Genomic DNA, 133,704 nt, shown 5'->3' with positions numbered 1-133,704 from the left:
TTTTATTTATTATGTTTTAGCTATTTAAGCTCTGATCTTTTAATGTATATATTTATACCAGTGGGGACCACAGATATTGGGTTGAATTTATTATGTGTTGTTTGCTGAGAGCTTAGATATTGGGTTTCGTTTAATATGTTTTAAGTAGTTGCGACCTCATATATTGGGGTTCAGTCATTATGTTTAGCAGGTGAGTACTAAGATAATGAGGTGTGTTTATCATATTTAAGTAGAATGATGTGAGCTCAGCTATTGTTATTTTTTTCATTTATTACGACCGGATTATTCAAGTACGCTTAGATTTAATTACTCAATGCATACTTATAAATATGTTAAATACAATGAGAGATGTATTTTATACTTTATATAAGCAATCATCGTAGTATGAAAAAATATAACGACAACAACAGAACTCTCCAAATTATTAAATCGTTTAATTTTTTCAATTAACCAAAACGTGAAAATATTAATTTTAAACTTGCGATATGAAAAGCTATCAACATAATTTGAAAATGGGTTACGTCTAAGATTATGCAATAGCGAACAACGTCAGTGCCTTCATCGCTTTGATCCTTCTATTAATTGTTTTGTTCTTTCTAGAGATATTTATTGACTTTGAAATTTTAGATTTGATTACGTCGCAAAACTTTGTAACAAATTTATTAAGATTACCGAATTAGGAGATTTTAGGAGCTCATAATTGGAAATCAGAGGGAAATGAGTGTAACACTGATTTAAAGATTTAAAAGTATGGCACAAATGGCATGCACTTGAAAGTTACGCGACAACTCGAATGAGAACATGAACAATTAAGAAAACACTTAAGTGCTGGCGAATCATTTTGTATACTGAAGAATCGTCTTCATATAGTTCAATACAGAATAATGAATTGAGATTGCAAAACAGAACATCTATTTAATTAATGACAATATTTAGAATAATATAGCCTACTAGATTGGTATGGAATAAATATAAATGTCTTAGCGAGGCGAGTGGTTCACCATGAACAATATTCGGTGCAAATATTTGTTATCCCAGAATTCTCAGTCTTGGTATAATAACAATTTATTTAAAAATTATTAAAATCCCATAAACACTCAAAATCAACAAATAGTTTGTACATAATTGCGAAAATAAAGATTACACATAAATAACCAATGTTCCTTATAACATTTGACACAATTTCAACCGCTAGATGTGATCTGGTAAACTACGGTGGCACTGAGGTGACCTCACCGCTCCAAAAGAAAAAGTCGGGAAAACACAAGTTATGTTTTCCCGTCGCCAACAAAAAATTAACTCGGGGAAACACAAAATAAGTCTGTTTTCAGGAGTTATTTTTTATTTTGGCGACGGGAAGTAGTAGTAGTAGTAGTAGTAGTAGTAGTAGTAGTAGTAGTAGTAGTAGTAGTAGTAGTAGTAGTAGTAGTAGTAGTAGTAGTAGTAGTAGTAGTAGTAGTAGTAGGAGTAGTAGTAGTAGGAGTAGTAGTAGTAGTATGTTTTGTTATATCAGAACTTGCCTTTAGGACGTTTTCAAATGTTCCCTCCATATAATCCGCGTCTGTGATTATCTTGTGCGCACAATATAGCGATTGTGTTTTCAAGTCTCAAAAAAAAAGAGACGGGAAAACAGAACTTGTGTTTTCCGCTCCAAAAAAAAAAGACGTGAAAACAGAGCTTTTTTTCCCGTCGCCAAAAAAATAAAAATAACTCCTGAAAACAGACTTATTTTTCCCCGAGTTAATTTTTTTTTGGCGACGGGAAAACATAACTGCCACAGAAGGTAATATAGATTTAACGCGATACAAAATGCTCGTTTTGTGTCACAACATATACCACGTGAATTGCCGGCTACGATATCAGAACATTTACGAGCGAACGCGAGATTGGCTTCGGGCAGCTTCGGAAGCTGGGCGTAGTTCTCATGAATACGTCAATCATCCGATGCTTCCCAAAGGCAGTCTCGCGTTTGTTCGTAAATGTTCGTTTATCGTGGCGGGAAATTAACATGAAATATATTGTCGCACAAAAAAAAAACGACTATTTTGTATCTCGTTTTATATGTTACCATACCACATCTAGCGTTGAAAGTTTGACTATTGCTATGAGGAACACTGATTTTTTATGGGTAAACTTTATTTTACGAAATATTTTGCGAAATATTCGTTGATTTCGAGTAGTTATGTTATTTTAAAAGACACCACAATCCTCACTTCCATGATTTAATATTTTATAACTGGTATTTTCTTTATCCGTAGTGTTTAGATATTGCTCAGTTCAACTTATAATGTAATATGTCGTCAGTGTGATGAAGGTATAAGCAAAAATATAATCATTTCAAAACAAGGAATTGCATCATGTACAGAGCATGTAATGGCGATGTTTAAATGTTCATTTACAGATAAGTTGGAGGTGGTAAACATATGTTTTTTTATTTGCTAATTGAAATAAATCAACAATCAGTTGTAATTTTATTGGCAAGTCAAAGACAAAGAAATGTGTTGTCAAAAGTGTCATGATGTTTGAAGCACAATTGAACCGTTTTATTGTATTCAAAATGCTTTATTATTGCTGTAACTACTTATGAATCTTGACAGTGCAATTGGTGTCTCTTCTTGCATTCATAAACTTATAAAAATAGATTTTGATACAACTCTGTTACTAAAACTTACTGTTTATCCATCATATTAAATTTTAGTAAGCCCATGATTTAGTTAAAATCTATTAATTGAGTATCGAATCCGAGACACTCTTATCGATAGTGAATATTCTATTTAGGGATTACTCATGATATTCTGCAAAGACACCAAGTGACTCTATCAAGGATACGGACTCGAGGTTGTCAAAATAAGTCTTAGTTTTCCGATTCAATCAAGTTAAAAATTATGCCAAAATACAATATAGATATCAATGGGGTTACGTATGGTTCGGTATTTTTATTACTCATGTCGTTTTACTTTCAGGAAATTGTTAACTCGAGCGGTCATTTCCTAATTTCATGTAAGTGAAACTCGAAACACAATTGAAGCCAATCCTGGTTTCAAAGGTTTAAAGTATGTGTTAAGTGGTTCAATAATGTAACACAACACATATGTAAGTCGGTGCTTTTCATCGCTTGCTATTTAAAAGTGACATTCAAACTTTAAAGGGAGCTTGTGCATACCTTTTAACTATTTGTATAACAAATACCACCGTCGATCAATATACTAGATATTACAAGTACAATTAATTTTCCATTGCATTTTCAAAAAATTATTACCGGTAATTTTGCATCGTGGTGACCTTTCACCACTCAAAATGTGCAGCTCTATTAGATACACATGCATGCCAAATATCAAGTTGCTATCTTCAATATTGCAAAAGTGTACATTACACGAGCGATTTTGACCCATATATTTTACCTTCAACCTTGAAGGATGACCTTGACCTTTCACCACTCAAAATGTGAAGCTCCATGAGATACACATGCATGCCAAATATGAAGTTGCTATCTTCAATATTGCAAAGGTTATGGCAAATGTTAAAGTTTGACGCAAACAAACAAACAAACAAATAAACAAAGCAAAAAGCCAACAGACAGGGCAAAATCAATATGTCCCCCACTATAGTGGTAGGGAACATAAAAACATTCACTCCTCAAGAACGTGTTTGCTACTTATAGAATGTGTTGGAATATTGTCATAATAGATACATGTATTTGTATTCTTCGTTCAGTGTTTTAATTTAAAGCTTTCGTCCTTTCGAGTAATGTTTTTTTTTTCAATTAATTCAAAATACTATTATTTGATTGGGACCAAGTCCAGTTGAAACGTAATACAGACAAAAACCCTTTATACGTAATGTATTGACAATGAAATATAAGAATTAATTACACTTGTGAGCAGTACATTTTTCATCTTTATTCAGATTACATGTATATACACATACAAAATCAAATTGCGCAAACTTTTCTTTAAAAAATGATAAACAATTCACACAACAGCATTCTAAACTGAAATAGTATGCAACAAAAGAATATTTATACAGAGTTAATGATATGACTCACCACTGACTTAACAGTCGTGTATTTTTTTCATTTTCGTATCTCACATTCGCAATTATGTTTAATATGCCAGTCTTTTGTCTAGTTAAAAAGGTCATGCCAGATTAAAATACGTAATAAATGAGGTATTGACCGTATTGTTTACACAATTCATTTCTATTGAAAGTACATGTATATACCAAAACAAAAATCAAACAACGCGAACCCTTTGAAACGGATTAAACAAAGAAATAATATTCAAATATATGCATGTATAACTAATCAGCATAACCGAAATAGCAAGCTGAAATACTAAGGAATGAGAAAAATCAATGTTCGTGCGTTATCACTTGCGTAAGTTTCTAATACTCGAACATGCTTCAAAATGAATATACATTTTTATATACTATCAATTGCACTATGAAAAATCGCAATACCAGCTTTCGATGTTAGACAAAATGAAATATGTAGGTTTCTTTCTAGATTTAATAAAATCAAAATTATTATATTTAATTGATAATCAAAATATAAGATAATATTTTTGTGTGTGTTTTTTGCAAGATATACATACTTTTAGCGGGTTAATCTTATCAAGAATAAATTATAGTAAGCATTATTGATAATCTATGTAACGTGCAAAGCGAGTCAGATTTGCAGTAGACCTGTTTTAAAAACGTAACAAACGTGTAATCAATAAAATATGTACAATATTACATAATGCATAAAAATCATTAAGAAAACGTAAAAAATATCATACAAAGTATCAAAATATATAAACTGCAAAACAGCTGATGAAGGTAAAAAATTAACCCATACCATTTTTTTTAACATATTTATAATGAAGTTTTGTTAAGAAAAGTTAATCAAATATATGCAAAAAGGTTATAAATGCAACACGAGCATATGCTAGGTTAACAATAGTTTACTACTAACTGTTGTAGTGTTATTTCAAGTGATTACTAATCGTTCAGGTGGTAATATGAACAGCTGATTAATTATTTCGCCGCCATCTCGCGAGCCCGATGAGTTTTTTTAAAGACCCTTGCTATCTTACGATCAACCACAGTCCGTTATTCCAGGGTATTGCCAAGACTGCAATGGTTTTCTCTAAATTAAAGTAGTTGCTAGGTAGCAAATCAGCTCTATAAGAACTTGTGAGATATTCAAACTTCCCGTTTCAGGCTTCGCAAGCGAACGCAATAACCACTGGTGCAAGGCAACTGTAAATACAAGAGTAATGTTTACACAAAAACATCATCGTCTTGCGCGTCGTAGTCCTCTACAGACTTTTGTTTTGACACATTGGCCGAAAAATCGGATGGACCAGTGTCTTTGGTCGGCGTAGGCGTCAGCAATATCGTTTGATTGACAGCGTGGATGTTGTCCGATGTAGTGGAGTGGAGGCTAGTGGTTCGACTGAGAACAGTGTTCCTGCTTATAACGGATCCTGTCCGCGCTTTGGACGATCGGAAACTGTCGCTTTTCAAACTCTGACGCCGTTTGAGGTTGTAACGCTTGAAACAACCGAGCGTGAACACGTAGATTACCGCTCTGCGAAAGTCGCACATCATCTTGCAGTAGATCCAAAAGTTGGCGTGAAAGCTGACAATTAACGCGATCTCGTAGGCGGAACTCATAATGTGATGTGTCTCGACACCGAGCTTTACACTCGTTGGTTTGTATATATTAATCAGGGCATAGAGCTTGTAAATTCCATAAGGAACTTCGGGAACAAGAAAACAGACGACAATCAACACTGCCGTGATTGTGATTATTCGGTCACGGGAGCTCCGTTTCTTATTCGTTCTCTTTGACATAATGGACGAGGCTCTTTGCTGGGCCTTTTGAAGAGTAATGAGGGTCTTGGTTGTCAGTCCTATTAGGAGGGACGCTGGAAGAAAATGCATGAAAATAACGCAAATCCACATATACAAGCAGGCATCTTTGCAAGGATGATCTGCCCTCCATTCACACTCATGGGCGTGGGTGTAATTGTGAGAAATTGCATTGATTGGCTGGTAAATATGCATCAGAAATGACAACATGTACATGACAAGTACAGCTACACGTGTCTTCCAGAAGGTGCAAATGCGACCGGACATGAATGGATGACAAACGCAGAGGTACCGCTGGATTCCCAGGAAGACAGTCTGCCATATGGATGCGGTATGAAACGCTATTGAGATGTAAAGTTTCAAGACCATGTACGTGTTGCATTCCGATGCAGATAATCCATCAATGTCTGGGATGTATACGTTGAACGAGTTCGGAAGTAACGAAATGCCTGTCATCGAGTCGGAAAAGGTGATGCTCACAAACAGCAGGTTAGTTGACTTGCCGCGACCTTTGCTCGACAGAAAATAGCCCACGACAAACACATTTGCGGGAATCATAAATAAGACGAGTATAGTGCGTACAAGACCCAGTGTTATGACCTCAAAGCCGAAAAATGTCAGATAGTATATATCCTTATAGTCACTCGTGTCGTAGTAATTGTCAGCCGCGTACGAATCATTCGAAATTATCGCATAATCAATGACTGACATCGAAGATCCGTTGTTCTCGTAAGCCGCAGTCAAAGATACATTCGAAAAGTATATATCCTTATATACATAGTCACTCGTTGTGTCGTAGTCATTCTCAGCCGCGTAAACTTCAGAAATCCGTCCGGAATCATTCGAAATCATCGCAAAATCAATGACTGACATGGAAGATTTGTCGTTATCGTAAGCCGCAGTCGAAGAATGATTAGAAACCATCACAGAATCACTTATTGGCATTGCAGGTGCGCTGTATGCCGTCAATGAAACGTTGAAATACATTCCGTATGTGTAATTTTCCGAAGAAAAATTCAAACAGGAAAAGTATTAACTCTAATTCAAAGCAGATTCCTGAATCGATCTTGTGTGTGAACAACTGTATTCGTCCACAGCTTTAATAAGTGTGTATGTATTGTCCTTGTGAATATTCTCTAAACTACCGCACGATTATATATGCTTTATTAAATAAATAAACAATTATTCTAGTCAATCGATGCTTACATGCGAACTGATCACTACGAATAAAGATACAGTTATGGCAAGCTTGTTTCGAAGCTTCGCAAAGACTGTGCCTTCCGTGTGATTACGCTGCTCTACAAATCTTCCGTGTTCGTGAAAATTAATTATCGGCCGATCAAAGTTCGCTTGCTTCAATTGTCCATAAGTGCAGGGAAGCATTTCGATGACTTTGAAAAAATATGTATATAAATGTTTCAAGTGTCTCCAAACCGAATGTCACCGCATTTTGTACGTAAAACACTATATTTAAATGCTTGAAAAAAGGCATTTGTGTTTGTTAGATGAACCTGATTTGAAATCAAAGCGCTGTAGGCGCTGAAGGCCTGGAGCTAGGTTTAGTGTGACGTTAAATGCATTTACGATGTTTTGTCCGATTTTCTCCCTATGTCCGAATTTATACGGATTGAGCCTAGCGGTTGAGTGCAGAAGCTCAGAGACTGTAAGATAAGCCAATAGTTGTGTATATACAACAGTGTACATAGACGGTGGAGGACAACACGATACTGGTTGTGGGAACGATAACTTTTTCTTCAACTCTACAGATCTGGTAGAGGTTCGTCTATATAGGCGGTGAAGATATACAACAACAACAACATGGCCGCAAAAACTGTTATTGTTGGCGTCAAATAAATCACTTTCAATAGCCTAAAAAAGCTTTCTATTACATAATTAACAGATCAGGAAAACATTCATACTTCCTTTGTAATGTGTATACAAAAGAAAATCCACTTAAGCCCAAGTCTAACTTTTGCCGGTAGAGCCCCGGTCCATCCCGGTTTAAACGCCGGTCCACCGGCGAGGACCGGGATGATTCGTAGAAATTTGTTAACGCAGTCACACTATTTCCCGGTGCCGCCCCGGTTGAAGCCGGTCAACAGCCCGGCAGAGTCCCGGTCAATTCGGACTGGCTACGGTTTATCCCGGTGAAGCCCCGGCAGAGCCCCGATTGTCGCCGGTAGTGCCCCGGTGAAAGCCGGCAGCTTCCCGACATAGCCCCGGTTGTCGCCGGTAGTGCCCCGTTTGATACCCGGTGAAAGCCGGCAGAGCCCCGGTTTACCGTAACACCGACGGCACTCACCGTGTCTATACCGGCATCAGACCCCGGCAGAGCTACGGCAACGCCCCGGTCGTCGCCGGTAATCCCCCGGCGGAGCCCCGGTGAATGCAGGTGGCGTTCCGGCAGAGCGCCTGTTTTCTTATATACCGTAGCTATTTTGGGACTAACGGCATTCAACGGGGCGTTGCCGTAGCTCTGCCGGGGTCTGTATGGGCCCCGGTGGAGCTACGGTGCCGTCCCGGTTGTTTCCGGTGCCGTCCCGGTTGTTTCCGGTGCCGCGCCGGTCGTTGCCGGTCCTTCCCGGTGACTCCCGGAGGTATTAAACATTTTAATACTTGCCCGGTGGAGCCCGGTGTACAGATTGTGTACGGTGTAGGACTTTTCGCGCTCGATTTGCGCGCTCGATCTACGCAGTGAAATATCATATCCGGTAACTTCGTCTATTTCCGAGAATGATCATGAATATTTGTTGTTGTTTTTTCATTTTCTTTTTTCTTGAATGTCTCGTTAACGCAAAATAAAATAACAATATCTTTAAATATGTTTATAAATACCAAATGTAATGTCTTCAAAAAATGTATCAGAAAAAAGATTCTTCTTACTGTCTCCGTAGACACTCGTATCTTTTCGGCTTAGACCGTCAAGTGAGGAACTTACTCTCGCATGAATATGCAAACAATAATAAAAACTGGCCAATGCTAAGCAATTTTGCTTTATTAATATTTTATTACACGTTTAATGACACTCTCATGTTATATATTGATGTTCTGTGTTTATAAGGCGGGTTATTGAGATCTGCAAAGAACGTCTATGATGGCGCATGAATTACCGCCAAGTGGTAAATCGGACTTTTGGGAATTCATTCATTAGTGGGTGTTGGCAGCCAGCCAATTCTGAATGTCTCAGAAGGCTACGCCCCAGGCCAATAATCAAAGTGCTGACAGTACTGGTGTGACGATGCTTTTGATGAGGATTGATATAAAAGCATCTATCAAAGTTTATCTACATCACCACAATTGTGTATGTGGGTACGAACATTTTGAGTAGGAAAAAAATGGGTACGAAAATTGTGGGTACAAAAATTATGCCAAAAACAAATTAAGTACATAAAAATGATTTGGTGACGAAAAAAAATTGGGTAGGAAAAAAATTGAGTACGAACAAAAAATTGGTTACGAGCAAAAATTTGGGTACGAAAAAAAATTGGGTACGAAAAATGCAGGGTACGAAAAAATAATTGGGGGTACGGGGAAGTAGTTCCCGTGGGGAACTTGATCCTTTCAGCGAAACTGGGAGGCGGGTTACATTCTCGATCAAATATAATAAGAAATATCTTTAAAAAGGTATTCGACGTGTATTTTCTGTACCACTTATCTTTAAAAACTGTATGTTACAGTAAAACGTTTGTGGGTTATAACATTACGTTTCAGCATATAAATTCAAAACTTGACATGCTCTTTAATTACACCATGCTCTTTGATTTCACATGTATATCTTACCAAACTTTATATTTCGTTGTTTCCTTTCCTAAGTTAATGATGCTATGTGTACGGACGTGATTTCGCAATCCCATGTGCATGAACATATACTTTTTCTCTTTTGATTATTGTTCTCTAATTCAATAAGCTTAGGCATGTTTGTTCGTTAAGTACGGCAATAATTTCATGATGATTCCCGATCGAAAGTGAGTATGAGCACATAGTTGTAAGAGCACTTGAATACGTGAGTTCGCCCATGAACACATGGTTAGGTTAACTAAATCTCCGCGATATGACACAATATGTGTTTAAAACAGCAAACAATATCCAGCAAACGAATGAATTGTCAAACATAGTATGTGCACTGATGTGGCTCTGTAATTTATGTTTGAAAAGTTTATTAAATATGCAAAATGAGAAAGTACGCAAAAGAGCGAGTATCACAGATATAGTATGGCTATTAAGCTGTTTATATACTATAGTCGCTACAACGTTTACAAATGGCAGGTTCGAAATAATTCGTTTTCTTTACACATATGATCGCGTTGAAAGTTAATTATACACGTTTTAATTCGCAATTTATTTACTGAATCACGACAAATGTCAAATACAATACAGAAAATGCATAGTTGTTTCATTGATCTATAAACATATAATGGATTGAATATAATTGGTTTAAAATTAACGTTTTCAAACTATTATTAAATCTTTTCCCAGAATATGCTGTCCTATTTATAGCTGGGCTTCCTATACCTTTATCAATGATAATCAGTGAGGTATGCCGATTAGAAAAATCGAGCTATCTCAATCGGACTGGCTCGGTCTTTTACATAGGTTGCCATTGTGAAGAATTTTTTCAAAATATGATAACTTAGACGATGCTTCGCAGCATCGTCAAAAACGGTTTCCTCTTTTATTTAAATTAACCATGGATACTTAAAAAATGTTTTCTCTAAATTATAGATTTCTTTAAAAATGTATCGCCTCTACATATTTTGCACATGACGCATCTCCGAAATGGATAATCACTTTATGTTGTCCCTATTGTTGATATCCGAAAATGGTTATTTTTGTGTTTTCTTCACATTGCGAGGTCTCAAAAATATTTTCTGTATATTGTCTTTAGGTTCTTGACATTAGCGCATGCCCCAAAAAGAGTCATCGTTATGGCACTGTTTATTGAAAGGTCATTGGAAAAACACTTCATTAACCATAATAAATGGAAAGTATTGATATCGTTGAAGTCGTGTGCCGGTAATTGTTGTCAGATACCAGAATCTCGTGTTGGTTTGTCTTTGTTATCATACTCTGCTTTTAATAAAATATGTTGTAGTACTTCAAGTATTTAACAAATGGTATTCAATTAAACACGTTGCTAACGCTTATCATAATATGGGTGCATTGCTCCTAATATTTTTAAAAGCCAAGTTCTATTGAAAATTGCTATTGCGTATCATGTTTGAGGAGCCGTCGTCAATTATCTTAATATTGCGAAAGCGAAGCGTTGTTTAAGAGGTTCTTAAATAAAAGACATTATTTCCGGAATACATAATGTAAAGTGTGTTTTTAAAGATAGCTTTATTTCTAGAGATTGTCATATGCAAAGGTCCTAGTTATTGATTGCTTTTCGGAAGCCCATCGCAAAGAGCCCCTTAAGAGCTTTTTAGAAAAACAGTAACACGTATAATTGAGTCGGAAACGATGTTAAGAAGTCAACTTAATGAAAAAAAATAATTGCAAGTACGCTCGTTTACATGGCCAGTTATCCCGGGCAAACTATTCAAAATGAACAACGCTCATGTGTTTTAATTGATCTGTAATCACCCACTTGTAACTGACGTACATTCCACGCTTTCTCTGGAGATAATGCAACGGATTGATGATATGCAAACAAAACAGAACTTAAAACTAGATTCAGCAACTTACTACATACGTGTAGAGGTACATAATGCAAGTTATTTCAAAGCGATAGAATTATGGTGTCACTGAATTCAATAACTTTTACTATTTGACACAAGAGAAAGCTAGCAGTTTTCTACACATGGAACTAAGCGTACAAATATTCTATATTAAATGTTTTCTTCCGGACTTAAACAATTTAATCATTACTTAGTATCGAAAGCTTTTTCATGCGTAAATACATAAGAAATGTTTTCTTTTACGTGCAAATATATACGTAACATTAATACTAATATATGGTCTTGTATTGATTGATATTTTGTGACAATCTTAAATTCTGAATGACTTATAAAAGACATACTTTCTTGTATGACAAGGAGGTCAGTTTGTCAATTCCTGTCCAGGATAACCCAATTCAAATATTATTTTACTCAACTGACAGTCTTCGATCGTCATAAATCCTTTTTAGAAAGTTTTCAAATAGCTGGTTTGCAAAACAACATTAATACTGAATTTCCTTTGCGATGTATATGCATTTAAAAAAATTTAAAAGCGCTTTGTTGGAGTTGCCAAACAAGCAGGGAGTTGCCAAACAAGCAGAAGTCATGTAACTAAAAAAGGAAATTAAAGGACGTGAGATTTATAACTCAGTTTATAGCGTCCATGAACTTTAACCCACTACATGTTATCAATATTAAATCTATTACACTCCAGATACGGAATCAAGAGTAACATCCGCTGGATCTTTGAGTGAGGCACGTGACCCATTATCTTAACATTCAATCTTTACATTTAAAGTTGAAGCCTTTTTGATGGGTGCCACACGCTAAGCCCTAATCAAGGTATACCGAAAATATGTTTAGATTGAATGACAGTTCCAGGATAAACGCCCTGACCTGGTTTCATTGAAATGTATTCATAAATATGACTTTTCTAGGTCTAGATGAGGTTTTCTAAAATTTATCATGTTCTAGTTTTTGGACACACGTGTCCCAGATTATAGCTTGGCCTTGATATTGTCGGGAAATACATTTTGGCAATGTTTCATTAAGATGGAGTCATATGTGTGGCTTCTTTAATGGTACCAATGTGTGTTCTAAGATTTGACCTGGTAAACTAGTTTTCGGACCAACGAGACCCATATTCAGTCACGTCTTTAATATTGCAGGGGCCTTTTGACAGATTTTGGCATGTATTGAAGTTAAATCCTTTATATTGATAAATTTAAACATTGGATCTAAAAAGCTCTAGTAAAACAATCAGAACAAAATTTAATAAAAGAAAAGAAAAAGAAGTAACCCTCAACAGGGCTCGAACCACTGAACCCTGGAGTCCAGTAAAAAGTCTGCCACTTAAACCACTCGGCCATCCGTGCTTATGAAACGAATAATGTATTTTATACTTTATATAAGCAATCGTCGTAGTTTCACATAATATAACGACAACAACAGAACTCCAACTCCAAATTGTTCAATCGTTTCGCGTTACAACGCTTTATAATATTCAGGTTTGTAAATCGTCAAAAGATGCATATAATGGCATGGTAAATGTTCAGTATTACTGTTTCCTCACACATATCATAACTAAAACGAAAATGTGCGAATCTGAAACAATTTTTTTAATTTCGTCAATTTTCCAAAACGTAAAAAGGCCCCTTTAACAAGATGAAACATTTTGAGCACTTTGTCATCAAACGAGCTAAAAAGGCAAACAAAACGATAATCCAGTCAAAGTGGTAAGTGCCATCCCTGATTAGCCTGTGCGGACTGTACAGTCTAATCTTGGACTACACTTTACATGCATTAAGCCCATTTTTTCCAAGAACAAAAGACGGATGGTTTTCAGTCTGTATACTACTTTTCAACTAAGGTTGCGGTAGCATATTAGAGGTAATGATAGGCCTTAGAACAGGAGGACTGGGGTTCAAATCCCACCTCGTTCTCAATAACTTCTCATGAGATACCAAACACTGGTTCTTTCCTGGAAACAGACTCAATTGACTCAATACACCCTGGGTTTTCGTTGAAGTTTAGGTTAAATAAATGCGCTTAAATTAAATGAACGTGAGTGGGAAACCTGCTCCCATAAACATGTCAAAGAAACAAAAAGAAACACAAAGTACTTTTATTTGTGATACAAACAATAAAAAATCAAGGCATATCTTTTTAAGAAGAGCTGCTTTTGAAATAATATACACTCGAATCTCATACATCCTTTCAAAAAACAATATATGTATAAAAAAATATAGCGATTTTACAAATTATTGCACTGCATGCATATGTACACTTGTTTAGAAAATTAAGTGATGCCATATATTAAATAAGAAAAACAATTGGGAATAAAATATAAACTGTATATATGAACTCTGAAGCAAGAACTCGACCTTTTAATTTTCGTAAGAAAAAATAAAGATAGTGTAACATCTGGTCACAGAAATTTGTGTGAAAAGTCTAATGATGAACTAACCAGGTACAATATAAATATCTATATTAAAGGGGCCTTTTCATAGATGTTGACATGTTTTGACGTTTGGTATTAAATGCTTAATATTGATAAATGTAAACATTGGATCTAAAAAACGCCAGTACAAAAACAAGAATAAAATTAAAGAAGGAAAAAGGTAACTCTCAACTGGGCTCGAACCACAGACCCCTGGAGAAAAGTCTATCGCTTAGACAACTCGGCCATCCGTGCTCATACAATGAGTGATGTATTTTTTACTCTATATAAGCAATCCTCGTAGTATCAAAGAAACAAACGACAACAACAGAACTCTCCAAATTTTGCAATCGTTTCACGTTGCAAAACTTAATAATTATTTTCAGGTTTTTAAATCGTCAAAAGATGCATATAATGTATATTTTAGAGCATGGTAAATGTCCAGTTTTAGTGTTTCCTCACAAATATCATAACTAAAACGAACATGTGCGAATCTGAAACATTTTTTTTTAATTTTGTCAATTTACCAAAACGTGAAAAGGCCCCTTTGAAAGGTGAATAAAATTGCAAGTGAAACAGTTTTAGTATAAAATTTAAGAAAACTCATGATCTGGGGCACATTACAACAGTTTTCTTTGAAACTACACGTTCTAGTATTAACTAGTAGTGAATTGTTTCAAGTGTTGTTATTGATAACAGACCATCAAAACATCCTAGAAATGCTTAATTTTCCTAGAAATGTGTCAAGTGGTAATTAACTTACTTACATGTTAATTAAACATAATTATTCATTGAATTCAGACATTAATAGAACACTGTCAAATAATAGAATTGCATGCAAAAATTATAATTTTCCAGAAGGCAACAATTATAACGCTATCATATCAGAATCCTAAATCCATATAATGCAGGTTGAATACATTGTACAGTAATGACTGACAGCAGTCTATTCATCCCTGATTATGGTCCATGAACCACCCGGTCCTTGATGAAAGATGTCCGAGTGTTGCAATCAGCTTAGACCATCCAACTGCTTTTGTATCACCTCTAACTGGAATAGAGGAAGAAACAAAACTTTTAGGCCGGTAATAGTAACATTTATGTATAATTTGATTACACTATCTTTCATGAAACTGAGTGTCTATGTATTTTATAACATTGAATTGATACTGGTAAAACATTGAATAACCAAACAAAAACACTGCCCCTTATAATATAAAACTATCTATGTGCTAATTACTTTTTATTATACAAACCTGATGTTGTTATTTCAATATACTAATCTCGTTTTAATTAATTCATTATATACAAAAATGGTTATATTCTAAACATGTATAAATAATATTTATGTGAAGACAATGTTTTATTAGAATGATGTATGAATCTCGTTTTATACTAACTTAATATAGAAACTGAGTACTCGGTAAATATGGCAAAATATAAACACTTAATTCTTTATAAAAAATATAGACACAGAATGTGATTTTACAATATCAAAATAACACCCAGATTTTATACTAACAATATACATGACACATTCAAAACAAATAAATATGAACTTTAATAATGATAGTATACAAACTAAATATTATACCAAAAACATATAAACATTTCTAAACAAGCACTGCAAAAAACAAAATTATAGACCAATAATATTACCCTAATTATAGGGAAACTGGGCCTAATGCATGTGTCTAAAGTGTTGTGGCAGATCAGCCTGTTCAGTCTACACTAAGTCTCTTCTAAACGAAATTCCATTTTAGGGTCCTTATACAGATCATTTATTACTCACAGTTTCCTTATACAACTTCTTTAATTTAACTTCCAACTGGTTTCAACCCAATTGTATGATTCATATTATAATCATGTAAGCTACTCATATGCAATATAACATACGCAATCATGTTATAACATACGCAATCATGTTATAACATACGCAATCATGTTATAACATACGCAATAATGTATAACAAAGATAATGATTAAAGGGCCTTAATTACAGTTTGGAAAATCGACAAGGTTCTAAGACATTCAAAAAACAATGTTTTGTATGCATTACAATGTATATTCAAACAAGTAGAATACCACTCTTGACCTAGATATATGTTAAAAATATATGTTTGTTTATTAAAAATTATCGATTGAAATTAGAACAAGGGACACAATTCTCACAAAACCTGGTTTTCAAAAAAAAAATATTTATAACTAGAGCTTTGTCACAGACGTGACGTATACCCCCACATTCTGCATTGACACAGAATATTTTGCATGCTCTGATATTTTAATGTATATATTTTGTTATCTGTTGGGACCTTAGATATTGGGTTGAATTTATTATGTGTTGTTAGCTTAGAGTTTAGATATAGGGTTTCGTTTAATATGTTTAAGTAGTTGCGACCTCATATATTGGGGTTTATTCATTATGTTTTAGTAGGTGAGTACTAAGATAATGAGGTATGTTTATTTTATTTAAGTAGATGAGAGCTCAGGTATTGGGTTTTGTTCATTTATTCATGACCGGATTATTCAAGTACGCTTCGATTTAATTACTCGATGAATACTTATAAATCTGTTATTTCACAGGTATGATATTGTTCTGCGAATAAAAACTGAGAACATAATTCGGTTTGCCTTTTGATGAAACGTTTGTAATTATAAGTGGCATGGAATCTCAAATATGATAAACACGCCTGACTTGTAGCATTAAACGCATTGTTGTCATTTCTCAATCGTGTTCTTAGAAAACATTTATTGAAAAGCAGGTATTTGGTGTATTTAAAAGTGATGGGTATGATTTACAGTGATTGGATAATGCCTTTGAAAAGTCAACTCTGCATAAGAGACATGGATGCATATTTTGCTTTCAATTTATCATGGCATCCAACATGGTGCTTTTTAAAGCAAGCTCTTTTTATTCCGGATTGATTGTAAAATATCGTCATTTTTAACGTAAACTTCTTTCACTTTCAACACAAATTAAATGACGATTATTGTGTTGTTTTTCTTCATTAACTGTTAATTTTATGTACGTGTGTGTTATGCAACTGTTGACTATTGAAGCATTTCACAACTAGCGAGGTTCATAAAATCGTGCAGAACGCGTATAGTTTATACTTTGTGACAGAGACAGTTAATGATTATAATCAGTCGAGCATGTGCTATGTACAGCTTCATATTTTTCATTTAAATAAAGTCTCTTGTTAGCAGAAATCAGGTTTAGGCGTAAAGTGTCGTCCCTGATTAGCCTGTGCGGACCGCACGCAAGTACAACGGAAATCAAAGCGCTGTAGGCGCTGAAGGCCTGGGGCTAGGTTTAGTGTGACGTAAAATGCATTTAGGATGTTTTGTCCGAATTTCCCCCTATGTCCGAATTTATACGGTTTGACCCTAGCGGTTGAGTGCAGAAGTTCAGAGTCTGCAAGAAAAGACAATAGGTGTGTATATACTACAGTGTGCATAGACGGTGGAGGACAACACGATACTGGTTGGGGGAACGATAACCTCTTGTTCAACTCTACAGATCTGGTAGAGGTTCGTCTACATAGGCGGTGAAGATATACAACAACATGGCCGCAAAAAAACAGTTATTGTTGGCGTCAAATAAATGCCTTTCAATAGCCTTTAATAGTTTTCTATTACATAATTAACAGATCAGGAAAACACTCATACTTCCTCTGTAATGTGTATACAAAAGAAAATCCACTTAAGCCCAAAACTTACTTTTGCCGGTAGAGCCCCGGTCCATCCCGGTTTGCTAACGCCGGTTGACCGGCGAGGACCGGGATGATTCGTAGTGTAGACATTTGTTAACGCATTCACACTATTTCCCGGTGCCGCCCCGGTTGAAGCCGGTCAACAGCCCGGCAGAGTCCCGGTCAAGCCAGACTGACGGTTTATCCCGGTCAAGCCCCGGTTGTCGCCGGTAGTGCCCCGGTGAAAGCCGGTAGCGTCCCAGCATAGCCCCGGTTGTCGCCGGTAGTGCCCCGGTGAAAGCCGGCAGCGTCCCGGCAGAGCCCCGGTATACCGTAACACCGCCGGCACTCACCGTGTCTATACCGGCATCAGACCCCGGCAGAGCTACGGCAACGCCCCGGTTTCACCCCGGTCGTCGACGGTAATGCCCCGGCGGAGCCCCGATGAATGCCGGTGGCATTCCGGCAGAGCGCCGGTTTTCTTATGTACCGTAGCTATACCGGGACACTAACGGCATTCATTAAAATGAAAGAAAAGAAAATTGCATGAAAAAGTTAACGCTTTCTGCGCAGATTGAGGGTGTTGACATGTTGATTTTCTCTTCTTTCTTCGCATATTTCTAAGTATTGTGGTATTCTGCATTGATCATTAAAGTTTAAATACAATTCACCGTACAATATTTGTTTTTGACATTTTCAGTTTTGAACCCCCCAAAAAATTTCCTCCATTTTTTGTGAACCATTTATTTACAAAATTCACTCTCATTCATCCAAATGTTGAACAAACAACACTTTTTTAGAATGTATTAATAGATAAATGCATAATATATACAAATATGATAGTTTATAACATGACAAAAGGAATAAAGAAACAAGGGCTGTTTGTAAAATATGCATGCCCCCATATGGGCTGTCAGTTGTAGTGGCAGCCATCGTGTGAATACGTTTTTTGTCACTGTGACCTTGACCTTTGACCTAGTGACCTGAAAATAAATAGGGGTCATCTGCCAGTCATGATCAATGTACCTATGAAGTTTTATGATCCTAAGTGTAAGCATTATTGAGTTATCATCCTGTAACCATTTTACTGTTTCTAGTCACTGTGACCTTGACCTTTGACCTAGTGACATGGCATATTTTCTTTTTCAAAATGAAAGCAAATATGAGCCTGATTATGTGGTAAAATCACTGGCAGGGTGCACTTTTCCTACAAAATCTACTTTACTCCAATTATGAATAAGGAAACTGTTATACTTGAAAAAGTATTGCATAATCCATGTACCTTCCTGTTCCGAGCTTTGTGTTGATAGCAAAACAAGGCACTCCTTTCTTGAAAAGTTGAAAACTCTTCTTTACGTGATGGGTTTTGCCGTATGATGCCCCGTTCACATTGCTACAGTCATCACACAATCATAAATCCACTTTATCCCCTTTTACTGCTCAAGAACAATATTGAATTTTGTAAATGACACGGGTTCTAAACGTTATTCTTCACAGTGGTCAAAATTTTCAATCGTTTGACATTCGTATTTCCAGGAATCGTTTTCTTCATAAATATCAACACTGCCATGCATTAGTTGACGTTTATCATTAACTCCAGTCACATTAATATGAGCAATAATAACACTTTTATTAATTTTTCTCTTTCAATATAGCAAATTGCTTTTTCTTTAAACGACCCAATCTGTCAGGTACAATGTCGGTCATATTTGTTGTCATTGTATTTAGCGGGTCCTACATCTAGTATTTCATAGCGTATTTATAGAATATTCTTAGTTTTCCGCACAGTCCCTGATAACGTTCGGAGTGACGGATATGTACGAAAAAAGGCGATATTGCACGAAGTTCATTAGAGTGCTAATACCTTAAAAAAATGTATCAGAAACAAGAAATATCTTTAAAAAAGATATACGGCGTAAATAGTTTAATGAATGAGATCAAGGATAGCGAATGTCTTTTTCTGTGCAGTTCTTAGCTGCATCACACGCAGTACGGGATGTTACGGGGAGTTTTCGCGGCTTATTTTACATTATAACATATTGCTGGTCATAAACCTATTGATACAAAACAGAAAACCAAAAGAAGAATGGAAGTGAAATTTAAACATATGAGTCAACCGGCCACACGAGAAGTATCCGTATTTATAGGCGCGTTCTTCGAACAAACCTGTTTTAGTGGTTTGTCGGGCATTGCTATTTGATTCGATTATTAACAGTATCAATTATCATCGTGCTAATGCTTAAAGTGATATTATGGGCATTTTGCACTGTTGAATTGAGCTGAAAAGAATTAACAGGTCAAAATAGTTAGTTAAAATGTGGTTACTGATTAATTATCTGCAACTCACCTTGCTACCAGTTGTTTATAAAAATATATTTTATATTCGATATTCTTACGTGACCCACCCAGTCCTGTAAGCTGAAATGATCCGTAAAACAATTTCGTGTCTTTGTGTCGTATGAACAAATCTGCACTAAAACTAAATTTAGGTTCAACTCGTAAACGCATGATCAATTGTCAAACGAAAGTACGGTTGATATTCAAATGCATTATTTTTCTCTTTCTGGTATATTGTTTTAGTATGATGATGCTGCATTAATTAATATAAGTGTATATGAAGTAGAAACATCAAAAATAATCAACGGTTGCGATAGACACCTATAAACTGTTACATGCTCATAATATCACTTTAGTACATTAAGCAATATGGACGAATAATTATTGTTAAATTTATCAACAATAATATTTATCATTGTATTGTTGAAAACACATTAAGAATCTATTATTTACATACCATAATTATATTGCTGAATATCTTCATTTAACATATTTCTGGTCTAAAGAAAATTCCAGGTCACCTAGTTCACGGATAGCGTCTTTATTATATAACGATTATTTTACTGGCCGCCAACTCCGGTGATGACCTGTATATAAACTCTGAATGTCCGCGAATTGACCCGATATACCTCGCGGGTTGAAATGCAATGCTTTAAAGTGAGGCCTCGCTTCCATTGCTCTTTATACTTTTACATGTTAACATGTTGACAGGAATAAGGAAGTAAGTACTAAATATGAGAACATAGCCTTTTAAGTATAAACGCTCTTGCGCTGGTAATACTCTGAAAATAAAAGGTGTACGCACAAACTGTATTGATGTCGAGAATTGAGTGTAAAACTGTTCTATCTATTAAGCCTTTTCATTCGAGATAAAATTGTTTCATACAGTAAAACAGTGTTACAAAGACGCGGATATGTTTCCAATGTTCTGGTGGTATACTAAAATCAGCCAATGGAATAAATGAAGTGTATTCATTCGTACCTAGCCGCGGGAAATTTTATTGGAATTTTATTGGACACTTACAAAGGTCAGGCTAAGGTGAAAAGCTGGCTTATGCAGCTTACGCCGAAAAATTCTTCTTACTATCTCCGTAGACACTCGTATATTTTCGGCCTAGACCGTCAAGTGATGAACTTATTCTCGCATGAATATGCAAACAATAATAAAAACTATGTCGTACCCAATGCTTAGCAATTTTGCTTCAATAATATTTTTTTACACGTTTTATAACACTGTCATGTTATATAGTGATATTCTGTACTTACAATGCGGGTTACTGAGAACTTCTTTGCAGGGACCTATTTGTTTGTATAGGTCCGTCTTCTTTGATTGCGCATGAATGACCGCCAAGTGGTAAATCGGACTTTTACGAATTCATTCATTCGTAGTTGTTTTGGCAGCCAGCCAAGTCAGCTTGTCTCAGAAATCGGTATCAGTACTATGGCCTAGGGGCTTCGCCCCAGGCCAACAACAAACACACATTCCGTCGCTGATGGCTGCAACTTTGTGCTCCTCAGACCGTTCGAAATATGTAAAATACTAAGTCAATGTCAACGACGTTGGGAACTTTTTGCGAATTGAGGATGCAAAAAAGTTAAAAACATTTCAGTAGTAATAACAGTTTTTGTAGATAAACCAGTAACATCTAGTTAACCAGCGAATAGCCGCTATTAACTATTCGAAGTCCATATTTAATCAAGGTTTTGTCCGGCAAAAAGAAATCTTTAAGTGACCTGTCAATGACGGAATGTTTGAATGCCTCCGCTCCAAGCTAAACTCGATGTTTCCAACTTTGATAATCGGAAGATAATCTGTATAGTAGTAAGATAAGTGAAGATGGTATATTCAGTTCTAACCGCAAGTTATATTAAATTGCAACAAAGCGCTTTCAAATGCGTTTCTTCACTTTATCATTTCCGATTTCATAGTCAGTCATGCTATTAACTTCATACATTTTAATACCTCGTCCACGATTACACACAGATTTAAGCGGAGTATTCATGAAGGGCAAGGTTAAGCATGAGGCATCATATCTTCTATCAAGTGTTAGGCAACATTTCCAGGAGTGTGTGTTCAATTATTAGTAAATGTGTTATTATCGCCGTTAATTAATCTGATTCTTCTCTGATTTATGTGCGAAAGAGCAATTGGTAGAGTGCTCAATTCATTGAACAAATATGTATAAACACTATTATGCGAAGCTTAACAGAACATTATATTTTTGGTCGTATTATTTATTGGCCATTTGTGGTTTGATTTTGCAGAGCAGTGAAACAACACAACGAGCAATCGTAAGCAAACTGTTTAAATCAATATAAAATATCGTGTCATATAATTTAATATAATGTGTTAAATGGATTATGTTTTGGTATTTCGACGTATGTTGGAGTATTTTCTTTTCTCCGTTGTTTGTCACGTGCTATTTGTTAGGAGTTGCTGAATAAACATTAAAGATTGATATTCACTTTTTTTCGTTCATAAATATCTTTTGATTAATTATAAATATATATTGTATATATTTTTGACGCCTGTTTTTTTAACGTTTTAAAACAATGTTTTCCAAAGCTTAAATAATGCAAGTCATACCCAAGCGTAAATGAGAATAGATTAAATCTAGAATGAAGACATGGAACTTATTTGGTCGCAACGTATTAGTTGGATAATTAGATTAAAAAAAAGATTGCCGTCGTCTTTTTAAAACACAAGTCATAATTTCCTCATATTTAATAGCAGCTAAAACTAACACTTTTACTATAACCATGTAATTTATTGGCAAGCCATTTTTGTCTTTAACATGTTCACTGCCAGTAGTAATAAGCTTATTGAGGTAAATTCATAACTGTGAAGCCAGATTCAGAAAAAGACATTATATAATCGTGTCATACATTTTGTTGTGATTGATATTTTGCTAATTATTTTTATTAAACTGTAAGCAATTAACAGTATATGTAATAATGTGACACTCTACTAAAAAAGGTTATAATCCGTCTTTATTTGACCCCCCCCCCCCCCAGATCCATGGTAGTGTATCCCTTCTTTACTTGACCTCTCCCCAAAATCCGTGGTATTGAATGCGTCTGTGTAAAACAGTGTGGCGACCATTATCAGCTGCAAACAATGCACGGCTTCTGAATTAGCACATTTTTTGGTATCTCGAGAGAAAATATTACATATATATGATGGGCACACTTATACACAAATATGCAAGGCAAATGTCTTGACCATATCGATTTGTTTTGATCAATCTGGCAGGTACAGCGCATGTTTTGTATTATGCAATGTATTGAAGAGGTAAAATCATACGTGAATTAGCGAACTGTGTTTGTGGTGAGTACTGGCATAAAGATGAGAAGGCAAGAATCCCACAGTGCTCGTTACTAAGTAATTTATAGATTACTGTCGCCACTTGATAAAGCATCTACTTATCATTATTAGCAAATCTAATACTATGTCAAAAAATATACAAGCGCAGTGGTACAAGTAATATACCGAACACACCCTTAATAGCCAGATGGTTTATTGAAAACATTTTGCAGATTGTACATTTAGGGTCCTTAAAGGGCCGTCATGGATGGCCACTGATGTGAGCAAGACACGTATGTGTTCAGTTCACGTTGTCATTATCAACATGTACTGTACCAATAGCATGAGATTCATAGAGGCCTTGGTATTCCACGTGACTCCGTGCGACCATGATAATCGTGTCTGCTCAGTTATTTGATAATCCATGAGCATTGAAAACTACTGGTTAGCGAGCATTGCCCGGACGAATTATTCATTTATTCTGAGACGGATTTTATAAATGTGCTCAAGAAAAAGAACTGAGGATTTTTTTTCAGTATACCAATGACCTTAATTGAGACTTCGACATTTGAACCTGCGCCAACCACTATGACCCACCATGTGGATCACTTCTGCCAAATTAATTGATAATCCATCCTTGGTTTACACAGTTATGCCTGACAAATTGTACTAGATTGATGTCCTAAATATGACCTTGACCTTATTGCACTCGCAATTAAGTCCGGTCATACTCATCGCTTATTTTCTTTTCAGTTTTATGTGAATCCCTTCATGGTGTTCAGAGGTCTGCTCTGAGCGATTACGAGTAGATCCCGCTGCATGCCTGGCCGTCTGCTCTGAGGGATTACGAGTAGATCCCGCTGCATGCCTGGCCGTCTGCTCTGATGTTCTTATCAACTGGAGGCTGATGGACTACCCTAATGTACTGGAGGCTTACTGACTACCCTTATCTACTGGAGGCTGCTGGACTACCCTTATCTACTGGAGGCTGACGGACTACCCTAATCTACTGAAGGCTGGCGACTACCCTCATCTACTGAAGGCTTGCGACTACCCGTATCTACTTGAGGCTGGCGGACTACTCTTATCTACTGGAGGCTGACGGACTTCTCTTATCTAATGGTGGCTGGCAGACTACTCTTATCTACTGGAGGCTGATGGACTACCCTTATCTACTGGCGGACTACTCTTATCTACTGGAGGCTGATGGACTTCCCTTATCTACTGGAGGCTGGCGACTACCCTTATCTATTGGAGGCTGGCAGACTACCCTTATCTACTGGAGGCTTACAGACTACCAAGAGGTGCAGCAACAACCTTGTATTTAATAAAAATTCCATTTGAGTCGCACTCTTGAAAGATGGGGTTAACTGCCTGGTCATAAAGTGTTGTTCCAGATTAGCCAATGCAGTCCACACAGGCTAATCAGAGATGACACTTTCCGCCCAGACTGGATTTTCGTTCAGAAGAGACTTCCTTTACACACAAAAATCCATTAAAGTGGACAGTAACGCCCCAGATTAGCCTGTGCTGATTGCACAGGCCGATCACCGCCAAAACTTTAAGCACACTACTTAAGCCCCGCTTTCCTAGAACGAGGCTCATTTGAATAATAAAAAAAACCCAAATACATTCAACGCAGAGTTTACATTTTATTTTTTATGATTCTGGTGTTTGCACAAAGGCACTTAAAAATAGCGTTCATACATAGAATACAATTAATATTGTACAAATTTGTAGGGGAATTTACAATGACAATAGCAAAATAGGAAAATGTGTATATAGTATTTGTACAACTACCCATTTCTTTTTAATTGATGAATGCAAAGGTATGCACCTTTTTAATTAGTTAACAGTTTTAACTGGCAAAGACTTATTCTTTAAATGATGTACATGAATCTAGAGTAAAATATCAGTGTTTGGTAATTGTTTAGTGATTAAAATACAGAATTTGTTCAGATGAAAACATATTTTAATTGTATAAGATGCACAGGAATGAAATACTTATAGCAAGGGATTGTTTTTGAACATAAAGTTCTGTCAATATTTGTTGGAACACATTTATAACAAAATAACAGCCTGGCATTGAAAACATCTTTTTGAATTAATTTGATGGCTTAATGAGTTTTACTTAAAACTAATGTTATCAAGGGGTCAAATATTATAATACATAACTAAGACTGACTTTTTTGAGATACATACATTTACAGGAAGGTTAAAATTATTGAAGCAAAGAACAAGTATTTACAGCATAAATTACACGAATAATATAAAACATAATGTGAATGCACTGCAATGTGTGCTAGTACACAGCTATGTGGATTAAAGACAGACAGAGAAAGGACAGAAAGGGACAGAGCCAGATCTTTGTAAATTATCACAACCTATTTTCATTACACAGACTTGTAAAACAACAAAAAATAAACAAATATCAATTCAAAACAACACACTATGTATGTTAAACTCGATAATATCATTCAACAAGGGACAAAATTGTCACAAAACCAGGTTTTCATTGTGAAAAAAAATCTGATAAAGGGAGAAAACTCAAACTGAACTTTTGAAATGAACAAACAAAATTAACCCCCTTTGTAATTTTTTTTTTTTTTAATCTATTTTTAGTCGTGGCGACCTTGACATTGGAGATATTGACGTGATTCTTTCGTGCAACACACCGTCCCATGATGGTGAACAAATGTGCCAAATGATTTTAAAATCTCACAATGAATGACTTAGTTATGGCCAGGACAAGCTCATTTATGGCCATTTTTGACCTTTGAACTCAAAGTGTGACCTTGACCTTGGAGATATCGACGTAATTATTTCGCGCGACACACCGTCCAATGATGGTGAACAAATGTGCCAAATGATTTTAAAATCTGACAATGAACGACATAGTTATGGCCCGGACAAGCTTGTTCCGCCCGCCCACCAGCCAGCCCGCCCGCATTCGCCAATCTAATAACCAGTTTTTTCCTTCGGAAAACCTGGTTAATTAAGTTTAAAGCTATATGACAATTATGGAAAATCAATGACTTTATATTGTTTGAGTGCTTCACAGTAAATATTTTTTTAAACATAAAACACAAGTAATATTTTTAACTAAATCATATAAATGCTTGCCAATTATGAGGAGCATTCATAATAATTATTTAATTTTGATGAAGTTTCATGACATGATTGTATCTATCTAATAATACTATCCTGCCCATAACACTCGCAAGAGGCGTGAGGCAATACTATGAGATAGATAGATAATAAGTATGACACTGTTAGTACTGACTTTAAATTCACTGATTCAGTTCACTGTTATGTTCGAAAGCGAAATATATATAACAGTTTACTAAACCATAATACATGCTACTTGAATATAGTATATATTTTATGACACTAACTTAACAATGGCACATAGCTTGACTGAAATGTTTGCATTTCTACAAACAGTGTACGTAAAAGCAATGAATCAATGACAGATAAAACACGATCTTTTAAAGTGGTTATGATTGCATAAGAAATTATCAAGTTATTTGCATATTTTTTTTAAAGGCACTGATGCAAAGAAATCCCTTGTCATGAGTTAAAAGATTTTAATACCTGCTTCTACAAGGAATATCCGAAAAGTGTTTTCACAGTCTGATTTATTCCCCCATTATGTACTATATTTTATAATTTTAATCTTAAACAATCATATTTTGCCACATTCAATATAAAACAAGTTGACAAACATTGCTTTAAAGAAAAAACACTACTTATTATTAGCATATTAACGTTCATAGCTACAGAGCTGTTCAAACATGGGTGACTTAAAAATAACATTCTGTTGCAGTGGAAATGTAATTTACCGTACACTTCCATGTAAGACAGAGTTAAAATGGGCATCATATTTTGATTATGTAAATTTAAAGAAGTTGCATCACAAATTATGTAGAAATTTATTAATCTTTAGAATGTTTTCAGAGTCTATGAATGATCTTTCCAAACAGCCCTCGTCGATATTAAATAAGCGTTGCAACTACATGATGGAAATCTGTTATCTTTTTATTATAAAACTAGTACTGACAAGTCACTAAATTAAAAAATATATATATCTTATTTCAGTTGAATGATCATTTTGAAAGAATGGTCAACAAAATATTGATAAAACAATTGTTACCAAGGGTGAAATTATTTAATTAATTAGAAAAATGCCTGATTCAGTTTGAATGCATGATCTTGTTTTTCCAACTACACATTGGACTCAAAGGTAACATTTCTCCTGGACCACTTCATGAGTCCAGTGCAGTCACTCCGTAACAAGCTGAAACTATAGCTTCTAGTGAATCTCGCTAATCTAGGTTTCCTGTGGCCCCTAATGGATCCAGTGACACCCAGTTGTGCAGGGGCCAGCGCGGGTCAGTCTAAGGGACCCTTCATAGAGAACGCCCCCAGACTCAGAGTGTCGTCGTCGAGGTAACCGATGCTGATGTTGTCATCATTCTGGAATAACAGAAGAGCTGGTGAAGCATTTTAGATGATGCTTTTGGAGGCAAAACAAAGGTGCGTATACTGCACACTTCGGCTCAATTGGTCCTTGTGGGCTAATGCTCTATCTAAAAGTACCCCAGGTAGTCATAAGTTAACTACAATGAACCATGGGAAATACGCCTTGAGGCACCCAGCCATACTCCAGGGTACTTTTTAATATATTTTCCATACCCGGGGTAGTTTGAAGTATACTTTAAAGTACCAGGGGTACTCTTAAGTAGTACCCGAGTAAAAAATGACCAATCGAGCTTTACTTGTGTTGAGTTATCAGAACATAATGCCTACTGCCAATGGTAAGAAAAGAAGTATGTGTTTTTATTATAAATAAAACTTGTTCTTTCCAACTGTGAGAGATATCAAACAAATAGGCCCCCCCCCCCACCTTCCAAAGTGCAAAAGATAAAGAGATAACAATATGTATTGATGTTCCGGTTTCAGCTTGACGGACGGAGTTTCCTTGTGTTCGTGAAGTGGATAATTGTAATTTAAAACAAGAGATGTGTTTGTCTGAAATACAATGCCCCCTATTGCGCCGCTTTGAAATAAAATTTCAATATATCATTTGGCAGGTTTAGAAATTATTTCCCTTTATAAGCTTATTACTTCCCTTGGATTGTATTTTTTGACTTTTGACCTTGACCTTTCACCACTGAAAATGTGCAGCTTCATGAGATACACATGCATGCCAAATATCAAGTTGCTGTCTTCAATATTCAAAAAGTTATGACCAAACTTTAACCAAGGTTAAAGTTTTGGGACACACACAATGAATGAATGACAGACAGACAGGCCAAAAACAATATGCCCCCAAATATTCGATCCGGGGGCATAAAAATCAAAGTAGGGAAGTGGCATCCCTCCCTAGCCCCTCCCCAATGGCCCCACAGGGGGTAATATGCCCTTCCCCCATTAGAAGGTTCAACTTAGCTCTGAATTTGTATATAGATCTAGCAAAGTTGAGAACGATTTGTAAAATACGTTTGATATAAAGGGTGGAAATCAGCTGAAACGAGGAAAAATCACACACAATGAAAGTTTTTAAAACACAACATTCAGATACCTCACCCGTCCTTAAAACAGCTAAAAAAGTTCCCATATTTAGCATGCGTTCACAACTCAAGGCAGTATTTTACCGATGTGAGGTCGATGCTGCTGGCCAGACGTTTGCCATGGAGGTTGCCGGGGGTAAAGTCACGCGAGCTGTCCTTCACAAACGGGCTGAACACGTGCGACACTGCTCGCTTGATCCGCCGTGGCGTCTTGTTGAACGAAAAGGCTCTACTCACTCGACGGCTGAACCTGTAGAATGGAGTAGGATGCATGTGTAGTACCTTGATATGAAATGCTTTTTGGGAAAACTGGGACTTAATGCATGGGCATAAAGTGTTGTCCCAGATTTTCCTCAGTGCAAGACTAAGCAGGGACAACACTTTCCGCTTTTATGGAATTTTTCCTTAAAAGGTCTCCTCTAAACCATAATCCGAGTGTAAACCAGGGTAGGCAGAAAGATTAGCATGTGTGGACTCTGGAAAAAACTTTACGCAAATGCATTAAATCTATTTTTCTTAGAGCACAGCTCATATAATCCTGGAGGTCTCATTTAAGTTTTGAAAGTAAGCAGATGAAAACAAGAGATGTGTTTGTCTGAAACACAATGCCCCCTTCTGCGCCGCTCTAAAGCCATATATTTGACCTTGAAGGATGACCTTGACATTTCGCCACTTAAAATGTGCAGCTCCATGAGATACACATGCATGCCAAATATCAAGTTGCTATCTTTAATATTGCAAAAGTTATGGGCAAAGTTTTCGGACGGATGGACAGACTGACTGACGGACATAAAAAAGTATTAGTTGAATATAAATTTACGTTTACTGTTTTTGTTCACGGCATAAGAACAGAAGTCAGGCATTTAGGAATAATTTGACAATATAGCTAGCTGAATTCCGTGCCTCATGGGTTTTTATTTAAACCACTGTTTTCTGGGTGTATGGTCTTGTTGTTTTCTTTTATACTTCATCAGAGCTGCGAATGAGAATGATATTAGTGTAAATAGACTACAAAATAATAGCATTGTGATTAATGCTTAGAAATTATAATTAACAATTATAAACTTAGCCTCAAGAAAACTATATGGGAGTAATGGTCATCAATGTAAATCTTTCCAAAAAACCTATACACCATTGATCTTATTAATCATTGAGTTTTTCACACTGCTTGCATGCACATTAGTTTGCACACTTTATAACACTGTATTTCTATAAAAACCTTTAGACACACTAATTGTTTTTGATTGAAAATACCAACATAGACCAAGCAAGCAAAGTAAATGGTAACATATAAGCTTTATGTAATGAAATACAGTACATATGGTGAATATTTACTCAGATTCAGGTTTAAGCATTAAAATGATCACACAAATATTGTTATTCAATGTTGTATATGGGCCTCTCTCTGTGAAAAGGTGGTTAAATGCATGTGCTTAAAGTGTTGTCCCAGATTAGCCTGTGCAGTCCGCACAAGCTAATCAGGGACGACACTTTCTGCCTAAATTGGGTTTTTACTAAGACTTTCTTTAAACGAAAATTATCATAAAAGCAGAAAGTGCCGTCCCTGATTAGCCTGTGCAGACTGCACATGCATTAAACCCCCTTTCCAAAGAGCAAGGCCCTTATTATAACATGAGAAGTCAGTACAATACAAATACTGGGGTTGATTACATATTTATTGTTTCATATATGTCATATATGTAAACCCTTTACCAGTTCTAAATACGTATTTTGATGTACCTTTTAGTCCCTTAGAAAGTTAAATTTAATTAAAGACTAGATTCTTAATAGATTAAAAATTTAAAAGTTTCATTTCCAACCCTTAAATACTGATGAGCAGCAAACAGCATAAAACCTGAAGAGACTGCAAGTTACTCGCAGGCTGATCTGGTTTTATGCTGGTTACAAAAGCCATTTTCACTTTGCTTCTTATGGGAGAGGGTTAAATTGGAGAAAGGGATCGCTGATAAGAACCTGAGATGGTCACATGATAACTTGTATTACATGTTTACTCCTTAATAAATGCTCACAGGCTTTACAATTTCCTAAATGGGTATCATGTGAGTGTTTCAACAAGACCAGAGGTCTAATTCAGAATGGAGTTGTTGTTATTACACATGCGGTTGAGTGGGAAGGGTTTTTTAATGGGGGCATTTGTATATATATTTATAAGGGAATATACAGTTCAATTGCGAGGATTTGTTGCATTACTGCAGAGCTACAGATCAGATTATTTGACCCACTGATTTTTTTGTTAAATATTTGTGAGTACAGTTTTTAATGCATTGTTTTACATGTGTAATGCATAAATACACAGATACTTGTCTTATCTGGAGCTATGCAGGACTTTTTTTTAACATACAGTAGCAATGACTGCCTATACAACGTCACAACAGCATTCTGTTTATGATTCTTCGCGACAATATGGAATTCTAGCTATGAATATATAAATGTCTATAGAATAAATTGTCCATGTTCTTCAAATAGTGCATAAGTCATGTTTGGTTATTTTTTAGATGATGCAAAAAGTATATGCTATACTGGAAATTTGAAGTAATGTTTTGCCAGATGTTTTTTACAGATCATTAAAAACATGGTTTGTTAATTGATTATCAAAGCCAGTATTTGTGCAAATGGGTAAAAATATTCTTTGGGCTGGGTCGGTGGATCAAAATTTAAATACCCGAGAAAATTTGAGTCAGGTCAGGTATTTAATAAGTAAATTAAAATATAATTAAGTTAATTTTCATTACATGTTTCAGCTCATTAAATATTCAACTGTCAGTCAATGCAGTTCATGAAGACAGTCATTGTTTCTATAAGTTTAATTTATTTAATAATGAATTAAATACTGAAGTATATGCAACCTTGTTAAACGTTATCAGCAAATGTGCGTGATGCATGTCAAAAATCTACTTATTCAAACATAATTGCGTTACAACGCCTGGTAAAATTACTCTTCAGCAAAAAAGCTTCCCATACTTTGAGAGGGGAAAAAAACAATAACAAATGACATTAAACATTAATACTTTTGGTTTGTCATTTATATTTATTTATGAATCACAGGAATAGAAAAATGCTTAAAATGATAAACACCATAATTTTACTGCACTTATTTCATATATCTACACTTAAAACAGTTAAATATATCTACACTTTAAGCATATAATGATCTACTATGTAACCAGCGACCCAAACCAGTATCATTTAAAAAAAACTTTTAACCGGATCCGAGGGTATTTTGTGACCCGCAGATTCAGGTTTTTTCGGGTACACGTTAGATCATTAGCCAGTATGTCACAAAATACTTGCCCATAAGCATGTTATAAAATACAGTTCATAATTTTATAATCTTTTCTATGTGAAATACAAAATGTTTTCACCAGGGTCCTGTCTCAACTAGTGTTTGATTAAACTAAACACAGTTTTCATGGTAACATTGTTTTTTTACCAATGACAGTTAATGTTTTCTCACAAACTATAACTATGCCTTGGATACTTTATCTAATATTTAAGTAGAAAATGTCTTACTAAGCTGCCATTCAAATAAAATATTAATAAAATCACAAACATTTACTTTCAATGTAATTAAAATGTAAATTATGTGGGCAAATAGTATGAAAAATGGACTAAAGCAGGTTTTGAAGAACATCAACAATATACATCATTATTAGAACAGCAACCTTTCTTGAGTACTACACTGTTAATGAGCTTTTGGCATAGACTGCTATCATAAAATAATACTTTCATTTAGAAAATAAAATACACTGTAACTCCAACAAATGAAACCAAAGTGTCAATTGACCGGAGTATGAGTTCAGTGCTCATATATTGTAATTGTGATCAGGAATGACACTTTGCCCTATAGATCAATAGATTTTCATCATTTAACCCTTTACCACTGAGATACGTATTTTCACGCATTTGTAGTCCCTTAGAAAGTTAAATTTAATTTAAGACCTTTCTTACTAGATTCAAGTTTTAAAGGCTTCATCTCCAAACCTTAGATACTGATGAGCAGCAAACAGCATAAAACCTGAACAGACTGCGAGTTACTCGCATGCTGTTCTGGTTTAATGCTGTTTGCACATTGCCATTTCACTTTGTTTCTGAGTGGGAAAGGATCAAAGGAGGTCTCTTTTGAATGAAAATCCAGTCTTATAACATGAGTAGCGCCCCTAGCAGCACATAAATTAATGATTTAATTTCTCTTTCACTGTCATATTTGAAACTGCATTTTAGCAGACAATATTAAAATGTCTATAAATAAGCATGGAAATAAAACATGCATAGGTAATCTTGTCCACATTGTCAAAGATGCCAAAGATTTTAAAGATCTATAGCTCATAAATATTGGATTTCCAGTTACCATGAAGCACGTTATATTGGAGTGACAGTGTAAAAGACAACGAGGCAAGTTAACAAAAATGATGATTCATACAACAAAACTGTGAATACTTCTGACCTAAAAGACATCATTCATTTTCTATGAAATATGTGATCTAGATTGCTATTTAAGGTAACATTATTTAGATATTTTATATCTAATATCCTGTATTCCTTCTAATTTACATGATAAAATGTATTTAAGATGATCACAGTCAGCCAAAATGCCCATTTAATAAAAAAGTATATATAATACAAGTAATGTATTGACATTATTCTTGTAATACCTTAACTTCCACAGTGAACTATTAAGTGCAAAACAAAACAACACAATGACCATCCAAGTATACATACAGATAATAGATATGGGCCAAGCTCTGTGAAAAAGGGGTTTGATGTATGTGCATAAAGTGTCATCCCAGATTAGCCTGTGCAGTCTGCACAGGCTAATCAGGGACGACAATTTCCGCCTAAACTGCATTTTTGCTAAGAAGAGACTTTCTTTAAACGAATAATATCATAAAAGGGGAAAGTGTCATCCCTGATTAGCCTGTGTGGACTGCACAGTCTAATCTGGGACGACACTTTACGCACATGCATTAAACCCCCTTTTCACAGAGCAAGGCCCATATTTAACCATATCCTTTTAAACTATAAATTCATACTTTCATACATTGATAGAAGTTAAATGCTTACCAGTATATAGCTCAGACATATTGGCCTAACACACAATAACTTATATGAAAATAACGACAACAAATTATAACCACAAACTAATTAAAAAATTTTACATGAAAATAAATATCCTCATTTTTCTGCATAAGTCAAGTATGTTATTGAAGTAAAGTTAAACTAACAGAGTTTCTCCGAGTGTTGATTTACAAGGAAATATTCAAAGCGTTCTATGGATAAGGTCTGGTTTAAAAAATCATAAAAAATGAATTTACCTGAATACCTGGCCACCTGCTCTGCCTTAGGTTGATTTATCCCAGACAAACAATATTTTAGGAATGGCCTTACATACTCCTTTTACATGAATATATTAAAGAAGCGTTAATGTGAATAACTTTATTTTCCAACAAGAATCAGATTAAATAGATGTAAGAATTTCTCACTAACTTAATATTATGTTGTCATATGAAACACATGCATGTTCAAAAACATATAATGAATATAGAACACACAATTCAAGTGTGTAACTTATCAGGTTAATGTATGCAAGCTTTAAGAAGATCAACCTGGGCAGTCTTAATGCATGTGCTAATGCATGTTGCGTAGTGTTGTACCAGATCAACCTGGGCAGTCTTAATGCGTGTGTTAATGCATGTTGCGTAGTGTTGTACCAGATCAACCTGGGCAGTCTTAATGCATGTGCTAATGCATGTTGCGTAAAGTGTTGTACCAGATCAACCTGGGCAGTCTTAATGCATGTGCTAATGCATGTTGTGTAAAGTGTTGTACCAGATCAACCTGGGCAGTCTTAATGCGTGTGTTAATGCATGTTGCGTAGTGTTGTACCAGATCAACCTGGGCAGTCTTAATGCGTGTGTTAATGCATGTTGTGTAAAGTGTTGTACCAGATCAACCTGGGCAGTCTTAATGCATGTGCTAATGCATGTTGTGTAAAGTGTTGTACCAGATCAACCTGGGCAGTCTTAATGCGTGTGTTAATGCATGTTGCGTAGTGTTGTACCAGATCAACCTGGGCAGTCTTAATGCGTGTGTTAATGCATGTTGCGTAGTGTTGTACCAGATCAACCTGGGCAGTCTTAATGCATGTGCTAATGCATGTTGTGTAAAGTGTTGTACCAGATCAACCTGGGCAGTCTTAATGCGTGTGTTAATGCATGTTGAGTAAAGTGTTGTACCAGATCAACCTGGGCAGTCTTAATGCGTGTGCTTATGCATGTTGCGTAGTGTTGTACCAGATCAACCTGGGCAGTCTTAATGCATGTGCTAATGCATGTTGAGTAAAGTGTTGTACCAGATCAACCTGGGCAGTCTTAATGCGTGTGTTAATGGATGTTGCGTAAAGTGTTGTACCAGATCAACCTGGGCAGTCTTAATGCGTGTGTTAATGCATGTTGCGTAAAGTGTTGTACCAGATCAACCTGGGCTGTCTTAATGCATGTGTTAATGCATATTGCGTAGTGTTGTACCAGATCAACCTGGGCAGTCTTAATGCGTGTGTAAATGCATGTTGCGTAAAGTGTTGTACCAGATCAACCTTGGCAGTCTTAAAGCATGTGTTAATGCATGTTGCGTAGTGTTGTACCAGATCAACCTGGGCAGTCTTAATGCGTGTGCTAATGCATGTTGCGTGGTGTTGTACCAGATCAACCTGGGCAGTCTTAATGCGTGTGCTAATGCATGTTGCGTAGTGTTGTACCAGATCAACATGGGCAGTCTTAATGCGTGTATTAATGCATCTTGCGTAAAGTGTTGTACCAGATCAACCAGGGCAGTCTTAATGCGTGTGCTAATGCATGTTGCGTAGTGTTGTACCAGATCAACCTGGGCAGTCTTAATGCGTGTGCTAATGCATGTTGCGTAGTGTTGTACCAGATCAACCTGGGCAGTCTTAATGCATGTGCTAATGCATGTTGCGTAGTGTTGTACCAGATCAACCTGGGCAGTCTTAATGTGTGTGCTAATGCATGTTACGTAGTGTTGTACCAGATCAACCTGGGCAGTCTTAATGCGTGTGCTTATGCATGTTGCGTAGTGTTGTACCAGATCAACCTGGGCAGTCTTAATGCATGTGCTAATGCATGTTGCGTAGTGTTGTACCAGATCAACCTGGGCAGTCTTAATGCGTGTGGTAATGTATGTTTCAAAGTGTTGTACCAGATCAACCTGGGCAGTCTTAATGCATGTGTTAATGCATGTTGCGTAGTGTTGTACCAGATCAACCTGGGCAGTCTTAATGCGTGTGCTAATGCATGTTGCGTAGTGTTGTACCAGATCAACCTGGGCAGTCTTAATGCGTGTGTTAATGCATGTTGAGTAAAGTGTTGTACCAGATCAACCTGGGCAGTCTTAATGCGTGTGTTAATGCATGTTGCGTAGTGTTGTACCAGATCAACCTGGACAGTCTTAATGCGTGTGTTAATGCATGTTGCGTAAAGTGTTGTACCAGATCAACCTGGGCAATCTGCACAGGCTTAACAGGGACAATACTTTCTGCCTTAACTGGACTTTTGCTTAAATGAGACTGCCTTAAAGAAAAATTCCATGAAAGGCAAGTGTATTTCATTATTAGCCTATTCAGACTGCTCTGTCTAATCTAAGACAACACATTTCCTACATTCATTAAGCACCTTTTCCCCAGAGGTTAGCTCCATGTAAATAAGTGCAAAGAAAGACCAAGACTGCTGGATGATGCTAGAGTTCTGTGCCCCTACCTGCTGGCTGCCTTGCTCAGTTTTTGTCCAGACAGGTCCACCGTGCTCACCTGGAACTCCTCCCCGTCCACCTTGGAGATGAGGCTCTCCTGAAAAACAGGGGCACACAACTGGGTGCTAGATTGAAGCAAATCAGGTTCTCATACAAGAGCAGACAACTGTGAACAGCTGGATTTAAACAAAACAGGTAATAATAAGAACAGGGGCAGACAACTGGGTGCAGGATTGTAGCAAATCAGGTCCTCATACAACAGGAGACAACTATGAACAGCTGGGTTTACGCAAAACAGGCTATAATTAGAATAGGGGCCGAAAACTGGGTGCAGGGTTATAGCAAATCAGATTCTCAAAAAAAACAGGGGAAGACCACTTTGTACTCCTTTTTAATAATTGAGAGTCTAGTTGTTTAATAAAGAAGTAATTGCCCAACAGAAAGCATAAGGACAAAAAAATAGTTTGTTGCCGTTGACAGATTTGAGCTAATCAATTTACAGCAAAGTGAGACTATCATAGTGGGAAAGAAATGAGATTCATAACAGAAACACAGAAAATTATCCATTACTTTCATGTTTTTTTTTTACTGGTTCAAACCGTGAACTACCAATTTTAATATTGCCAAATTAAGCCAATGAAAGCAAGCATAAAACACGCCTTGATTATGTTGATCTGTACAACACAATAAAAGTTATCAATAAAGATAACTCTTATTTTCAATGTTTCAAACAGTAAACTACCAGTTTCAATATTTTTAAATAAATAAAAAAGAACGCAAGCATAAAACAAGCCCAGCTTACATAGTCAGTGCGACACACAGTGTTTGCTATGGACTTGGCCACAGATGTTATCAAAGTGCTCTTGGACACGTCCTCTGAGTCCATCATGAAGGAGTAGAACTTGTCCTTCATGTCTTCTGTGTTCTTCACAATCAGGCCAAAGGCATCCTAAAACAAATTTTTCTAGTAAAATTCATTTTAATTAGTAATTACTTACCTGCTATCATATTGCTACTAACTCCGAAGGATCGTAATTAACCCGGAAACTTTCTGTCCTAGACGCATAGCGGATTTTCTAATCTATCTCTTTGATGATAAGAAACTTTCTCTTAGCTCCATCAAAGGATACAGATCTGTGCTTTCGCATACCTTGGCTTTTCGTAAGTCATCACAAGTCTGTGCTGACCCAGCCATTTCGGAATTGATCCGAGCCATGGAACTTAAACGCCCTGTGTCTCGTTCTCTTACCCCCAAATGGAATTTGGCTTGTGTTCTTGGATCGCTTATTAAAGCTCCCTATGAACCACTTAATCAGGCTTCTTTACAGTTCCTAACCTGGAAGACCGTTTTCCTTCTTACCATGGCTTCATCCAAACGTAGAAGTGAAATTCATGCTCTTTTTATCGAAGAAAGCCATCTTCGTTTTGATTCCTCCGATGGCTCTGTCACTTTGTTGTGTCAGCCAGGATTCCTTGCTAAAAATCAACTACCCTCAATGGCTTCTAAACCCTTCAAGGTCCCAAGTCTTTCTAGAACTTGTGGAAATGAAGATGAAGATAGACTCCTCTGCCCTGTCAGGTCTTTGAAGTTCTATCTTAGTAGAGTTAAGTCTATTCGAGGTTCTCGCAAGAGACTCTTCATTCCCTTAAAAGGGGGGGGGCGATGTGTCTGCGGCTTCTATTTCCCGTTGGGTAGCCTCGACTATAAAAAGGGCTTACTCTTCTCTTTCTTCAAGGGATTCATCCTTTTTTAAGATTAGACCGCATGAATTACGAGCAATGTCGGCTTCGTGGGCGTATATTAATCATACCCCACTCTCTGACGTGCTTCAAGCTGCTTTCTGGAGGAATCAGACCACTTTTTCATCTTTTTATCTTCGTTCTCTGGAGTGCTTACAGGACAACTTGTATTTGTTGGGCCCCCTTGTGGTTGCACAAACGGTAGTATCTTCTACGGCATAGGTATATTACGCTTATCCGTGAATTAAGTTAATACCGTAATAACGAAGATTAGCTGAGAACCCGTGATATGGGTTCCGCTGTGATGGGGAGATTTTCGCGAACCTTCCCGCCGCAGCTGCAAAGTCAGCAATATGATAGCAGGTAACGTAATTAAGCTATTAAAACAAATTTTTCTAGTAAAATTCATTTTAATTAGTAATTACTTACCTGCTATCGGTAAGTCCCACCTCCCACCCTGCTCTTCGTCTAATATTTTCATATTGTTCTTTGGAATAAGAGTGATTCTGGGTAATATCCTGTTTTGGTTGTACGGCTACACGGCACTATGTGACCGTTCTGACCTGACCGACGGGTTTATGAAAAGTGTGGGATTCTTTGGACAGAAAGTTTCCGGATTAATTACGATCCTTCGGAGTTAGTAGCAATATGATAGCAGGTAAGGTAATTAAGCTATTAAAAACACGTTAGAAATAGTTATGACCAATATATGTTTAGTTTCGTTTAAACCTATTTATTTCACCTCCATTGCATCAAAATCTTACGTCTAATTCAAATGCCCTCAAATCTGTTTCCTGGGTAGAACTAGTACTTTTTGTGTCTTTGGGGGATATCTAAAGAGGGCTCCCAAAGTGGGGATCTAAATCTGTAACTTTCCGGTTGCTAGGCGGCCACCATATCCACTATGCCACAGCAACAAATAAAAGTAATTATTAGATTTTTAGTTCAATTTGAGTACACATTTATTATGATCATGTTTTAAATAGGTTCCTACACTCAAACCTGTATAAAAAACAATACAAATAAAAAGAAACTGAAATAAACTCATCATATTAATGTTCTTAAAAAATTGTATCATAATCTAAAATCATCACTTAAAATACTTCACAAGAGGTTTGCTAGGTTCATTATGCACAATTTAAGTTACCCAATTTGTAAGAAGCATCATGACCTTGGCCCATATGTTTACCCTGTCTCTAAAGTTACAGTGAGACCATGCAAGCCTGAATGTTAACATTAATATCACTTGAGACTGAGATATTACAATCCTGCCAATATAAAGCAGAGGATCTGAGCAAACCTATTTCAACCTTAATCCATGCAGGGAATGCAGGCTTTTTATCCCCATGCTTTTTGAAAAGCGTGGGGATATTGTGGTTATCTCCGCCGTCTGTCTGTCCGTCCAGGCCACTATTATCTCCTACACTATTAGCACTAGAACCTTGAAACTTACACGCATGATAGCTATGAGCATATGTGCGATGGTGCACTATTCGGAATTTTGATCTGACCCCATGGTCAAAAGTGATGGGGGTTGGGGTGGGGCCGGGTCAGAGATTTTCACTTATTTTTATGCCCTCGGTATGATGAATTGGCCATAACTTTTGCAATATTGAAGACAGCAACTTGATATTTGGCATGCATGTGTTTCTCATGGAGCTGCACATTTTGAGTGGTGAAAGGTTAAGGTCAAGGTCATCCTTCAAGGTCAAAAGAACAAATCCAAGGGAAGTAATAAGCTTTAGAGGGAGGTAAGTAAATAACCTGCCAAATGATATACAATTTTTAGATAAATCAAAGCGGCGCAGGAGAGAGCATTGTGTTTGTTTTTCCTTCAAGGTCAAAGGTAAAAAAACAAATCAAAGGGAAGTAATAAGCTTTAAAGGGAGGTGAGTAATGAACCTGCCAAATGATTTTTTTTTAATAAATCAAAGTGGCGCAGGAGGGGGCATTGTGTTTCTGACAAACACATCTCTTGTTTTATGTTATTGTACATTAACTTCTTCATTTCTACACCGATTCACTTCCAATTGATACTGGACATCTCTTATGACAATACGGTCAATCTCAACTATGCATGGCCCCATTACCAACCCTGGGGTGCCCCCTGAGTCAAACATGCGGCTTGGGGATACGCGTCGGCCTCTGGCGCCATTTCTAGTGTTAATTTTGACACTGTTTACCTGAATTCTTACATAAATATCATTTGAAACCATTGAACAAAAATAGTTCAAGACTGCACACTAGTCCTGCAGGACGAGTGCCTTTAAGTTTTCACTCATCCAGCAAACACATGCACTTGTCCTTCAAGAGAAAACCCCGCTTAGAATTTCCTAGTTCTTCGCTAGTTGACTTAGGCTTATTTCTAGGGATGTATACCTTGCAGTCCTTGGCCTCGAGGATATCCAGAACTTTCTTGACACACTGCAGGGGCAGGAACTCCAGGTGTTTGTAGCCCTTCTGGGGCGTTTTTGAGGCTGCAGGACTCTTAGAATGTAGCACTTTTGTTCTGCGTTTGCAAATCTGCAACAAACAGGAATCCATTTGAATGTCCAAGAAATGGTGGTTGAAAATAAATGTACACAATTACCTCAGCCAATTAGAAGATAGGCAGATACAACTGTGAATTAATGCTTTAAAATAACAACACAAATGGTTTATTGGTATTATCTTGTCTTTGTCTTAATTAACTTTTAATTCCTCTGCATTTCGCATTTTCCGCAGCACACAGAATTTGAATGGTTGAGTTAGAGACAACGGTATCTAAAACAGAAATGTTATGAAATATTAACAAGCAAATTCGTAGAATTGATATCCCCCGCAACATATGCTTTGTTTGAGGATGGGTGCAAATCAGACGCCAAAGCACTTCCAAGATATGGCTCCGGACACAAAAGTGACGGACGGACGGACAGCGCCAAAACAATATCCCTCCGCCTCTGGCGGGGAATATATACTCATACCAAGTTTCAATGAAATCCGCCAAAGCACTTCCAAGATATGGCTCCGGACACAAAAGTGCCTATCGTAAAAAGCATTTTTTCAAGATACAAAGTGCCATAACTCTGTTTTTAACAGATGGTATACAATGCCATTTGGCGTGCATCATCCTCTTATGCATATATATATACTCATACCAAGTTTCAACGAAATCCGCCAAAGCACTTCCAAGATATGGCTCCGGACACAAAAGTGCCGGACGGACGGACAGCCGGACGGAAGGACAACGCCAAAACAATATCCCTCCGCCTCTTGCGGGGGATAATAACTTGAATTAGCTTAAAAAACATTAATCCTCAAAAAGTACTTCTATTCTTTTCATAATAAATCTTACCACAATACAGTCAGAAAAGAGAAAGAGAGATAGAGGCGCTCCTCGATCAGACAGGGCGTCAGACAGCTCAATGACGTCCATACGAGACACAAAGTTACGATGTGATGACAGGAGGGTTGCCTGGAAAATACAAAAGAGCTCATGTTCTAATGTTCTTACACAATGACAAAAACGTGTGGGTTTTACTCTGTGAAAAGGGGTTTTTATGCATGTGCATAAAGGGTTATCCCAGATTAGCCTGTGAAGGTAAATTGTGAACTAGGCTTGATAGGTTCTTTGACTAATATCTCAGAGCTTGTATTATGGTTTTTGTCAGAAGTTAAGTTATACAATAATTTAAGGTAAATTTACAAAAATACAAGGTGAGAACACATCTATGAACAGCCAAAAAACTGAGGCTTTAGATAAATTAAAGGATATACATGTCCTTTACTTAATCATTGACTCATATAAATAAAAACATATAATATACATTAAAGAAAACATACCGGACAGTTTTCAATGTCTTTCATGATATCAAACATGACCACTTGACTTTCTGTTCTTCTCTTGTCCTCATTGATATGTCTGAAAGTGTAATAGTAATGTTAAATGCCATTTTGGTGAAAAAAATAGACCTACCATTTCTCTTGATTAATGTCACAGACAAAATTGTGTTGTACGTCATAATGATTTTAATAGGGCTATACTTCTCATTCTATGTGGGTTATATGTGCAGTGTTCTTTTTCACCATTTTGGGAATGGGACTGGGTCCCTTTGGATTGGGAAAATTTTCGGCGTTTTGACTAAAATTGGGAAATTAAGTGTTGTTGTTTTGCTAAAAATGCTTCAAAATTGAGAATACAAGTTTTGTCATTATTATTTCTTATTAAGGTTGAACTTATATGGAAGGGAGAAGTACAAAATATTGAGATCTAAAAAAAAAATATTTTGAATGAAAAAATACACAAACTAACATGTGTTGGAACATTCACTTTTACTACTGCATGTCTGGACATTGACGCATGTCAATATATGAGACATTAAACCTCTTTTTAAAAACTTTGAAAAAAATAATGTAAAAAAAGAAAAAATAATTGTACACAAAAAATACATGTTTTCAAGCTTTGCATACTATATCAATTTCAAAATATAAAGATCAATAATAATTCAAAGAAGACATTCAAGTTATAATAAATGTCTATTTATTTTACTTTTAAAGAATTAAAACATGAGCAAACTGTTTTAAGAGTTAAATAAAACCTCAGAACATAACTTTGTTACAAAGGTACTTACGTCATAACTTCCTTTAAAACATTATTGGCTTTTTCTAACTCCACATAATCTGGATTGGATTTTGGAGTATGTTTTAAAATATCTAAAAAGAAAAAGACATCATTACAATAACAACAAGCAAATTTATTGAATTGATATTCTCACAAAAAATATATTTTGTGAAAACCAGATGGACAGATGACAGACGGACAAGGCAATTATATATCCCTCCGCGTTTGGCAGGGGAAAACAAAGAATACAATAATCAATTGGGCATATATGCAAGTATTACAATGAACAATTTCAAATCTTTTTGCTCAACACAAACAACTCAACAGGAACTAGAAATGTGTCACAGAAAATGATGCCAACACAACACAAGTTTGGAATCAGACCAAAACCATTACATATATAATATTCTACAGTGGACAAAAAAGACAAAGGGCCATAATGCAGTCCAAACTGGTAAAATAAAGATCATTCAATTGTGAAGTTTAAGCAAGTAGCTAAACAGGAGTTTTAAAGCACAAGCTTCTGTATGTACCCAGTACGCACTAATAGACTAATGTAATGCTTAATGCCTCCCAATTGTCAGGCATAAAAAAATTATATTATTCACCTAAGGAAAATTAAATTATTTGGTTTTCAATCCAAAGTTCTTTAACAGGAAAGACCAACACTTTGCTGCTTAAGTTATATTGATAACTACAAAGATTCCAAACACATAAGTTAACCCTTTCCCGCTGAGAAGCAAAGTGAAAACGGCTATATGCAACCAGCATAAAACCAGAACAGCCTACAAGCAGTCTGTTCAGGTTCTATGCTGTTTGCTGCTCATCAGTATCCCAGGGTTAGACATAAAGCCTTTAAAACTTAATTTTTTTTTATAAAAGGTCTTTAATTTCATTAGATTTTCTAATTGAATACAAATGTGTCAAGTGTGTATCTGAGTGTAAAAGCTTTAAAACCAGAATAATGTAAAGAAAAATAAATACTCAAAATCAATGAATATTTCGTAATATATTTCCTTATAGCAATAGCCAAAAGTGGTATGGTTACATGGATTTAATGATATACAAAATGCTCGTTTTTATTTTTTGTGTCACAATATATTCCATATGAATTTTCTGCGATGATGTCCAAACATTTACGAGCAAACGCGAGATTGGCTTCAGGTCTCGTCCCAAGCATGAAGTAGTTCTCATGAGATGCACGAAGCCAATCTCCTGTTTGCTAGTAAATGTTGGGATATTGTAGCGGAAATTAACATGGAATATATTGTCACAAAAAACAACAACAAAAACAGCATTTTGAATTTCGTTCAATCTATACATATCTGGGGTAGAGTTAAATTCTCACCATTTAAAAGCAGGGTAATACTGGGGAGCCTTTGTACAGGCCGTATCAACAACTCTGTCAATGTCTGCCTGCCACACTCTGGCTTGGTTTGACACACCTGGCAATACAGTGCATTTCAAAGTTTACAAATCCAATGTACTGTTTTGTGTTTTACACAGAAGAAAGTATTTTAATGTAGAAACAATATCAGTATAAAATAATCTTACTAAATTTCTATCTTATTGTGAATTATTTTGTGGAAAAAAAGCACACAAGCTCCAAAAAAACAAAACACAAGAGAATTCAGTGCATAGTTATAAAAGTCCAAATATCTTCACAATAATTTACGTGATTTAATAAATAATTACTGTATTAAAGTTCAATAATGTTCCTCTGGTGTTAGATATATCAATGATTTGTTTTTTTTCCGTGCAATGATATTGTTTTTTTTATTGTTATGGCTTATAATTTTTGCCAAAATCTCCACTTTGACTTTTTTTAAATGTTATCAATCATCAGAAAAAACATTTAATAACAAGAGTGCCAAACTGTCACAAGATACACCCGTTCAAAGGTTTTGGACACCATGCTCAATGCTTGAAATGCACTAAGTGACCTCGAGACCTAGTTATTGACCCGGCATGACCCATATTTGAACTTGACCTAGATATCATTAAGATGTAACATCTGAATAAATTTGGTGAAGATCAGATGAAAACTAATTCAATTAGAGAGAGGACACCATGGTAAATGCTTGAAATGCAATATGTGACATAGAGACCTCGTTTTTGACCCGGCATGACCCATATTGGAACTTGACCTACATATCATCTAGACACAACTTCTGACCAAATTAGGTGAAGATCAGATGAAAACTACTTCAATTAGAGAGCGGACACCATGCTAAATGCTTGCAATGCACTGAGTAACCTCGTGACCTAGTTTTTGACCCGGCATGACCCATGTTTTGAACTTGACCTACATATCATCTAGACACAACTTCTGACCAAATTTGGTGAAGTTCGGGTGAAAACTACTTCAATTAGAGAGCGGACACCATGCTTAATCCTTGAAATGCACTAAGTGACCCAGTGACCTAGTTTTTGACCCGGCATGACCCATATTCGAACTTGACCTAGATATTGTCTAGACACAACTTCTGACCAAGTTTGGTGAAGATCGGATGAAAACTATTTGAATTAGAGAGCGGACACTGCTGTGGACGCCGCCCGCCGCAGGTGAAACTATAATACGTCCCGTTTTTAAAAACGGGCGTATAAAAAGACAATTGTTAGTTTTGGTATACGATACACTTTTACCCGATTGTGATAAAACTAAATAAATGTTTTCATTTGTGCCTGCACTAATTGTGAAAATATTAATTTCTCCGATCACTTAAAAATTAAAATCAATAATCTAAACAAGATGTGTTTGAGAAACACAATGTCCCCCTAAATGATGTTTGATCTTGTAGGATGACCTTGACCTTGACCCTTCACCACTCAAAATGTGCAGCTCCTTGAGATACACACGAATTTCAAATATAAAATTGCTAGCTTCAATAAAGCAGAAGTGACATTACATGCGCAATTTTGACCCATATACTTGACCTTGAAGGATGACCTTGACCATTCACCACTCAAAATGTGCAGCTCCATGAGATACACATGCATGCCAAATATCAAGATGCTATCTTCAATATTGCAAAAGTATTCATAAAATAAGCGATTTGGGCCACATATATTTGACCTCTGACCTTGAAGGATGACCTTGACCTTTCACCACTCAAAATGTGCAGCTCCATGAGATACACATGCATGCCAAATATCAAGTTGCTATCTTCAATATTGCAAAAGTATTCATTAAATAAGCGATTTGGGCCACATATATTTGACCTCTGACCTTGAAGGATGACCTTGACCTTTCACCACTCAAAATGTGCAGCTCCATGAGATACACATGCATGCCAAATGTCAAGTTGCTATCTTCAATATTGCAAAAGTATTCATAAAATGAGCAATTTTGGCCACCTTTATTTGACCTCTGACCTTGAAGGATGACCTTGACCTTGACCTTTCACCACTCAAAATGTGCAGCTTCATGAGATACACTTGCATGCCAAATATGAAGTTGCTATCTTCAATATAGCAAAAGTTATTGCAAAATGTTAAAGTTGGTGCAAACAGACAGACAGACCAACCAACCAACCAACCAACCAACAGACAGGGCAAAAACAATATGTCCCCCACTACTATAGTGGGGGACATAAAAACAAACAAAAATTATATATGTCTAGAACATAACAAATGTACATCACTGAAGACATAGATATTGCTTGCTTACCTTTAAAAAGGCGTGAAACCTGGGGTTGGATTTATCACATTTTTGTATCCTCTCTTTTGTGTCCTCAAAAAAGTTTACAAATGGTGGGTATGCTTTCACCAATGCCTCTGCCTGCAAGAGCAAAATGATTACCAGTTAAAACAATGAAAGAAAACTTAAAGAGAAAATAGAACCTACCAGTTCCAAAACCATACAATGCTAGGATCCATAGGTAATTGGGGACAGGTCCAGCATCCATTTGTTTATTATGTTTCAGGGGTTTTTTTTACTAAGAAAGTGACGCCGATATTCGGCGTCTTCCCCTACCAGAATTTTCCCCCTAAAAATACCATTTCCCCTCCAAAAATATAATTTTTCACCAAAATATAATATTTTACCCTCAAAGATTTTCTTTTTCTTTTGGGAAGTCGACACTTATCTAATTTGTACCATGTACAACGATCTCGCTCTCTCTCTCTCTCTCCCGACGAACACTCAAATCTGGGAATCCCAGTGATTCTATATATAGCTCTTAAATTACGTCATGGAAACCGGGCAACTAATCGTATTAATCATGTGACTATTTTACTGGATTCCGGTCTTGCGCGAGAAGGGTGTTTATTCAATTAATTACCGGAAACCAGTCGAATTTTCATCCGGGTTATGTGAAAGCCAAGATATAAAGGTTAAAACAGAAAAAGTCTCACAATTGGCGTTCATACACGAACAAAATAAAACATTCGGACTCGGAAAATATTAATTGCGTTGTCGCATTTTTTAAGAATGAATCATCAAAAACCGTTGAAACCCAGCAGGATTCGGAGGAACATGTAATCAACATCGATTAATACTGTCGGATTATTGTGAAAGTGAAAGTAGACAATCGGCAGCTGCCGCACCTTTCCCTTCCAATACTGTAGCAGATCTAGATCGTCAACCCATTCATCATGAAATTGAAATCACAATATTGACATCGTTCCCCGGCCCCAGTTGAAAACATTTCCAATTATTAGATCTACCCCTGCAACTTTAATTAGGACTTTGACTTTAATATCATACTTGTTCATGTGTTTAAGAACAAAAAGGTCAGAGACATGCCTCTTTTTCTAAAAAAAAACCCCTGAAGTCTGTAGGTGAGTTATAGACATTGAAATGAACAGTTTTTATTTTTTCCCCAAATATGTCTCTTTCGCGCTGGATTTTCCCCTTTAACCCAGCGTCTTCCCCTTTTTCTAAAAAAAACCCCTGTGTTTATTTTACATTTTTTTTCCACTTTTATTAAAAATAAGGACTATATCAAATGATTGAAGTACCTGGAGATTGTTTAACTAAGGCTTAGCAGTTCTAAGACTCGCCAATTTGAATGTTAAATTGTATAAATTGGAGCAATTTTATAGTTTCTTGGAATATATTGAATGAATAACACCAAACTTTTTTAACATACATGAATACTGTGATGATCCTGAAATTAATTTAAACAAGAGATTTTTTTGTCAGAAACACAATGCCTCCTATTGCGCCGCTTTGAAGCCATATATTTGACCTTTGACCTTGAAGAATGACCTTGACCTTTCACCACTCAAAATGTGCAGCTCCATGAGATACACGTGCATGCCAAATATCAAGTTGCTATATTCAATAATGCATAAGTTATAGCAAAACTTTAACCAAGGTTAAAGTTTTGGGACACACACAATGACAGACAGACAGACAGACAGACAGACAGACAGACAGACAGACAGACAGACAGACAGACAGACAGACAGACAGACAGACCAAAAACAATCTGCCCCCGATCTTTCAATCCCGGGGCATAAAAACAAGAGCTGTCAGAGGACAGCGCACTCGACTATTCGAGTGCTTGACAGTATAACGTAAGCCATTATGGGGAAATTGTTCATATTCAATAATTTATTAGACGATGTTTCAAAAATAAAAAAAGGAATTTTTTTTAAATATCTTTTTTTGGGGGGAAGGGGGTAGGGAGGGTGAGAGGGGGGTATAATGTGGGGTGTGGTTATTTATTAGATGATGTTTAAAAAAAAATGGGGGTGGGGCGGGAGTGAGAGGGGGGTATAATGTGGGGTGTGGTAATTTATTAGATGATGTTTCAAAAAAAAAAAATTTTTTTTTTGGGGGGGGGGGGGTAAGGGAGTGGGGGGTGAGAGGGGGGTATAATGTGGGGTGTGGTAATTTATTAGATGATGTTTATTTTTTTTTTTGGGGGCGTGAGGTTGGGAGGGGGGGGAGGGATTCTGGTAGGGGCGTGGGGTATTGTTTGGGTGGAATCCATTGTGGTATTCAGGTAAGTGTTGTTTTGTCAAAGTAATAATAAAATGTGATCATAAATAAAGAAGTTATGACAATTTAAGTAAAATGTTCAATTATCTAAGTGTAAAAGGGGCCATAATTATGTCAAAATGCTTGATACAGTGGTCTACTCTTGTTTATAGGTTGGGGTCATGTTGGTTAACAAGTATGCAACATACAAAAGCAATATGTCAAAGGATATAGGAAATATTTGGGGTAGTACGCAAACTTTAACATAGATTTATCAATAATATGCATATTCTAAGTATACAAGGGGCAATAATTATAACAAAATGCTTGATAGAGTTGTCTGCTCTTGTTTATAGGTTGGGGTGATGTTGGTAAACAAGTATGCAAAATATCAAAGCAATATGTCAAGGGACAATGAAAATAAATGGGGTAGTACGAAAACTTTAACATTTGCTGCATATTCTAAGTGGAAAAGGGGCCATAATTATGACAAAATGCTTGATAGAGTTGTCTGCTCTTGTTTATAGGTTAGGGTCATGTTGGTAAACAAGTATGCACAATATGAAAGCAATATGTGAAGGGAGAAAGAAAATATTTGGGGTAGTACGAAAACTTTAACATTTGCACACAGACGCTAACGCCGACGCCGGGGTGAGTAGGATAGCTCCACTATATATATTTCATATATAATAGTCGAGCTAAAAATGTGCATACTTTTTATTAAGTAGCTTTGGGTTCATTTTTTTCACAATGCCATAAAAACATCCAATGCAAAATGCTACATCACAACACAAAGTGAAAGTAGTAAGATTACAAAAGGTACAGGGTGCTGCTTGAAGGGGCATGTTGGAAAGATCACCAGTGTGATCCAGGTTTCTAACAATGTCCTTAAATTTCCCAGAATTTCTTACTCCGATATTTGTACATCAAGTTTTTATGGACAAGCTTCACTTCTCCAATATTCTAAACCATGTCTTGCATTTATATGACTCTCACACTTTTTGTGTAGGAAAGTCCTGAGCAGCAACAGAGGGTGGGAGTCGAAAAAAAGATACGGGCACAGGCACAGCAGCAACCCGCTGCTAGAATATTGCTCTAGAACTTACCCTAACCAGTGTTTTTTTTCAATCTTTGGAGTGGAAAAAGGGACCCTTTGGAGTGGAAAAAATCGCCTTGATGACAAAAATTGGGGAATGGTGGTGTTTTTTGTTTGTCTTATGAATTCTTGAAAATTATCATTTATGTTGTCAATATTATACTTACTAAGGTTCAACTTATAGAGCTGAATAGAGTGTTAAACTTAATGTTGCAAATTATTAAAACCATTTTTCATTTTTAGTTTTTGAAAACCTTATAATGGGAATTTTACGCAAATTTAGGAATAATACATAATTTTTTTAATTGGGAACCCAGCAAAACTTGCCCCAAAACTCCACTGCTAACTACCTATATTGCACTCACATTCTTGCTGATAACGGTCCCCACCGGTTTCTCCTCGCTCCACGTCTCCACCATTTTTTCGAGCTCCTCCCGTATCGAGAGGTGGATGTTGTAGATGGGAGGAATGTTGCCAAAGATCAGCTTTACATCGGGTGCAGCCAGGATGGCCCCGCTGTACTGGTCCTGCTTCTCAATCTGGGCCTTGAATGTCTGTGGGAAAACAGAATCGTGCAGCGTGTGTGGTTAATTGGGCCTCATTCTGGGAAAACTGGGCTTAATGCATGTGCGTTAAAAGTGTTGTCCAAGATCCTGTGCACAAGTTAATCAGGGACAACACTTAAAGTTTTGGAACAGACACACACATACAATGACAGACAGACAGACAGACAGACAGACAGACAGACAGACAGACAGACAGACAGACAGACAGACAGACAGACACAGACAGACAGACACAGACAGACAGACAGGTCAAAAACAATATACCCCCTGATCATTCGATCTGGGGGCATAAAAAGCATTCATACAAGTCCAATTGAGTAAAATGGAAAACATTCAGTTAAATTAAATCTTTTATCTAAATATCTGTTTTACAGGAGAAGAACTCACACTCTTCTACGTACATTTAATAGCGTATGTAGTATGCCCACATAGTTCCTCTCAGTCTGCAGGAACTCCTTGACCACCTGTAACCTTGGCGTGACCTTCACTTGCTCCTTGTCATCTGAACAACAACATGCATGTGAATATTGCATATAAATTTGAAGCTACCTACTTAACCAGTAGCTGTATTATCGATCCACAAGCTATTAATTATAATTTACCTACAGAAATAGAATGTAACTGTATACATATTGATGATTGGCTATTAATTTTAATTTACATACAGATATTTCATTTTATTTTACATGTACATACAAACCTGCATGTTACCTGCAAAGAAGGTGACTGACTGTTAAATAGCTACATATTTTCTCTGGTAATAAGTATGGTCAATGGTTGGACTATGAAAGAATAACAATTTAACCTCTGCAAAAATTGGTGATTCCATAGTAAACTGGACTTAAAAAATTTGTCAAATATGCCAATATACTTATAAATATATAATACACCGTTTAAAGGAAAACAGATTTGATTATAATGCAGTAAGGATTGAAATATCCATGCAAACAGAAAATCAACTTCGAACAACTCACACAATACACTAAGAAAAGAAACGCAGTATAAAACAAAGACAACTATAATGTTTCCATACTGTCTGCTGGGTCGTAAGGCATACTACATGGTGTTGTAGGGGAGTTGATGGTTTCTATATGCAAGAAATGATTTGCTAAGAATGTTTTTTCAAAACATTGAGGAAGGACTTAACCCTTTACCACGTAGATGTGTATTTGTAGTCCCTTAGAAAAATATATTTAATTAAAGACCTTTCTTACTAGATTCATGTTTTTAAGGCTTTATTTCCAACCCCTAGATACTGATGAGCAGCAAACAAAAATAAAACCTGAACAGACTGCGAGTTACTTGCAGGCTGTTCTGGTTCAATGCTGTTTGCACATAGCCATTTTCACTTTACTTCTGAGTGGGAAAGGGTTAAACACAATTCTTTATAGCCATGCTATATCATTTTGCTACCTTATGATATCTGAAAAGTGGGGGATGCTTAAAGCATTGAAGCAAAAGTTAGGATTTTATTATGATAATATTGTTGATGCTTTGTGACATGTCGGAACTTTTACAAAAGTAGTCAAAGCAATCAGGGCCAGTTTGCACCAACTTATCGTTAAACTTTAGAATAAAAGATAGACTTAGAACCAAGAAAATGCCTCCAGTGTTTGTATATATACAGGCTACTACTGGCCATATTGTCATTAACAAAACGTTCTACAAAAAGAATGATTTACAGAGAGTATGTTAATGTCAAGTTTGACTCAAGCAAATCTTCAATATTACAATTTAAAGAATATTCTTGATTTCATAGACTTAAGTCTAAGAATTGTTTGGTGAATACAAGCCCATATATAATTTCAACCACTTACTGATATTGATATCAGAGATGTAAGGGGTGTTGGAAGCGTCGAAGAAGGAGTAAGAACTGATAATACCATCCCTTCATGTAATTAAAATATAACTTTTACAAAAGGAGTCAAAGCAATCAGATATTGTTTCCGTTAACTTACTGATGTTGATATCGGAGATATCTGGGGTGTTGGGAGCTTCGACGAAGGAGTAAGAACGGATAATACCATCCAGTCATGTAATAAAAATATAACTTTTATAAAAGGAGTCAAAACAATCAGATATTGTTTCTGTAACTTACTGATATTGATATTGTAGATGTCAGGGGTATTGGAAGCGTCGACTAAGGAGAAAGAACTGATAATACCATCCAGTCATTTGATACAAATATAACTTTTACAAAAGGAGTCAAAGCAATCAGATATTGTTTCCGTAACTTACTGATGTTGATATCTGAGATATCTGGGGTGTTGGAAGCATCGAGGAAGGAATTAGGGCTGATAATCCCATCGATGCTTCCCGAGCGTCGCTTGTTGTACAGCGGCGACTCCAGCTCATCATCCGACACCAGCTGAGCGATATTCTCTTTCAGTCGCTTGCGCTTCCGAGTCTTTGATCCGGCCATAGTTGACACGGGCGTGAACAGATTCTGAACTGCTTCTCCCTGTGATTGATAGAGGATGATAATTGATTTTGGTGGAATAAAGATTTTAGTTTAAGCCTATTTATTTAGCTTGATTGCATTGAAAGCCAAAGGCTTATTGAGATACTAAGACTCTTTTATCTGGCCTTGGTCCACCTGGGCGTGAACATATTTTGAACTGTTTCTCCATGGGGTAGACGATATGGTGTCCGCCTAGCGGTCGGGAGGTCACGGGTTCCATTCCCCACTGTGGGAGCGTTCTTTTAATATCCCCCATAGACACCAAGTATGGGATCTAGTCCCAGGATATCAATATTAATAGTTAAATTTATATTTGTTTTTTAATTATTAATTCTTCAAGGAATAATCTAGAATTTACTATCTATGGGTCCCTGAACTGGCAATTTTAGACCAATGAGTCCCAGGCCAAAATTAATGAGTCCCCCTTGAAAAAGAATGGTTCCCAAATTTTGAAAGATACCAAGTAGTTAAGAAAATATGTCTAAATCACACTAGCTCAATAACAATACTTGCATTAAACTTTTAATGATCTCAAAAACTTGTTGAAACCAAAAAAACAAATTCAGAGTTATCACTATCTTGTTTGCCTTCACATAGGCTATAACATTATCTGTTACTTGAATGTAACCTGTTACAACATTTCAACTTGATTCAAATCGATGATAATATTATTGTTAACATCCGAATTGTGAGCTTGATAATATATTTGTTTACGTCTGAATGGCGAGCCGTTGACCTACCGTTATTAAAGTTTAGATTTGTTTGTTTTGGATTTAGCTTCAACACCTTATTTCGGAGGCATTTTTTCTGTATTATTTATGACTAAGTTACACAAAGTTAAAGCAGGTTTTCATCCGGGGACTCTAGAAAATGTCATAACATATTCTATTTAAAAGGTCGATTCTAATTGGTTCGTATTATACAGCAACGGCTCGACTTGAACCAATCAAAAGACTTGTTGGAGTCTTCAAGCCTCATTCGGTTAAACTCAGCGTTCATTGCTACACTTTTGACTCGTACACAAGATGGTTCGTACTTTGCGTATGCGTTAACGGATACAGTTCAGCAATGCGTCCCAGTGGACGCACATATTTCAAAACGATGCGTCTTTTTCGATATTTGTGCGTCATAGACGCGGGACGCACATGTAGATTATTCCCCGATTCTTGATTGCATTGAAAGCCAATGGCTTATTAAGGCACTCTAAGAGCCTTTCTCTTGAAAGATGAATTATCTGTTGCTGTTGACGGAAATATATAGAATGCTCCCTGCATGGGGCTAGTGATCGGGACCTCCTGTCAGCTAGGCACAAACTATACCCACAATACTAAATTGACCTTCAGTATCAAATTAAATTCGCCAGCATCAAATTTAATAAAAGTCTGATCACATTTTTTTTAATCAAGGAGCGGAATATAAATGTTTTAACTTTTACTGCTTTAAAGAAAAGAGTTGGTAATTTACGTTTATTTCCTTATAAGCTAATGAAAAGCATTGATTTTCTCTGAAAAACATTATCACAAATTAATCTACCTTTTGGAATGTATAAAACTTCTCTGCTGCCCTTGCTTCCATTTGTATGCATGCCCAAAACCACTGAAAAAAACAAGCATCTTTAAAGCTTCAATTACTAGTAACAAAATCATTAACAATCGAATTGAGCAAGCAAACATTTTAATGTGAGACAAGCAATCCGAAAGCCTTTCATAAAATCAAACTATTGTTGTTGTGTTTTTAGTAACTCATGGATAGACACTCGTCCGATGGTTTGGGACAACCTAACATTTTATCCTGACATGCTAAAATGGGAAACTGTGTCTGTAATTTAACATTATATTATTATAATAAATTAACACACATACATTTTACTGAATTTTCCTTGTAAAATATCTGATCACATTCAAACAGAAGCTTTGACAAAGCTCAATGAGTTCAGCATATCAAACAATGTAAACCTCACTGCTGGCAAGGGAGATAATGCTTAAGTTGAATTAAAAAACTAAAAATACTGTCATAGTTATTTCCCATTAATTGTACTTTCATTTGTTTTACATCAGTAATAAAAGGTGTCATGTGGCTTAAGTTATCTGACCAACTTTGTTTAAGGTCAAATAATTCAATTAGTGATGTAAAATGAGCCTGGCACTGGGAAAACGGGGCTTAATGCATGTGCATAAAGTTTTGTCCCAGATTAGACTGTGCAGTCCGAAAAGGATATTCAGGAATGCCATTTTCAATTTTGATGGTATTTTGGTCTCTTCCTAGCAAAAAAACAACAAACAAACAAAAAACAAGCAGAAATTGTTGTTCCTGATTATTCTGAGCGGACTGCACACATCTGGGAAGACACTTCAAGTAGATGCATTAAGCCCCAATTTCCCAGAGCAAGGCTCATATAAAATGTTGTGACAATGTTTCATTGGCTGTGGCACACTTGAGATTACCCTACCAGAGTCTACAGGAACAGGCGGATGCTAAAAAAGGCAGTCATAAAAACTAGACCAGTCTGCAGATATTCTATATTTAGGAATATGATAAATCCAAGGAATTTCTTGGTCTAACAGTTACACCGGTAATTAAGCTTTACAAATACAAACAGTGTTATTGTTGCCATATAATATTTGCATAACTAGATTAAATGTTAGACATATTTTCAAACATCTTATGCAATAACTAGTCCAGTAGCGAAGCAGGGAGAAACAAAAAGGAGCTAGCAACAGCACCCTTAACCCTTATTTCTGTAAGAATTCTTCTCTCACCTCTCCCTTGACGACATGTTTAGGAAGGCTTATATTGTCAGGCAGGTCTTTCAGAGCCTCGTCCACTATCAGATGGCTGCATTCCTTGTCACCAACATTGGCAAACGTGCCACCTGAAGTGCATGTGCTCTACATGTATGTTAGCATACCCGGTAGCCTCAAGAGAAAATGGTTAATAAAATCTTTAATTGGCTATTAAATTAAAATAACAAATTTGGCTACTGAAATTTCTGAAAAGTATTTCCTAATAAAGTTCACACTTTCTGAGGTAATTTTCTAAATAACAAGAGGGCCTGAAAGGCCCAAGGTATCCCCCGCAACATATGCTTTGTTTGAGGATGGGTGCAAAATGGACGGATGAACATAATGATAGATGGACGGACGGAGGACAATATGAAAAAACTAAGACAAAGGAAGGTTATATTCATACCAAGTTTCAAAGAAATCGGCCAAAGCGCTTCCAAGATATGGCTCCGGACACAAAAATGCCTATAGTAAAAAGCATTTTTTCAAGATACAAAGGGCCATAAGTCTGTTTTTAACAGATGGTGTACAATGCCATTTGGCGTACATCATCCTCTTATGCAAATATATATACTCATACCAAGTTTCAATGAAATCCGCCAAAGAACTTCCAAGATATGGCTCTGGACACAAAAAAGCATTTTTTCAAGATACAAAGGGCCATAAGTCTGTTTTTAACAGATGGTGTACAATGCCATTTGGCGTGCATCATCCTCTTATGCATATATATACTCATACCAAGTTTAAATGAAATCCACCAAAGAACTTCCAAGATACTGTAAACGTATGGAAATTCGTCGGTATGAAATTTCGCGGTTTAATAAAAAACAACTAATTCGTTGACACGTAATTTCGTGGATTTCAAATTTTCGGGGAAGATTGACAGTCATAATCATTAAACTTTTCTTAAAACAACCAGAGTAATAATAAAGAATAATCTGCTAATGTGTGTTGACAGCAAGGCTTGTGATTAATGTGCACTGAAGGATGAACGTGTTGCCGATAATTGTCGATAAGAGCGAATAAGCGGCGATCTTGTGGGTCCCCGCTCGCTAATTGCCATCAATGTTGTTTTGACAATATTTGCAAGTCTCTGCTCAATCGGTCCTCTAGAAGTAACAATTGAGTAATAAGTTCCCCAAAATTCAGGTGTGAAAACCGTTATGTCTCTTTTAACTTTAATTGGCACTAATTGACATATGTGATACATCTGCAAACTGTTAATTTGACGACGTCACGTAAAAGAGAACAATCGTTGATGTACAGTTTAAATTCCGTGCTTGATTTAAAAAGTATTATTACCCAAACACTTATCAAGAAAACAACATATTGTTTTACCTAGCATATCACAATCAAATATCTCAGATAACCAAAAACAATAAAGAATGCCTGCAATGACATTCGGAAAGGACCAATTTCGGATTAAAATGTAAAAATAATCGTTGGTACTTGAATTCGTGGTTCAGCGGAACGACATCCACGAAAATTCGTACCACACGAAATTTAATGGTTTTACAGTATGGCTCCGGACACAAAAGTGCCGGACGGACGGACAACGCCAAAACAATATCCCTCCGCCTCTGGCGGGGGATAACAAGCATTTTGACTACTAATTCAGATTTCTCAGTGCCATTCTAGTGTGCTCATATGTAAGCTTGGCCATTCACATCTGAAAAGACAGATCTTGTCACACTATGTTTATTATACCGGTACTTCCCGCCTAGCAATTGTAAAAAGATTTTCATTTGTCTAATTATATTTCGGTATGGCATGTTTAATGTATACTTAAACATTTTTACTTCTAAAGGTTTTTGGTGAACCGGTTAATAACCGGTTATTGCAAAAGGTTAACTGGTTTATGTTATTTGTAACCTTTTGCATCCAAGTGTATTGCACCTCCATACAATATGTTATCTTCATCTTTAATTTTTCCTTTCAGATCACTAATAAATGGTTAATTGCACTGTTTTCTCAGCATCTGAGTATTGATCACCAAACCCTCCAAAAAGGGTCGCTGCAATGGGACCCCAGAAGAGTGCCAATAAACAGGGGTATGATACAAGATAACAGTGGCTTAAACGAGGCCTTTAACCCTGTACCACTCGTTTTGACCCGTTTGAAGTCCCTTAGAAAAATCAAATTCAATGTAAGACTTTTCTTAACATTCAAGGTTTATAGGATTCACTTCCAACCCTTAGATACTGATGAGCAACAAACAGCATAAAACCTGAACACACTCCGAGTTACTCGCAGGCTGTTCTGGTTTTATGCAGGTTGCAGATAGCCACTTTCACTTAGCTTCTGAGGGGGAATGGGATACAAGATGACGCACCATTTTCTATAGTGATTTCCTCCATATGGTTCTGTTCTTCATGGGAGAATCCAAGAAAGCTGAGGCATCTCTTGTAGAATGGAGGAACCTTGTACTTCATCTGAACACATACAAAACAAATTGGTTGTGCAAGTATTGTATAATCTACCTATCAAGTAAACCAAGACTTGTAAAAACCCTTCAAAATACAATATATACATGTAGGTTGCCAAATATTGACACATGCAAAACAAATTGGGTTTGCAAGTATTGTATAATCTACCTATCAAGTAAACCAAGAGTTGTGAAAACCCTTCAAAATACAATAATAATATGTTAATAAGGTAAGTCATGGCCTCTGGAGTGGTAACAAGATTTTTTTCCAGAGTTGACATTGTGACCTTTTTTTTTCAACAAACATGGCCCAGATTCAAATCAGACTTGATATCGTTTGGATAAACATTCTGACCAAGTTTCATAAAGATTACATGAAAAATGCGACCTCTAGAGTGTTAACAAAATATATATAGGTATATATGTATATATGTAGGTTGACAAATAACTACATGCAATGCACAACACAAGATATGCAAAAGCAAACTTTCAGAAAATCAAGGGGATCCAATAGCAGTTTTTCTATGGAAATTTGTCATAAAAATTAGCTTCTTAAAAAAATAACTAAGCAGTTTTACAAAAATTGGTAAAGATCTGATGAACAAAATTGTTTTTGATAATCAAAGCATCTTAAAGACTCAGTTAAAATATTTTACCACTCCCCAGTATCTTGGTCATTTAAGCTAATAATCTTGTTTCAGATAGTATGCTAAAACCTAACACTTAAAATGCCACTTTCAGATTTATCAAGGGCCTTACTGTCACACTTCCTGCAATGGTTTGGCTTGATACAAAACTTAATATTTATTATATTTTAGAACATTTTTGTTGTTAAGTTTGGCAAAGAATCATTTGGTCGAAAACAATTTGCCATTTAAAAATCCTAATTAGACCAGATTCCTTTCCCCAAAATGGCTAGGAAAACCCTTGCACATTTTAGATCAATCAAGGGTCAGTACAGAAGCAAAACTTTTTTTTTTATTATTCAGAACATTTTTTATTAAATATGCAAAAGAATCATTAAAAACTATTTGACCAAGAGGGCAGTAACTAGTATGAGGTCAATTTGAGATCAATCAAGGCCCATAACTCAAGCATTATACAGGTGCTATGGCCGATACTGAAATAAGGCCAAGGCATTATGTTACGTACCACACATGGATCATCAGCACGGAAATCCACCTTGTCCCGTTCGGTCCAGACCCGTGTCAGCCAATCAGAACTCATTATCGGCTTGTCTAAGCCCACTGCGCACTGAAATAGAGTGAGTTCATCTTGGATCATTAATATTCAAGTGTTGTTTTTTTTCACAATTTTTGGAATGGGGCCAGGTCCTTTTGGATTGGAAAATGTTGGGTCCTTTTGACTAAAATAGGGAAATTAATGTTTCTGATTGTATGCTTACAAATACCATAAATTTGATAATAAAAGTGATTTCAATATTATATTTTCTAAGGTTCAACTTAGAGCTGGATTTGGAAATGAACGACATGCTAACACTTATTAAAAACAAATATTTACTTTTTTCAATGGGGGATGGCCCCTACAGGACCCAAATTTGAACGAAAACACACCCTGTATTCTTTAGTTTAATTCTTTTTATTTTTGCTGGATTGCATTGAGAGCCCTCTGTTCTGGTTCGAACAAGTACTTGGTGTCTATGGGAGAGTTTTTAGAAACTCAGCCACATTGGCGATTGAACCCCTGACCTTGCTAAGCAGATACCATACCACTACACCATGGCAACCATTTTTTATTATTCAAATATGATACACATATACATAGAGACATTGATTGAAATTAGCACAAAGCATTCAAGGCCTAAAGGTCTTTACATTTTTAAACCAGACTGCTAAAATTTTAGTTTTATATAAAAGGCTTGCAACTTTTTCTTGGTCAAAAGTAATTATATTAGAATTTGGGCTAGCTTGGTCATCTGATAATGTCAATGACTGCAGTTTCTTTCCTATAAATGACAAGCTAACAACAATTTTGGTGTAAATAAGCCAATTTTCAATGTTTGTCACATTAAAATAAAACAAGGGCTGTTTGTAAAACATGCATGCCCCCAAAAGGGCTGTCAGTTGTAGTGGCAGCCATTGTGTGAATATGTTTTTTGTCACTGTGACCTTGACCTTTGACCTAGTGACCTGAAAATCAATAGGGGTCATCTGCCAGTCATGAACGATGTACCTATGAAGTTTCATGATCCTAGGCCTAATTATTCTTGATTTATCATCAGGAAACCATTTTACTGTTTCGAGTCACTGTGACCTTGACCTTTGACCTAGTGACCTGAAAATTTATAGGGGTCATCTGCCAGTCATGATCAATGTACCTATGAAATTTCATGATCCTTGGTGTAAGCATTCTTGAGTTATCATCTGGAAACCATTTTACTATTTTGAGTCACTGTGACCTTGACCTAGTGGCCTGAAAATCAATAGGGGTCATCTGCCAGTCATGATCAATGTACCTATGAAGTTTCATCATCCTAGGCGTAAGCATTCTTGAGTTATCATCCGGAAACCATTTTACTGTTTCGAGTCACTGTGACCTTGACATTTGACCTAGTGACCTGAAAATCAATAGAGGTCATCTGCCAGTCATGATCAATGTACCTATGAAGTTTCATGATCCTAGGCCTAAGCATTCTTGAGTTATCATACGGAAACCATTTTACTTTTTCAAGTCACTGTGACCTTGACCTTTGACCTAGTGACCTGAAAATCAATAGGAGTCATCTGCCAGTCATGATCAATGTACCTATGAAGTTTCGTGATTCTAGGCCTTTAGCATTCTTGAGTTATCATCCGGAAACCATTTTACTATTTCGAGTCACTGTGACCTTGACCTTTGACCTAGTGACCTGAAAATCAATAGGGGTCATCTGCCAGTCATAATCAATGTACCTATGAAGTTTCATGATCCTAGGCCTAAGCATTCTTGAGTTGTCATCCGGAAACCATTTTACTATTTCGAGTCACTGTGACCTTGACCTTTGACCTAGTGACCTGAAAATCAATAGGGGTCATCTGCCAGTCATGATCAATGTACCTATGAAGTTTCATGATCCTAGGCCTAAGCATTCTTGAGTTATCATCCGGAAACCATTTTACTATTTCGAGTCACTGTGACCTTGACCTTTGACCTAGTGACCTGAAAATCAATAGAGGTCATCTGCCAGTCATGATCAATGTACCTATGAAGTTTCATGATCCTAGGCCTAAGCGTTCTTGAGTTATCATCCAGAAACCATCTGGTGGACGGACCGACTGACATGTGCAAAACAATATACCCCCTCTTCTTCGAAGGGGGGCATTAATATAATTAGTTTGTCATTATCATTGTTTATCAACCAATAAACAACTTCTTGTTGTTCTGACCTGGGGTTATTAAACAACCAAACAATTCTTAATTTATTTTTCAACAAACCTGTCTTAACATAATTTTAATAACATATTAAACTAGTGCATAACCAATATAATTATAATAAACACTTATAACAAAAATAGCAATGGAAAGTACTCTTCAAATTTTATTTTAAATGAAATGTTCTGAATTAATTATATTTTTACCTCCTCTTCAGATATTACTTCCATCTTTTCAATTGTTGATTTAAAACACACTATTCACAACTTAAGTCTACTGAATATGACTACATTCACTTGACATTCACATCATCTTATAGAAAAAGTTTACAAACAGGAAGCAAAATATTCACAGTCAATGTTAACACTGAAAGTTATAAGCTGCCATTTTGCCTTTTTAAAGAGACATTTTGCATATCTATTTTTTAAGCAAATTAACATTTTTTACAAACGCACACAAGTATGTACATGCATATACAACGTATTTAAACATTTGAACCATACAAAGATGCTTAATGATGTGTATACTGCACACAATCCACAGGTAACAACTTAACACACACAATTAAGATAGTATTTCAATCAGTTTTATCTTAGCTTAATAACTTGTACGAAATCTAACATAGACTTAACAACCTCTTCAACAACAATAATAACAGCATCATAAACTCAGCAAAAGTGATCTAACATTTATCTATAACTAGTAAAAATTATCAATAAGTAGTCAAAAATTATCCTTAAGGTAATCTGTTAAACCGCTATTAAGAACTGCCACTAACCAATAAATTAACAACAAATGCACACAATTATTGCGCAACACCCTGTGACCTGAGAGTCAAACAATGGGCAATCAGTGTAGACAGCTGCTGGGCACAGATTTAAGCCCTCTTGGTGTCACAAACAACACTACAAACTAAAGGAATTAAGATATACAGCATGTGGCACAGGAAATTATTGCAATTTGGTAATTGTTCTACCGTTGTTGTTAATGTAAAGGGTAAATATTTATGTCCTGTACAGTTGACTTCACACAGAAAGCTGAATATTTAAAAGGCATACCTCTAAAAAAATCAAATATGACACAAATAAGGAAAGATTATAGCAGAACATTCATAGAAAACAAGTAACCCTTTGACATTTTAAATCACCATCACCATCATCATCATCCCCATTACTATAACCCACCATTATTACAATCATCCATCACCACCACCAATTGACCAGTCGCCAAATTATCGATTGCTCCGCCCACATAGTCACGTGGTCTAGTGATTAGAAAACTCCGACAAGCAGATCGCAATTATAGCGGATTACGTGAGGGAAATTCTATTTTTGTAATGATGTATTATGCTCTTTTCTATAAAATAAATTATTAAAGCCGCACACTAACCTAAACTGCTTTGTAAAACGTTAATACAATCATAAAAACTTTAGAGAGAAATGGCGTAATCAAAATTAATGAGTTAACGGCAGACTGACTATCAGAAACGTTTCTTATACATATTATATAGGGAGGTGATGAAAAATCCGTTGTACAAATGAGCATTTATTTCATATTGATTTTGAGCTTGTATTCAACCGTCTGACAGTAAACCCGGTGGCTATTCATATATAATTTTGAAAATATTTTATTAAATGCAAATGACATATCCATATCATGATGGGTTTTTTGTTTATTAAAAATGTTCAGATCTTTGTTTTATTGAGTTATTTTTAAAAAGACACCGATTTTTTTTATTTGGATATAAATTAAATTTTGATTGTAACCATAATTTAATACAGGCCTAATTTCGTGGTTTCATAAACAGATAGTCTAATATGCATTTTATTTCATTTATGTTTAATGCGAACCTGTTACATTTCACTATCAAAAAATGAAATGTTGGTATTACGGTGCTGTACACGAACATTCGAATTGAATACATTTAGCATATTATGCATTTGCTTATTTATAACAAGATGGCCCTTATATGTTAATTGCAATTTTCACATTTCTCCCCGTATCAATATATGTTGTATTAGAAATGTTGTTGTTGTATTATAAGCCGTACATTTTACACTTGAAGTCGCTTTAAGCTGGCTAAGCCGCGTTGAAATCACCTTTTTGTTGTTTTTACTTTAGTTAAAACAATATTTAAGTTAACAATTTATAATGATTTCCCTTGTTTATGATCAACAGAAAATAAATATATAATTGGAAATCATTTTAGTAATTAAATAGTTTTCTTTTCTTGTGTACAGTACCTAACAATGCCTTAATGTTCCTTCATTCTGAGATCCACGCAACATACTGTTATTTATTAATCATCGACAATTACGCTGAGATTAATAAGCACGTGTGGCAATTATTATGTTGCCAAAACTGCTTAATAATATTGTGCATCAAACGGTATAACACGTTTTATAGAACACACACCTGGTGTGGTTAAACTATTTATTGTGTTTGTTTTCTCATTACTCGTTCATATGTTCAAGAAATAAAGATAAAATAATAACCTTTTATAAAGTATGTATAGCACCTACAATTTTGAATAATGATCGAACAGTAATGATCATGCATTTGATATAAAATCTGTGTAAACTCTTAAAAATTACGTCCATTCCATATGTACAACACGCGTTGTTTGACGGACAAAATGGCGGCCAGATAAGCGTTGCTGAGGGGTGTGTGAAAAATCGATATCTGATTGGCTGATCGACAAAATGTGGGCGGAGTTGGCGACTGGTCAATACCAGCGCCCTCACACTACTTTGGGGGAAGGGGTCCGCAGCCCTTAGGAGGCGGAATTTTTGCGGCGGTTCCCTTTTTGGGGGATTTTTTTTACTTACTCTCTCATTATTACATTTGTACATGAAACACATCTTTCTATTAAATAATTTTTTTTTTTTTTTTTTTTTAGGGGGAATTTTTCCCCCAAAAAGGGGAAAAAAGTATACTTTTCAGGTGGGGGACTGCCGCCGAACGGCGGCAGATTTAATAGATTGAGGGCCATAAATACCATCATCATCATCATCATCATCATCATCATCATCATCATCATCATCAAACACCAACATCTACATTATCATCATCATTTGCCACCGTCATCAACATCATCATTATTCACAGACATCCCCGCCACCCTCAACAGCATCCACCACCATATCATCATCATCATTCATCAATACAAATGGCCCTATGACATCATAATTGCCATCCATCATCCCCCACTACCATCAACAAACCCAGTAACATAGATTACTGCTACCACTTATCACCAGACTATGATAGTATTTGCTGATTGAGGATTTTCCCAGGAAAGCCTTTTCGACTTAAAATTGTCAAGAGTATCAAATAAATTTCCTAATGACATGGTCATCTGAGTACAATCATTGTCATTTTAATTAGTCCACTTGGCATGTACACTTCCTATAAGTCATACCTACTTATGAATATGAAACACTGTGATTCATATCTTGAATAATGAAGATTTCCAATAAAAGGCTGTAAAGTGTAATGGGTGACTCATCGACCAGTTCAAGTAAACAATTGATATGAAATTATTAGTCTCTAGGAAACATTTTTTCTAGATTAGTACTCAAGGCTGCTTATGCAATTTTTCTATATGCATTTTTTTAAAAATAAAATTTGCAGAATGCGCCAATTATTCTCAATCTGATATTTCACTGACTAATTAAATCATATTGATTATCCAGGCACTTTTTGGCATACTTCAAGAGTCTGTCTCTTGTTTTTCACCATGGCAGTGGACAATGAAAGTTTCTTGATTGTACTTCAATTTTCAAGCTTTAAATTAAAATCGCATTTATTGTCAGACCATTCTTCAGGAAAAATAGTATAAACATTTATTTCTACAAAACTCTCAGACAAACCCTACATTATTATCAGCAAAATATTTGCACTTAAAAGTTATAAAGCCATGGATTTTGTAAATCCTTATTTTTATTTCCATGGACCATGAAAACAATCACAGAATCTGCACGATTATAATGAGTTTATTTCAAATCAGAACTATATAAGAATAAAATTATATTTTTTAAATGAGCATGTTATAATGTTAAATTTCATAATTCAATAAAATATCAAACCCTTTTTCTGGAGGCACTATGCACAACATTTACACTGTCTCCAGACAATGCAGTGGGCAAGGAAGGAGCATGATTGAGGGGGGGGGGAGATACTTTAACATGTTTACTTTTTCTATCCCTCATAAAAACTACTTCCATTTAAGAATCCCATATCTTATACTCTTATACAATAAATACATCAAGTAAATATAGTGCTGTTTTCTCTCTCTCCTTAAATCGTTTCAACTACTCAAAATTTGCTAAGGATCACTTTTTGTTTTCACATTATCTTCAATTCAATTTAATTTAATTTAAATTGTTATTTTGAAGGTTTTGATATTAAAATGTGTGTTTTTGATTTTATTTTTATGTATTGATTTATCATTGATGCGTGACGCTGGCTGAATCTAGCAAATGGTGAACTTCAATATATGATATGTTGTATGGTCATGACAAGAAGAAATAGTACAAAAAGCTATTATGAACAAGCACTTTAAAAGTACAATCCTCATTGTGAATAACACTTCTATAACTATTGTGAAATACAAAACAATTGCAATACACTGTAATAACTGATGATAATGTAATAAGAAACTTGGAAAAATACAGGATAAAACCCTGACATTACATGGGATTTACACTGACAATGTACACATGTTTTCGTAAAGGAGTTTTTCCTCACACTTGACACAAATTTGAACAAGTGCATTTATACTGCAACAATGGCACTGCCACATTTGATGGGTAAAAGGCTTACTTATCACAAGCCTTTAATCTGTTTGTTTGTACACATGTCATCAGTAGACTTGGAGAAAGGTATAGTGTAATCTTCAAGTTGGGAGCAATTGAAAATTATAATCTAAGCTCTAAGACCTTATGTCACATTTGAAAGGCTTACACACTTTCTTTTGATAAACAATCCCTCACCCATAGTCACCAACCCATTCTTAGAGGAACTTAAGGTACCCAGGTCAAGGTATTCTGATTAAACACTTCCCCAGCTCCCATCCCCATTCCAGCGAGTAAGTAACAAGAAATATCTTTAAAAAAGATATACGGCCTTGATAGTTTAATGAATGAGATCAAGGAGAGCGAATGTCTTTTTCTGTGCAGTTCTTAGCTGCATCACACGCAGTACGGGATGTTACGCGGAGTTTTTGCGGCTTATTTTACATTATTACATATTGCTGGTCATAAACCTATAGATACGAAACAGAAAACCAAAAAAGAATGGATGTGAAATTAAAACATATGAGTCAACCGGCAACACGCGAAGTATCCGTATTTATAGGCGCGTTCTTCGAACAAACCTGTTTTAGTGGTTTGTCGGGCATTGCTATTTGATTCGATTATTAACAGTATCGAGAATCATCGCGCTCATGCTTAATACATTAGTCAATATTGTCGAATAATTATTGTTAAATTAATCAAAAATAATATTTATCATTGTATTGTTGTAAACACATTAAGAATCTATTATTGACATACCATCAGGGATCATATTTTTATCGGTTTTGTCGGTCCTAGACCGATTGGGGTCATGAAAGACCGATTGAAAATCCTAAACAGTCGGTCCGATTCTGTCCTGACATTCGTTGTGCTCGGGTGAGCTTAAAACGATGTAAAGTCTATAAGTTCCCAATAAATTGGCTATTTCAGCTCTGTCTGGCTAAAACTTACCATCGCTAATCCCTTTATTGCCCCCAATTTACAACCCGCTTCTGCTACTCGAGTGCTACAGTATTGTTTTTGATACCTTATCGGTGATTTATCGGCAATTATTGATTTTATCAGGCATTCACACCACAGCGTTTTTATGATAGGGGTCTCTAATTGCTATCAAAAGATGTATCATACAGAAATATACACCAATGACACTATTATCCTGTGTATTATACCATTGTGGCATGGTTTTCGGATGTAATTTTTCGGATACCTTTTCCCCCCATTTTAAATCCAGACCGATTGATGTTGTGGGAAAATATGATCCCTGCATACCATAATTATATTGCTGAATATCTTCATTTAACATATTTCTGGTCTAAAGAAAATTTCAGGTCACCTAGTTCACGGATAGCGTCTTTATTATATAACGATTATTTTACTGGCCGTGAACTCCCGTGATGACCTGTATATAAACTCAGACATTCACACACTGGCCGCGAATTGACCCGATACCTTGCGGGTTGAAATGCAAGGCATTAAAGTGAGGCCTCGTTTCCACTTCTCTTTATACTTTTACATGTTAACATGTTGACAGGAATATGGAAGTAAGTACTAAATATGAGAACATAGCCTTTAAGTATAAACGCTTTTGCCCTGACAATCCTCTGAAAATAAAAAGGTGCACGCACAAACTGTATTGATGTCGAGAATTGAGTGTAAAACTGTTCTATCTATTAAGCCTTTTCATTAGAGATAAAATTGTTTCATGCAGTAAAACAGTGTTACAAAGACGCGGATATGTTTCCAATGTTCTGGTGGTATACTCAAATCAGCTAATGGAATAAATGAAGTGTCTTCATTCGTACCTAGCCGCGCGAAATTTTATTTGAATTTTATTGGACACTTACAAAGGTCAGGTTAGGTGAAAAGCTGGCTCAATACAGCTATGTCGAAAAAAAAAACGGTAAATGCCCTGAATGAGGGTGTTCCCCTACCTCATATTTTTCCCCATCAATGGCGTTGGCCACCAGGTGTGTGATGTTACACTTGAAGTCCTTTCGTACGTTACCACCCATGTAGTGTACCAGGTCAACAAAATGGCTCTGAAATTGGAAAGAGTCACAAACATTTATTTGAGCCTCATTTTGGGGCTTAAAGCATGGGCGTAGTTTTATCCCAGTTTACACAGGCTAATCAGGAAGACATTTTCTGTCTAGACTGTATTTTCATTTAAAAAAGACCTGCATTTAAACAAATAAATGCCATAAAAGCGGACAGTGTCTTCCCTGATGAGCCAGTGCATAAAGCCCTGTTTTCCCAGTGCGAGGCTCATTCATTCAAATGAAGGGCTTTTTTTGCTGGTTTTATAGCCATTATTGGATCATATCCCCAAGGGCAAAAAGTTTCTTTCTTTCCCAAATCCAGTTCGTAATTCCCAAATGATTGGTTCATCTTTTTTAAGTAGAGATAATTAGACTAGGAATAAAGATTTTTGAAGTTATACATGTAATATCCATTTTACAGATATTTGTATGTTTTGTATTGCCTGTTTACTTAAGTTCAATCACCCAAAGTTCTAAACCTATATATTATTTATTTCCCAATTTGTAGAAAATTGATGTTTAAATTCCCAAATTACATGTAATGGTCATTTTTCAATAATAATGACAATCCAATATTTGGAACAGACATTTTTCCTTTTAAAATAATATACACATTGAAATGCTAACTCATCCCTTCAATGCCCGTTTAAAAAAAGGTACAGCAATTATACAAAATACCATTTCAACTAGGGACCTACCAACTCTGATTTCTCTTTGAAGCCAGTGAAACACACTTTCAGCCCAGTCATGGAGCAACAGTACTGTGGCCTGGAGTTGTATGGGATGGGCTGAAACAAAAGAGATATGAGCGGCCTTTCAGACCAGGCATGGAGCAACAGTACTGTGGCCTGGAGTTGTATGGGATGGGCTGAAACAGAAGAGATATGAGCGGCCTTTCAGACCAGTCATGGAGCAACAGTACTGTGGCCTGGAGTTGTATGGGATGGGCTGAAACAAAAGAGATATGAGCGGCCTTTCAGCCCAGTCATGGAGCAACAGTACTGTGGCCTGGAGTTGTATGGGATGGGCTGAAACAGAAGAGATATGAGCGGCCTTTCAGACCAGTCATGGAGCAACAGTACTGTGGCCTGGAGTTGTATGGGATGGGCTGAAACAGAAGAGATATGAGCGGCCTTTCAGCCCAGTCATGGAGCAACAGTACTGTGGCCTGGAGTTGTATGGGATGGGCTGAAACAGAAGAGATATGAGCGGCCTTTCAGCCCAGTCATGGAGCAACAGTACTGTGGCCTGGAGTTGTATGGGATGGGCTGAAACAGAAGAGATATGAGCGGCCTTTCAGCCCAGTCATGGAGCAACAGTACTGTGGCCTGGAGTTGTATGGGATGGGCTGAAACAGAACAGATATGAGCCGCCTTCTGAGAAAACTGGTCTTAGTGCATGTGAGTAAAGTTCACACAGGCTAATTTGGAATAACACTTTCTGCCTTAACAAAATTTTCGATATGCAGACTTCATTTAAACAAAAATTCCATAAAAGTGAAAAGAGTCGTCTCTGATTAACCAGTACTGACTGTAGGACAAGGCACACTGTGGGACAAGGCACACTGTGGGACAAGGCACACTGTGGGACAAGGCACTTGGATTAAGAAAAGTTTTCCAAGAACAAGGCATAACAGCCTATCCCATCAAGCAACCACGTTTTAATGCCAGGGGAAAAACAATATGTTCAAAATAAAAATGCCTTAAAACAGCTATTGCAAATAAAAAGTGAATAGGTTCCCATTATATAGCATAATGGATGAAACTGGGGTCTGTAAATCATTCAAACAAATTTATGAAGGGAAAAAAACACATACTGTGTTGAAAGTAAATATTTTTAGGAAAACAGTGTATTTTCAGCAGGTAATTAACATGTGTCCATGGTGACCCTTAAGGGCTCACCTAAGTTCAAGGTACACTACATGTAAGTATCAAAGAGTTTACCTGGTGATCTGGTCTTTGGGACCACTTGACCAAGTTACAAGCACAGGGTTCCCGTTGACTCAAAAAAGTTGTCACCACTAAATTTCGCCACTTTGAAAAAGCTGTCCCCATTTTTTGTCAATCATAATTCACCTTGGACACAATTCAGTCTATTTAAATGGAATTTTCACTTAAAACTTAAATTCAACATACTGATATTATAACATGTCTAACAACAGACAGTGTAAAAGTGTTCAAAAATAAATCCAGACAAAATTGGCCTCTGCTTACAGTAAGCCTTGTATTGAAATGAAAGTAAAACCACATGTGAAAATATGCTCATCAATTTGTTTAGCTATTTTTTAATTGACAATTAACCTGTTGCAAACAAATCATTTAAAAATGATGACCTGGATCCTAAAGCAATATTGATATTACAAATTTCAATTGAGTGTGTTTGTGCTTAACCATGTGGAAAACTGATGCTTTGATGTCAGAGATAAGCTGGCACCTCTTATCCACAACAATAGGTGATCTGACCACAAACAATGCCATTAGGGCATGTTAGGTGATCTGACCACAAACAATGCCATATGGGCATGTTTGCGCTGGCATAATCTACTCTAGCAAGTGACTGCAATAATCTGGCTTCTCCACAGAGCTGCTTTAGACAGTTAAGTAACATTACCCTGTAATAAAATGCACACAATTTAAAAAAAAACAACAACATTTGGCAGTTGAATTCTGATCAACTCAATCATGCCATTTGTTTACCAAACAAGAGCTGTCCCAAAGACATTTGGAGTTGAATGAGTTAAATAATCAGTATACACAGTTAAGTAACATAACCGTGTAATAAAATTCAGAAAAAATCACATTGGCAATTGAATTCTGATCAACTCAATCATGCCATTTATTTACCACACAAGAGCTGTCCCAGAGACATTTGAAGTTGAATATCTGAATGAGTTAAATAATAGGGAATTGAAAGCTGAAAATTTAAACAACAAAGCAAGAAATAGGACTATACTAAGAAACTACACTTCAACACCGTTATTTCGAAGTCGTCGGGACCGTTAAAAAAACTTCGGATTAACGATAGTTCGAAATAAACATTTGACAGACGACTTCTTTTTGTAAAAATCAAACGTTGTGGAATTCACATGGTTCAGTCACACTGTACTTTTAATAATTGTTTTTATTAAAAACGTAAACTAGTCAGATAGCAATAGATTTCTACTTGTAACAAACGGAGGAATAAAACAATTATTTTTCTTCTTTTTATTTTTCTCTAATTACAGACCATATAAAATATCATGAATATCATATCATACATGTAAATACATATGAATACATTTTCAAAAATGAATTAACAATTTGTTTAAATAAGACTCCATGTCTCTCTGAACACTGGCGTTGGCAGCACTAAACTGGACGCGTGTAACATATTTCTCCATTTTGTCAAGGACATTGAAGAACTCACTTCTGCCCGTGTTTTCCTCGCAGAACTGCCTTACGTCGTTGATGCATGTGGTCACACGTTGATTAGATATCATGTTCATTCTTGTTTTATCGGCCTCGTCGTCGGCTTTTGTTGACATTATAAAATGAACATGCTACGCGCAGACCACAAAGGTGTACCAGTAATTATCTGCTTTTGATGCGCAATGCGCAGACAACATAGGTGTGAAATTACGCTCAGTGTTTTGCAGTTTTGACTTCGGATTAAAGATTGATAATAAGGTGCGAATTATAGTGTTGGGACCGACAGAATCACTTCGAATTAACGATTTCTTCGGTTTAAATAAGTTCGGATTAACAATGAAATTTTACATTGAACAAAGAAGAACCACAATCGGGACCTGAAAAATACTTTGAAATAACGGTGACTTCGGATTATCGGTGTTCGAAATAACGGTATTAAAGTGTAGATAGTCATCTAGTCATACTTCACCTGCAAGTCATGGAGGTAGACTCACACGCCAAATATCTGGTCAATATCTTGAAGCGTTTAAAAAAAGTCCAAACAAGGGACAAAATTGTCACAAAACCAGGTTTTCAATTTAAAAAAAAGGTCTGATAAAGGGAGACAATTCAAAATGTGCACTGTTACTCATTGTTCCTAGTTACCCCGCCTTTGTAAAATTCAATCTATTTTTAGTCGTGGGGACCTTGATTTAAAAGTCTGATAAAGAGAGACAATTCAAAATGTGCATTGTTTTTGATTGTTCCTAGTTACCCCCCCTTGTGTCAAATTCAATCTACTTTTAGTAGTGGCGACCATGATTTCGACTGAATCATAAAATCCTGACAATATGCGCCAGGGCACTTGGTGACAAAATTTTTGTAAAAGTTTCATTGGAATCCGTTGAGAAATGAATAAGGAGTTGCACTCACCGACATTCACCAATCTAAACACATGTTTTTTCCTTCAGAAAACCTGGTTAAAAATGGAATGCGAGACAGACAGATGGACAGACAGACAGTTCGACTGCTATATGCCACCCTACCGTAAGCATACAAATAAGCTTGAAATATTTGACCCCTTAACAGTTTTTAACCCCACTTGACACAGATTCAAACTTTGCCTTGATATAGTCCTGATGAACATTCTGATCAAGTTCCATCAAGATTGAGTCATAAAGGTTGCTTCTAGATTTGTAAATTTTTCTAAATTCAATCTGATGACCTAGATTTTGGACATTTGGACACAAAAGAATGCAGATTAGAACTTGGTCAAGATATTGTCAAGATAAACATTCTCACTTCATCAAGTTTCATCAAGATTAAGTGAAAAGTGTAGAATCTACAGACGTTACTAGCTATAAGCTGAAGAATCATGACACACATTAACGGTCCCTGGACACTGGGGCTGTATTCACAAAGCTATTCTTAAGACTAAAAAAATAAAGAAAAGACATAGAACCAAGAAAAATACATTTAACATTTCAATGTATGAAGGCTACAAATGCTATTTATGTCAAAAATTGCTCTAAACTTAGACATATGTATTTAGGTCTTGAAGTCCATGTCTTACTGAACAGTATTATAATATACTGATCATAAAGTTTAAGGACAATTCTTTATTTTCAGATGCCAGTGTTTTTTCTTTTTCCCCATTTTGGGAATTGGGCCGGGTCCCTTAGGACTGGGAAAGTCGAGGGGTTTTGACAAAAATTGGGAAAATAATGTTGCAGTTTTTTTGCTAACAAATGCTTCAAAAATGAGAATTAAAGTGTTGAAATATTAAATTTAATAACATGTCATGTGTAGAGCTGGGTGGGAGATTAACAAAATGTTGATCTAAAAAAAAAAAAAAACTATTTTTTTTTAAACCTTCAAATGGGAATTTTTAAACCCTTTTTTCCATTGAGAATTGGGCCGGATACCGGCCCCGATTTTGAACACACAAAAAACACTGGATGCAAGTCTAAGAATTGGTTGGTGAATATGGGCACAGGTGAGCTCCAAAACAGCAGTGTTATTTTTCCATCATTTTGGGAATAGGACCGGATCCATTTGGATTGGGAAAATTTACAGCATTTTGACTTAAATTTGGAAATTAGTGTTGCTGTTGTTTTGGTAACAAATGCTTCATTTGAGAATGTTAAGGTCCCATTTGAGAAAAATATATGCCTTTTTCCATTGGGAATTGGACAAAATACCTGACCTGATTTTTAATTACAAAAAACACTGAGGCCCTTCAACCTGTGACAAGCCTGACCTGTTTGTCTGTGGCACACTTGATGATGACAGGGGGTCCCACTATTCTGACATCTGCCTTGCGTAGTTGCTCAAACACGTCTCCTTTGAACTCATCCAGCACGAAGATGGTGTCGAACTCTGTTGTGTCCGCCACATACTCGCTGCCTGTCTCTGACTCAAATACCTCGTAGGGAAGGTTCTGAAACAGAGAGCAAGCCTTATAAATGGTGGCAGCCAACTTAACATGTACAGGGCAATATATTTTTATTTACTTTTTACAGTAGCAAGTCCTACAGAAAGTATTCAAGAGACTTCTTTTAAACGAAAAATACCATAAAGCGGAAAGTGTTGTCCACAATTAGCCTGTGCGGACTGCATAGGCTAATCTGGAATGACACTTAACGCATATGGAGCAAGTCCCAATGTCCCAGATTAAGCCTCAATTGTATGCCAGCCCAAGCACATCTTGCACACTATAATTATTTGACCCCCTGACCTCCAGTGCATTCTTCAGAGCCTTGTGTTTGCTGCAGGCCCCTCCCACCAGGATCAGCCGCACCTCCTTGCCATCTGAAATACACCACAGGAAGTGGGGTTGTAGTGTTACCGTTTATTAAAAAACCACAGGGACTGCAGGCCTTTTCCGCCCTATGCCACGGGTCCGAATATCGGCCCCATTCCCAATGCAAATCTGGTTGTTTTATTCCCAATTGAAAAAAAAATCCCAATTCAAAAAAAATAATATATATATATATTTTTTTTTAACATTTAAATATATAAGTTAACCTGATCCAGTGTAGAAAATAGAAAAATATTGCATAATTAAATTATCTGTTGCCTTGACTTTGTTTTAAAAACAGTAAAATATGTTAAATTGATTATTTAAGACTTTCCTTATTTTCCCCAAAATCCGGCATTTGGCGCGTTTTTTTTCCCCTCAAAAAAGGCCAGGCCCTTTCTCCAAAATCAGATAAAAACCCTGCACTTTTCACACATGTTCATAATATTTTGTAAAATTTTAATCATATGTTATCAAAGTAGTCGTTATTTACCTGTAAAGGGCTTCTTTGAAATATTAAGAAACACTATTTACATGCGATTATTTTTCCCAATTGAGCCAGTTTTGCGATTATTTTTTTTCCCAAATAGGTGTTTTTCACGACACGAAATTCCCAAAATTCCAGTGTGGCGTTTTCCCAAAATGGAGCAGAAAAGGCCTGGACTGGGGTTGTAGTGTTACCTTTTATTAAAAAAACACAGGGACTTGGGTTGTAGTGTTACCATTTATTCAAAAAGTTTAGAAACCTGCAACAAGTTTTATGGGGTAGCATTCCCCTGGCTATTAAAATTATTAAATTCATAATGTATTAATTAAGATCCTTGTAACTCTAATAATTCATTTTGAAATGTTTAAGCCTGTGATTTAACACACCAGTCACCTGCATTCACCAGTTTGAAAAGTAACGTATTTAGTACTTTAGACAAGCCAGTTATCAAATCTTAAAAGCTGCAAATGTTACTATCATTTTATTGTATACCTTTTTCCATGCTTTGAAGCAAGTTGACAGTAAAATGTTAAATTATTAACTTAATACTTGCACATTGTTATGTATGTATATTATTTTTAGTAAGAATATTTCATAAAAATCCAACTTATTGTCAATAGCAAATGCACTTTGCAAGCTGAAGAAAACAATCTTTTTGAGACATTGCCACTCGCATACTAGCCATACACACAGTTATACCAAATAAATACCTAACCCAGCCCAAGAAAGTGTAAGAATGTTTTTTTAATGTTTATAATCCTCATTCATAAAGCTCCCTACATTAATTTAAATTTCGAGATGAACTCAAGTAAATGTATAGATCATGTTTCCTTTTAAATTGACCTTTTCACGTTTTGATAAATTGACAAAATTGAAAAAAAAATGTTCAGAGTTGAAAAGGGTCATTGGAGTTATGCTATTTGCTAGGTAACAGTCATACTGAACATTAAATGTATGCTCTTAAATATCCATTATATGCATCCTTTGAAGATTTTAAACATGAAAATAATAAAGCGCAGGCTTTTTCCGCCCTTTGACACGGGTCCGAAATTCGGCCCCATTCCCAATGGAAATCTGGTTGTTTTTTTCCCAATTAAAAAAAAAATCCCAATTCCCCCCAAAAAAAACAATTTTTTTTTTTTTTTAACCTTAAAATATATAAGTTAACCTGATCCGGTGTAGAAAATAGAAAAAAAAGTATCGCATAATTTAATTATCTGTTGCCTTGAATTTGTTTTAAAAACTGTAAAATATGTTAATGATTATTTAAGACTTTCCTCATTTTCCTCAAAATCCGGCGCTTTGCGCGATTTTTTACAACTCAAAAAAGGCCAGGCCCAAATTCAGATTTAAAAAACCTGCACTTATATCACACATGTTCATAATATTTTGTAAAATTTTAATAATAAGTTATCAAAATAGTCGTTATTTACCAGTTAACGGCTTCTTTGAAATATAAGAAACACTATTTACATGCAATAATTTTTCCCAATTGAGCCAATTTTGCGATTATTACTTTTCCCAAAATTGGGGTTTTCTCGACGCGAATTTCCCAAAATTCCAGTGTGGCGTTTTCCCAAAATGGAGCGGAAAAAGCCTGAAGCGTAACAAACACGTAACGATTGAATACTTTGGAGAGTTCTGTTGTTATTAGGGCTGTAACGATACATTCGAATATTCGAATTACTCGAATACGGCTGTGGACGAATCGTATTCATTATTCGCCACCTCCCGAACCGAATATTTGGCGAATACAAACAACGTGGTTTTGAGTTTGAAAGTTTAATCATCTTATCTTACCTTTCAAATGAAGGTTCATGCAATAAACCCTTAGATTTAAATGTTCTTCTCCTAATTCCAGCGTTTTTCATCATGTTTACCCCACCCACTATGTTACACAGTGAGATTATCAACAATAATGGCAGGCACCGGTTGAATATTTACTACATTGAATTGAAAAATCTTTTGATGATTGTTTAATGTTTATTTAGGCAAATACGAGTGCTTTGATGCTCAAACATACACACAAAAGAATGGCAGATGGGATTTCTTTTTTGTTTATCTTTACGCCAATGATCGTGCAACTTATCAACAAACATGGAGCATAGTAGCAAAGGGAATGCTATTGATATCGTTGACCTGCCTGCCAAATACACGTCGTTTGTCTGGCGCTGTGTTCAAAGTTTAAGCAGTTCTTGTCAGTGTCGTGTTATTTCAAAGTGTTATATTTCATATTTTCAGTATGCAATGATACTCAATTAATCAAATTGACAAATACCCTTAGTTTCATACTATATAATGTCATGTCAAGTTGTCAGTATTACTTTTGTTCATTGAAATTTATATTCATGAATAAATATTCGTATTCGCCACCCTGTATTCGTGATACGTATCGTATTCGTTACCTAGTGTATTCGTTACAGCCCTAGTTGTTATTGTTATATTTAGTGACAAGGATTTCTTATAGAAAGTATCAAATTTACTCCACACCATATCCGTATGGATGGTTGAGTGGTTTAAATTTTAGACTTTTACTCTAATGGTCATTTGTTCAACTTCAAGCCCAATTGAAGATTACTTTTTTTAAATTCTTTAATTTTATTATTGTTTTTTTTTACTGGAGCTATTAAGCTCAAATGTTTACATTTATCAATTTAAAGCATTCAATGACTAACTTCAATACATGCTAAAATCTGTGAAAAGGTCCCTTTAAGAAATCTGATGTTGTCTGCTTACAAAACGTTAAAATATTAATCACTGTACAGTGATTTTTTTCCCTTCTTTATAAAGTACCCGTAAAAGGCACTTTCCCAATTGAGGAAAACTACAAAATTGCCAATTGCTGTCTGCAAAAAATGCCAAAAAGGAAGGACAATTTAATCAATTTTGTTCCAAAATTGCATTATCTGCAAATCAACAAATAAAATAAGCACTGAAGCCAAAATGCATGTACATGAATATTTGAATTGATTTGTGCAATTAATACCAAGCAATTAAAAAGAACCTTAAGTGCTCATTTTCCAAATCAGTGATTTTTTTTGCCCAAAATTACTGTCGATATTAGGCTGCTTCCCAATTGCAAAAATCAACGTTTTTCAACGTTTAAAAGCACAAATCACTCCGAAGAATTTCTAAACTTTTAATGTTATGATTGAATTTGATGAATGTCCTTTAATTTTCCATAAGAAGCTTTGTGAATACTGGCCCTTATTACATTTCAGAGACTGATGAAGTTCATGCTTAAGGTTAGTGAACTGGTTAGTATAGACTTTCTTACAGCTACTGCCAACACCAAAAGCATACATTTATGCAGCTGAACTTCGGTATCTCAAATTTCTGGTGAAGTCAAAGTAGAGCAAAATTAATTTTCGAAAAATGTAAATAAATGTCTTAGTTTCTTTTGACTCCCAAAGACTTGAAGATAACGAAGTTCAAGACAGGGAGATAACAAAGCTGTATATATGTTCAGGCATTGACAACATACCATAGTAGTGGCAGTTTGCACAACAACGTCTAGTATGAACGCTTTTATTACCCAATGAATGGGCAGGGTAATGCAGGTATGCTAGAAAATATCAGAGGCTTTATCACACATATACTATTTTATTCAGTCTCTGCAAATATCCACCTGCTCTCAGACATTCCCAAAAGTACGGGACTGTCAGACCTGACTGACGTTTTAAGACAGGACTCCTTGAAAATGCTATGTTGCCAGACCGAATGTACAGCAAATAATTCAAGATCAAAAGTTTGTTTATTTCATAAAATTAAAACCTGAAAATAAAAGAGAGCTAATATGAATTGTGAGCAGTAAACAAGAGCTGTCAGAGGACAGCGCGCACGACTACTCGAGCGATTGACAATATAACGTAAGCCATCATGGGGAAATTGTTCAAATTATTCAATAAGGTCAAGGTAATAGTTCAGTTATATTTTCCACAATCTATTGAACATTTGTAAAGACATAAAATAAACTACCGTAAAACGTTGTGTATAACGCGCATTTATGTATAACGCGCATCTACTTTTTTAAGGTAAAAAAACGGGAAAAAAGTTTTTGAAGCAAAAAAATCGGGGGAAAAATTTCGTACCGCAGGCTAACTGAAAATCGTTATATTTAGATTGCCGATCTTACGTGTTCTTTTATTGCTTCCATAATTAATTATTCTAAAGACGATAACGATACAACAAGTTTGTGTTTTATTTAAATCATATTATGCGTAAAAATTAATGTTTGGATTTAAATGAATTATGCATGAAATGCACACTTTCCACGAGGATACCATCAAGGTTTTCATCATATGTCTCCGAAGTAACTGTCCACGATTTTATCGTGGAGTACACAACGGATGGATTAGTTATAACTAAGAAACTGACATTATTGATTGGTATTGTCACGTGGTTATTCATGCATGACTAATTCACAACCGCATGTTTTATTTACAATGCCGATATCATGCGTTCTTTTCGAGTGTCTATAATTGACAGGAGACTTAAACGACTCAAACTTCTCAACACCATTACGACATTACCGGCGATAAACAAACAATGGAGGTGTGTGAAGCCGTTTGCTGGTTCGCATGTTTTGATAATAGCCCAGCTACACAAAACTTGACAGGTGACGCAAATTGCTCGATAATCACATCCCCAATCTTGACAAGACGTATGAAAACGTGTAAACAAACACAACATCAATTTTATTAACACATTTGAAAAGCAAGAAAAATATTCATAAATATATCGGGAAAGACCTTGCCGACATACTATTGTAAATCGACAAGTGCCCCCAAATAAATTGTGTAACCCTAGTACAGTAGGGTATAATATTGTGGGAAAACAATAACATTTAAATAAAAATGGCTTCCTTGTTTTTCATTCTCTCCTTCAAATATATTTGATTTCAATGCTCTGTACGTACCTGAAAAAGATAGAAAATATTTATGTTAACGTTATAATGTTTGTCCATCTTATTCAGATCGTAAATATAACACTATTATTAACATAGTTACAGTTAAAACACCGGAAAACAGAATGATGCAAATTACCGCAACTGGGTAACTGACAGGGAAAAAATGTCTTCGCATGGCTGTAGTTGTGCATAACGCGCATCAAGTTTTTAAAATGAAATTTTAGGGTAAAAAAGTGCGCCTTATACACAACTTTTTACGGTAATAATATTTTATTCCAAGTTTGATAGCAATAGCTTGGGTGGGAAGTTTGGACGGTCCTTCAAAAATAAAGTAAATAAATATTTATTTTTTTAAACCATGTTTCAAAGAAAAAAATATTCTTTTTGGGTTGGATGGGGGGGGGAGGGGGGTTTAGAGGGGGGTTTAATGTGGGGTGTGGTCATTTATTAGACAATCTTTCAAAAATAATTGTGGTATTCAGGTAAGTGTTGTTTTGTCAAAGTATTAAAATCGGATCATAAATACAAAAGTTACCTTGAGAGTCAAGGATATTCAAAGGTCAAGGTCAAATTAAAATTGCCAGGTACAGTACCCTCACGATAGTAAGAAAATATTTGAAGTTTGAAAGCAATAGCTTTGATACTTTAGAAGCCAAGTGGCTCATAACACAAAGTTTAACAAAATATTCAGTTACTAAGACAAAAAGGGCCATAATTCTTACACAATGCTTGATACAGTTGTCTGCTCTTGTTTATTGATTGGGGTCATGTTGGTAAAGAAGTTTTCAAATTATGAAAGCAATATGTCAAGGGACATTAAAATATTTGAGGTGGTACGCAAACTTTAACATAGATTTATCACTAATATGCATATTCTAAATGGAAAAAGGGCCATAATTCTTACAAAATGCTTAATACAGTTGTCTGCTCTTGTTTATAGATTGGGGTCATGTTGGTAAAGAAGTTTGCAAAATATGAAAGCAATATGTCACGGGACATTGAAAATATTTGAGGTGGTACGCAAACTTTAACATAGATTTATCAATAATATGCATATTCTAAGTGAAAAAAGGGCCATAATTCTTACAAAATGCTTGATACAGTTGTCTGCTCTTGTTTATAGGTTGGGGTCATGTTGGTAAAGAAGTTTGCAAAATATTAAAGCAATATGTCAACGGACATAGGAAATATTTGGGGTGGTACACAAACTTTATCATATGCACGCTCACGCTAACGCTCACGCCGGAGTGAGTAGGATAGCTCCACTATATATATTTCATATATAATAGTTGAGCTAAAAATGTTTTTGTTAACATTCAAGGAATGTTTCAGCGCATGCGCATCAAACACTTCCTCCTATGCAAGTAAATCTGTCTTTTACTGTTAATCGAAAACATGTTCTGCAACTCAGATCATTTAATTAGGGTATAAACAGTTTGTTCCCGATCAAAATTACGCTTCAAATTGCTTTTTAATTCATTTATATATATTTGTTGCAAGTTTTTTTACATTTGAAGTTTAATTCTGGGTTGTCATATAATTTTGCAACTGAGAAATATTTGTCATTGAAATTCTCTTAATTCTGATAATTGCTTAGTTTGTGCTTTAAAAACTGTGTCTTTTAAAGTATGAACTTGATATCCCACACGTGTTCTGTTGATTTAGGTACTTTTTTAATTCCTAACAAGTATACACTACGCGACCCGTTATTTTTGCCTGATTCGCGGAGTCACGGTGGACAGTTTGATTTTTTAGTGGAAAATCACCAAGATTTCACGTGATTCGTCACTCCGCCATCGCGCGATTGCAAGATAATCTTTGCAGTGATTCTCCGCAATTTTGTGGTGATTTGCCAAGATTCACCGTGATCGCAGAGGATATCGGTGACATCGGTGTTTTGCCAACTCCTGCATATAAACAGAATCGTATCAATAACTGTATACATACCACTTTTCTAATGTGAACAATTATCCAATAATCCAACATAATTACAACTTTATCACTTATCACTTATGAAAAAATAATCTTAAAAATGTATGATGACAAATATGTTAAGGAATTTCATAAACACAACATATGCCTACGCCATTTTTCAGAAGTGTAGAGTACAGTGCATTATGGGACACAGCTTTCATTGCACGAGCGAATTTAAATTTAGATTGAATGCAATATGATCATGTACAAAAATTGTTTTATTGCGTCATATGCAGCATGTAAAAAATGTGCTTCCTGGTGACGTTCTGTTGACGGGTAAGAATGAAAGTGAATGTTTGTTAACAGATACAGTGCGTTAGCATTAAATAAATCGTCTGGATTATTTCATTCCTTTTCTTACATGTGCTGCTCTGAAAGGGAATACATGTAATAAACACTGACTCACGAGTTTTCCACACTTTTATTGACATAACACAACAGATCAACACCAATAAGCTGTCGAAGGTGGTTTAACCTCTCAGCGAATAAAATCAGTAAAACGGATGGATAAAGCAATGAAGCTGTTATCGTCGCCATCTTTGTACCGGATTGCTGAATTTCGAATTTCAGATTTCCAGTTTGCGGAGTCATTTTTTGCCTATTCCCTATGGGCCGCATATTTATTATTTATGTTATTTACAATGTATATTAAATTGCGGAATGCATATTTCTGATTCCCATGTTGCCAACTTCTTTTCATCGCGAAAAAAGGTGAATCACGGCTGATCGTGCTGATTGCCTTACAGCGAGATACATCGTGCGACGGTCACCATGGAATCACTGAGACATCAACCAAATTTTCTTGTCGCTCCGAATCACCGCGATTTGTAACATTGCATTGATGGCAGTGATGCGAGAATCGTGGCAAAAGTCACGGGTGGCGTAGTGAACATGTGACTTTCTTTTGTAAAAATAGTTTATTTGTGTTCTTCAGTCACTTTCACAATTAACTATCAATATATGAGAACACTTGGTTTATTGCAATTGGCATACAAGTATACAATTCTTGAAATTTCAATTGAGAAATTGAATTTTTTTAACATTTGGGCTTAAATATTTTTCTTTAGAATACTGTATGTTGTGATTTGTTTGTGTTCATTGTTTAGTGTTGTATTGTTTATTTTCTATTTCATTTTTCCCATTATCATGCCATCAATAAATTTGAGTTAGTGACTCGATGTTTTGAACTTGTGAATCCCAGTCTGGTCTAGCATGTTTTTTTGAGTCCACAGGACCGAATGTCCTGTGGACTTGCATACTTTTGGGAATGTCTGCGCTCTCGGACAAAGCCAGTTAAACTAAGAAGTCCAGGAAAAATGATGATGAAAGCTCTAATAGCTGATAAGAAAAATAAAAGGACATGTTACAGTTGCAGTTTACTGTAACGTTAATTGAAATTTGGACAAATAGTATGGATGTAAAGACTGTGTAAAATTTTGGGACTTTCAAGGAGACTTCATTATTTACATGGAAAAATCAGGATTTCATTTATTGACCACCTTGTTCATATTTAATTATTTTGTAGGCCATGCACGACTTTATGTCAATATCAATTTAAACACGGACTGTCTTTTAGACAATGTTTGTTAATTATTAAATCTATTGTTGACATTTTTTAAATTGGAGTTTTGGAAGTTTGGTGCATTTTGAGTGTCAATCATTTGGCTTTATACGTGCATGTGACACATTTTTTAACGAATAATGTATGCAATCTACATGTCCGCCCGTTAATTTTTAAGACATGACATTGCTTTACCATCTTCGTTTACTGCATCGAGACATCTAGTGTTCTCCGCCATTTTGTCCACTTTGAAATTGGCGGCGGAAGTAACGAACGGTTAATGATAAATACCGTCTTAATTGAACTTGAAATGTCAAAGACCAGCTTAAATTAATTAGGGTGTAACAGATCAACGAACATTTTCAATGCGCAAAGATCAAACAACTAAGAATAAGATCTAAGTGCTGTAGAAGTACGATGGATCCATCAATTAATAATTATCTAATAGTAAATAGGGCTTTCATCCAATCATTGGGAAAAAAGTGAGCCCATATTATGTTGGTGCATATACTTTTCGAATCGCTGTTTGAAATTTTTCCATTTTATTCGTAGGATACAAGCAGTTAATCCGTACACTATTACAAACACTTATATTTTATTATCACCACATATAATAAATAATATAAACCAAACAAAACCGTAAAGAACTAATGTTTGTGTGCGTTAATAGTTTTTTTAATGACCGTCTTCATATACTAATTTTAACTGTGTTTGCGAAACGATCTGTCAATAAACTGTTTAGAGATATATGGTACGCATTTGTAAAACAAAATAACGTAATATTTGAAACATGCAGCTACGTTTCCGTTTGACCATTAAAGATCGTTCTTGTTTCCGCATCTGTCAATAATACCGCAAAGAGTGTTTTTTTTATCAGATTCACGGTATTTGCGAATACCCATTCAAGGCCAATATTTTTAGGAAAATTTGTTTTGACGTTAAGTACAGTAAATGTGCTATTTGGGCAATAATTCGCTCAAGTCACGAGGGATTTACTGGTCTCTAAAGGAATCAGCGTTGTTTTTCAATTTTTTAAGTTTGAAGGCTTCCGCAGTTTTTCACACTTCTTGTTATGAAAAAGAGCATACCGGTACTTCCGAAATATTAGCAAGTGTAGTTTATACTTAAGACATCAAATTAACATCGGATTGAAACAATTGAACCGGGTTATATTTCAGCAATACATGTACTTGTCGGATTATATTGCTTGTCTTATAAAGTATACTAATGTTTGTAACGCTTGTCGTGTTCACTGATAGAATCAAACTAATTGCCATTTTTTTTTGTCAAGTTTATCGTCAAGGATAAAACACACTAACATGGACAATGCTTTCGCAAACCATATGCATGTGTTAAGTTTCTTTTTAAGTGTTATGTTAAAATTTGATGCAAACATTATGGGTACGTATTATATCACACACAACACATCGCAAACGTTAATTGTATACAAAATTTAAGCAAAAATTAAATCATAAATCATTCAAGATATTAAAAATGGAAATAAGAAAACATCATTCTGAAAGTGTATTCGAATCAGCAACCTTTAGCGTAAATTCTCACAGCGACTTCTGGGATTGTGTATATATTATTAAAATACTATTTCTGCAGATTTTTATGTTGTTTCTTTATATTTGACTTATTTGACTAGGTACACGCCTTAGTGATTATTAAATGGACAACACATTTTGTTACAAGTTCTTTGACACACGTCGCTCAACGTGGAATCAGGCCGATGCGAAGTGTTAACATGATGGTGCGTTTCTTATCAAACTGGAAAGCTTAACTATGTTAAGTTTTGCTAATTCTATCATACAAACCAAAGGTATAACATAGTTTGTTAAAGTCACATAACCATAACGTGTTCACAGTGGGGTATTGACTAACGAAAAGTATGTTAATATGTCATAATTGTTATTTGAATTAAGCGAGTCTAAAACTAGGTCGCTAGGTCAATATGATTCAAAATATAGTTTTACACCATCGCTAAAATATTTTAAAACACCTAATAAAATGCTAATTATATGTCCTCTTATTATATCTGGGGCATTTTCAAAACCAGGTCTCCTGCGGTAAAAACTGCGTGAACACATGAACGGCTTGTGGACGTAAGAGGCTAAAGCAGCTTATTTTCTAAGGCCCTCTATTAATCGATCTATAGTCGTATGATTGTATTGTTCATGTCACAATTTTTTTCAAACATTTTTTTCAAGCAACACTATTAGATGTGTCTAAAGGAGGTTTATATTTGTATGCCTATTTATACCCCCACAAACGAAGTTTAGGGGGTATATAGGAGTTAGCTTGTCGGTCGGTCGGTCGGTCTGTCTGTCTGTCGGTCCGTATTAGGTGTCCGCTCTCTAATTCAAGTTGTTTTCATCCGATCTTCACCAAACTTGGTCAGAAGTTGTATCTAGATGATGTCTGGGTCAAGTTCGAATATGGGTCATGCTGGGTCAAAAACTAGGTCACCGGGTCACTAAGTGCGTTTTAAACATTGAGCATGGTGTCCGCTCTCTAAATCAAATAGTTTTCATCCGAGCTTCACCAAACTTGGTCAGAGGTTTAATCTAGATGATCTTAAGGCCAAGTCCGAACATGGGCCATGGCAGGTCAAAAACTAGGTCACGGGGTCACTTTGTACGTTTTACACATTCAGCATGGTGTCCGCTCTCTAATTCAAGTTGTTTTCATCGGATCTTCACCAAACTTGGTCAGATGTTGTATCTAGATAATGTCTAGGTCAAGTTCAAATATGGGTCATGCCTGGTCAAAAACTTGATCACGGGGTCACTTAGTGCGTTTTTTAACATTCAGCATGATGTCCTCTATCTAATTCAAGTAGTTTTCATTCGATCTTCAACAAACTTGGTCAGAAGTTTTATCTAGATGATCTTAAGGCCCAATTCGAACATGGGCCATGCCAGATCAAAAACTAGGTCACAGGGTCACTTAGTACGTTTTACACATTCAGCATGGTGTCCGCTCTCTAATTCAAGTAGTCTAAATCCGATCTTCACCACACTTGGTCAGTAGTTTGTATCTAGATGATGTGTAGGTCAAGTTCGAACATGGGCCATGCCGGGTCAAAAACTAGGTCACGGGGTCACTTAGTGCGTTTGAAACATTGAGCATGGTGTCTGGTGTTTTTTGTGAAGACAACATGAAAAATATTCTGTATCAATGCGGCATGTGGGGGTATTCGTCACGTCTGTGACAAAAATCTAGTTGTTTTTGCTCTTAACAAAAAATAACATACACGTACATGTATTATCTTACCGCAGTTTCGTTGATTTTTTACCCCATAATATATTTGTGAAAATTTGTCTGGATATAATACATACAAATACCACGGCAAAAACAAAATAAAGAAGTGGGATCGCAGGCCTTGTTTAGAGTCTCTTTCCAACTATGCAACATGCACTTTTGTATTAAAACTGCTAATTTTCCACTGGTGTCGAAACCGAACAAAGTCACAAATAAATTTTAAACAAGCAAATGTTCGGTAGTTTGTAAGCTTCAGTACACTAATTTATATTGACTTAAAAATAAGCATCACACATAAATGCATTACATTACAACAGTGTTGAGAATTCTTGATTTTATAAGTTCTTCACGACCAACAAAAAGAACAAAAAATCTTACTATATCAGAAACATTATTGAGATTTTAAAAAGTTCAAAATTATATAATTTTGCTAAACGTTTTAAATGTGCTTCTCTGTATGTTCTCACTAAAAAATAAGTTTAAAAATGCAAGTCACCGCACTATTTTTGGAATAAAAATGAAAGATTTAGCACATTCAACAAGTCATATGTTACAACATGCCACCATTACGCCTACTAATAATGCCAACTTCCGGGAATTATTTACCACATTTTGAATACATATCCCTATAATTATTACAGAGGAAAAGATTAAAATAAAATTATGTAACATCATTTGATATGAATCCCCTTTCTTTAAAATTAATTAGCATATACAAAAAAAACGGAGGTTATGACTGCAGGAATTTAATGCTGGTTCCAGTCAAATCTCTGCGCGGAGGTTGCAGCACTAAATCCGCTAACTAGCATATTACCGACGATAGGGTTTACATATCCTCGATACATAAATCTGGCACAAGAACCCTTCATTTATAATCTTCTGATAACATACCCATATATCCTCAAATACATTGGTATCGATTTCATTACGTAACATTTTCATAATTATATAATGGCCGACTAGAGCTTGGAAAAGATTCGACGAATGAACCCATTGATGTTAGCAACTACTCGATTGGTTTCGTGTGGAAAGTTTGGACACGTGTATCTAGCGATCACTGGAGCTAACTTGAACCTAACGACGTTAATGACATGACAAATTGCGCCGAAGATGTCCATAATTCGTATTATTACTTGAATAACGTGGCGTAGAGCTTGGAAAAGATTCGACGAATGAACCCATTGATGTTAGCAACTACTCGATTGGTTTCGTGTGGAAAGTTTGGACACGTGTATCTAGCGATCACTGGAGGTAACTTGAACCTAACGACGTTAATGACATGACAAATTGCGCCGAAGATGTCCATAAATCATATCATTACTTGAACAAGATAAGTATTGATTCAAAGCATCAAAGGGCGTCGTGAATTTCAGTGTAAAAGGCACTCAATGAAGTTACATGGAACGATATTACTGTAAATATTAATATATTGACCGATTATTTTAAACAAAATAGAAAAAGATACTGGTATAACCATTACGGTATCTATAATTTTGTGTTATAACCCCCAAATAACCAGTATTTATGATGTTGTGTTATAACTCCCAAATAACCATTATCTATGATTTTGTGTTGTAACCCCCAACTATTTCATAGTTCATTTTATTTACATTGGTTTCCTTTTTTTACTGGCATCCGTGTGCAGTTTTTATTAATGGAACAGAACTGTGTAGGTTTTAAAAAATCTGCTTCATCTTGTAAGCGAAATTTCATATTTTTCTCAACTTCAAGGGGAGATGATTCTGAACTTATTCTTACGTTGCTCATTTACGATAGGGGTTGAGTACTCATTGGTATGAAAACACTGTAAAAGTTTGAAAAAAAAATTGAATGAAAACTGTAAATTGCATAAAGAAGCTGCATTTCACAGTACTTTGAAATTCAGTAAAAAATCATAATAGATTTATTGCTCCGATATTCATCATTTTCAATAGGGTTCGAGTAATACTGATATAAAAACACTTAACAAGTTTGAAAAGATTCAGACGAAAGTTGTGAAATCTTTTAAACAAGTGGAAATTGTTTATTTTGTCAAATTTAATAGAAAAAAATTCTGGACTTATTGTCCCGATGTTTCTCATTTTAAATGAGGTAAAAATGCTCATTGATATGAATACACTGTAATATAAAGAAGTGAAACTCCAGCTGCTGGAGCAGTATTGAATTCTCATTAAAAACAATTAGTTGGTCCTTTATTTAAGGCAAGTGACCGATTGCCCAAACAGTACAAAACAGCACAATACAGCACAATACAAACCAACATAAACACAAAATATGAATAAAGCTGGGTTCACCGCCTTGGAACGGTCAATGCAAAGCATTGGGGGTTTAAACCGGTTATAGAGCGCTCAACCTCACACTTGGCCAAGCAATATTCATAATATATTTAAGTGTAAATAAAATTTAACGTCATAGCATTGTTACTCAAATTGAACAATAATAAAAGGAAATTAAAACGCATTCAATTTAATTACAATTTAATTACTCAATTGTATTGAAGATACCAGAGCAACAGAGTTACAACTTTTTGACGAACGATCAAATGAAACTACAAACAAGTGTCAACTACATTCCTTCTTTATAGAAAAAGATCTAAGAATAAAGCGTCATTAAGTTAATATTTCAGATAATCATCGCGCAAATACAGGTAGAAGCAGCAATAATGGGTGTAAAAATTCCATATTACATTGCTTGGTAGTTAATGTGACTGCAAAAAAAATAAATAATAATAATTAAATCAAACAAGAAACGCCTATCAGAGACAAAATACAAATAAAATTGAACGTTATAAACCCACTGACCTATGCATGTAGATTACAACTGGAAAGTTGATCGTATGACGTCAAAAAAATCCATGTACCCAGGAAAAGAGAAAGAGTTATGACGTTATTGACAAGCGAAGACACAATGACGTGAACAAAATCCAGGGGCAGTACTGTAAAGTAATAATAAAACTATGAATGGGGGACTACTGCGAAATTGAACTTATAATAAAACAAGTTTAGTTGATTAAATATTAAGAATCAAATGTATAAAAATGGTAATTCCATTAAAGCAAAATTATTGGAATCAAACAGTATATAGGTGTTTTGACAACTGACGACAGAAATGATTTGATGTACGATGTGAGTCCAAACTTGTTTATGCATTACTTGTTACCCTAGTAGTTCACACGGTGTCAACAACTCTGACCTTAACATAGGTATAGAGCACTAATGCGCTTTTTCGGCATAGCTGTTTTACCCAGCTTTTAACCTTAAATGACTTTTACATAACGCCAGCAGACACGCGTGAATATTTTCGAATATTTCATAGGCTGATTCGAGATAAAATATCGGAAATTTGGCTTCATCACCGTGTCTGTGCTCAGCGCAAAGGATGTAGCACTGTTCAGTGTAAGGAATTCCGGGCTACTCTCTGTATGTTCAAACGACACAAATTGTAGCCCAGTTACAATTACGCGTTTAAAGTAAAACCCATCTCGCAGAATTTCAGGGTCAGTACTCGTTCACTAAATCGTCCGGGGAATATATAATTGACTATCGATTAACACAGTTTTGCTTTCAAGATGAGAAAACTAACATTACCGAAATACTATAGTGTCACGATAAGAGGAAAATCGTTTAATTATCCAACCACAATGTTTGCCGTACTCTATTAGCACGTCTGGAAATCGTTCCTGAACGCCTTGATAGGCTGCCCTTATTTAAAAGTTTGCTATTTTGAATTTAATTTTGTATCGAAAAGCATTTTTCTAAAATGTGCCATTTACAATTCGCAATGAGATTTGTACTGACCCTCGTCATGCGAAAATGGGTCTTATTCCATATGCGCCCATCATATATACAGTCCACTCTCGTTATCTCGACATCGGATATCTCGATATTCTCGAAATGTCGAAGTAAGCTCAATGTCCCAACTTTTTTCCTTCTTTATCTATATAAATAAACATCGCATATGTCGATTTTCGTTATGTCGAATAATTCGATATCTCGATATAAAACTTTGTCCCGAGTCCCGATTTTACATGTATTTACTGTGGTTTATCTCGAAGTGCGAATAACTGTTCCAGTGTCAGCAAAAGGTGAGAAATTTTTCCTTTGATACTTCACCGTTCCGCTTCGCCCGGCTGCCCCCGATACTGTGCGGTAGGATTTGATCCGTGCATTGCATCAATAATCACACGTGTGTAATGTCGTTAGCCATTAACACTTGAGTAAGGTCTGTCACTTTAACTGTCACTTTAATATCAATTAACTGCAATTAATACACAGCCTGCCGAAAGGCCGAAAAACTAATTGTTTTTACAAACAATATTCCAAAATGCATTGAGTTATATTTTTACTAATAATCGATTGAACTTTGCATTTCAAACTACAAAATGTACATGTACAGTTCAGTATTCCGGAACGTGATTTACGCATGATCAGATGGAAAACCCTCGTCTTGATTGGACGTAAATTGCATCATAACTTTAAATAGCAACATTACCGGATGTTTTCTCGACAGTTTAGAAATATTATAACCGCATGCAATAATGTTATACTTAAAACGTCATTTAAAGCATTTAAATAGCAAAATTAATCGTGCCTCGTAAAAACGCGTATATATCAGGTAGAGAGTATTATTCCACACGGTGACGGCTTTAGTTAGCTGGTATTTAGATGTTAAAAACAAGGTAAATTTTCGTCTCATATTTCTTTGAAAACGCCTAATCGGATATCTCGAACTCTCGTTATCTCGATATTTTTTTATGTTCCCGCCGACTTCGAGATAACGAGAGTGGACTGTATAGCCAATTTAGCCTCCGCATCTCTCAGTCTGGTCAGGAGATACATAATGAGACCATTACACATTGAGTGATTTTATAGCGAACAGCATCGCCTCTGACCAGACTGCGCAAACGCACATGTTGGGTTTAAGATACGCTGGCCGAAACGCATACGACTCATTTTCGCATGACGCGGTTATGAAAGTGTGATTTAAATGTGTCGAAATAAAAAAAACTGCGTTTAAATCCAATATTAGCATACGATATATTTCGACAGTGAAGAAATATACTCATAATAAGGCATGTGAGGACACATATGATATGCACTCCCGTAGTATAATTTTTATCTACTTACACTAATTTGTGGTTTGACAATGATAACACACAGTTCATGCGGTGAATATGCGACTTACAAGTGAAAAAAAACCCACAATAGTTAAACTTTTGTTTTCAGTTTATTTATTTAGAAACGTAAATTGCAAACTTTATTTCAAAGTCAGCATTTACGCCGACTACCTTTTTAAAAGATATTTCTTGTTATATTTAGTTGTTTTTTAATATTAGGTTTTAGCGATTATAAAGCATTTTGTATGTTGCCTATAGTATACCTGTAGTAATTGGTGAACTCATGTTCAACGTTTTATAAATTGAAAACCGTGAATATAAACAAGCGTAACCTTCTACTATTGCGTTGTTAGCACCCGTAAATACAAAAGATCGCCGCTATCTGTTGAGAACAAAAGAACGTTTCCCAGAAATATCAAATTTAACCCCGCTGTAGAAGCATGAATGAGATTACGAAACAGAAAATTCTTGTTATATTTAATTGTTTTTAGCTCTAATGGCCGAAGGCCTGAAGAGCTTATGTCATGGCGTGGTTTCCGTCGTCCGTGCGTGCGTGCGTTAGACTTTTTCTTGTTTACGCGATAAAGTCCACAGTTTTCATCCGATTCTTTACAAACTTGTTCAGTGTCTTTATATTAATGAGGACTCGAACCCTATTGAAATGGTTTACATCAGAGTAAAAAGTCCAGAATTATCTCCTCTTAAATTTGAGAAAATTTTGAAATAAGGCTTGTTTACGCAATAAAGTCCACAGTTTTCATCCAATCATTTCCCAACTTGCACAGTGTCTTTATCTGAATAATGAGTCAAACCCTATTGAAAATGAGCAATATTTGAGTTATAAGTCCAGAATTATCTCCCCTTGAATTTGAGAAAAAAAATGAAAATTTAGTTTTTTTTATGTGATAAAGTCCATAATTTTGATCCAATTATTGGTAAACTTGCACAGTGTCTTTGTATCAATGAGGACTCAAACCCTTTTTATGCCCCCCATTCGAAGAAGAGGGGGTATAATGTTTTGCACATGTCGGTCGGTCCGTCGGTCGGTCGGTCGGTCCGTCCGTCCACCAGATGGTTTCCGGATGATAACTCAAGAACGCTTAGGCCTAGGATCATGAAACTTAATACGTACATTGATCATGACTGGCAGATGACCCCTATTGATTTTCAGGTCACTAGGTCAAAGGTCAAGGTCACAGTGACTCGAAGCAGTAAAATAGTTTCCGGATGATAACTCAAAAATTCTTACGCCTGGGATCATGAAACTTCATAGGTACATTGATCATGACTGGCAAATGACCCCTATTGATTTTCAGGTTACTAGGTCAAAGGTCAAGGTCACAGTGACTCGAAACAGTAAAATGGTTTCAGGATAATAACTCAAGAATGCTTACGCCTAGGATCATGAAACTTCATAGGTACATTGATCATGACTGGCAGATGACCCCTATTGATTTTCAGGTCACTAGGTCAAAGGTCAAGGGCACAGTGACACGAATCAGTAAAATGGTTTCCGGATGATAACTCAAGAATGCTTTCGCCTAGGATCATAAAACTTCATAGGTACATTGATCATGACTGGCAGATGACCCCTATTGATTTTCAGGTCAATCGGCCAAAGGTAAAGGTCACAGAGACTCGAAACAGTAAAATGGTTTCCTGACGATAAATCAAGAATAATTAGGCCTAGGATGATGAAACTTCATAGGTACATTCATCTAGCAGATGACCCCTATTGATTTGCAGGTAACTTGGTCAAAGGTCAATGTCATAGTGACAAAAACGAATTCACTCAATGGCTGCCACTACAACTGACAGCCCATATGGGGGCATGCATGTTTTACAAACAGCCTTTGTTTAAATAGAGCAATATCGAAGCAATAAGTCCAGAATGACTTCTCCATTAATTTGAGAAAATTTTGAAATCCCGCTTGTTTACGCAATTAATTCCACAGTTTTGATCCAATTATTTCCAAATTTGCATAGTATCTTTACATCAATGAGGACTTGAACCCTATTGAATATGAGCTGTATCGGAGAAATAAGTACACAATAATCTCCCCTTCAATTTGAGAAAATTCTCATTGTTCGCGCCATTAAGTTCACAGTGTCCATCTTATTCTTTCCAAATTTGCACAGTGTTTATAGCAGTAGAGCGATTCAGGCCCTCATGGAGCTCTTGTTTTTATTCGGTTTAAGCGATTGTGAAGCATTTTTGTTGTTGTCTATCGTATCCCTGCAGTTATTGTTGAACTCATGTTCAACGTTTTATAAATTGAGAATATAAACAAGCGTGACCTTATAATATTGCGTTGTTTTCTCGAATCTATTAATAGTCTCGGATTATGAATGACCTGTACAACTTCATTAAGACATAGCAGATAGTGGACCATTTTAATCATTCATACATATTTTCTTCCGCGAGACGTATGATACAAACATTGTTTATTGATTCTTTTCTATATAAGCTCCGTTAAAAAATATTCCATTTAACACGATATTCACATAAAAATCCATTTGTGAATGAATATAGCTGGAGAACTCAAACCTCTTACATAAATTAAACAACTCTTTCTCGCGCGGATACGGCAGGTGTGGCGGGTAGTAGGCTTTCAGTAGTTAAGCCGAACTGACCTGAAATTTTCAGTAACAACATTAGCTGTTCGCCACGCGAACAACTAAAAATGGAAGTGAGTAAGTTGACCTTAATAATATATTCTTTTGTTTTCTTTTTAATTCTATCTTGGGAACCAATTTTGTTATTCATCAATTCAACTCATTACAGTCAGTAACATGCACACCCTGAAACGTGTCAGATATTTATGAAAAAATGAATAGTTCATCTCTGAAAATGAAAGAATAACAAAACAAAGTACGTTTTGGTAATTATACATTTTCTAAATAATATAATCTCTATAAATATTATTTGGATTGTGTCTCATGCGGCTTGTATCTGCATGGATGTGTATCTGCGGCTTAAGGAATATTAACATACAACCACATCAGTATATGTATGTGTGACTTATGGCCAAAAAAATATTGATGTTGCATTCGCATACCTTTCAACTCGTCAATTGTGCGACATGCACGACGAGAGTTATTCACTGTGTTGGCTATTTCTGCCGTTCTAATCGGGAAGAGGACATCGACAACGAGCGAGGCATGGTATTAGGGGAGATAAGACTGGGGTATGTTTAGGTTAGAGTTAGGATTATGGGTCGGGTTAGGGTTAAGGTTAGAGTAAAGGCTAATCCTAACCCAAACCCGACCCCTAACCCTTACCCTCTAACCCCCCCCCCCCATGCGCATTACACTACCATGCCTCGCTCGTTGTCGTTGTCCTCTTCCCGTTCTAATCCTGCTCATTTTTTCGTTGAGTGGCATCTCCTAATGCGAGAAGTTTGCAGATCATTTCTTTCGCATTGATTTCCTGTCATACGAACGCTGTTGTCGTCTGAAATGACACTTTCCGCGAAACCGTCTTGACCGGTGCGTGGTGAAATGTGTATTGTGGGCTATTTTAGTTTGACCAACTTTAACCAATTCGGATAAAGATATCCGATGCGATTTGCAATTTTATTAAAAAGGATTACCATTTCAGATAACATATCCACAAACAGATACATTTTACCAAAGGTTATCTTTTGGATTGGCTTAGGTTATCTATATTTATACAATTGACTATTTTTGCACTTACAAATCCCATCAGCCGCAATACGTTTTCAGATAAGCAAGACACTAATACAAAACGCGTCATTCTTTAGCTTCAAAAGGGTCACACTCCGGATATGTCGAAAACGTCTTAACCGTAATTTGAGATGCGAAAGTTCTAATACTGGTAAATGTGTTTTGTTTACTCACTATAGTAGCCATCCGTTGTGTGTTACGCGACACAAAAATCCGACGGACGGAATCTTGACAATCTATATAAAAGTAGGTGCATACAAACACTATCTGGACGCCAGAATTGTTTCGCTTTCAATTGTCTTTGAGACAATTGATATTTATTTGCTAAACCTGATTGTTAAATTAATACGCACAAAAATGCAAAGGCCAGCAATGGGCACCTGTCAAACAAGATTTGTTTTCCTTGTTCGGGAATTTATTCCTAGTTTATATAGAAAAATTAAATTTGATTCCAATATTAAGCAAACCCATATCAAGCCTCGTATCTATATTTTATCCTGTTTTGTTTTGTGTCGTGCTATCGAGTGTTTGGTTTTGTGATATATTGAAAATTACTAGCTTGTCTAACCCGATACTTTTGGATGGTAACGAAGATTTTTCGCCCGGTGATATCTCTACGGTGGCATAGAGGTGACATTGACTCCTTTTTTTAAATTGCACTCCTCTTTTTTCTATCTCGTGGCCACGACTTAGTAACTCGTGGCCACGAGTTAGCTATGTCGTGGCCACAAGATAGAAAAAAAGAGGAGTGCAAAACTAAATAAAAGAGGAGTGCAATTAAAAAAGAGCGGTGCAGTAAATAAAGGAAGGGTGCATTAAACAAAAGAGGAGAGAATTTCGAGATCTCGAGATCCCGACTTAGCTAACTCGTGGCCACGAGTTAGTCAGCCAATCAAATATTTTCTTGTTCCCTCAAATTAATCAGCCAATGAAAACGTTCTAAAGGCAAGACTCTGATATAACATAACATTCTACTATTAGTACTACTATTACTAACACTACTACTGCGGCTGTTGTTGCTGCTGCTGCTGCTACTACTACTATTACTATGTCGTGGCCACGAGATAGACAAAAGAGGAGTGCAAAACTAAATAAAAGAGGAGTGCAATTAAACAACAGCAGCAGCAGCAACAACAACAGCAGCATCTCTATGCCACCGTATATATCAGAGCCTTGCCTTTAGGACGTTTTCATTGGCTGATTATTTTGAGGGAACAAGATAGTATTTGATTGGCTGACTAACTCGTGGCCACGAGTTAGCTAAGTCGGGATCTCGAGATCTCGAAATTCTCTCCTCTTTTGTTTAATGCAGCCTTCCTTTATTTACTGCACCGCTCTTTTTTAATTGCACGAGTTACTAAGTCGTGGCCACGAGATAGAAAAAAAGAGGAGTGCAATTTAAAAAAAAGGAGTGAATGTCACCTCTATGCCACCGGATATCTCTTTGGTTTCAATGTTGTTCTTTGATATGCCAGATAAGCTTTTAAAAGAGTTAAGCTCGGACAATGTCAAATCTCAAAATCCTCACACTGTATACCTCTCAATGCGGTAAACGTTAAAGTAATGCCCGGAAACAGTTGCATGTCCGCCATGAGATTTGTAAAAAAACTGATATAAATGGGGCCATTTGTAGACTTGAAGACCTATAAAATACTATGTATTTTATAGGTTTTTGGTAGACGGTGTGTATTCTAAACCGAAAATACGAACAGATCTATGCGTTTGTAGATGAAAAATTGTAAATGTTGGCAACAAATCTTAATAATTTCGTAGAATGTAGAAAGAAAGTTTATAGAAGGCATGTTATCTTTTCACGCTTTGGTAAATTGACAAAATTGAAAAAAGTTGTTTCAGATTCGCAAATTTTCGTTTTAGTTATGATATTTGTGAGGAAACAGTAATACTGAACATTTACCATGGTCTTATATAGCCATTATATGCATCTTTTGACGATTTTAAAACCTAAAAATTATAAAGCGTTGCAACGCGAAACGATTGAATAATTTGGAGAGTTCTGTTTTTGTCGTTAAATTTTGTGAAACTACGAAGATTGCTTATATAAGGTATAAAATACTTCAAGTATATGTAATCGGCGGAATAGCTCAGTAGGCTATAGCGTTTTTACTTCAGGACTCTGGCAGGACTCCAGGGGTCACTGGTTCGAAACCTGGTCCGGGCAATGTTCTTTTCCTTTTTTTAATTTTATTCTTGATTTTTTACTGGAGCTTTTACGATCCAATGTTTACATTTATCGATATAAAGCATTTAATGAATAAGTTAAAAAATGCCAAAATCTGTGAAAAGGCCCCTTTAATATGGCATACATGTAAATAGTCATGCTAATCAAAAGCGAACTTTGCATATAATTTGGATCAGCAGACGATTTATTGCCTTTCTCGCGGAGAATTCCGGAGATAGTCGGTGTATCACTTGCTAACTCCAGACGAGAATGGCCGAGCGGTTCCGACCTGAGACGGAAAATGCACGAAGGGTGTAGCACGAAATAAGAACAAATCTAGTCAGTTGAAAGAGTGTTTTTTGATGCGTAGATACTGTCAGGTAGACCGCATAGCATAACTGATTCCAGGAAAATTGATTTGGGTATGGATTAGTTCAATTATTGCAATTGGTTTTGCAAAACAACATTTTATTATTAAAATAATGTGTTAATTGAGTGTTGCTGGACTAGATTTTGGAGGATATTTCAACCATATCACCGGTAAATTACTAGTGATGTTTTAGGTCACAATATACTAATTCCCATCCTTATGTTATTTAATGTAAAAGCCACAAGTTAAACAAAATATCAATGGAACATTTTGCTTGAAGTTGGAACAAAACTAAACTCTTTAAAAAATACGCGTTTTAATTAATGAATGGGCACATATTGGTAAAGTACTGACTTTAAAGAAACTTTGAATTTATAATTCTAATTCACTTCTGAATAGTCCTGGACGTACTTTAATAAATTTTCAAAGTCTCCGCAAAACATATTCGAACCAACGGACATGTCCTGTGAAATATTGTAAGGTCCAGCATGTCAATCCAATTTCCATTAGCAATTGCTCAACAAAATTTTTGAACAAATTCTTGTTAAGGTTTGTTTACGCGGCTGTAAGTTTTCTGCATTGCAAAAATACTGATGCTTTTTTAAACTGTTTGGTTCAGGACCGTCCAGTTTTATGACAGCCTTAACTGTCGCTAAACAAGTTAGTCTGATTATTAAGTCATACAAATATCAGCTTATGTCTTTGGGATCAGAATTGTAATTTGTTATTATGATCATCATCATTTTCTCTGTAATGATCTTGGCTGTCTACAGAGCTCCAGATAAGCATCGTTTTATCGTTATTACGATTTGTTTAAAAAAAAAACGAAAAGAAAATCAAAATCCATCGTATCAAAACGAATTGACACAGAAAGATCCAAATTATGTCCGGCTGTTTGATCATACAAATTTTCCGAGTTCTGTGCAGCGAAAGTTAAATGATAACGAGATTTCCTTAACCGGATCCGTGAATAAGTTGATTGTAACCAATAATATTTGCATTTCCGTTTCTGCTTTTCTGTTTACAAAATTAAACATGGCGGCTAAAAAGCGTGGACAAGTTCAAAAGAAACTTCATTCTGCGACAGCGCCAAGTATACTTGGTTTCATTTGGCGGCTAGAACAAAGTCTAAAGTCTATTGTTGGCAGTTTATTACCTTATCAAAAGCAGCTGATGAGGTGGAATCGAAGATTTCCAATACCAAACATCGCGGTATCACACAAAAACAGATCACGGCATGGAAAAAAGACTTTTCCTGGTTACAGATTGAAGGCTCGAATGCCGATATTCATTTGAAATGTTCTTTTTGTATTAAACACAATGTGTCGTCTGTCTGGCAAGAGAGGGCTTGTGCAACATTCCAGTTTGTTATTATATATTTTTCATTGTAAGAAAAAAAACTAATTGAAAATGATGAATTTTGAAAAAAACTAATTTTGAAAAAAATCTTGTAGTAAAAACTAATTGACCCGAAACCTTATCTGGAGCTCTGTGTCTATGAGAAAGACCTGTGTTAATTTATCTTGGCTTTTGTCATTTTAGGCAATCTTGACCAGAATCCTATCTTACATGCTCACTCAGACTACAGGTATCTTCTACTTTTGCTTTTTTAATGCTGATATGTTCTTGAGATAATAAGAAGGTGTGAAACATGGTAATTTTAATATTATATTTTGTAGCAAATAGATCCTGTAAAAAGAGGAGGGCCTGTTTTTGTTCCCATTTTATTGGACCTATCTTCTGTAAAAATTTGCCTAGTTTGGGTTTGACTGCTTTCATCTATTATAGTATATGAGCATAACTTTTTTAATTAGCGGCAAGAAAGTTCAGACAAACAGGTTTTGAAGCCTTGAATAGAGACCCTCACAACCATACATGTCCCACTTAGATTTTTTTCATTGACATAAATCTGCCAGAATATTATACAACATTCTTTTTTTATGTGACAGTTAATTTGGCAAATTTGATCAAATGAAGCAAAATGAACATAAACGTATTAAACCTGGAGTACAAAAAGAAATTAATATTTGAGTCTGCATAAAAAAATAAGCTATGGTCATAATCTTTTTTAAAAGCCTCATAAAACTTAACACTAGTGATATAAATAATAAAATAAAGATAATTTACATTCTATCATTATTTCAGGTTATTGATTAATATAAATAACTGGATATAACTCAATTTCGGAATAACACAATCTGAAGCCATGTTAGCTGCAAGACAATTGGTCCATGTGATCAACCTCCAGCGAATGGGATTCGTCTGTGCATTTGACGTGCAAATGCGCTATGCTAGATACCATCTTGATGAATTAGCTTCCAGGCCTTATGCCCAAGGTATTGACGTTTTACTGTTAGTGGAACACAACCCTGTGTATACTGTTGGCCTTAGAGACAAATCTTATTCAAAAGAGGATGAGGAAAAATTGCGTGCAACTGGAGCCGAATTTCATCGCACTAATCGAGGAGGCCTTATTACGTTTCATGGTCCCGGTCAGTTGGTTGCCTACCCCATAATCAACCTTAAACATTTCAAACTGGGCATGCGAGATTACGTGTGTAAGCTAGAGAAGACTATGATTGACACTTGCGGGTTTTACGGCCTGAAAGCAACAACAACCAAAGATACTGGAGTGTGGATTGAAGATCGCAAAGTGGGTGCTGTTGGTAAGAATCTTGTATTTTGATGTAACCAATTAACCAATTAACATGACCTGTAAAAGTGTGAGTGGTTTATGACTTGCACTTTCTTAAGTGGCATTGTGCCACACTGACATCAAAGTTATCAGTTTGATCAGGATTGCCCAAAGCCTTTTATTATTACTTGTCTTAGGCTGCCAAAAAAACGGAAAAACCTGAATTGCAATATATATTGACCGACTTGTATTGCTATATTTTTTACAGCGTTTTATTCTCCAAGTTGTAAGAAGTGAAAATACCTTTAAATTCAGAATAAAAGTGTTTCCAATATTATAAATAATATGGTTCATCTTACAAAGGTTGATTAGAAAATGACCATATACAAACAATTTTTTTTGGAAACCTTCCATTGAGAATTTTAGGCCGTCATTTGGGCAAAATACTTTTTGAGATTTGGAATTGGATGGAAGTTCAGTCCCCAATTTGGGACAAAAAAACACTGCTAATTGTTAATTTCATCCATAAATGATCACTTAAAATGTTACTCATAGCAGTCACATAAAAGCAAGTTAGTGCGTGTACAGTGCTTATGGACAATGCATCAGTTATGAAAACTACTTACTTAACATTTACATACCACTATATACTTATCTATAACACAAGTCATGCTAAATTGAAAATCCACACAGGGTTAATATGACCATGCATGCTAAAATGCCCCTTTGAAAGAAGGATGCGTGCTTTTCTAATCCTTGTCCGAATACTGGTACACAGTGCAATATCTTTGACGTGTACATAGCCTACTGTGCATAATGATAACTTAATGGGGACTCAGAAATGCCTTTTTCTTTGACTTAATTTGTAATTAATAATCGACTATCATCATTATTATATTATAATCAGAAAATGAATATACATATCTTACTTTTACTTACCTTGCATAAACAGTGTTGCATGGTTTTCATTGAGGTTTTGAACTTGTACAATTGCTGATGACAGCATTATAAAAAGCTGTTTCAAGCGAATTTGCTTGTTTATTTAAACTTTATTGCAACAAAAGCTAAATCTTATAAAAGACTTACATATCTATTTTCTGGAAAGAACCAATACTTTGGGTCTTTGGAAATATATTTGAGAACACTCCCTTGGTGGGAAACAAACCAGGGTTATCTGAATTGCATGGCCGACATCAAATTAACTCTTTCAGTGCGGGAACCGAATTTTGAAGGACTTTGCAAACAGTTTGGATCCAGATGAGACGCCACAGAACATGGCGTCTCATCAGGATCCAAACTGTTTGCTATTCTGATAGTATTCTGTGAAAAAAATCGAAGAAAATGCTAATTTTAGAAATTCAGCAGACGACATTTTAGCAGATGACAAATTTCCCAGCATGCAAAGGGCTAAAAAACAATAAGATATTAGTCACATTAATTGTACATACAGTCCTTGCAAAGCTGGTGTAAGTTGTCATTTGGCTTTGTTAAGATTTTGTAGGAAGGAAATGTTGTAGCCAAATATGTCAATTTATAGCCGTTAGATAGTTCGGCGAATGGCAGAATAAACCCTGAAAACTTCTTTACTATAGAACTTATTAGAAATTGGAACAGTGTTGTTTTTTTTGTTCAAATTTGGGTCTGGTAGGGGGACCCATTCCCAATGGAAAAAAGTATATATTTTTTCCCAAATGTGACCTAAAATTTCCCAATTGAAGGTTTCCAAAAAAGAATATTTTTATGCCCCTGAAGGAGGGCATAATTATAGTGATCGGACCGTCCGTCTGTTTGTCCTTCCGTCATTCTTTGTGTTTAGGTTTTGCGTTTAGGTTTCGAAAAATGTTCATAACTTCTATGTCCCTTCACATAGCAACTTGATATTTGGCATGCATGTGTATCTCATGGAGCTGCACATTTTGAGTGGTCAAAGGTCAAGGTCATCCTTCAAGGTAAAAAAACATGTATCAAAGCGGCGCAGAAGGGCGCATTGTGTTTCTGACAAACCCATCTCTTGTTTAAATAAGTCCAAACATTTGTCAGTTATCTCCAAATCCAGCTCTGTAAGTTGAACCTAAGGAAATATAATATTGAAAACACTTCTATCATCAATTTTAAAGTGTTTGTAAGCATAAAATCAACAACATCAATTCCCCAATCTTAGGCAAAAGTAAGCGAAATTTCCCAATCCAAATGTACCCGACCCTATTCCCAAAATGGTGAAAAAAACACTGTGGAAAAGGGTTCAGCCTCTATGTACTGTTGCAGGCATTCACGGCAGTCGCTTTATCACCACGCATGGCGTTTCCCTAAACTGTAACACCGACCTGACCTGGTTCGACCACATCGTGCCTTGTGGACTGGAGGGGAAAACCACAACCTCCCTATCAAAAGAGCTGCAGAAGAAGGTGTGCATCACACAGACTATTCCAGTGTTCCTTAAAGCCTTCCAGGAGAGATTTGGGTGTGAACTTACGGAGATGTTTTTGGTTACGCAGGACCATAATCTGATGCCTACCCCTGAAAACTTGCGAAAGGCCGAAGTGGTTTGACTTGCATAATAAGGAGCCATGCTTTGTATCCCCCACCAAAGGCAGAGGGATATAGAATTGGTGCTGTTCTTCTGTCAGTTCAACCGTCACAAAATTTTGAAATTGGCGGGAATATCCAACCAATTAAATTGGTTTTGCTTGTTGAATTTGCTTGTTTAAAATGCATGAAGGACCAAAACTCTGTGAAAATGATCAAAGAAAGCAATTGGTAAGTATGGCACGAAAAACGTCTTCTCAAATTTTACAAAAAGGTAAACCATAGTACATGTACATTAAAGTTGTTTGTTAATCAGTTTACCGGGTATATTTATTTCTTTTAATGATAATTGTTTTTGCCACAAACCTTCCCAAACTTTTGTTGAATGTTTACAGTCTCCTATTTAAAAAAAAACTTCAATGAGGTTAGATATCAACAGATTATCTGTGGAGAAATTCTTTATAGTTAACACTTTGCATGCTGGGAAATTTGTCGTCTGCTAAAATGTTGTCTGCTGAATTTCTAAAATTAGCATTTTCTTCGATTTTTTTTAAGCAAACAGTTTGGATCCTGTTGAGACGTCTCATCTGGATCCAAACTGTTTGCAAATGCCTTTAAAATCGGTTCCAGCGCTGAAAGGGTTAATTACTAAATCAGATAATAACATTGACAGCTTTGTGCTAAAAAAATTTTTGGTCAATTATGTGCTTGAAGTTTCTTGCTGAGCTTTTGAACTTTTAAATTTTAACCCTTAAAGCGCTGGAGCTGAATTTTAAAGGCCTTTGCAAACAGTTTGGATCCAGATGAGACGCCACAGAACGTGGCGTCTCATCAGGATCCAAACTGTTTGCTATTCTGATAGTATTCTTTGAAAAAAATTGAAGAAAATGCTAATTTTAGAAATTCTGCAGAAGACATTTTAGCAGACGACAAATTTCCCAGCATGCAAAGGGTTAAGGGTACATGTAGTTATTAACTGTGTACAACTCAAATAAATAAGAGTACTTTACTTGATACATCCAAAATGGTGGGGAATTATTGGATTCTGTGATTGAAGGTATCAAAATCATGTTAAATTAGACTGAATAATATGAACATTTCGTAGGGAATTCTGAAATTGTTTGAATCTGGTAAATGCAAATTTGTATACTGTTTTACTAGAGTAACTGTTGCTAGCTGACATGAGCACAGGTGCTTCATGGTGAGCTTTTGTGATCTCTTTTGTCAGTCATGCATTGTCAACATTTGCCTTGTTAACACTATAGAGTCCACATTTATTGTCTGATCTTCATGAAACTTGGTCAGAAGATTTGTCCAAATGGTATCTTGAATAAGTTTTGGTTGTAGTTGGTTGCAAAACATATTACCCCCAGTGGGCGAGGCATTTTTCCTTATATGGCTATAGTGAAACCTTGTTAACGCTCTAAAAGTCTCATTCAAAGTCTTATCATCATGAAACTTGGTCAGAACATTTAAAAAAAAAAATATCTTGGATGAGTTCGAATAAGGTTACTGTCTGTTGAAAAACATGGCCTTCTAGGGGCATGGCAAATTTTCTTATATGGCTATAGTAAAACCTTGATAACACTCTAGAGGCCTCATTTATTGTTGGCTCTTCACGAAACTTGCTCAGAAGATTTGCCCAATGATATCTTGGACGAGTTGAAAAATGGTTCAGGCTGGTTGAAAAATATGGCCGCATCGGGCTGGGGCATTTTTCCTTATATGGCTATAGTAAAACTGTTAACACTTTAGAGGCCACATTTATTGTCCGATCTTCATGAAAAGTGGTCAGAAGATTTGTCCCAATTATATCTTGGATGATTTTGAACATTGTACCGGTTGATTGAAAACATGACCCGAAGGGAGGGAGCGGGGCTTTTGTCCTTATATGGCTATAGTAAAACCTTGTTAACACTCTATATAAGTCCCATTTATAGTTCAATCTTCATGAAACTTGGTCAGAATATTTGTTCCAATGATATCTTTGCCTGGACAGAACAGGTAATTTCCTTTGTATCTCAAGTGAGCAACTTTGCGCCTTTCAGGGCGGCCCTCTTGTTTAAAATTAGTATGCTGGTCTTACATGTATATGCACTTTTTGGTATCCAGAATCTAAATGATAGACTATAAGTAATATGTGGACAGTGATGATTGAAAATGTGTTTCCAAATGGAAATTTTGCAGATACACACTCATCAGAACTTAACCATTAAACTGTTTTTTGTCGTAAGGTCCTTAAATAAAACTGTTAAATGTTCAAGTTTCATTTTCTATTTGTTAAGTATTTATCCATATATGTGATTTTACAATATTAAGTGTTTGTTAGCCTGACTTGTAAAGTTGTCATGTCAATGTTATTTCAGTGTTTTGTTTGTTAACACAGGGTTCGCCAAAACCGTCGGTCCGCCGGTCCTGACCGGCACATTTTTCTAAGGACCGACAAGTGATTTAAGATTATCGGTCCTACTGACCGACACAATCGGATGAAAAATGGTTTAAAAAAGATCCTCAAAGTGTATAATATGCTATTGGATTAATAGAAGGTAAATGCTTTTTGTTCAACTTCTGTCAAAATCCTTTTTTTCTTACCTTCATTTTGATGTTTTGATGTTTAAAGTTGGATTAGAATTGACTATCATATTCACATGCGAGTTCAAAATCAACGGTCTTTGTTAAAAACAGCAACCGTGTGCGTCCGCCATTTTATTTGTTCCATTTAATTTCTCCACAACAAAAAACCGCATGAAAACTTGTTTCAACAGGCATTTGTGAGCATTTCTGTTAAATAGTTTCATTTTTATATTGTTCTGGGAAGGATATATTTTAATTTACACACCAATAATTTCTGAAATCAAAATTAGATTTTTCACCCGATGTACTATATTTCGGATATTTTAAAATTCGGACATAGGGATATTTATGTTTTGATTTGTTGTTGATAGTTTGTAGCAATATGTTTTGTGTTATTTCAGACAAAAAGAATGGATGGTGGTAATTATCATGGGCCTTTCAGTCAAGAAATAGGTGTGAAAGACATTCATTTAATTGAACCTGGAAATCAACCACCTCAGCTTAAAGAGAAAATATTTTAACAATAGGTGTTGTTTTAGAACTTGTGAAATCGGCTAATAAACAGAAATTGAAGTCATCCAAATTTGTGTGAATGGGTGTGTGCAATTAAGTCAAACTTGATTGGATGTCACCCTAACTTTTGCAAGAACACGGATTTGTAGAGCTGTGCAGGCTAAAAACAGTTTGACAAAAAGAAGTCTAAAAAGATACCTTTGGTTTATATGTGGTTTATTATTTATATAATAATTGTTTAATTATATCGACTTTGGACATGTTTTTATGTATTTTAATGTGATCAAAACCAATAAACATCAAAAAGGTACTCTCTTTTGTTGTGTTTTGCTGTTATAGTTTAGTCGGACAGTGGGACTGACAGAAACTGAATCGGACTGACAAAAATTTCAAGTCTGTCAGTCCGAATGACTGACAGATTTTTAAAGTTTTGGCGAACCCTGTAACATATTTATTGTTTACAAACAGGTTGTTAAAGTCATGTAAACAGTGATATTATAAGTATTAAGTGCTTTGAAATTTAAATGCTTTGCAGAAAATGTTTTGTTAAACGATTTTTGTTTTGTTTACCAGTTTGTGATTTTTGTATGTGTGTTAACATCAATAATTATGTTGTATCTTCAGTTTATCATAGAAACTTTAAATAATGTAATATACATGTGCTGGTCTCTGGGAAAATAGGGCTTAACACATGGCAGTAAAGTATTGTCCCAGATTGGCCTGTGCCATCCCCACAGGCTTATCAGGGAGGATGCTCTTCGCCTAGACAGAATGTTTGTTTAGAAGAAAGTTTATTTCTAGTCAGGGACATGAGTTTAGCCAGCGGGCGGTTCATATGTATGTTGTCCCAACTTATTTTGTGTCGGTGCATGTGTTTGAAAATGGACTTTTTAATAACATTGCGCAATGAGTTTTAATGAAATTTTCTTATTTTACAATACTGGTAATTTACTGTATTAAACTTTTGAGATGAAATGTTTTTGGTCCTCAAGGTAGAACAGCCAGCCACCAAATGAGAATTAAATTTATTTGTTCTAACCTATAAAGCTTGAAAAAAAGGACATACAAAAGAAAAAACTATAAGTTAAGGTTAAAGCTGTGGTTTGCTGCCAGGGGTATGCTATACATTTTTAGCTCATCTATTTTTTGAAAAAAAAATATGAGCTATTGTCATCACCTTGGCGTCGGTGTCCGGTTAAGTTTTGTGTTTAGGTCCACTTTTCTTATAAAGTATCAAAGCTATTGCATTCAAACTTGGTATACTTACTTACTATCATGAGGGGACTGGGCAGGCAAAGTTAGATAACTCTGGTGTGCATTTTGACAGAATTATGTGCCCTATTTATACTTTGAAAATTTGGTTAAGTTTTGTGTTTAGGTCCACTTTATTCCTTAAGTATCGAAGCTATTGCTTTCATACTTGCAACACTTGCTAACTATCATAAGGGGACCGTGCAGGCAAAGTTAAGTAACTCTGACTAGCATTCTGACAGAATTATGTCCCCTTTATACTTAGAAAATTGAAAATTTCATTAAGTTTTGTGTTTTGGTCCACTTTACTCCTAAAGTATCATAGCTAATTTTTGCTTTCAGACTTGAAACAATCGCAAACTATCATAAGGGGACTGTACAGGACAAGTTGCATAACTCTGGTTGTCATTTTAACGAAATTATGGCCCTTTTTTGACTTAGTAACTTTGAATATATGGTTAAATGTTGTGTTTACATCCACTTTACTTCTATCAAGTATCAAGGCTATTGCTTTCAAACTTCAAATACTTTACCTTGACCTTTGAATGACCTTGACTGTCCAGGTCAAATAATTAAATTTTGCTAAAATTGCCATGACTTTGTTATTTATGATCAGATTTGATTGATACTTTGACAAAACAACTATTACCTGACATTCTACAATAGCCTCCACCCAAACCATCCCCCATGCCCCCCAGAACCCCCCCCCCCCCCCCCCATGAAACATGGTTAAAAAACAAAAAAAATTGACCGTCCAACTATCCTACCCAAGAATCCCCCCCCCCCCCCCACACACACTTTAAAAAAAAATTTGTTTGCATTTTTATTTCTTATTTTTGGAAGATAATTTAATAAATGACCACACCCCCACACTATACACTCCTCTCCACCCCACCCCTCCATCTTTTTTGATTGAAGTATTGAGATAGGTCCCTTCACCTTTAAAAAGAAAAATAGATTGAGCGGTCTGCACCCCCAAGGCGGTGCTCAATGTTCTGTTTTGACATTAAAAAATCAATGTTATTTGTTATTGATTGTAATTTTATGTAGAGTTTTTGATGTGTATTGGTCTTTAATTTTTTTTTTGAGTTTGTTAAAAGATTGTAAAAAGTTAAAAAACAGATATAAAAGAAATAATGTTAAACTCTTGTGTATATTTGAAATATTTGATGAAAAGTGTCAGTTTCCTGCTTTAAGTTTTAAGTGTTTGTTTATTTTAGTGATACCCACTAGTGTTGGCCGTGTGGCCCAGTCACTAAAACACTATCAATATGTCATAAAACAACATTTTTCATCAATTTGACAAAACTAAATCTGATATTCTGATATTATATCAGATTTTTTAAATTATTCTACAAAGGTGACACTATTTGTATCATTTAAGCCTGGGCGCACACTTCATTAAACCTGATTCATTATAAAACATTTGGTAGTTTAAAAGCAGAAATTGCAATCATGAAAGTATGCTGGTGTTGTTTTGACATCAATAATCAAAATTATTGTCAATATGTGTTTTCATTAAAATGGAGGCATCACAGTTAACCAGTTATCATTAAATTCTCCAAATCTGCAGTATTTATTACTATCACTTTAGTTGTGCCGTTAAATATAACAGTCAATATTCGTTGTATGCGAAATGAAATTTAAATTACATCTAGTTCAATGTTTTATGAAATGATTTATTTAACATTGTCATCAATGAAGTCTGTTTGGGGGAAATTTGAAGAAAAAAATGTCATAAAAATTATGGATGACTTTATTTGAAATGTATTGTTTATGGTTTAGATTTGTGCATGACTTTCTCTAAAGATCATCATGAAATCACATGGTGATTCCTATTATTACAAAATATGTGTGTATGTATAATAACAAATAGTTAATGAGATTTGCATACATATTTTGTGTATTAATATTTGTGAATCATCATAACATATGGTTTTCACAATATGTTTGCTCAATAAATAAACAATCGGAGTCTTCCACTGTTTTAACTTTAGTTGTTTACTGAATTTACACATGTACTTTAAATTTTAAGATCTGAACATGTTCTACAGTCAAACATGGTATTTGCTGACCTTTATGTAAACAAGAAGCAAAATAATTGTTGTTCGACTGTTCAACCCTAAATGTTGAAAGAAGTCTCAGTATTAGGCCAAGCATTGTTAACCATTTCCACTGAGAAGAAAATTAAAAGTGACTGCAAACAGCAAGCAAGTTTTATGTTGTTTGCTGCTTGTCAGTATTAACATTTAAGTGTTTGACACTAAGACTGTAAAACTTGAATCCATGAACATAGGTCTATAATTGTCCTCTACCGATGAAACCAAGGGAGACTTGTGTGTGTCAGTCAGTCAGTCACACTTTTCTGGATCCTGGATAACTTTTAAAAGTTCTTCATATTTTTTCATGAAACTTAAAACATGGGCAGATGGCAATATGGAGATTATGCACGTCATTTCATTTTGTTCCTATGTCAAGAATTATGGTTGCTATAGCAACCAATAGACTAGAAATATTGCTAAAAATGGTGAAGTTTCACTGGTAGGGGACCATCTTGCTTGGATATAGTCTTGTTTAATTTGATTTTATAAGGGACTAAAAACTGGTCAAAATGGCCATCTGAGCGGAAAGGATTAAAAAGAGATGCTTGTACAACATGTATGCTTCCAGCTTCCCCAACTATAAATTTTAAATGGTTGCCATCCCCCCACATTCAGAAATCAGCAAGCCATACAAGCACTATTATGGCCTATAATAATTATGGCTAAGGCATTTGGTTGGCATAACTGTTGTCAGGACCCTTATCAATACAATATAATTATGGACTTTACTTATGTTTAATTGGTGTTTTATCACATTTGAAAGTATCCTTAAAAGCCCATTAACACTCAAAATCAACGAATATTTCATACAATATTTTGAAAAATAAAGTTAACCTAAAAAATAAATCTTATTGCAATATACAAAATTTCAATGCTAGATGTGGTCTGGTAACATAGATTTAAAAAAATACAATATGCTCTTTTTTGTTTTTTGTGGGACAATATATTAAACACATGTTCATGTACCATGTTAGTGTTGGTGTGTGGTATGGATAGATATCATTTCAGGAAATCAAAATGGAATATATTGTGCCACAAAAAATAAAAACGAGCATTTTGTATCTCTTTAAATATATGTTACCATATCACATTTATAGCAGTGAAATTTTGACTTTTGCTATAAGAAACACTGATAATTTTTGGTTAAATTTATTTTACAAAATATTTTGCGAAATATTCGTTGATTTGAGTATTATGTTACTTTAAGGGATGTTTGTATTTTAAGAAACTTAACTAAGAATGCCTATTCAGTATGGTACTAATCTACTTTCATGTTATAAAGTAGAGGATGCCTTCCTTACATTCCAAGTACCCAGCCCATCAATTTTGATGATCGTTGGTACAAGCGTTCCAAAGATACCTTGAAGAAACAAAATGGTCTACGAGAACTGATCGATTGAAATACGGGCATATGCAAAGAAATATACCCTCGCTTCTTCAAAAGAGTAGCATTAATAATTAAGTGTTATCAATTATAAATATAGAAATGTAAATAAGAAAATGGTATATTTTAGAAAAGTTTTCACATTATCATTGTTTATTTATAATTCTAACACTGCACGCGACTTGTTTTCTATAGACAAAGAAGGAAATCAAGTGTGGATTATTCTGAAATAACTTATGGGCGGAGCTTAATGTTTCGAAAATAGTTCCGAATAAATAAAGAAAATGTTGCAGTAAAATGCGCGTGCTCAAACCCGCTCTAAAAGAAATGCAATAACTGTAGCATGTATATAAATGTAATGAAACAACAAATTGTATATTTGGTGATAAGTGGCATAACCACGGGGTTACCACACCTACAAAAAATGTAATTTGTTAGGAAACGTAATTCAGAAAACATTTATAGCATGTCGGCTTTTCAGTAGCATCAATAAACGTGATGTCATTAAGTTTCGACGATTGTCTTTTACAATGAAAGTGACGTCATTTGCAAAATATTTATGAATGAAGACGACATCATAATTATGTTTGTACAATTCAATGACGTCACTAAATAATGAACTTTGTACTACGAAGGGCGGAATATTGAAAAATAAAGTTCACGTCCTAAAGCTTGAACCAAATCAATCAGAATCGTGTTAGAATCAAAATAATATTTATCTATCATGGTTTGTTGTCGAATAACCCACAGTAAGTTGTATATTCGACAACAAACCATAATAGAAAACTATTATTTCTTAAACAATTCTACTCAATCTGATGTGTGGCAATTAAACCAGTTGGTGTAACAGGCTCTTGGCTAAGCACAGGTGTACATATGGTTCTGACCTGGGCCACCCAGGTTCAATATCACACAGCCTGGTTGGTGATCACCATATATGACTGGTTGGGCTTCCTCCATGTACTATTTCTCCACAGCACAATACCACATCATATAGATTATCTCAGTAAAAACCAAATAGCTGTAAATTGCAGCTTAACTTCAACACTCTTCCCATCTTTAGTGAGTCAATTTATTAGATAGAGTGTTGGAATTCGTTCCATCATGTAGCCTTAGGTGCAGGACGATCTTATAAATTTCTCAATTCAAACACCACTGGTTAAATTCCTATCCATGAGAGCTTGTCAATGTTTAGTTGCTGATAAATAAAATAACTGCTCAATAATTGAACAGGTAGTTGTGTTCAGCTTACACATTGTTGTCACACTTTGCATTTGACATAGAAGTCTTAGTAAGCTCTGTTGGGTGGGAACTGGGCTGGAACAGCCAGTCACGTTGCGATATGACAGAAATACTTACTAAATAGAATAAAGCATCCATGCATGTTCTTCAATTGCATAATTGCTCTCGCCTTAATTCTTTGAAGGCAGCAGTTTGGGCAAGTAGCCCAAATTCATAAATTGTTGAGCGCAATTTTTTTTTCAATTAACAAAGTGCTCAGCACAAGTTTAGTCAGTTTAAGCTTTGGATGCATGTAGACACTCTTTGAAGAACTAGATCTTGTGTATTAGAAAGAACCCTAGAATGCTGTCTGTGTGAGGATCTGACGCGCACCATCCAGTAAAAATAGGACACCATATTCATTACAAGCTTTTAATGTTGTGAAACATTTCAAATAGATGTGGATTGTTTTGAAGTCGATTTTCTAGTAAAAACAATGTCGCAATAGAAGGCGTTAAAATTATCAATATCTGTGACTGCAAATCCGTCATTTCGACAATGAAAAATAGTGTGTACGTTCTAAATCTGAAATAAACCTGTTCCTAGGAATTTGTAAAGCCACAGGGGAAAAGATTTGCAGTTGGCACACATTTGTCTCCTTCGAGCCTTAATTGATTTCAACATTTCCTCAGAGCTACTACAAGAACACAAATTAGGTCCAAAAAGTGTACCCCATATTAAAAAATTCAGCCATTTCAGATAGGCCTGTTATATATCCCAAATGAGTAAATGAAACAAAGATCAGCTGTCTTCTGAGATTCACTTTATCTTCATATGACACAAACAGATCATGTCAAAGGCAATGTCAATGGGTGACTGAATGGGAATGCTATGAGAACACGCCTCCCCCAAACTGATGATAAAGGACGATCACATGACGCTTGAGAGGATCAACAATCAGGTAAGAGAAAGTCTGCTCGTGGCGCTTGGAACTCGGGTAAAACACTTCACCATCCTTGTCCTGAAACAATAAAATAGCGGTTAGTTGTTGGCTTTGGTAGAATATGAGACTCTTTCATGAAAAACGACTTTTTCGGTGGAAAATGTCGTCCCTGATTAGCCTGTGCAGTCTTCACAGGCTTATCAGGGACGACCCTTTACGCACATGAATTAAGCCCAGTTTTTCCAGAACGTGGCTCATTGATTATGTTTCAAATGAGATTATAGAAAATATACTGGTAATTATTGTTTCTACACGTGATGCAGCCTAAATTATCTTTTTTTCAATGAGTGAATAGCACTTAATATTAAAAAAATGAGTTGGCATCATTTAATAAAACCCATGACTTAATAAACTACAGTACAAATTATCTGCATGCCAATCAACAACATGTCATGCCTATTTTCAATAATGTTTGTTATTATGAAACAAGCTGTACCCTGTACATGTTTGAACTTTGAACAATTGTGTGACCTTTACCTTTGACTAGGACATGCACTATTTTTACTAAATAAACGGATATGCTAAATTAGTGAATTGCATTAAGTTACAGTCCAGACAAACAGTATTACTCCCTAATTAGACACATGTGACCTTGACCTTTGAGAATAGATGTTGCATAGGCCAGAAGCCACATGCACATAGTGAACGGCTGTGGTTAGTTATTTTAAAATAGCATTATGAATGATGTTGTTGCAGTATGAATAAGCTGTAAAATATTTAAATTTGACTTTTTACCCCTGTGACTTTTTAGTAAGCAATAACCAGACAGGTTATACCCGCAGAACACCGTATTCTCATTGCAGTGATTGCTCTTAAAACAAAGTAACAGTCCAAACATTTGTATAAGCTAAATTTTACCTTTGATGACATTGACCTCTTATTTAGGGACACAGATATTACATCCAACACAGTGTGTGGCCAGTTATTTTAACAAGAGCACCGCATAACAGGTGCCACACTCGGCTGCGGGTGCAGTTTTGAATAAATGAAAGCTTGACAGAATTTTTTTTTTTTTTTTTTTTTAGAGGTCACAGTGACCTTGACCTTTGACCTCAAAATGGGTGTGGCGTGTAGAACTCATCAAGGTGCATCTACATATGAAGTTTCAAAGTTGTAGGTTGAAGCACTTTTATTTTAGAGCCATGTTCAAAACCTTTAAAAACATTGACACGGACGGCGGACACCAGGTGCTGGCTATGACAATACCTCAGGTTTTCTCCGAAAACAGCCGAGCTAAAAATTGCATGCTGAATGATGATGTTACAGTTCTTCATACTTTACACACATGCATTAAGCATTGTTTTCCCGGAACGAGGCTTACTTTATCTGTATCCAACACCTACATGTACGTTATATTCTCTATGTACTCACCATTGCTTGGATCTTGAACACACTTGAGGTTATATTCAGGTCCTTGGTTTCTGCATTTTTTTGGACACTGGAAACAGGAACATAACACTATTGTGTACAAAACCGTTGTAAGACCTTTACAAACAAAGGGTTGTTTCTGGTTACATGCCTCAAAAATAGGGGTTTTGTTATATATTTTAGACAAGACTTTATTTGACCAAGTAAATTAAAGAGCCAAGAGGGCCGGAAAGGCTCAAAATCGCTCACCTGAGATAAAAAGAAATGACCTGTTTTTTGCATTTGCAGCCCAAGATATCAACAGAACAAGTGTTCTAACCAAGTGTCATGAAGAATGAACAACAAATGCCCCCCCTGGCGGCCTTGTTTTTCATTAGACCTGAACCATTTTTGAACTCTTCCAAGATATCATTGGGGCAAATCTTCTGACAAAGTTTCATGAAGATCCGACAATAAATGTGGCCTCTACAGTGTTAACAAGGCAAATATTATTGACGCACAACAGAAGACAGAAATTGACAAAAGGTGATCACAAAAGCTCACCATGAGCAAAAAATATTATGCTCATAAAGATTGTCACCATGTTTGAAGATGAAATTATTAAAACTAATAGAGTAAACTAAATTAAGTTATGATAACAACATTTGTACTCAGCAAGTGTCATTCAGATTGAACTAAAATTGTGACTAAAAGTATTCACAATGTTTCACTATAAACAACTGTAGACATACAACAAGAGGGCCAAGATGGCCCTAGTTTGCTCACCTTTTTTACACGGCCTTGTTCATTGCTATGTTGAAAATTCAGTACTCTAGAGCATATTAGATTGGTTCTCTTCTGTTTACTTTTACAGTGTGAGCATATGATTAATTCTTATTGTGTATTGTCCATTTGCATAGGTCTTTTTGCAATGCAAACATTTCCAAGTTATGCTAATTCTACATGTGCTTACAAGGTAAGATTTGGACCTCGTGACCAAGATTTTGACCCCAATGTCAAACTTTGCCTAGATATCATCAAGAAAAACATCCTGGTCAAGTATTAAATAGTATTGGACCGAAACTATGGCCTCTAGTGTGTTTACAAGGTTTTTCAAAGATTAGACCCCATGACCTAGATTTTGTCCCCAAATGTCAAACTTGATATAGATATTGTCCAGACAAACCTCCTGGTCAAGTTTCATCTATATTAAACTAAAACTCTGGCGTATGTGTTTACTAGTTTTTGTAAGATTTGACCTGGTGACCTATATTTTGACCCCTCATGACCAAACATCAAACATTGCTTACAAAAATTAATGTTATGACCAAAATTCATAAAATCTGAAACAAAGTTGTGACCTCTGGAGTGTTTACAAGGATTTTGTATAATATCATGAAAATTTTGACAATCTAAGGGCAATAATTCTGGCATTTGTTATGCGAATTTGCTCATTATCAAACTTGACAGAGATTTTGTGGTCATATAGCTTCTCAACAACTATGATAAAGAATGCTTGAGAAATGTAAATGCTAGAGTGTTTACATACCAAATTTGGATGGACGGACGGACGAAGGACAAAGACCGATCCTAAAACCTCACCTGAGCAATCAGGTGAGCTAAAAGGTGTGTTTTGTTCACCGATCTGAGCCATTTTACAACTTGTCCAAGATATCAATAAAACCAATGTCTTGACTAAGTTTCACGATGATAAGGAAAAACATGTGACTAGTGTATTCACAAGGTTTCTCTATAGTTATATAATGAAAACTGCCCCACCCCCCCTGGCGGCCATGTTTTTAGACCGATCGGGACCATTTTAGATCTCAACTGATATATAAATAAAACCAATTTTTTCACTAAGTTTCATGATGATTGGGCAAAAAATGTTACTTCTGGAGTGTTCACAAGCTTTTTACTATATAAATATAAGGAAAATGCGCCCACACCCCAGCAGCCATTTTTTTAAACTGACCCGAACCATTTTCAAACTCAACTCTCGTATCTAGAAACAAATGTTCTAACCAAATTTCATGAAAATTGGGCCAAAAATGTGACTTCTTGAGTGTTCACATATTTTCAATATATACATATAGAGAAAACTGCCCTGCCCACTGGCGGCCATGTTTTTTCACCAATCTGACATTTTCAAACTTGTCTGAGATATCAATAAAACCAATGTTTCAACCAAGTTTCATGATGATTGGGCCAAAATTATGACTTCTAGAGTGTTCACAAGGTTTTTCTATAGCCAAATAAGGAAAACTGCCCCACCCACTGCCGGCCATGTTTTTCAACAGACCGGAACCACTTTTGAACTCAACCAACATATCATTAAGACAAACATTTTGACAAAGTAACATGAAGATTGGGCATGAAATGTGACTTCTACAGTGTATACAAGGTTTTTCTTTTTTTTAACCTAGTAATCTAGTTTTTGACCCAACATGACCCAGTTTTGAACTCAATCCAGGTATCATTGGGACAAATCTTCTGACCAAGTTTCATGAAGATCGGACAAGAAATGTGGCCTCTTGAGTGTTTACAAAGTTTCTCTATAGCCAAATAAGGAAAAATCCCCGACCACTGGCAGCCATGTTTTTCAATGGACCGGAACCACTTTTGAACTCAACTAACATATCATTATGACAAACATTTTGACAAAGTTACATGAAGATTGGGCATGAAATGTGACTTCTACAGTGTTTACAAGGTTTTTCTTTTCTTTTTTTCCTAGTGACTTAGTTTTTGACCCAGTTTCAAACTCGATCGAGGTATCATTGGGACAAATCTTCTGACCAAGTTTCATGAAGATCGGACAAGAAATATGGCCCCTAGAGTTTTTACAATCCAAATGTGGACGATGGCCGGACGGACAGATGGACAACGGACAAAGACCGATCACAAAAGCTCACCTGAGCAATCAGATGAGCTAAAAAGTATGATTTGTATGTACCTATTTGTTGGGTGTCATTATTGTGAAATTTACTTCAACTACACTGCAGACCCAATATATCACAATATTGTTTTTTGCAAATCATCATTGTCTCATATTCTGTACACCTGTTGCAGATCCTGCTTTTCCACACACTATTTTTTTTTCCATTTGTCAAATTTCGTATTAACAAAACAAAATATGCGCAATCCATTCATTTGTAGCTGGGATATACAAATATAGAGTGAACAGTAAAACTTGGTTTACGATTTTTGGTATATAAAATTTGAAAATAACAAATAATTGCTGTACGTACCGTGAAAAAAATGAGAAGTAAAATAAAGGCTCTCAGTTGTAGTGGCAGCCATTGTGTGCATACGTTTTTTGTCGCTGTGACCTTGACCTTTGACCTAGTGCCCTGAAAATCAATAGGGGTCATCTGCCAGTCATGATCAATGTACCTATGAAGTTTCATGATCCTAGGCCTTATTATTCTTGAGTTATCATCTGGAAACCATTTTACTGTTTCGAGTTACTGTGACCTTGACCTTTGACCTAGTAACCTGAAAATCAATAGGGATCATCTGCCAGTCATGATCAATGTACCTATGAAGTTTCATGATCCTAGGCATAAGCATTCTTGAGTTATCATCCGGAAACCATTTTACTGTTTGAAGTCACTAAGACCTTGACCTTTGACCTAGTGACCTGAAAATCAATAGGGGTCATCTGCCAGTCATGAACAATGTACCTATGAAGTTTCATGATCCTAGACGTAAGCATTCTTGGGTTATCATCCGGAAACCATTTTACTGCTTCGAGTCACTGTGACCTTGACCTTTGACCTAGTGACCTGAAAATCAATAGGGGTCATTTGCCAGTCATGATCAATGTACCTATGAAGTTTCATGATTCTAGGCGTCAGCATTCTTGAGTTATCATCCGGAAACCATTTTATTATTTTGAGTCACTGTGACCTTGACCTTTGACCTAGTGACCTGAAAATCAATAGGGGTCATTTGCCAGTCATGATCAATGTACCTATGAAGTTTCATGATTCTAGGCGTCAGCATTCTTGAGTTATCATCCGGAAACCATTTTACTATTTCGAGTCACCGTGACCTTTGACCTAGTGACCTGAAAATCAATAGGGGTCATCTGCTAGTCATGATCAATGTACCTATGAAGTTTCTAAGCGTACCGACCAACCGATGGACCGACATGTGCAAAACAATATACCCCCTCTTCTTCGAAGGGGGGCATAAAAATGCAATTAAGAACTAAATGAAGATAAAAGGTTTTGATTACCATTTTTAGATAAAAAAAATTTGAGTTGGCCAGTAAAATAAAGGGGGCCAGTCAGGTAACCAGAAACAAATCAGTCAAAAATCCAGGTAGCCTAAGCTTAGTAAAATTGAGATAGGATCTAGCTTGTTCTTGTAAGGGAGAACACTCGTATGTATTAAATGGTGGATAACTGTACATAGTTGAAATGTTAACTCATAACCCTGAAGAAACCATCAACTTACCTTACAAGGTCCTTATAAAGACTTGGGGAAGTTGAAACCCTTGCTTTAATTACAAGGTCTTTAGAGAGACTCTTGGTGAAGTTAAAACCCTTAATTTACCTTACAAGGTCATTCAAAAGAATCTTCAAGTTGGTGAAGTTGAAACCTTGACTTAACTTACAAGGTCCTTTTACAAACTCTCAGTGAAGTTGGAACCCTTGATTTACCTTACAAGGTCCCTAGAAAGACTCTTGGTGAAGTTGGAACCCTTGATTTACCTGACAAAACTTCTTATACAAACTCTTGGTGAAGTTGGAACCTTTGATTTACCTAACCAGGTCCTTATAAAGACTCTTGGTGGATATGAAACCTTGGATTTACCTTAGTTTAGTTTAAACCTTTTTATTTTAAGTTGACTGTTTGAAAGCCTAAGGCTTATTGAAACACTTTCGAGTCCGTTTCCTGGTTAGAACAAGTACTTGGTGTATTTGAGGAAATCTAATGAACGCTCCCACAGTGGGGATCGAACCCATGAACTTCCAGTCCCTAGGCAGAAAACTCATCTACTTCTCCACAGCAACCTTATTGATTTACCTTACAAGATCCTTATACAGACTCTTGGTGAAGTTCAGGTAGGGGTCTATCTTATCTTCATACTGGCATATCTGACCACCAAGGCACACATGTCTGAACAGCCGGAATAGGAACTCATTCTTTTCTGAGTCACTGTACAGGTCAACGTGGTCTGACTCCTCACTAAGAAGCATCTGAAAATAATAGTTGAAGTAATAAACTGAAAGCATCTATGAATAATTGTTTAAGTTATAAATTGTTTGTATCTACGAATAAAAGCTGAAGTCATAAACCGTAAACATCTACAAACAAGAGATGTGTTTGTCAGAAACACAATGCCCCCTATTGCACCGCTTGAAAGCCATATATTCGACCTTTGACCTTGAAGGATGACCTTGACCTTTACCTTTCACCACTCAAAATGTGCAGCTCCATGAGATACACATGCATGCCAAATATCAAGTTGCTATCTTCAATACTGCAAAAGTTATTGAAAAACTTTACTGTAAGGTTTAAGTTTTGGGACAGAATGACAGAATGATGGAATGACAGACAGACAGGCCAAAAACAATATACCCCCGAGCATTCGATCCGGGGGCATAAAAAAAGTTTAAATAATAAACTGTAAGCATCTACAAATAAAAGTTGAGGAAATAAACTATAAGGATCTACAAATAAGACTTAAAGTAAGAAACTATATGCATCTATGAACAGCAGTTGAAGTTATAAACTCTCATTATCTATGAATACGAGTTGAAGTATCAAACTCTTATCATCTACAAAAAAGAGTTAAAGTAATGACTCTCAGCATCTACAAATATGCCTTTAAGAAATAAACTGAAAGCATATACAAATATGAGTTGATAACACATAGTAATTAACTATAGGCATCTTTTAATAAGTGTTGAAGTATTAAATTCTATGCACCTATAAAAATGAGTTAAAGTAATTTACTCTTAGCATTAGTGGATAAGATTTAAAGTAATTCACTCTCTGTGTCTTAGAAATAAGGGTCAAAGTAATGAACACTACGCATTGAGAAATTACATTTGAAGTAACAAACTCTAAGCTTCAATGAATAATGCATTGAAGTAATTAACTAAAAGCATCTTCACATTTGTATTAATTTAATGAACTAAAAGCATCTATGCATTTACATTGAAGTAATTATCTCTAAGCATCTACCAATGTGCATTGAAGTAATAAGTGGTTCATCAGCTAATCGCATATCAATCGAGCATTGAAGTAATAAGTGGTTCATCAGCTAATCGCATATCAATCGAGCATTGAAGTAATAAGTGGTTCATCAGCTAATCGCATATCAATCGAGCATTGAAGTAATAAGTGGTTCATCAGCTAATCGCATATCAATCGAGCATTGAAGTAATAAGAGGTTCATCAGCTAATCGCATATCAATCGAGCATTGAAGTAATAAGTGGTTCATCAGCTAATCGCATATCAATCGAGCATTGAAGTAATAAGTGGTTCATCAGCTAATCGCATATCAATCGAGCATGTTTATGACACATCTTGGTATGAGAAGAGATTGCATGTAAAGGGCAATAGTCTATGTGGATTTAGTCTATGAAAGTGAACAACAGGGCATACTTTTGCCTATAGATAAATAATGAATACTGTGTGTTTTTCATACAAATAGTCAGATGATTAATTACTATCCCCATACTAGCCAACTATCTGGACATCCAAATATTTCTTCTAATTCCTAGTCACTAGTGAAAATACCACAAAATGTATGCATGCACACTGCAGCATTTGCAGTTTTTTTTAATTCATATGATTGGAAACAAAATTACTATCTGAATATCATCATAGTCACTGTATATTCTAACATCCAGAATCTCTTTATTGCCATCCATTATGTATATATATACTAATTATATGTAAATGACTACTATACCTTTCTTAGTTCATCTGATATGGTAAAATCCTCCACGAATTCATCAAAGCACTTGTGGAGATACCCTGTGTCCCTAACAACTGAGCCATAGAGCCTGTCAAAGAACGCCATTGACAGAATACTGCATGGTACCACCTCAACTTTGATGGATTCTGCGGGCATGTCTGCAAATGGGAATTAATGTAATTAAGTAATAACATGACATGCCTGAGGATATTAGGATGGATTATTCAAATTACATGTGCTTTCTGCTCAGGTGAGCTAAAAATCTTACCCTGGATATCCCGGTGAATATGCACTTATTGCAAAACTTATATTATATGTGCATTATCAAACATCAATGATACTATAATTGTTAACATAGACCCTAGTCTGCTCACCTGAGACTTCAGGGAAATGAAAAGTTCTGGGCATTGTTTTAATATATCTGAAAACATTTTCAAACTTGGCCAATATATTATTGAAATAAATGTTCTCATTAAGATTTGACGAAAAATATGACTTCTAGAGTGATACTTTTTTTTAAATATAGCCATACAATGAAACTTTTACCACTGGTGACTATATTTTGCAAAAGGCGGTAACCATTTTCAAACTCAACAGAAATATCTTTTAAACCAGTTTATCCATGGTGGGTCCAACTTTGACCCCGGGGGCATGATTTCAACAATCTATGTAGATGAGCACTTACTAAGTAATCTTGGATTTCCATCTTTACTTGCCACTAACAAGGAGGACATCACAGCTGGGTCCCTCATAAAGTCCTGTTAGCAGAGAAAAACTATTCATACACTTGGATCTAATTTAACAGAAGAATTTACAACAAGTACATCATTCATTTGTTTGTTTGTTTCAAAAGCATTGCCGTCATATCATGGAGGTCAGCTATCAAACTCACACTTTTCTGGGATAGCTGGTTACGTTTACAAGTACTTTGTGCACATACATGTACTTATTCCAGCAACTGAAAATAGCCTTTCTTGATTCAGATAATGCAGAGGTAGGGGAAGCAGGACTTTTTTTCCTTCTGTGAGAATGGTCGTTTTTTCACAATTTTGGGAAATTCGCGACTCAAATTTTCACAATTTCAAGAAGATAGCAACTCACATTTTCACAATTTTAAGAAGTAAGCGACTAAACTTTTCACAATTTTAGAAAGTTTGCCAAGGCCGCTTCACAAAAACAGGAAAAAAAGTGCTATAGAGAATGACTTTCGAAAGGTTTTCACAAACAATCACCACACAAGTTAAATGGCAAGAGGATTGAACCCTCAATCTTCAGTTTTGTAGCCCAGCGCTCTACAAACTATGCTAGCAGACCCAGTAAAACTGATGGATGCTCCCAACTGAAAATTTCATCCTAGTAATTTACATTTGATACATGTACATGGCAATTTTTGCTGAGAAACAAACAGCAAGACAAAAACAGATGAATTGATTTCAGATTTAAAAAAAAATATCATTGTAACATAATGCGAAACAATCATTGAAGCGAAATGTTCTGGTGGTATGCAAACCTTCTCTTGGGGATGAACATTCAGAATTTCTGCCATCAATTCAATGATATGAAGGCAGCAGTTGCTAAGACAACGAAATATGATGAATGGAAGTATGGATAAAGAGCCATTGTACAAGCTCTGGTGACCATTTTTCTGGGAAAAAAAAAGAGCCTGCTCTGTGAAAAGGGGGTTTAATGTATGCGCGTAAAGTGTTGTCCCAGATTAGACTGTGCAGTCTGCACAGGCTATTCAGGGAAGAGACTTTCCACCTAAACTAGATTTTGCTAAGAAGAGAATTTATTTAAACTGAAAATATCATCAAAGCAGGAAGTGTCGTTCCTGATTAGCCTGTGTAAACTGCAAAGGCTAATCTGGGACGACACTTTACATGCATTAAACCCTATTTTCACAGAGCACGGCTCATATATAATATACATGTATCTCTACATGTTCAAATAATTGCACATTGATTATTGATATTTATAAAATATATGTTGACTTTATTATACGGCAGCAGAAAATTAGTTACCAGCATGAATTCATCTTTCTGGTACACTTGGAATGGTTGATCGAATGTGTACATTTGTGCAAGAAGGTTCCCACACATGGACCTTTAAAAAACAGAGAATGGCTGATATCATGACCAATTTACAACATATTCTACCAACATTATTTTCTGTGACATTACATATTTTCTTTAAACTTACTTTTAGTAATAACAATTTAATATAATATTCAACAAGAGATGTGTTTGTAAGAAACACAATGCCCCCTTCTGCGCCGCTTTGATGCCATATATTTGACCTTTGACCTTGAAGGATGACCTTGACCTTTCATCACTCAAAATGTGCAGCTCCATGAGATATACATGAATGCCAAACATCAAGTTACTATCTGAAGCGACATAGAAGTTATGAGCATTTTTGGAAACCTAAATGCGAAACCTAAATGCAAAGTGTGACGGAGACAGAAAGACGAACGGATGGTCCAATCACTATATGCCCTCCTTCGGGGGAATAAAAAGCTGTCGCAAGTGCATAATGTTGTCAAAAGAGTACAGTTAGAACTTGAAACCCCTATTTAAAGAAAGAAATAAATTACATGTCCCTTTAAGAAAAAAAAAGATAATTCAAATTACTGTTTGACCACTGGGCTTTATTATGACACAGTTTATTGAGAAACACAAGACAATATAAGATACCAAATATGAAACCTTTAGTCCCTAATAAGTCTAATTAGAAATGATACCAGGAATAATTTCTCAAATAATGTTCAATATTTTACTAATTAGCATTACATTAAGCACACATAAAAGTTAAAAATAAAAGATAAAGTATGGTAGGTTTATCAAAAAACTGGTTTAAAGGTGTTCCAAATCTTACACTTGACTTGAGTTTCTTCACTTCGGTAAAGAATGATTCACAAAACATTTAGCCTTTTTTAATAGGTGTAAATAAAAAATTAACTTCATTACAAGTCAAAGTAAATACAAATAACAGAGAACACATTTAAATTAACTCAATTACAATTGAACTACACAAAGGTTTGATACACAGCAAAGCTTCAAGTTAGATCAGGGACCTATACAAACAAATGTATGTATAGGTCCCTGGTTAGATTTTATATCCTGAAAACTAAATGTGTCCGAATCCTGTCTATCCGAAAATATTTACATCTTATGTTCTAGAATATTCTGTAAGCTTAATGCAATGATTAGAATATAGTTACCTAATTACTAACAAATATATATAATCCTGAATAATTACCATTTTGTTAGAAGCTCTTTATTGTCTTTATCTTCCAACGTTGCAAATTTCTTGCCGGGACACTGTTGAAATGTAAATTTTGGCTTTTTGTCGGCCATTTTGTAAACAGTTTCGGACGTGTCGGCTTTGTTCGCGGTACATTTTTAATGGAAAGAGGCCAGTCAAAATACATCATTGATTTGCTAACTTACCACCAAAGATTGATCTCTCAACTGTTTTGATTGCATACTTCTTTAAATTGTACGGAATTTCAGGGCATACACATCCGCCCTTTCAAAATTGTAGTAAAATAAGCATACGCGATTCGCGAACTACTGTATACAACAACCACTTGAAATCGCAACAAACTCTTAAGAGGTTTTGCGGCGTTATAACTGAAGCTAGTGGAAGTCGGTTATTGGCCTTTCTATACGCGAATACTAACACGTGCATCTGCATTAGTGTTATCTAAATTTAGAATAGGCTAATTATCCACGAGTCTTAACGGAATACATGTACATTCATTTGTCTATCATTCATTTCATGGTAGATCTATCACAGAATCGAGTGAGTCATGTTGTTTACATTGCGCGATTAACTAACCAGGACTGGATCTATATCTACTGTAACCACACATGTAAGTCTTTTTATATGTAATTGAAAATAACTACGATACGCTGTATGCATTTAACAACGTTTATCGTACGCTAGGGCTTAAATAACTCACATTTGGAATTAATTATTAAATACAAGCTTGCTTTTACTTTTGATTTAGCTACAGGTTCCAGACACGGTCAGTGAACTTTATCTACGTATGTGTATATATATTTTATAATAGATATTAGGACCCGCAACAATGGTTCAATATCCGGAGTGTGTAGCGGCGTGGTGCTAATGTAAGTTAAGTTATACGAGACACACCAGTCAAAACTGGTGAACAGCGACATTCTTCACGAATTTATGCGGTTTACGTAAAAAAGAACGACAAAGTTTACGTGTCTTTGCAAAACAATCACACGTATCTTTTTATGTATATGAGCCGCGCTCTGAGAAAAGGGGGTTTAATGCATGTGCGAAAAGTGTCGTCCCAGATTAACCTGTGCAGAACGCACAGGCTAATCAGGGGCGACACTTTCCGCTTTATATTTTCTGTTAAAGAAAGTCTCTTCTTAGCAAAAAATCAAGTTAAGGCGGAAAGTGTCGTCCCTGATAAGCCAGTGCGAACTGCACAGGCTAATCTGGGACGACACTTTACGCACATACATTAAACCCCATTTTCACAGAGCGCGGCTCACATACAGGCCTACACACACGCAGCTGATACGCTGTTTTTCTTTCGTTAGAATGTGGGTGCTGTTGGGAGATACATTCCTAATTTATTTTTTCCCCAAAGTGGACCTAAAATTCCCAATTGAAGGTTTCCAATATATATATATATATATATATATATATATATATATATATATATATATATATATATATATATATATATATATATATATATATGTGAATAAGTATCAACATTTATTTAATCAAATCAAGCTTTATAAGTTGAACCTTCTTAGTAAATATAATATTGAAATCACTTTTATTCTCCCTGTTAAAGTTTTGTTTGCAAAAAATCAACTGTACTCAAAACGACGCGATTTTTCCCAATGCAAAGGGACCCGGTCCGATTTCCACAAAGGTGAAATAACACTGCCTCATATGCTTATTAATTGTGTCAAGAACATTTAAATTATATACATGACTATGGTTTAGTCTACACAGCTCTGACTTTAAGTAGCGCTCTTGTCGACATCATGATGCAACTTTATCGATGCAACTGTCTTACCCTTGTTTTGACCTTTATTTGCCTTGATCAGGGACTTGTACAAACAATTTTCTTTGTTTATGTTCCTGTCTTATCAACAGGCAATACAATGCAAAATAAATTTCCCGGATGCAATTAAGTGTCATTATAAATTTCCCACTAGTAGGCCTGAATTAATAAGATTGCTAAACTACCAGGGGTTTTTTTTACTAAGAAAGTGACGCCGATATTCGGCGTCTTCCCCTACCAGAATTTTTCCCCTCAAAATACAATTTCCCCACTAAAAATATCATTTTTCACCAAAATATAATATTTTCTCTCAAAGAAATGTTTATTTTTCCTTTGAGCATTCGACAATTATCCAATTTGCACCATGTACAACGATCTTTCTCACTCTCTCCAGAAGAACACAAAAAATATGGGAATCCCAGTTATTCTAAATATAGCTCTTAAATTACGTCATGTAAACTGGGAAACTAATCGTAATAATCATGTGACTATTTTACTGGATACCGGTCTTGCGCGAGAAGGGTGTTTCATCAATAAATTACCGGAAACCAGTCGAATTTTCATCCGGGCTATGTGCAAGCCAAGATATAAACGTGAAAACAGAAAAAAATGTCTCACAATTGGCGTTCTTACACAAACAAAATAAAACATTCGACTCGGAAGATACTGAACGCATCGAGGCATTTTTAAGGAAAGAATCATCGAAAACCGTTATAACCCAGCAGGATTCTGAGGTAATCAACATCGAACATTGTGAAAGTGAAAGTAGTCAATCGGCAGCTGCCGCTCCTTTCCCTTCCAATACGGTAGCAGATCAAGATCGTCAACCCATTCATCATGAAATTGAAATCACAAAATTGACATTGTCCCCCGGCCCCAGTACAGAAATATAGTTGAAAACATTTCCCATTATTAGATCTACACCTGCAACTTTATTAAGGACTTTGACTTTAATACGTGTTAAATGTGTTTAAGAACAAAAAGGACAGAGACAAGCCTCTTTTGATGAGTGATAGACATTGAAATGAACAGTTTTTATTTTTTCCCCTAAAATGTCTCTTTCGCACTCTTTTTTCCCCTTTCACCCAGCGTCCAGCGTCTTCCCCTTTCTCTAAAAAAACACCTGAAACTACTGTCTTTCTCATTTTAATGTACTTGGATGTAATGTGGCTAAAATTGTGAAGGAAAACATCCGCGACGTAATTCATTTTTTCTTTGATCTCATTGATTTTAATGAGTATAGCTCTTCCTTAACAGAAAACAAATTTACATCAACGCCGTAAATCTTTTTAAATGTATTTCTTATATATTTATTAAATGCACTAGTGTCTCACTTTACTTAAAATGGTGCACGCCAATTAAGCAACATATGAAAAGCATGACTTAAACGTCACACGTGTCATTTATGAGACTGTATGGCGGTGATTGATCTGTTTGGAAAATAATTCCATTCGTTTACGTGGAACATCACAAAACCGTTAAGAAAAGTGCTTGACGCCTGCCTTCGTACTGTTCAATATGGTGGTATACTTCTACATTCGTGAAAACAAAACAATTTTTGATTTGGAAAAAAACGCATCCAAAGGCATACTAAGTTTAATAGTTCGAGTCGGTGCCACAAAGTGCAAAATACAATAAAAAGAAACTGTTCAAGACTAAAAAAAATCCATTAAAAAGTGATTTGTTGTTGAAATATTATGTAGAAAAAACAAGGATTGATAACATGTCGCAAAATTCGAAAATGCGAAAGTGGGGACATTTTTTTTAAAAGTAGTGAATTTCATTGCTGGCAGCATACTTTTTGACTGAGCTAATGTGCGCTACTAGGAATCTACATAACTGGAACTTGTTAAGTCACCACAGTGCATACAAACAAGCATCAATCTGTTTGTAATCAGATCACTAATTAACCTTCTGTTGCAGATTAGATTGACATGGTGTGATAGATTCTACATGACGTCACATCATCTGTTTCATGCACAAATACACTCTTTTGTCAATCATCTAAAGTGTGTTTTTTTGATTGCAATATGTTAATTTTTGATTCAAAATTAGAATGCAAATATGAAAGTCAAGCTTTTTTCATTCAGAAATGCGGTTTCCTTTTATTCCCAAACGAGGCTGAATTATAACATGGAATAAGGTATCTGCGACTGTATTTGATTTCTGAACGTTAAAACACTTTCTGTCATCCGTCATGATGAATTTCAACATTAACATTCACATAGTTTACACGACACATTCTGCACTGGCTTATTAGTCACGCAATAACACTTAACGCGTTCACTGGTGTCTTTGCAAAGAAGGGACACCATTTAAACAAAAATACCTGAAAGGCGGTAAGTCTCGTCCCTGATTAGCCTGTGCGGACTGCACATGTTAATATGGGAAGCACTTTAAGTAGACGCATTACGCCCCATTTTTTCCAGAGACAATTAATATCGATATGTATTGTACACGAACATCTAAGATGACAGACCTAATCTAAAACTCAATCCTTTGGTACAATCAATTTTGAATGTTTCATGCACTCGTGTCACGTGCATATTTGCTATTTGATATAATATTTCCTGTCATATTAATTTGAATTAAATGGCATTACCATGTAGATTAAGTTTTTTATCATTATTTGTACCTTATGTACACTAGCGGAAAACCATGTGCAATGAGTTGCGTCCACGTGCGTATAGGCGTATGCTAGTCTTAAATTTGACCCATACACACGTTTTATTTTATTCACAAACATGTCAAGTCTGAAGTATGAAATGTAGATATATCGCCTATGGAAATACTATCTAGCTCCTTTGACCGGTACGAGTTTATGTTGGCCCATGTTACGGACATGGTATGCTACTTTGAATTAAATATGCTGCCTCTTCGTCTTTTCAGAAATTTGTTGATATCTATCGTTGCATAACAAACTGTTTGTACCGTCTTACATTTCTCAAAGTATGATTAGATCCCTTTAGGCAATATTGACAGTTTTAAATGATGCGTTAGCGTTATTCATGACCACGACACAGTGGATATAATTCACAATATAGTCTTTTATAACGTTGTTCGAAATTTATTTCTGTCTATGTAGTATTGTAATAGTAATACTAATTATACGATGTTATTGAATTTTATAACAATATTGATTTACACAATTTCAAAGTATATAATTTATGAATTTGGCGGAAAATCTAAATGTCTCATAAAAGCTACTTTGGCGCATAATTGGTGTATTTTATGTAATGCAAACCCTGGGGCTACGTCAGTGTTGCTGTGGACCAATTAATTTGTTGACAGCAGGTACACGCTTTCCACTAGCTACAGTCCGTTAAAATTATAGGATATATAGAGAATACTAGGTTAGCGTTGAATACAGAGAAGATTATGTTGCGAGGCTTAGAACGCCGGGAGCGCGAGCCTTGGCGAGCGCTTTCGGTGTTCGAGCCGAGCAACATAAACTTCTCTGTATTCAACGCTAATCCTAGTATTCTATTTATCCCATTTGATTTTTTCAAAGTGACATTTAACATAAATAGATCAAATAACCTTAACAATAATTTTAATTCAGTCTTAAAAGCGCTTTAAATCTAACAAGTGTAACCATGCGTAGTGATATACACGTATTTGTTCTGGTACGTAAAATAGTCTTTAAAAAATTCACACACAAACTGTAAAACAAGTAAAAATATCACCATATGCCTCGATTCAATTTTACGCAGTATGCGAATTGTAACACATTACGGCCGCGAAAAGAAGATTTTACTTTACTATAATTCATTTTATTTTCGAAAGAAAATGATCAAAATCAAATATGGCGGCGATTGCTCCTGACAAAATGATGTCGATTTCAACATACATGTACACCATCGACGACCTAGTTCTGGCTACCATAACTTTAAATGCCGCTTTTTATGATTTTTGACTGGCGCGACTTTGTACAGGTCTGTCAATACTATATGAACTGTACGCTGAAGTTTCTTTAGCTATCGACGACCTTGACAATTTTGACGAGTAAACAGACAATTGTAGCGACTGACACTTTATTTGACTTAATATACAGGGCAATATGTTTTCCGACTGCGGACGACGAATTTAAGGACGCGCAGAACGTGTTTTTTTATATAATGTTATGGGTATGCCGTGTGCGATCCGATGCATCAATGGCGCCCATGTTAAAATCATTTCCCTGAGTCTGAGAACAGGGAACGACAAAAGTACGAACAAAAACCAAAACACGTTAGAACTAGTATCTTACCTTTAATTGTCCTTTAAAACCCATCTAATAATCCATTAAACTCAATAATTGACGATTTTGCATCTAGGGTCTTTAATAATTGTTGTAGTATAGTTTAATAAAGACCCTTATCATGCCATCCTATCACTATATTCAAATGAGTTTATGAACTCAATAAACTTTCTTCTTCGTCACACGCTACGTCATGTACTCTACATTACTGCTGTTCAAATGAACCGGAGCAGTTTATCAAATAATAGCCGTTGGTAAACTCGGTTGCATTTGCAGATTTCTTCATACAAACATAATTATGTTTAAACTTGCACGATGTTTTATTTATCTATGGTAAATGCCATTATTGTACAAGAAAATAATTTAATATATAAATACACAAAGAATGGAAAACAGTCCTGTACTAAACAGATAAATAAGTGGATAATACCCGTTTACAAAATGGGACGTTCCCAATTCCAGTGTGGTCCTATTTTTACCATCTTATACTTTACACAGCTGTATGCCTAACGTGAATTAAATAGGAAAGCAAACATTGAAGATTATTTATGAATTGTGCGATGTGTGTATGGCTTGTTGTACATTCTTAATTTTTAAGTTAAATGTCAAAAGTATATGCATGGATTATAAACAATGCACATTACACGAAATAAGGAAAATGTGATCAGTTGACAATTCAGATATGTCGATATACAGTACATGTAGAAAACATGTGAAATAAGTCGCGTTTATAATAAATCGTCAAAAAAAATTGGGGAAAATGACGCAATAAGTATGTCATTTTATGACGCCATCAATCAGCTGATTCATTATATGGATGGCGAAAAATTACGTCATGTGACTAGATTTCAAGGTTGAAGGTCGTATAATTTTGAAGCTTAAGTTTTCTCGACTTTGTTTGTTATGAAAAATCATTCACATTCAGTGGTAAAGTAAAAAGTAGTCCGTGCACGCGACAGGTATATACCACAAGGTTGAATACAGGCTAGTATATTTCATAAGGTGTTATACCGTCAATGTCGCGTTGAAAATGGGATAAAATGTATGCCTTGGTTTACGTCAGTATGGCCGAAACTCATTAATTTGTTGACAGTAGACGCACGGGTTCAGTCCGTTTAAAGTGTAGATCATGACAGGATTACTAGGTTAAGGTAGCGCACCCCTAATGATTTCCCGCGATTTATTTTCGATCTTCAATGATCGGTTATTTCCGAGAGATGCATTTTTTTTTCAAACTTCGAATTTTGAAATGTGTTTACATGTACATGTACATGTTTACATGTACTTAGAATACATTATTTTCACTTTCAATATTGACGTGTTTACTTAGAATACATTATTTTCACTATCAATATTGACTTTGATCTAATTATCATCAGAAAAATACGATTTCGCGATTTCTTCAAAGATCGACGAGCCTTTTTACATGTTTACCTATGGGTATCTAATTTAAGGTTTCACTGATGTGAAGTTGTCGTGGCCTAGTGGTTAAGGAGACGGACAACAAGTCTTTTGGGATCTTCAAACGCAAGTTCGAATCCTGCTGACATCGCATATTTTTTGCGACGCGTTTTATTTCTTTTCTAACGTAATTTGATTTAATATAGCATATAAGCTATGTTTATTGTTAAATATGTTGAAAATTTTATGCACATCCTTCAATTTTTAAAATTAAAATAACGTTATGGCTAAATTGAGTAATTTACTGCTGAAAATACGAATGATGCATGTTGCATTTGTCACGTAATTGTGTATCGTTCGTGGAAAAGACACAGTAACCAACTAGGTTTATTTCTGATTTCTTTGCGTTTTATGTTTGCTTATTAACACAACACAACGTTTCCAAAATATTTGTCAAATACAAGATACATGCGAAGCCCGCAATGGGCCCATCCCGCGAAAGCCAGCAATAATGCGACTTGTATGTTCGGCCGTTTAAGTAAGACTCCCTTTCATACAACGCAGATGCCAATTTATACAATAATGGACAAATAAATTGGGTGACGGCTGTCTGGATGATTGACTTTAACATGAGTTGAATTACCTGATACGGGATGGCTTTATGTGTGACTTACATATCTTGTGCATATATATGCCAATAATTAAGCGAGACCACGTTTGTTTAACTGTCACCTGTCATTTAACATGAAAATATACACAAATTAACAGTGCTGCATGTGCTTACAATAGACATAACAAATTAGTGAACCCAGCCATGGGCCATAACTTGGTGCATTTTTTCTCGCCTAATTTGACGATGACATATGATGCCCATTTATGCATTTCTTCATGAAGACAGATATTATGTTTCAGTTACACCGAACAAGGAATATACATGAAATACACCAATTATGCGACACATTTTTATCCCCCGCCAGAGGCGGAGGGATATTGTTTTGGCGTTGTCCGTCCGTCCGTCCGGCTGTCCGTCCGTCCGGCACTTTTGTGTCCGGAGCCATATCTTGGAAGTTCTTTGGCAGATTTCATTTAAACTTGGTATGAGTATATATATATGCATAAGAGGATGATGCACGCCAAATGGCATTGTACACCATCTGTTAAAAACAGACTTATGGCCCTTTGTATCTTGAAAAAATGCTTTTTAGTGTCCGGAGCCATATCTTGGAAGTTCTTTGGCGGATTTCATTGAAACTTGGTATGAGTATATATATGCATAAGAGGATGATGCACGCCAAATGGCATTGTACACCATCTGTTAAAAACAGA

At 35.7% G+C, this 133,704-nt stretch overlaps 5 protein-coding genes across 15 annotated transcripts in view; 2 read left to right on the top strand and 3 right to left on the bottom strand.

The window, feature by feature from the left end:
- Positions 1–3,884: 3,884 nt before the first annotated feature.
- On the bottom strand, positions 3,885–7,146 carry LOC127834423 (sex peptide receptor-like). The gene has a single exon (XM_052360256.1). It carries the CDS (start codon positions 6,841–6,843, stop codon positions 5,263–5,265), a length of 1,581 nt encoding a protein of 526 aa, XP_052216216.1. The 5' UTR covers positions 6,844–7,146; the 3' UTR covers positions 3,885–5,262.
- A 17,779-nt stretch (positions 7,147–24,925) lies between these two features.
- On the bottom strand, positions 24,926–83,826 carry LOC127834674 (protein ECT2-like). 2 transcript variants are annotated; one of them, XM_052360694.1, is made up of 23 exons: positions 83,761–83,826; positions 74,572–74,645; positions 74,095–74,274; positions 69,147–69,236; positions 68,341–68,448; positions 59,394–59,495; positions 58,149–58,248; positions 55,793–55,905; positions 54,567–54,629; positions 52,811–53,033; positions 51,606–51,659; positions 50,974–51,074; positions 50,372–50,560; positions 46,652–46,762; positions 44,330–44,426; positions 42,992–43,073; positions 42,204–42,282; positions 41,716–41,835; positions 40,761–40,904; positions 37,444–37,590; positions 36,650–36,738; positions 28,944–29,109; positions 24,926–27,762 (listed from the first exon to the last, which is right to left on the bottom strand). In XM_052360694.1, exons 1-23 carry the CDS (start codon positions 83,801–83,803, stop codon positions 27,679–27,681), a joined length of 2,559 nt encoding a protein of 852 aa, XP_052216654.1. In that variant the 5' UTR covers positions 83,804–83,826; the 3' UTR covers positions 24,926–27,678. The 2 variants fall into 2 exon arrangements, with proteins under 2 accessions (XP_052216654.1, XP_052216655.1); XM_052360695.1 differs by lacking the exon at positions 51,606–51,659.
- A 14,256-nt stretch (positions 83,827–98,082) lies between these two features.
- LOC127834899 (putative lipoyltransferase 2, mitochondrial) lies at positions 98,083–103,889 on the top strand. 5 transcript variants are annotated; one of them, XM_052361021.1, is made up of 4 exons: positions 98,083–98,233; positions 99,724–99,769; positions 100,327–100,847; positions 103,082–103,889. In XM_052361021.1, exons 3-4 carry the CDS (start codon positions 100,388–100,390, stop codon positions 103,363–103,365), a joined length of 744 nt encoding a protein of 247 aa, XP_052216981.1. In that variant the 5' UTR covers positions 98,083–98,233; positions 99,724–99,769; positions 100,327–100,387; the 3' UTR covers positions 103,366–103,889. The 5 variants fall into 5 exon arrangements, with proteins under 5 accessions (XP_052216981.1, XP_052216983.1, XP_052216982.1 ...); XM_052361022.1 differs by having other exon boundaries at positions 98,109–98,351; XM_052361024.1 differs by lacking the exon at positions 98,083–98,233 and adding an exon at positions 98,424–98,522.
- A 9,304-nt stretch (positions 103,890–113,193) lies between these two features.
- On the bottom strand, positions 113,194–125,065 carry LOC127836374 (cilia- and flagella-associated protein 300-like). Of its 2 annotated transcripts, XM_052362988.1 has the most exons (8): positions 124,937–125,065; positions 123,700–123,781; positions 123,189–123,323; positions 122,364–122,436; positions 121,673–121,836; positions 119,775–119,947; positions 114,762–114,828; positions 113,194–113,408 (listed from the first exon to the last, which is right to left on the bottom strand). In XM_052362988.1, exons 1-8 carry the CDS (start codon positions 125,032–125,034, stop codon positions 113,277–113,279), a joined length of 924 nt encoding a protein of 307 aa, XP_052218948.1. In that variant the 5' UTR covers positions 125,035–125,065; the 3' UTR covers positions 113,194–113,276. The 2 variants fall into 2 exon arrangements, with proteins under 2 accessions (XP_052218948.1, XP_052218949.1); XM_052362989.1 differs by lacking the exon at positions 123,189–123,323.
- Positions 125,066–125,247: 182 nt separating this feature from the next.
- Positions 125,248–133,704, top strand: part of LOC127836371 (monocarboxylate transporter 12-like) — a 322,224-nt gene continuing 313,767 nt past the window's right edge. For 3 of the 5 annotated variants that reach the window (XM_052362984.1, XM_052362981.1, XM_052362979.1), the window contains exon 1: positions 125,332–125,552. The gene's annotated coding sequence lies outside the window, so the exon portion shown is untranslated. The other 2 variants (XM_052362982.1, XM_052362983.1) reach the window with 2 other exon arrangements.

This window comes from Dreissena polymorpha, chromosome 6, assembly GCF_020536995.1.
Source record: "Dreissena polymorpha isolate Duluth1 chromosome 6, UMN_Dpol_1.0, whole genome shotgun sequence".
In the NCBI taxonomy this organism is placed as follows: Eukaryota; Metazoa; Mollusca; class Bivalvia; order Myida; family Dreissenidae; genus Dreissena; species Dreissena polymorpha.
This window is presented reverse-complemented; position numbering and strand designations above follow the sequence as displayed.

Excerpts from the sequence above, each read along its gene's own strand:
- LOC127834423 (XM_052360256.1), bottom strand. The coding sequence starts at position 6,843 with ATGTATTTCAACGTTTCATTGACGGCATACAGCGCACCTGCAATGCCA.
- LOC127834674 (XM_052360694.1), bottom strand. The coding sequence starts at position 83,803 with ATGGCGGAGAACACTAGATGTCTCGATGCAGTAAACGAAGATG. Across the intron at positions 43,074-44,329 it reads TATTACCCTGCTTTTAAATG|ATATTTTAAAACATACTCCA; the intron begins GTGAGAATTTAA and ends TTTTCTTTTTAG. Across the intron at positions 27,763-28,943 it reads GCAGCATCGACCTCACATCG|AATGATGACAACATCAGCAT; the intron begins GTAAAATACTGC and ends CTGTTATTCCAG.
- LOC127834899 (XM_052361021.1), top strand. The coding sequence starts at position 100,388 with ATGTTAGCTGCAAGACAATTGGTCCATGTGATCAACCTCCAGCGAATG. Across the intron at positions 100,848-103,081 it reads TCGCAAAGTGGGTGCTGTTG|GCATTCACGGCAGTCGCTTT; the intron begins GTAAGAATCTTG and ends GTACTGTTGCAG.
- LOC127836374 (XM_052362988.1), bottom strand. The coding sequence starts at position 125,034 with ATGGCCGACAAAAAGCCAAAATTTACATTTCAACAGTGTCCCGGCAAG. Across the intron at positions 122,437-123,188 it reads ATGTTCATCCCCAAGAGAAG|GACTTTATGAGGGACCCAGC; the intron begins GTTTGCATACCA and ends CTCTGCTAACAG. Across the intron at positions 119,948-121,672 it reads TATCAGATGAACTAAGAAAG|ATGCTTCTTAGTGAGGAGTC; the intron begins GTATAGTAGTCA and ends TATTATTTTCAG.